We start from the raw sequence: 142,690 nt of genomic DNA on the forward strand, positions 1-142,690 counted from the left end.
TTGTACACTATAATCGTAGTAAATTCACTGCCATTTAATGCTAGCTTATATGTATAAATGTATAATATTTACCCACTAACTGTGTTGCATGTGGTCATCCATCTATTCATTTACAATTTGCTTTTATAGAAATGAAATAAAGAATAAAAATAAATAAATAACAATAAGTAGAAGAAAAGAACCCAGATTCAAAATGAACAAATTCAAACTTGAAAGATTTTTCTCGATTCTCAAGAATGAAGGGCAAAGGGATTGATTGAGGAAGATCTTTTGTTCTTATTAGAAGATTATAAGATTAAGATCGTGATTGGATCCCAGATATGTTTGGTAAAAAGAAGAATCTTCTCCTTTGAGAATAATCAAAATGGAGAGATCTTAAATTTGTACGGATTTATTGTACCGGGAAACGAAGTCATAGGCACGAGGTAAATGTGAGCCGGACCGACTACCCTAAGAGCACTCATCCATAAACCGTTATTGGAGAATATCCAACAACGGTTTCCATTGATCACAAAAGGTGGTTCAAGTTAGTGTGATGTCGAGTTTCTCAGCCTAATAATCATTCTTGACCATAAATAGAACAATAGCCGGAGATAATAGAATCAAAACGGGGAGGGGGGTGTTCAAGTTCGACCGCTAAACTCAGAGTTAGCGTCGCAGGCGACTTCTAGCTCAATAAGTCCGAGTCCACGACGGGCTTATCCCCTAGTTTCAAATAAGAAACAAGTGTTTAGCTCGTTGAACTCTAATCAATTGTTTAAAAAAAGGAAAAACAGTAGAAACAACAATAGCGAAACGAACCGGGCCTCTATAAATGTGATAGAAATAGAAACAGTTTTAAAAAGTAGTAACTATATGGGTCAATATAGAGACTGTATTGGAAATTTGGAAGCCTATTTATATATTGTTCTCTTAAATTTAAAGATAGAAAATAATATCAAGGTCCCATTGCTGATGCCCTAATGGGATTGACTTAGTAGCAGGACTTGAATTCAAACTTTCAAAGTAATTAATAAAATGCAAGCATGTGATTTGAAGTCGTGAAGATCGAAGAAGGTGCTAATCTATTTTTAATCAAGTATATAATATGCAAGTGGTATCAAGAAACAATGCTCAACGTGTGAATCCGTTTTCCTATTAAATAAGGATCGCGGTATTGACACCTCTATAAATGGGACTAGCACCCCCTTTGACCAATTCAAAGATACTAGCATTTTCTTTGACCAATTCAAAGGTACTAGCATTTCCTTTGACCAATTCAAATGTACTAGCACCCCTTCATTAAACATACAAAAAACACTAACGGCAAGCAACTGTTGCAGGATTGCACAATCTACGGTATCGGATTGCCGCGATATCTCATATTCCACGGAAGGTGGTTGCCGTGGGTCTTTTTTTATTTTAATTTTTTTTAATAGTCACCGTAAAAAAAGTTAGTTGTTGTGAGATGATTTTGTTTATTAAAATAGAGTCTTTGTTTGTGTTAATTATCAAAACTTTTCTTCATTAATTTGATCACAAAAATTTCTTATAGCATATGAAAATATTTGCTGCGAGATAGTAAAATTATGACTCGATTGTACATTTTTTTGTCATGATTTTGGTGTTGTTCTTAGAGTGTATAAATAAACTTTAAAGAATAAAATGAGATATCCATATGTCGTGTGTGTCCAATACATAAAATTTGAAATGAAAAAAAAAACAAAAAAAATATGCTGTGACAACTGTCTGCCTTGGGATATGGAATCTCACGCCATGGATTGTGCGATCTTGCGGCAACTGCCTACTATAGAACTATGGACATGTGAGGTGTAATAAAGAATAACCATTATTGTTCTGTGGTGGGATTTCTAATTATAAGTGGTCTATGATATTAATAGTTATCGCCCAGCTTCTCACTATCATTGTAGGAACTTTCGCAATTGTCTTTAGATGGCTAACATTGTTTAGCCGGATGGAATTCGAAGAGATAATTGTATCTTTCCTAGATGATGATGAAGAGAGACAAATGGATAAACATTGGGAAAGGGTCGGCGTTTTTTGTAACTCTAATCATGTGGGTGGTCTTGCTAGTTCAGTTGTTGATTGTGTTCCCATCAGTGTTGGTGCGTTACTTTTTTGGTGGATACCGAAAGGATCTATCGGAATATTTTGAGGATCTTCCTCATGAAGGTGTAATCATATTGAATGAGGTTTTTCATAGTGGATGATATAATCATATTGAATGAGGTTTTTCATAGTGAGTCACTAAATCATCTACTGCGTTATCTTTCAAATAAACACCCGTCTCCAAATGTACACCCTTCTCCAAATGTGCATCCCATGGCGATTAAATACCAAGCTCACAATCGTCTTGAAGTGTGTTCTCTTTCAATTGTACTCATAAAAATTGCTCAAGCTTCCATTCCTAAAGTTTGTGAAAGTATACTGAATGTATTTCGTGAAGCCAAGGAAACCATTTTTTTCATTTATGAAGCACTACAACCCAAAAATTCAGAAAATAACAAAAAAATTGCATACGCAAAAGCTTTGTGGGTTCGGGGTGGCTTTAGTTGCCTGCTTCCCAGTGACTTCAGACAGATGTTCAATTTGCTTCTGATTTGGATCCCGATGTGGCCCATGCAATAAGCATCATCACAAAATTGAGGGAAAAATTGTATCCTGGTGCTATGACGTCTCAAGTTGGTCTAATCATAGACTATTTGGATATCAAAAGTTGTTTCTCTGTTCAACAACTATATGCTTCCATAGAGAAATTGTTTGTGGACATGCTGCACGCATTGTTCATTCAACTCCCAACTGCTATCTTTAAAAGTTTGAACGAGAGTCCACCTAAAGAGTTTGAAGAGAGAGTGAGATTTGCCTTGGAATTTCTCATTAAAACTGGTTATTTGGAGGAACGCATTGAATGGATTCCTCCAACATCTAATATTTCAAGAATTATAACCGATGAAACTCCTGATTCGAGATAGATTAAAGCACAATTAGCACGACTTTAAGTGTTTTGGGTGTCAATATTATGAAATAGTCTAAAATTAGGATGTTCTTGAATTATTTGAAATCCCAATTGTAATCAATTAACGATATAATTAGGATTTCAGTACTAGCTAGTTCCCACATTAGGTTTACTGGAATTTGTCTCTTTGAAAACAATCAATGGGTTAGTGTAATTATCCTTTTTGCAGTAACAAAATTACCATTTTCTTTGTTTTCTTTAAAATAGCGTAAAGGGGAAGTTTAAGGGGAGAAAATGAAAAAGAAGATCCTATGATCACAGAGCCAAAATTAGATACAAGAGGAGGACAAAGGTACGGTATCATTAATGGTTCTCTTGATTAGTGTAGCCAAGTCATTTAGGCGCAACTCCACGCATTACTGATGTGAGGTGTGCAGTGATAAAAATAAATTAATAAAACTAAGAGACTCTAAAAATAAATGTTAGATATGATATGAATTATTCATTGTTTGCATAAATCAATTCTATATGACATGAATTCTATATTGAACAACACCCGTCCAAATCATGAATCGTTTGCATAAATCAAGAATCATTTTACATATAGTTGTCATTAAAATACAGACGTTTTGACGTTAAGCAACAAGGAAGTAGCAAAATTAAAATTGTTTCTCTCTAAATTTCATGGTATGTGACAATAGATTATGTTGTATACATTTTCGTCTTTTGCTTGGATAAGGTTGTGTAGGTTCTTCAATGTTTACCAAGAGCTTCTGCTAGAACAACAAATGTCCAAGCTTTCGTAACGTTTCAAATGTTTAACAAAAGGTGATCAATACATACATGAAACCGAGGGGCTTAGATACTTACATCAAAATTTCAAAAGTATCCAAATCAAATAAGAAACAAGTGCTTATCTATTGATCAATTGTTTATTGTTTAAAAAAGAAAAACAGTAGACACAACCACTCTAGTCAAGGCGTTAAGACACACCTAATGCGCAACATTCTATTTGTGCCTTAGGCGCAAGACGCAAGGCATGGTGCGCGCCTGATTAAAGTGAGACACGGAATAATAAAAAAATAGATATAACAAATAAAAAATAAAATAAATATTAAATATGATATGAATTATTATTGATTTGCTTAGCTAGACATTAAAATTAATTCTATGTGATTGTAAATATGAAACTATTGAGCAACACCAATAAAATCCACGAGTCATATCTCTCAATATAATTTAGCTCAACTTTATTCAATAAACTAAAAGGGTGAACAAATCGAATTAAGCCAAAAGAGTTCTTTACGAAATAGACACATGTGATTCAAATTTTGGAATCTCGTAAAACTTCATTTAATCCATCTTTGTGTCTTCTCTCAATCCATATAATTTAACAAAAACTAGTCAAAATTAAACTTAGAGTATACTCCAAGATGAAACTTATTAAATTTGTATAATTTCTTGTACCATACAATAATTTAGATGAGTGTAAATGTGTCACGTATAGCAAAAATTGTAAAAAAACAAAAAATTTGTAAATGTTGATAAGGCACGCGCCTTGTGCCTCAACAAAAATCACAAAAAGTCACACGTTTTATGTTAGCTCCTGCGCCTTAGTCAAGGTGAGGCACTAAAGTGCGCCTCTCTGCGCCTCGCGCCTTAAGCGCGCGTCTTTGCCTTGACTACACTGAATACAACATGAGCCACAGCTAAACTCTCTATTGGGCTTGACTTAGTAGCTCAATAAGTCCGAGTCCAATGACTCCTTATCCCATAAAAAGTGGTGACAAATCCGGCAGTTTTTACCCCTTCAATTTTACTCCCGGTATATAAAAAGTAATTTGAGGGATATAGAGTTCAATTTGGACTAATTGAAGTGGCTCAATATGACATGTGTTCCCACCACAACTTGTTTATTTATTTATAATAATTTTTTGTGAGCCGCCGGATGAAGTGGCGCAAAATGTGGGTTTTCATTGTTCGCCATTGTCTCTACTATTGGACTCGGCCTAAAAGGACTTGAATTCAAACTAATTAAGAAAATGTAAGCACGTGATTTTTTTTTTTTTTTTGTCGATAAGCTACTTTTGTATTCATGGTGTGAACCAAAGGTTACAACGTGATTTGAAGTCGTGAAGATCGAAGAAGGGGCAAATCTATTTTTAATATGCAAGTGGTATCAACTATCAAGAAACAATGCTCAACGTGTTTTCCTATTAAATAAATTGATAGTTGGTAATTTAAAAATACTCGGAATTTCAATAACAAAGTCGGAAAATACATATATATAGTCTGAAGTCTGAACACTGAAATGGACTTGCAGTTTAGCCAAGTAATAATCTGGACCGTCAATCTACATCCTTATTTCTCTCCCTTCAATCTCTCTCTCTCCTCCTCAACTCGCACTCTCCAAATCTAAATTCATGGAAAATCTCTACAAATTTTTATCTATTTATTTCTTCTTTAACAAAGACTTGGTTTTCTTACTCCTCAAATCTCATATCTATAACAGATCATCTTCTCACTCCTAAATTTTCTGACCATGTAATTACCAATATACCCCTGGTGGCGATTCCGATTTCGAAACCGAAATTTCAGAATGCCGAAATATCAATCGGAATTCCAACATTCAAATATTTTATAGCCCCCCATCCCCGTCAGCTCTTCTGTTCACTTTTGTTTTGCTTTCAAAGGTCAACATGTTGGGTTAAGCCTTTATGAAGCTTGCCTAATTCCCAGCGTTAGGTTGGTATGTAATGATATACCGAAGCCATCATTTGTTATTCCATTATTAGGAATGTAGTTTTATGTAGGAACAAACTGATATACTAGGCGTGAAATAATGTCTCTTACCTTTACAACAGGTAACAACAACTCAGAGCGCACTGGAACTTGATCGGAAACTAGCTGATCTAGTCATTCCAGGTAAGATAGTTTGTCAGTTTTTTTCTTCTGTTTTCCATTTTCCTTCTTTCTTTCCTTTGCTTTTCAACTTATATCTGGCAATGTTTTGAAAACCGAACTGGTGATCGAACTGATTTTTTGTTAAAATGGTTCAAACATGGTTCCACTCGGTAGTACCGATTGACGTTTATTTAGTAATTTTTTTAATAATTACAGTAATAAAATGAATAAATACGTGTTTCAATTCAATATTAATTGGTAGTATAAATCAAAATGAATAAATGCATGTTTCAATTCAATATTAATGGGTAGTATAAATCAAAATGAATTTTTTGTGAAAAAAACACATAATAGTATGTCAACTCCCCACATTATCAATTTAAAAAAAAAAAAAAATTATAATAAGAGTGGTCCGGTTTTTTTTTGGTTTAGAACTGAACCGGTTGCCAGCTAGTTCAACCACGGTTTAGTTTAGAACCAAAAACTCTAGTTTTCACCAACCCAAACTGAAAATTTACCGGTTCGATTGGACCCAGTTCAACAACCGGTCCGGCCCGGTTTTCTAAACACTGATATCTGGTTAGCAAGATTCTAGACTTTCCCCTCTGGACTCTGGTTATTTAAGGTTTATTACATGAACAATTATTCAAAATCCACTAATATGTATATATATTCCCCCCCTTGTTTTAATTTCTCTTTAATTTGTTTATGCATTTTTTTCTACTCTTTCTCAGTTTCCTTCGTTATTACTCTTCCAGGAACTAGTTGTTTTCACTGCTTCCCGTAGCTATATTGTTTAACCTAAAATGGTTAAAAATGGGCACTACGATGATACCTAATTAAAACAACCAATGGAAAAGAATACGATTTGGATGATGTATATAGCAATGATTGTTGAACGAGAAGCCACGACCATTTTCATATGAAGAACTTAAGAGTTTTACATTTGAATTCAAGAAGCATGTAGGTCATGGTGGGTTTGGAGACGTGTACCAAGGCAAACTCTTTAACGGTGTGAAAATAGCTGTTAAGGTTTTAAAAGAGAATACAAAGGATGTTATGAGAAAACAATTCATGGCGGAAGTGAGCACCATGGGTAGAACCTTCCATCCAAATCTAGTCAAACTGTATGGGTATTGTTTTAATGCCAATACCAAAGCACTTGTTTACGAGTACGTGGAACACGGATCATTGGATAAGATTTTGTTTAAAAATGACCCTGAAGTAGAATGGGAGAAGTTGTATGGTATTGCAATTGAGATAGCATACGGGCTCTCCTATTTGCATGAGCATTGTCGTCCACAAATAATTCATTATGACATAAAGCCTGATAATGTGCTTATAGACTCAAATTTTTCTCCGAAGATTATAGATTTTGGAATGGCCAGGCACTCAAATCAGGCCGAACAATCGTCGTACAGAGGGACCAGTGGTTATGCTGCCCCAGAGGTTGGAAAGGGACGACATGTGACTTACAAAAGTGATATTTATAGCTTTGGAATGATGATGTTTGAATTTTTGAGGAGGAAAAGAAATTCTCAAGGCCCAGGGTGGTTTCCAGGAGAAGTTGGTGAAAGAGTTGAGAATGACGATCTAAATGAAATCATTTTGGTTTGTGGCATTAAGGAAAGTGATAAAGAAAATGCAGAGAGATTATGCCTACTTGCACTATGGTGTACTCAGCAAAATCACCTAAGAAGGCCTGACATGAGCAGTGTTGTGAAAATGCTCCAGGGTGAAATACCTCTTCGGAAGCCACCCAACCCGTTTCCTTTTTACGACTCCTCACCTCAAAGTAGCATGTTTGATGCTCGACCGCTCCCAAAATTCTCTCCTGCCTTTAGTCATGGGTAAGTATCATTACGTAGCTGTGAGATATTTCTGAAACTAGTATATTTGTGTAATTGTATACATTTTTTCCCCCAGTAACTTAGCTCTCTTTCTTCCAGCCTGCCTGAAAGCTCTCTTACCCACAAAGAATCTGGTTCCAGTTCTGCATCCAGACCAGCTTCTAAGAACAGTCCGGAAAGAAAGAGCGACGAAACTGATTTGTTCGACACCCGTCCAGAGCAAAATACATCGGTTCAAACAGGACAGAAAGAAGTACGTTTTGAGGTTTCTGATTCTTTTGATTCTTCAAAACCCGGAAATGAAGGAGAACCCAGAAGTAGCAAAGCAAATGCATCTGCTCGGAGAGAGCTGAGTGAACAGTTAAAAAAGGTTTCCGTTTCTGCAAAATCCAGAAGTAGTCCAGAGCAAAATACATCGGTTCAAACAAAACAGAAAGAAGTACGTTTTTGAGGTTTCTGATTCTTTTGATTCTTCAAAACCCGGAAATGAAGGAGAACCCAGAAGTAGCAAAGCAAATGCATCTGCTCGGAGAGAGCTGAGTGAACAGTTAAAAAAGGTTTCCATTTCTGCAAAATCCAGAAGTACTGAATCCTTGCTCAAATCACTCGAAAAACAATGTCCTCCTGGAGGTGAAAATTCTGTTATTGTCTACACAACAACAGGGGGAAACAGAGAACCTTTTAAAGATTCTAACAAAATCCGTTCAATGCTCCAGTCGCATCATATACAAATGTTTGAGCGAGACATTTACAAGGATGCACTCTTTAGGGAGCAACTGAAGGGGTTAATGGGGTACATAAAGGTTCCTTTAATGTTTGTGAAAGGAAGGTTGGTTGGTGGAGTTGATGAAGTTATGGTAATGGAAGAAAACGGCGACTTGGGTATTTTGTTTGATGGGATTCCGAAGTTGCAAGAACAGGCGAAGACGAAGCCAATTCCAAGAGAGCCCAGAAGTAGCAAAGCAAATGCATCAATTCTGAGAGAGCCGAGTGAACAGTTAAAGAAGGTTTCTATTTCTCCGAAACCCAGAGGCAGTGAATCCTTGCTCGAATCACTCGAAAAACGATGTCCTCCTGGAGGTGGAAATTCCGTTATTCTCTACACAACAACAGGGGGGGACAGAGAACCTTTTAAAGATTCTAACAAAGTCCGTTCAATGCTACGGTCTCATTATATACAGATGTTTGAGCGAGACATTTTCAAGGATGCACTCTCTAGGGAGCAACTGAAGGAGTTAATGGGGTACATAAAGGTTCCTTTATTGTTTGTGAAAGGAAGGTTGGTTGGTGGAGCTGATGAAGTTATGGTAATGGAAGAAAACGGTGACCTGGGTATTTTGTTTGATGGGATTCCGAAGTTGCAAGAACAGGCAAAGACGAAGCCAATTCCAAGAGAGCCGAGTGAACAGTTAAAGAAGGTTTCTATTTCTCCGAAACCCAGAAGTAGTGAATCCTTGCTCAAATCACTCGAAAAACGATGTCCTCCTGGAGGTGGAAATTCCGTTATTGTCTACACAACAACAGGAGGGAACAGAGAACCTTTTAAAGATTCTAACAAAGTCCGTTCAGTGCTACAGTCGCATTATATACAGATGTTTGAGCGAGACATTTTCAATGATGCACTCTTTAGGGAGCAACTGAAGGAGTTAATGGGGTACATAAAGGTTCCTTTATTGTTTGTGAAAGGAAGGTTGGTTGGTGGAGCTGATGAAGTGTCGGAAATGGAAGAAAACGGCGACTTAGATATTTTGTTTGATGGGATTCCGAAGTTGCACAAACGGGAAAAGACGAAACCAATGGAAAAAGCGCCAAGAAGTAGTGGTGCAGTAAATACACCAATTCAATGGGATTCCCAAGATGTACCAATAAGAAGACTCGGCAGGAGCGGCAGGAGAGAAATCTGATGATGAGTTGGGTTTAACTTTATTTCATTAATGTTACATTGATTAGGGTTTCTCCGGTTGAACTCCGTTTGTAGTAATAACATGTGGATTGTCATGTTTCTTGTATGAAGTACATTTTTCTTTTCTGAAACTCTCATGTATAATGTTGTCAAAGTGCAGCTGTAACATAGTTAATTTTTAAAGAGAGAACTGTGGGAGGAGGAGAGCTATCGAAGAGTGAGTAAGTCTCAATGGCGCACTGCAACAAGAAGAAGACTTCAGTGTTACTTGCACTCCTGATGTGCTTCAATCATATTTTGGATTGGGATCTGGTTCGACCAGTTAGCATCATTGATAAAATTGAGGACAAATGTCTGGTAATATATGGTCTCTTATTTTGTTCATCGTGGATTTCATTGATTCAAAAAGCTGCTTATCGATCTGAAATCCTATGCTTCTATTAAAAAGATGTTTTCAGGGACCTGTTGTGCTCATTACTCGCTGCTTCCTCTCCCTGCTCTTTACTTACCAAGACTACTTAACTCCCTAATTTTGTGGGGTTACAGAGGTGTCAGATGCTTCAGGAGGGAAAGGTAGTAGTTGCCTACCTAGAGAGAGCACCCTGGCACTGAGCCAATATAACAACAGCCATCAGAAGTCTGCTAGGGCAATTTACTTTTCAATTTTGATTCATGTTTATAGGGAGGCTAATTGAGCAGCAGGCTTGATGGTTTCATGAGGTACGGAACATGTTACAGAGGTTTTTGTACCTCCCCTGAGCTCACCTCTTATGACAATTGTAGAGGAGGACAAAATTGAATGTGTTTATTTAAGATATTAATGAAGGTTGAGGTCTCCTTAACCTCAAATTCAATAAAAAAAACTCCCTAATCTTGTTTTTTTAAAGTTTGAATAGGTACTAGGTACAGCCGAAGAGTTTGAAGAGAGTAAGACTTTCCCTGGAATTTGTCATTAAAGCTGGATGACCTTTAATTTGGACGATCAAGTACAGTGAACTCCGCCAGTATCTAGTATTTCAAGAACTACAACCATGAAGCTCCTCGTTTGAGAGAGATTACAAGTCCACTGGCAAGACTTAGGGAGGTTGTTCTGTGTGGCAATGGCGAATGGGAAGTTTATGTGCTCATGGTGATCTTAATCACGCTGTAGGAGTAGCTAACTGTAATTTTCCCATCATTGAAGTTGATATGATAATTTAAGTTGGATTGTTCAAGATACTTATTAGCTTCCAACCTTAAAAAGAACCTGTCTATGCTACCATGTAAATTTGGTAGACTTAGATTAGAGAGCACTTGCAAATGTGGTCATCAAATCGCAAGGATACAATCGACTGCTGATAATTGAAGACACTCGACAACAACACAGGACATTAGATGATGATATAAGCGTGTGTGCTAGATGATAATATTTCGACGGGAGAGTAGGCACTTGTTTATTCTGCAACACTTTAAGAGCGTGTGAGCACAAAATACTAGTAAATTCAAATATTTTGCAACTACAATGAACTAAATTATCCAAGGAGTTAAATGTAACACTGCGGACACAAAAATGGCGGCCATAAGATGAAATCTTATATTTTGATAGTGTTCCATCTTCCTCTATGGGTTGTTGAAAAATATTCAAACACTCGAGAACTTGTTCCTGGAAACGCTTGAAGATGCTATTGTAAACTTTTCACTTGCTTCCTTTTCAACCTTCCACCTTGATTTCAGTACTGGTTTTGTTTGCCTTGAAGCAAAATCTTCATAAATCTCCTACTCGCGCCTATCTAATACTGCTTCCCCATATTTAATGGCAAATTCATTTAAAGGCGTAGTTTTTTTGAAATACTTCTTGAAGTATCTATTCATACTCTCACTTCTTTGGGTAGTTGTGATACCTGCACAAAAGTATTCCCGCCCATATACAAGTGTCCACTTTGTTTTCAACTCAAATAAATTTAGTAGCCACTTATTTTCCTCCAAATTGTATTCCTTAAGCAATAGATCCCAACAAAGTTCAAATTCTTCCACTGTCTCATTATTGCATGTATATACAATCCTTGAAGCTTGTCACAAAAGAAAGAAGCTCGTTTAAAATGTTTACCGGCATTTAAATAAATGTGCCATGAGCAAAGGCGATGGTTCGAATTTGGAAATACATAAGCAATTGCATTTGCTATAGCTTGAGCTTGATCAGTGAAAATAGTTTTGGGATGCTAACCGTTCATTGCTTCCAGAAATGCCTCGAATAACCATATAAATGACTCAGTAGTTTCATCTAAAAGTAATCCACAACCAAATAACACAGATTGCCCATGATAGTTAATTCCAACAAAAAGAGCATATAGTAAGTCATACCCATTTGTTCTGTAGGTGGTGTCGAAACACATAACATCATCCTGAAGTCCAACTGTGACTCGCGCGTCGGACCAAAAACAACATGATAGCTGGTCTTTCTCATTAGTTTTGTCGAATAGAAAAAAATGGGTTCTTAGTTTTCATATGGAAGTAGTTAACCAGATTTTGTGCCTTCTTTCTTGTAAATTTTCCTACGATGTCTTTGTGTATAGTTATTGCAATCTATTTTGATAAAATTAATGTTTTGGTATCCTCCAGCTTCTTTACGCATATATGAATGTATTTTTGATGCTCCTATTCCAGGATTTCCAGCTTTATACATATATACTACTAATAACACCACCCAGCATCTGTTACTTTCCGTTGCCACCTCAACTTATGAACTTCAGAATATTTTGCAAGATCATGGTTATGCACTTCCTCAAATTTCATCAATTTATATTTTGCATCGTCTTGTAATTTAATTACAAAACATGTTTTACAACCAACTCGGATTAAGGGTCGAGGTTTTTTCGGTAAACTCTCACGGGAATGTTTTCTACGAGTACCTTCCTTCGAGCAACATATTTCCCTCTGTAAATTTTTTTTATCTTTACGTGAAGTGGAAGTATTGTTTATCCTAATGCTAAACCCCTTGCGTCTAGCATATGCATTCTAAAAATCATAAATTTCACTTGTTGATCAGAATAACATACCAACTTTCGGTTCCTCACCCCATAACAGCTCCATGTCATCGTCGTCTATTGTTCCGGGGTGATCGTCCACCTTCGGCTTATCATCCTCACTTGAACTCGAGTCTAATATGAAAATGTGATCACTTGGATATAATGAAACAAGTACAGACACAATTAATCAAGTACAGTGACATGGATTAAAAATAAATAAATCAAAACTAGCAATAAATAATGGAGGGGGTTTGAGAAACTTTTCTTACCTTACATTAGTGATGCAAATAATTTTTTAACTACTCTCTCCAATGAAACAAGGATTTACTATTTTGTTTTGGGATTTCTTATCATAAATATTGGTTTATTCATTCTATTATATAAGGATTTTTCTTGCGTGTGAACAGAGAACAAAACTAAAGATGAGGGAATAATGGGGGTTATGGAAACACAAATATAAAAAGAGCATGTCTTCAGTCATGGATGTATCGTCTTGCTTGAGATGTATGGGCATTTGGATCGTACTTTTGATGCAATAGTCTGCAACTGTGGATGAGTGGCCCATATGTGAGGGCACACCATACATCATGGGCACAGTAGATTTAGCCATATAAAAACTTTGGTGGAAAAAAAAAGTAGAATGTTTTGGAGAGAAAATATTTAGTTAGATTTTAATTAACTTTAGTTAATCAATAATAATGAGATTATAGATGTGCAATGCGATGAGCTTAGGAGGCGCTCCTAGGCGATTAGGAGCCAATTTTTTCTCATGATTATACGTGTGTTTGCCAATGGCACCATAATTTGCCACGCCTATTAAGGATCCTGAATATAGTAGGGCCCGCTCTAAATTTTATGTTTTAGTTAGGACTGATTTACATTTGAAATAATTTCATAATGGCCGATGTTAAAATCACAACGTGAAAGAAGAACCAGTCTGTTTTTCTTCAAGGGATAATATGGAGTTATGGACAACATAATCGACATTTAATGGTAAGTTGTCTGATGTAGAACAGTAGAAGCACAGAGAACCTTGTGTATGTGTATAAATTAGCTGCGTGTGAACATGAGAACAGGACTTGGGTATTGTCCAGATCCAGTATGGGCAGTCTAGACTCTAGAGTATTTCTTTGGTAGGTGATGACTACTATACGTACATCGTTCCAGCAAACAAGTCTGCAACCATTTGACTTTCATGGCTCAAATTTTTAATCCATTGGCTTGGTATCATATCGTATTCCATACCAATTATTTAAATCAACAATATCTATAACGTGAGTGCAAGAAAGTTGAACATTTCAAATGTGCATAGACTAGATAACTAAATTTAAGGTTCTGAGTAACGCAATAAAACCATGTGAAGTAGGAATTATAAATTTTTAATCAAGTATATGATCTGTGACAAATAATAATGTCTATAAGCAGGAGAATCCGTTGTATTAACTATTAAGAAACAATGCTCAATGTGTGAATCCGTTGACTTGAGAAGTCGTCTTGTGCTTGGTAGACTATTAATAAGAGCCACCTTAATCATCACTGTTAATGGACTTAGAGCAAGTCCAATGGAAAGCTGTTAAATTGGGCTGTTAAAACTTAAAAGTGCCACATAACTGTCACATAGGTTTTTTAGCTTTTTTAGCTTGTCTAGTCAAATTTGGCTCTCCAAAAAAAAAACCAATCTAATTGTGTTTTCTATTTTAAAGTGCTAAATAATACGGACGGCATAGTTTCTGCCGTCCGTCCATTATTTTTTGAAATTTTTAGACGGATGGCACGGTTTCTGCCGTCCGTCGAAATTTAACATACAGACGGTAGAAACTATGTCGTCCGTCTCCCGAACTTATTATAGCAGCTGCTAACAAAGGTCTTAACTTTGGTTGGGTTTTTTACTCTTAAATTTAAGACCCTTTTAGTAGTCCCATTAAAATGATATTTTTGTGGTTGGGGTGTTATATTTGCATTTAGCATTCCATATAGCCCCATAGGACTTGCTCTTAAGTGTTCATCAAAATTACGAAAGAAAACTTAACTGGTTACTGGTGACAGCTGTAGAGGCCCTTTAATGAGTGTTAATTAATTGGTGTAAACTGTTCATCAAATGACCAATTAAAAAGTAAAAAAGAAGGGAAAATAAAAATAAAAATTATAAACTGAAGTGGACGTTGAAAAATGAGAACAATGCTTAGTTGGCTTAGGAGGTGAGATGGGGCCATCACCATCTGTCCAGACTGGACTGTAAGGGTGAGCGTAAGATGTGAACCCATACAATAATTGACTTGACTTGACTTGACTTGAAGAAGTCGTCCGCTGTTTGGTATAAACAATCCATTATAAAATGGTGATTGGTCCATTGAACTTGTCATTCCGATGAGTTTATGTAACATTTAGTGCTCAAGCTAAGAGTTGAAATATACATAATTATAGACTGAGACTCGATATATAGAGTGACCGATCGAATTTGGTATGCATCCGATCCTTCCATCTCTTGTTAATCTATATGAAATTTAAGTGTGTATGAACATTGCAACTCTTTTACAGGTGCAAAGAAACGAGGACAGACTTCGTTACGACCTTGACTGAGAACTAGTTGGCCCAGTTTTTCATTACAGGTAAGTAAGCTTGTTCTGCTTCCTTGACATACTTTTGGAAGATTTCTATTACAATTGTTATATGAATTATTTTAGTTAGCTAATATATATAACCTCATCAGTTTCACTTTTATGTTTTATTTTTTCAGCTCGAGCTCGATCTTTAAGTGTACGAATATTGTATCACCTGATGGCTGATATCATGGACGATTCTAGTTATCTCAAACAAAACTTCGAAACTTTGGAAAGGAAATGGCTAATCTGAATGCTTTAAAGGACGTTCGGGCGAAAAGGGGAGCACCAAATAGAAACGTGGCTTAAAAAAGTGAGAGAGGAAGACCAAAAGGTGGAAGGAATGCGAAATAAGGTAAACTATATTCCTGATGGTGTATTTAATATTAAAGCTAGGAAAAAGCTTAACACGAAAGTGGTTGATAGTTATAAGCTTGTGAAAGATTTAATAAAAATGGCCGGAGAAATATCAGACACAATCGAAAGGTTCAGGATTGAAGTGGCAACAGAGAAAACACTGCAATTTTCTCCTTGGCAGCTTAGGAGCTATACATCCAATTTAGCATATATAGTAGGTACTGGTGAGTCTGGAATTGTTTACAGAGGTAAGTTCCCTAATGGTACACAAATAGCCGTAAAGATACTGAAAGCAGACGGCATGAAAGATGAAATGGAAAACATTTCATGTCTGAAGTCAGAACAATGGGCAAAACTTATCATCGGAACCTGGTTAAACTCTATGGTTTTTGCTTTGATCCCCAAATGAAAGCACTTGTTTACGAATTTGTGGAGAAAGCAAGTTCTTTAGATAAGATTTTATTTGAGAACGACCGAGACCTAACATGGGGGTCATTATATGGTATTGCAATCGAGACAGCAAAGGGGATCTCTTATTTGCACGAGAACTGCCACCAGCGAATGGTTCACCGTGACATAAATCCTGGGAATGTGCTCGTCGACTCAAAACTTTGTCCTAAGATGACTGATTTTGGGTTGGCTAAGCTTTGTAGATTGGATACAAGTCAGGTCAGCTTGACTGGATTCAGAGAAATACGTACTTATGATGCTCCAGAAGTGCGTGCGGGATCAACGATAATAAATTATAAATGTGATGTTTACAGCTTTGGCATGATGATGTTTGAAATCCTTAGGAGGAAGAGAAATACTGATGGCCAAAACCCATTTCGAGCAAAAGTTTTGGAGATGTTTGAGAAAGGGCAGCTAGAAGAAGTTCTAAAAGAATGTGACATTGAGGAGAACGATATGGTGAGTGCTAAGATATTAGCTACAGTTGCATTATTCTGTACCCATGAGAAGGCCCAAGATAGACCGTACATGAGCACTGTGGTGAATGTTCTGCTTGGAGAAAAACAACTTCCTCTCCGTCCAAATCTGTTTTGTTTGTCTACTGGGCCATCACGTTCAGGCTCCTCGGTAGCTCCTCGTGGTTCTGCAAGAACTAGTGCACCACTCCCTCACCGATCTATTTAAAAGTCTGTCTTTTTTTTTTTTTCCTTTTTTTTTGGAAAATGTTTCTCCTGCAATTGTTGTACGGTACCACCATTAGCTATGAGATTTTTCTTTCTGAAATTGGTTTTTGGCTCAATTGAGAACTTGTAATGTTTGTGAAGCCAGTTTGGTTTGGTGTGAGTAATGTAATAAAACAGAAAAGCGGATTGAATTATATGAGAAAATATGAATACTTGCAGCTTCTTTGCGAGTCTGCTTTTTTACTAATGTAGTTTGTCTCTTAGTTCCAAAGTTGAAGATTTGCGTCATTGTATTTATTATGTTCTTCGTCATTCTTATGTCTTTTCTATTGGAAACTTTAAAGAACTCCCTAAAATGTAGTTTAGATGTTCCTGTATGGTCATTTGTGGATGTCTTGAAGTTCTACTTGCTTCCAACCTTAAAGCTGGAAAACCTGTCTGTATTACTACGTAAATTTGGTAGACTTAGGTTAGAGCACTAGCAAATTTGGTCAAATCGCCAAGAAGACACTCAGACAACAACACAACACGTACATTAGCTGATGATACAAGCTGTGTGCTAGATATGATTATACAAGTGTGTTTGAACTATTGATTTATGTAATTGAAAGCAAACAATTAGGTTTACTGCGAAACCTAGAAATCAAATTATTTTGACAGGTCAACATAAAAGAAGAATATAGTAATATTGAGTTCAGTAGACAAAGATATAGTTTGGAGAGGACAGACCGGAACTGCACTGCTTGTTACATAAAAAGGACGGTTTTATTTATTTTTGGTAAAGAACTACACATACAAAGTTGTTTACCACATCGATCTAGTTTAACGTAGTAAAAATTCTTTATTTCTTTACTCTAACAAAAGATAATTCACCGAGGCAAAAAGCTAGGCTTATTTGTATTGGTCCATTTCTTGCTGGTCAAGAACTGCGAGTCTGTGACCCTGAAATGGAATTAGACACATAAAAATACAATAATAATGACATAGGAACAAAAATTAAATAACAATTTGAAATCATGAGCTCGTTGATGCTTATGATGACGTCATCCACTATGTATGCCTCTCGCCTAGAAAGCAAACAGTGTCATCAACCACTTCTGGTGGAACTAGCTCTAGAGATGCATGCACTTGAAGGGATATTTGATGGTTGAAAGGGATTGGGAGGCTGGGTAAAAATAATTTCTCCCTCGAGAGCCTTCACGACAGTGCTCATTGAAGGTCTTGTCTCCGGATGGTATTGTATACACCAGAATGCAATGATACAGACTGTCCTTGCACTTTCTATATCCTTCTCCGCAATGTTGCAATCTCTAATTATTTCTTCCAGTTTACCATTTTCAAACTCCATCCAAACATGTCGTGGAAACGAGTTTCGGACATCACAAATCCTCCTACTCAAAACTTCAAACAGCATCATACCAAAACTAAAAATATCACATTTATAAGTTATCCTTGGAATTTCCATACGCACCTCTGGAGCATCATAACCACGCATCTCTCTGAGTCCGGTAATAGTGACGTGACTTTTATCTCTGCTACAAAGCTTAGCCAATCCAAAATCGGAAACCTTAGCAGTATGATTTGAGTCAAGGAGCACATTACCCGCTTTTATGTCACGGTGAATGATTCGCTCATGGCAATTCTCATGCAAATAAGAAAGTGCTTTTGCTGTCTCAACTGCAATTCGATATAGCTTCTTCCACTGTAAATCAAGGTGGTTGTCAAATAAAATCTTATCTAAAGATCCATTCTGCATATATTCGTACACTAGTGCTTTCAATTCACCATCGAAGCAAAAGCCATAGAGTCTAACTAAGTTTCTATGATAAGTTGTGCCCATTGATGTAACTTCAGCCATGAACTGTTTTTCCATGTCATCCATCACGCCGTCCTTTAGTTTCTTAACGGCAATTTTCACACCATTAGGCAGCTTGCCTAAATAAACATCACCAAACCCACCGGAACCTAATTCAGTTGTGAAGTCTGATGTATACTTCCTAATCTGCCAGGGAGAAAATCGCAGTGTTTTTTCTGTTGCCACCTGACTGATAAATGTTTCCATTGTTTGTGAGATTTCAACAACCATTTCTCTTAAGACTATCACGAGTTTGTAATTTTCAACCACTTTCTTATTAAGCTTCTTCCTAGCTCTGATATTACAAAAGGAAAACTTTCAGGAGATAAGTCATTGAACTCTTTCTGAATTCCTTCAAACTCGCGTTCTTTTTCTCTTACATTTTGCGACCACGCGTCCATTCCTCGTTCCCCTCCCCTCCCCGAATCCTTCATCAACTCTTTCAACTTACCCATTTCCACCCTCAAAGCATTAATGTTATCCTTAAGATTAGCATGATCCTCCATGATTTCAAGCGACACAATACCAATACCAAGCAGAAGATGGAAGAGAGCTGGAACAAAGTTTTAACCACGTCTGAAAATTGAAAAAGAAAATTAAAATGTGTACTAGTGAAAGAACGGGTTAAAAATTGGGACTCATGAGAGATAGACTAATTCTTGAAATATACAATTAAAACTCCATATAAATTAATAATATTGAACAACATTTGAAGGCTTGGGTACATACCAGATAGCCAGAGTGAAGATCAATTGCTCTTGATCTCAAGTTCAAAGGAGGGATTGACTAAATAATTGAGTTGGAACAAGTTGAAATTGTATGGATTAACAAGCACACTATGGATCATGATGACGACTTGGTAAGTCAACTATAAGTCAATATATTTAATTCTACATGGTGTGCTTGACTTCACACGGGTTGTTGACTTCACACGGGTTGGTGACTTCTTGTGCTTGTAGAACGTTCCAACTATTTTTCGTTTGAGGGTTAGAAAAATATATTTTCGTTTTCCTGGTGGGTCAAGGAGCAGTGAAGTAGAGTGATTTTTTTGCTCCCAACGTTAGTTCCTCAAGCGCTCCAAGGGAATCACCAGCCCTACGTATTTAACTAACTTTTCTACGATAAAAAATAAAAAAATTTTTTTTTTTAAAATATTCTTCTTAAGGGCAATATTTCCAATATATTTATCATCCTTATAGTCAGGACTCGAGTTGGGCGATATATATCCGATATTTCGGATAATCTAATATTTTAAATACTGCCTCCAATCTCGCACAAGATTCTCAACAAATTTAATTTTCCTTGTTTGTCCCACCAGGTTTTATCAATTGGGTCAATTTGCAAATTCTCAAAAGTTCAATGGCATATATCTGGAAATGGGGTGAGGAGTAAAAATGTCCAATCAGCAATTTTTCCCACTTTATTTTGAGTGCGTCATGTTATTGACATAACCAGTTACAACCAGTCTTCATTCCAGCCTTCATTCATCCATATACAGTTTCGTTAGCGCATTTTTTTTTGGGTTATTCTTTTTGGTGTTTTATCTATATTTTTCTATTTATCTCAAAATTGTTTGATTTCACGTCAAGAAAGTTTTAGCTAGTTTGGATGGATTTGTTATGGTTCTTGTTGTTACTTTGAGTAGAAATAATGAATTGAAGAATGTTGATGTTATGTTGGACTAAATATTGGAAAAACAATAAGAGGCAGATCACTAGTCTGAGTCACCATCAATGTATTCTTCTGTCGACGTACACTCGTGACTTTCTTAGGATGTACCTCGAGTTTCCGTTGTGATACATAACCAACTCGAGTCTCTTTAATAAAACTACTATTGTCAACAAGAATAGTTTCAGAATTGTGAAAATTTTCAATAGCCAGATTATTTTTCAAACCATTATACCCATAAGCTAAAGTTGCAGCCCAATTTGAGGGAGTCTCCAAGCCATCAAACACTTTGTCGCGCCGCGCCCAAACTAGCACCAATATTCACATGATTTTGGCTGGGTGGAGTTTTATCATTCATTATATGTTCCCTCCTGACATCTTGTTGCAATTCTGCACTAGACTGAAAAAAATCCCCACCATTTTGATTGGATAAAAAACTTTTGTTCTTCTGAGACTGCTCCTTCATTTGTTTATCCAATATTCTCTTTTGCTTGCGAGCGTGAGTAGAAGGACCAACATGATTTGGATAGACCAGTTTCTATTAACCAACTTTGTTTTTACCAAATGACCTGGTGGTGCCACTTTATAGCCTCCTAGACGACTTGGTGATATAGCGAAGCGAAGTCGGTGGGAATTGCTTCCAACAATGTGGTGAAGTCGCCGGTGGGGATGTGGCCGGCCCAAGGCAAAACTCTCAGGTGATTTGCCTTTGTGGCGACTCGTCATATCGTTCGCGCTTACCTTCTGCGACCCAGTCGGGTCGTTTGGGAATTGGATTTAATACTTAACGGTGTCGCCCAACAAAATGGACAAGACAAGATCAAATATGTTTCTCGGATCATTTGAACCAAGGTGCCCTCCTGTAGGTGAAGATTCTGTTCTTGTTTACACACCTGGATGGCGAGCAAAATCCGATATACTCCTTTCCATTTTACAATCACACAATATGAGGTACGACATGGAATTCCACAGGTGACTACGTACTCGCCATGAAAATGGTGATTCAGTATGTGTCCATGTTTTATGTACTTGAATGCGAAAATTAGTAAATTATTTCAAAGCGAAAATTAGTACTAATTTCAATGCGAAAATTATTTTTTAATAAAGTAAATTTGTAAAGTTCCACAGTGGAATGCGAATCCATTGACTTGCAAAGTATTCTTCACCAATTTCAAGCTGTACATTTTCAATTCCTGTTCAGCTTCTTTTTTTCTTCACACATGTAGGGTTATTTTATTAATAATTAATAAAAAATGTTAATGCCAAAGTAGGGATGGCAAGCTATAGCTCCATGCCTCCATTCAAAGTTGAATCTTTCTTTGCTGCAGCATCTAAGTTGACCTCTACCATCTTGACTTCAGGTTCATTTTGCCTAATTGAAAAGAACGACATCACTCTGATTAGATGGTAAGTATCCAACTCTTCATTGTCGTTAATTATATGATGTTTTAATTGTATCTGAATGATACAGCACGATTAATAAATTCTTACGATTTACTTACAGGTACAAGGAAGTGGAGCATACATCACTGTGGAACTTTACTGAAAAAATAGCTAGTTGATCAAGCATTGTTATATTGTTGATCTGACCTACACTGATGGAGCACCAAGACAACTCATCAGAGCCCATTGAGAAGTTCTTATGTGATCTAACGAACGAGAAACCACGGCCATTTTCGATTGAGGAACTTATGAGTTTTACATCAAATTTGGAAAAGAAATTAGGCTTTGGTGGGTTTGGAGACGTCTACAAAGGTAAACTCTCTAATGGTGTCAAAATAGCTGTTAAGGTGCTGAAAGACAACGCAAGCAAGATCATGAGAAAGCAATTTATGGCTGAAGTAAGTACCATGGGAAGAACTTCTCATCCAAACTTAATTAAACTATATGGATTTTGTTTTGATTCAAACATGAAAGCCCTTGTCTACGAATACATGAAAAATGGGTCATTGGATACGCTTTTGTTTACGGATACAATTCAGATAGATTGGATCAAGTTGTACGATATTGCAACTGAGATAGCAAATGGGCTGTCTTATTTGCATGAGCATTGTCGTCCACGAATAATTCACTATGACATAAAGGCGGGTAGCGTGCTCCTTGACTCAAACCTTTCTCCTAAGATTATAGATTTTGGAATGGCTAGGCATTCTAATAAGGATATCAGTAAGGTTGAACAGTCAGGATTCAGAGGGACAAGCGGTTGTGCTGCCCCAGAGGTGGGTAGGGGAAGGCAAGTTACTCATAAAAGTGATGTATATAGTTATGGGATGATGCTGTTTGAAATCTTGAGGAGAAAACGGAATTCTATGGGCCCAGGGTGGTTTCCAGGAGAAGTTGCGGAAAGAGTTGAGCAAGACCAACTAGATAAAATTGTTATGGATTGTGGTATCATGGAAAAGGATAGAGCAAACGCAAAGAATTTATCTATAGTTGCACTGTGGTGTACTCAACAAAAGCACCAAAATAGACCTGACATGAGCAGTGTTGTGAAAATGCTCCAGGGTGAAATATCACTTCCGAAGCCTCCCAATCCATTTCCATTCTATGACTCCTCACCTGAAAGCAGCATGTTTGGCAGATGTCCGCTCCCAAAATTCTCTCCTGCCTTTAATGAAGGGTATGTATCATTAGCTTTCTGAAATTTCTAAATTACTATACCATAAAGAATACTGTATATACTTATTTAGTGTGGGAGACACTGAGACTAACCAAATGAACCGTTCTATTTTCAGCCGTCCCAAGGAAAGCTCTGGGCGAGAGCAGGGGATTTAACCAAGATCACTTCTGTTCATTCTGGATCGAGTTCTACATCCAGACCACCTTCCAAGATCATTCCTAATGATCTGAAAAGAGAGATTTGCCCAGGACAAAATGCATCACTGCAAAAAGAGCAGATCCAACAATATTATTCACGTCAAGGCAGCCTGATTGGTGGTTCCACAAGAACTGACGGTCGTGGCACACTCTCACATTTCTCTCCTGCCATTACTGAAGTGTACGTATCCCTAACTATGAGATTATTTTTCTGTGTGTATGAAGCTTTGGATGCTCAAGTTGGTTGTTGCTCCATTGAGCTTGAGCCTCCAACGTTGTGTAGAAATATTGTTCAACTACTACTATGCTGTATTTTTAGTGCTAGACAATGCAACTAATTTTTATGGAATTAGGCTTCTCACTACTCAGATTCTTTAAAAGAAACTCTGAGTATGAACTAATAATACCTTGATAAGTTGTAATATACCCAACTTTTTACTTTTTTATTTGCTGCAATATATGCTGGCCAAGTTAACCCTTCTACTTTCAGTCCATACGAGGAAAATGATCAAGAAAGTAAAACAATTCCACCCAAAATGGAATTCCAACCGAGTTCCACATTCAAGCCACGCCTTACGAGCAATCCGATTGATCCGACAAGAAATGGCTTCAATATTGATAGGTTTGTCTAACTAACTATGAGATCTTCCGATTTTTTTTTGGGTTGGAATAGAAACAATGTGTTTTTTGGGCTCATGATGATTAATGAATCAATTTTTCTTTTAAGCTAAAAAATTTTCTATTTGAGTTTGATCATAAAATATACTGATGTAGGAGCATAGATATGGAATTAGCATGTTTCTTATTATTATTAATTAGTAATAGGTTATTATTCTGAGTTTCTTATTTGGTTAGATCGAGGTTATCTAGTAAGGTTTCTAATTCGGAGTCCAACTAGAACTAGGATTGTGGATTATTATATAAAGGCATCTGAGCCTTCATTGTTAGTTGTTTTTTATTGAATAGTTATTCTAAGAGAATTGTTCTTCTTGTTGAAGGTTTAAACCCTAGTTTTAGGTGTTTGTTTTATTAATCATAATTGATGTTCATCCATTGTTGACATCATCAATCCTTATTTCCTTTAATCTACTTCTGTTTGTTCTATGTTTTAGTCTGTGATACTAACTTATATCGTCTCTCAGCGTAGCAATATCTTCAAGACTCCTCCAGGCCCCTTTCCAAAACAGACCATGTTGGCTACAGATGATATAGCAGAAAATGTGGTATCTACACCTGCACCCACTGATATCGCGAACGCAACGGGTGGAATCACCCAGGTCATGATTGAAAAAGACTCTGCAACATCATTACGGCAGTATTGTTGTGATGGTTGCTCCACATGTCCTATACTTAGACTGCGGTGGCATTGTACTGAGTGTCGAGATTTTGATTTATGCGAGGCTTGTTACAAAGTACTGGATGCAGATTGGCTTCCTCCTCCACATTCGAGAGACCACCCAATGTCTGCGATTCCCATTGAAATGGAAATGAAGGAAAGCGGCAACTTTGGTATTTTGTTTGATGGGATTCCGAAGTTGCACAAACAGGCGAAGACGGAACCAATTCCAAGAGAGCCCAAAAGTAGCAAAGCAAATGCATCAACTCAGAGAGAGCGGAGTGAACATTTAAAGAAGGTTTATGTTGCTCCAAAACCAAAAAGTAGTGAATCCTTGCTTGAATCACTCAACAAAAGATGTCCTCCTGGAGGTGGAAATTCTGTTATTGTCTACACAACAACAGGGGGAAACAGAAAACCTTTTAAAGATTCTAATAAAATCCGTTCATTGCTACACTCGCATTATATACAGATGTTTGAGCGAGACATTTTCACAGATGCTGTCTCTAGGGAGCAACTGAAGGAGTTAATGGGGTACATAAAGGTTCCTTTATTGTTTGTGAAAGGAAGGTTGGTTGGTGGAGCTGATGAAGTGACGAACATGGAAGAAAATGGCGACTTGGATATTTTGTTTGATGGGATTCCGAAGTTGCATAAACAGGCAGAGACGAAAGTGTGTTGCGCGGGTACTTCAACATGGAAGCCCTACCCGTGTCAGACACTCCATACCTTAACTGATAATGCCGTTTCTCTGGAGTGTCCCTGGTGTGTCTCAGCCATACCCGTGCAATGGCAAATGAACCAAGAAGTGGTGCAATGGCAAATGCACCAATTCAATGGGAGTCCAAAATGGTAATAAGAATAGAAGCAGAAGAATCTTATGATGAGTTGGGTTTAACTTTATTTCATTAAAGTTACTTTGATAATTGTTTGTGCTCCAGTTGTAGTCCGTTTGTAATAGGGATCCTTTTGTAATGATAACATGTGGATTGTCAGGTTTCTTGTATGAAGTACATTTTTCTTTTCTGAAACTCTCATGTATACTGTTGTCAAAGTGCAGCTGTAATATAGTTAATTTTTTAAAGAGATCGAGAACTGTGGGAGGAGGAGAGCTACCGGAGTGTGAGTAAGCTACAAAGACTTCAGTGTTACTTGCTGTCCTGATATGCTTCAATCCTATTTGGATTGGGATCTGGTTCGATCAGTTAACGTCATCACAAAATTGAGGACATAATTTCAAACATTTTAAGAAATTCAAACTTTATTGATTAAATTTGGGTTTTTAGATAAAACCCCCAAAGTTTGGTACACTTTGTAAAGAACCCTCCATGATTTGAAAACTCACACTTAACCACCCACTTCGTACCCCGATTCTGTTTCTCTCACATCCCTATTTTTGTTATTGACAATTTTACCTTTTGGTATATGGTATGTAGCATTTCAAATAATATATGATATATAATATGTATCATCTTTATTTTAACAGACCAAAACTTCCAGTAAGAATGGTGAGAACCAAGTGATAATAGTGCTCAAAATGATGGTATATGGTATGTATCATTCCAAATAATGAATGATATATAATATATATCATCTTTACTTTTGGCAGTCTAAAACTTCCAGTGAGAACCAAGTGATAATGGGGTTTAACATGATGCTATATAGTATGTATCATCCAAAAAATGGTATGCTACATAGTATGGTACCACCCATTTTGCTCATCTTATGGGTAAATCCTAAATTTTTCACTTGATTTGGAATTTAGAATTAGGAAATTTAGGGTGGAATTTATAGAATAGAGAGAAGGAGTTTTTTAAATAAGAAAGGTTTTCTAGATAAAACCCCCCAAAGGGTAGAGTTGTCAATAACGAAAATAGAGATGTGAGAGAAACAGAATCGGGATTCTTTACAAAGTGTACCAAAATTTGGAGGTTTTATCTAAAAAACCCATTAAATTTCAAACTTATATTGATTAGATTTTAAAAAATGTTTGAAATTATCTTGTAATGGTAAACAATTTATTAATATGGGATAATCATTACTTTGCTCCTTAATTTCATTACTTTAACCAACGAAATTTATAAGAAAATGACTTTAAAATGTTTTTCATCATTAAGTAGTGGATGAATTTTGATTTTAAAAATGTTCTTCATCATTAAGTGGTAGAGGAAATTATGGGTATTCCATTTGTTGTGTTTCGAAATTTAGGACTTAGGTATAATTTAGGGATTAGGAATGTAGGAGAAGAGAAGAGAAAGGCTAAACAGGTTGACTATAGATTACCTTGATGTATTTGGGGAGGGGGGACACAAAATATGATTTTTAGGGTCAATGGGAAATTTGTAATAATTTTTTTTTTTGGTCCGCCCAACACACAAAAGAAATTTGGGAGTGAGTTCATTTGTTTTGACATATTTGTTTCTGTAGAGCTATACGACAGTTTCATCGAATGTCTTTCTTGGACCATAGTTAAAAGGTTTTAGCCTTTAAACTCGCTGGTAGATTTTGCTCAACTGTTTGAACAAGGTCTTGAGAGACACATGAATTGTCCACGTGCATCCATTCTAGTACAGTACAATTAAACCATTGCCATTGTGAAACGAGACTCCCATTTTCAACTCCTGTTGAGCTCAGAAAGTTTCATTTATCCTTGCCTTATTCCAACCTTCCATAGAGGAGTTCCAAATAAAGTGAGAGAAGAACATGTTCACTCTGGTTATATGGTAAGTTTATAAGCTTTCTTGGCGTTCATTATATGCTGTTAAAATTGTATCTGAATGATATAGCAGACATAATAAACTGTCTTACTGTTACAGAAGGTAATAAAGAAGTGGAGCATACATCACCATGGAACTTTACTGAAAACTAGCTGGTTCCAGGTAAAAGCTTGTCACCTTTGTTCAACTTTTTGAAGAACTGGCATATGATTCTATCAGTTTAGCATGCAGCACGTCAAGAGGCAATTGTTTTAGATCTTTAACTTCCCTTGAGATACATGAATAAATCACACCAATATTGGACATGGCCAGGGATCTAATTCTCGTGACCTACATTGGTACTAGTAGATTATTCTTAAATTGATCATATCACAAGCTTGTAAACTATGCATCCTTCATCCATACAGTACAATGCCCATGTCTATTGACAAACACAAACTCATCCGTGTTTGTTGGTGCAAATGAAATTATTGACTTAGAAATCCTACCGTTTGTTCTTTCTCCGAATGTATAATTTTTGTTTGCTCATTAATTAAATGAATCTTTGAATGAAATACCTTCACGCACAGAATTAACTGGTTTGCTGAATGAAGAGCTTTCAATTTATTGGAGACATGAATTCTCATCAATATCTTCTTTCTATTACTTTTACATATTCAGATTTATATTCACCTCAATTTTCCTTTCCTTTTCTTTTCTCAGAAGTCGCCATTATCACTCTTCCTTCCACTCTACTTGGTGTGACTGATACCTTTAAGTAAATTTTTTTGACCTACAATGATGGAGCGTCAAGACGTACAACTCACAACCCATGGAAAAGTTCTTATATGATCTCACAAATGAGAAACCACGGTCATTTTCAAATGAGGAACTTATGAGCTTTACATCAAATTTGAAAAAGAAAGTAGGCTTTGGCGGGTTTGGAGACATCTACAAAGGAAAACTTTCTAATGATGTCAAAATAGCCGTTAAGGTACTGAAAGACAATACAAACGAGATCATGAGAAAGCATTTCATGGCTGAAGTAAGTACCATGGGCAGAACTTCTCATCCAAACTTAATTAAACTGTATGGGTTTTGCTTTGAGACTCACATGAAAGCACTTGTTTATGAATACATGAAAAACGGATCATTGGATACGCTTTTGTTTAGGAATCACATTAAGATAGAATGGGTGAAGCTGTATGATATTGCAATCGAGATAGCAAATGGGTTGTCTTATTTGCATGAACATTGTCGTCCGCGGATAATTCACTACGACATAAAGGCGGGAAATGTTCTCCTGGACTCAAACCTTTCTTCCAAGATTATAGATTTTGGAATGGCTAGGCATTCTATTCAGGATATGAGTCAAGTTGAACAGACAGGATTCAGAGGGACAAATGGTTGTGCTGCCCCAGAGGTGGGTAGGGGACACCAAGTTACTCATAAAAGTGATGTTTATAGTTTTGGGATGATGTTGTTTGAAATTTTGAGGAGGAAAAAGAATTCTATGGGCCCAGGGTGGTTTCCAGGAGAAGTTGCGGAAAAAGTTGAGCAAGACCAATTAGATGAAATTATTATGGACTGTGGCATTGAGGAAAAGGATAAACCAAAAGCAGAGATATTATCTATAGTTGCGTTATGGTGTACTCAACAAAAGCACCAAAATAGACCTAACATGAGCAGTGTAGTGAAGATTCTTCAGGGTGAAATACCACCACTTCAGAAGCCACCCAATCTGTTTCCGTTTTACGATTCTTCACCTGAAAGCAGCTTGTTTGGTGGTTACACAAGAATTGACAGCCGTGGAGCACTCCCTAAGTTCTCTCCTACCATTACTGAAGTGTACATATCACTTGTTGTATGATTTTTCTTTCGATAGCATTGGATGCTCAAGTCAATTGTTTCTTAATTGACCTTGAGCCGCTAATGCTTGTGAAAAAATATTGTTAAAATTTTCTGGTGTATTTTAGTGCAGTTGAGCTTATAACAGACAAATGAACTAATTTTTATTAAATGAGGGTTCTCATCAGTTAGACTTCCTAAAATTTAGTGTGGGACCAATGCCCAAGTTGGTTTTGGCTTACCTGAGCTTGAGCATTGTAAAGGCAATTAAGCACACGACGAACACCATAACTCCTTTTTTCATTTTTCATTTTTCTATTTCTTTTTATTTTTTTTCTTTTGTTTGCTAAGTAAGTTATTAAAAGTAGTGTAAGGGGGGATACAATGTTATGAACTTGCTAAGTCCAGAAGTATCAAGCTAGTTTACTCTCAAGAAGGTACTGTAGGCGGCCTCCCATATATGTATCCATGGGGGCTTCCCATTACAAGAGAAACTCTCAAACTCATCAAGTCTAGAAGCATGCTTAGACGTTTCGGACCCAATGCTCAGACATTTGGAACCGTTCTTATGATTTTTATTAATATTCCCCTATCATTCCTATCCTTTTCAATTTTTAATTTGTTTGTCTGTCTGACAGAGATTCTTTGATAAAGGAAACAATTGCTAAAGCTGAAGGGGAGATGCAACTTTCCCCAACAATGAACCCGTTTCTAGACAATGTGAGCGTGGGAGGTAGCTCCACAACAACTGATGGACCAACTGTCTCTGAAATTCAATCGACCCTTACTTTCTGTTCTATAAGTAATTTTCTGTGAGATCATAATCTTCCCTAGATCTCTAATTCTCAATTTATGTGATTTTTAATTACTACTGAGACAAATTAGTTTCAGGAATTTTTCTTCAACTTCTGCTGCACTTGCTAGGATACGAGTGGCTTCTCGTAGTTATAACCAAATAAAGCTTCTTCTAATTGGAGACAATGGTGTAGGCAAGCGTTTCCTTCACAGACGCTTTTCATCAGCTGATTCTATTTCGGATACGTCCATGTCAAATGGCATTTATTGTACGTCAATGAAAATTCATGTTGATGAAGAACCGATAAAACTGAAAGTCTTCTGTGTGTCTAATAAGGAAGAGCATCGATCTTACGCTTTACCACTCCACTACCCGAAAGCATTAGGTATTTTTCTGGTGTATGACATTAGTACATTACAGATGAGTCATCTTTCAACAACATTAAGAACTGTATCAGTGATGTCAAACACTATGCCCGTGACAATGTGTATGAGGTACTGGTGGGAAACAAGGCTGACATGGGTGAAAGTGAAAGGGTTGTGTCTACTTCCGAGGGTCAGGCGCTTGCGGATGAGTATGGCATTAAATTCTTTGAGACTAGCGCGCTGATTTTTTTTAATGTGAAGCAGGTTTTCTTGTCGACGGTAAGAGATATTAAGCAAAGGCTTCTTAAAGCTGAGAAGGAGATACAATTTTCGCCCCCTCCAAATTCATATATATATATATATATATTGTCAATCCGAGAGGGATTTCTTTAACAAGCTCTCCTGCCTCTGATGAAAGGTATGATCACTTGCTATTAAATTTTTCTTCCTAAAGTTAAACTTTAGATTCTCACTGTGTTGCATGGGTGTTGGTGCATGTGTCGTGCCAGATACAGCCATACAGGTAACAAAGTGTCCGACACAGGGACTTCCAAAAACAATGAATCAAGGACCCGGCATATACTTCTTTTTCTTATAGTTTGTTTTGTGGATATCTAAAACCACATAACATTGCGTATTTTCAGCTTAGATGAGTTCTAAAATGAAGGCGGTTATTAGTCCGTAATACAAATTTAACCTAAGCTCATAACAATTCAGGCACAAAAGGAATTATTATGACTATTATATTATTATTACTAATATTATTATATATTTATTATTTTTTGGTTTTTTGTTTTTGTGTTTCTTGTCCTTGCCATTCCATCTTTCCGTCTCTAAAGTTCTCAATGCATGGCCTATCACAGTTGATATTATTTATTCTTACTTGACAAATTACTTCAGGGCTTCTTCTTCAAGTTTCATGTTTCCGTCCTTCAATTTCTTCCTCTGTGCATCTTTCGCCGGAACATTTACCTCTTTTTATCAGTAGTAACTTCATCATTTCTACGGTGGTCACAGAAACAAAAAACAGTGGGAAGGACCAAGGTACTTCTGGAAACTGTTCCTGTACACAGACTTGCTGATATTTTTGTTGCCAGCTTCGAAATAAGCTTTGAGGAGCAGCTGTCTATGCTAGATTCAGTTGACTTGAAAGTAAGGCTGTTAAAAGCTACTGAGTTAGTTGACAGACATTTACAGGTAAGCTTTTTGGAATAACTTTGCAGCCAGTGGTGAATCACTCACCTGTATGTTTGCATCCAACTATTCAATGTCTATTGTCTATTCATGGATGGAGACACTTTACATACACGTAATCGTTTCCTTGCAACAGTCAATTCGTGTAGCAGAGAAGATAACACAAAAAGTCGAAGGACAGTTGTCAAAGTCACAGAAGGAATTTCTTCTGCGTCAGCAGGTATGCCGTATTGCGTACTTATTAGCTATTTCCATTTTCTTCAATTATCAGGCATTTCATACGCATGGTTAATATGAGATTTGTAGTATCCTGAAGAGGGGAAAAAAGTATTTGTAGGATCATGTTGCTCTATGGTTAATATTGTATCATGCAGACTATACAACACTAGAGCCTATAAGTACGACAGAGTAAAAAATGTGAAAAAAATGACATAAATTGAGAAAGCAGAAACCTTATTTACACGGAACATCAAAGTTAAGGTATTTCTAATGTTTAGTGTTTACCTCATTCTGATAAACATATAACGGTAAAAATGAAAAAGAAATGAAAATGTAATACGATGCTTCACGGTTATTTTATTAAAGTTCCTTACTCCAGATAACTCTTTGCTTCACTTCATTCTAGTGTCTGCATATAATGCGTTTGTTCACTTCGAATTATATTTGAACTTGTATTTGGTCAAGCTATGTCTATTCTTGAAACAAATAGATATGTTCAGTTTCTTCCCTTTCTTCTTTGGTTGGAATCAAAATTGTCTTTTTATCTTTTGGCTTTCGTGTAAATACATTATCTAGATGAGGGCCATAAAAGAGGAGCTCGGTGATAATGATGATGATGAGGATGATGTGGCTGCCCTGGAAAGAGGGATGCAGAGTGGAGGCATGCCTCCAAATGTTTGGAAGCATGCACAGAGGGATTGTTTTCTTATCTTTACAGTTGTCCCCTTTATCTACAAATAGTTGAATCAAAAAGTTTGTCAGTATTCAATTGTTTGCATTCTTTTCCTTTGTTATGTTTAACTTCCTCCAAGACGTTGGGGCCATTTGGTATTGCTTAAAAGAGCTTTAGGGTGTTTTAAAAGCAAAAATTTTATTCAATGTTGTTTAGCATTAAAAAAGCAGATTGAAAAAAAAAAACAAAAACTTCATCCAAAGAAGATAACTCAAAGCACCATTTTGATTTTTTTTTTCTATCTAATTTTGAACACAAAATCCGTTTTTGTAAGTAATGCACCAAAATGAACAAAAGCACTTAGAAAAGCAGTAATTTGATGTTGAAATCTGCTTTATTTTGAAAATAATGTTTTGGTTTGCTCTAAGTTATAATTTAAACTAGTAATATTCTTTTGAGCACTTCATTTGTACATGAGAAGAATTTTAACTGGTTTTTGTGTTCTTCCAACTTTTGTACATCTGTTTTATTTTTTTCTTTTTTGGCTGGAGGACATGAATTCTTCATCAACTTTTTATTGTTTCTATATTATTATCAACAAAACATCTATTTATTGATCAAAAAAATTAAATAAAAACTTGACTAAAATGTTCTTTGACATAGCTTGAATTTTGCTGAATGTTGCTCATAAAGATGTCACTCTTTTTTATTCTTATTTTTTAAAATATATGATCTGCTGAACTTTAGAAATACATAATGAGGCAATTTTTATAGTTTTTCCTGCCAACTAATAATGGAGGCGTTTGAGAAAAAATGCAACCTCAGCAACCTGGATATAGTAGTTCGTGTCTATATGATCTCTGACAAATAGTAAAGAACAGGAGCTAGACTTGTCATTTGCAAAAGCCGCCTTGACAATGATCATTATGGTTTAGTCAAAATTAAACAACATTATTGAATTTGAAAAGGTTGACTACTGTAAACATCTTCCTACATTTAATATTTTAGGAAACTAGTAGTGCTTATTTTTGGAAATTGGATTGCAGCTTAAACCAGTTGTCAGAGGTCCAGTACTATGCTTTGTGGGTCCAAGGCGTTGGAAAGACTCATCTAATGGCTCTTGTCAAAATTTGTGAGGATATCTCTTGGTGGTGTCAAGGATGAGGCTGATATTAGAGGGCATCGGAGGACATACATAGGAAGCAATTCATGGTAGAAGGACTTAAGGTTTGAAATTCAATATAGAATCTCTTTACCAGGTTTGGGCAGAATCTTCACTCATCTATCATTAATGATCTTTAGATTTGGTCAATCACAATGTTCTAATGGTAGTTTCTCATCTTTAAATAAATGTAGGATAACATGTAACACTTATACACTAACATAGCATTAACAATTAAATTTTCTGCTATTAACACTAGGTAATTCTTGATTGTTTCTTAGTGCAATTAGCATAACAAAAGAAGGGTGCGGTATGATGATCAAAATGATGAAAGCATATGGTAATTTGGTTGGTAATTGACTTGATGGAAAATGGGATTTGGGTTTTGGGGAAAATGGATCAAGAAGGATCTTAGGTTTTCCTTGACTGAAACTGTCCAATGGGGCTCTAACAAGGTGATTATCCAAGATTTATTTTTACCATTAAGCATTTCTCAGGTCCTTAACAACACACTTCGTTTTGGTGGCCCCATCCTCCTAAATTTTTGATGTTCATCCACTATGTATTTCTCTTATTGGACATTGCTTACATCAAGAATCTTTTAATATGGTTTGAGATGGTTTGATGAAAATTAATTTGGCCAACTCCAAAGGTCAATAATCTAGGAGAACTTTTAGTTTCTCTTCTTATTTTTTTAAAGATCAAAAAAGCAAATCCAAGGCAAAATGGAGGAAGTTGGACAAAATATCTATATCGATTTAAGTGGGGGTGGAAAGCTAAATGCTCATGGAGAGAGGCCTGTATTGTTTCAAGGCCATAAGTGAAGTCCAAACCATCTTTAACTATCCCTAATGGTGCCAATAATTAGAAAAAGTTTTTCAAGTTTCATTTTTTTTGAGTGGCATGAGAAGAGCAAAATTCTATGGGACATATTTCTATGCAAATATAATATAGGTAAGTCCCTCAAAATAGTGTAGAGTAAATTCAAAGAAAACATTGTTTTCTAGTGACAAGGCATTATGAGCTATTTGGTGTTTTGGATGTGTTTGATTCCAACAAAGAAGCCATGAGACACAATCTAAAAAATGGAGTGGCCTTGTTTGGAATGATTCCTTTAAAAAAATTCTTCAATGATTGGGAGGTTGCCACCCAATATATTAAATATCATATTCATATGGCCTATTGGTAAAAGTCAACTAGGAAAATTCATGACCATTGCAGAAATATGGTGAAAAGTACAGGCCAAATAAGGTGAAATGGTGGTTTTGCATTAAAATATTCAAATGCGATATAGAGTGGTTGTTTTTTGGGGAAATCCCAGGATTTTTCAGGTTGCAATTTAAATAAATGATATGGGGATGCATGGTGTCTTGTCCAACAATGTGAGGAGGAACCATTTGGTTCTTAATTGTTGGAATATGGAACGATTACTTTTTGACTTTTGACAAACCATGGGCTTTAAATGTAAATGAGGTTTTGGGAATTTCATTCATTCCATTTGAGGTGCAGTGCACTTACCAAAGATCAATTTGATCCTATAACCGAAGGTTTTCTAACAAAAACTAAGGAGTCACTTATGGATATGATATTTTGAGATAAAATGAGGGTCATTTGACGTTGATAGATGTATTGGGGATTCACTTCAAATATTTCATTTGTAAACGGGGAGAAATTTGTGGGGCGGATAGATTTTTCATTTTTTTATCATGTTTGTAGTCATCATTAGCATCTGAATATTGTCTAAAAAGGTGGTTGACAATTTTCTGGTACTGTTCTCGTTTTGGAATGAGATATATATTTTTTTTCGATACAATTGTGTCCTATGATGAAGAAAATGCATTGCTATTAGAAATGAACGTAGAATCTGAAAGTTTGTTTTAGTTTTATAGCCTTATCAATCAGTATAACCATTTATTTATTTTGCCCGGGTTTAAAACATATTAGATAATCAATTTGATCATAACCTTTAGTGTAATATTTGAATGAGTTGGATTAACATTTGGATGAGGTATTAAACTGACAGAAACATTTACACAAGGGAAAGGTCTAGTTCTTCTTATAGATTGTGGTGGATGTTCTGATGTTGATGTGGCGTGCATTCTTTTACTAAGGCTAATTTGGTTGATTCTCTGCTTAATACGAGAAACCTGTTGGTGTGCATGCATTAGACTACTCTAATTGAGCATATGCAACATAAACTGGATGCCTTGACTAAAGACCACCAGCTATTTGAATGTTCCATTCGACCTTTCAAAGGTGATTTTTGTTGCGACTGCAAACAGGATCCAACCTATTCCTCCACCACTTTTAGATCGTATGGAGGTCATTGAGCTACCTGGATATACACCCGAAGAAAAGTTAAAAATAGCCATGAAGCATCTTATTCCAAGAGTTCTGGATCAACATGGACTGAGCTCTAATAATCTTGAGATTCCTGAGGTATGTTACTAAATTTTTGACATTTTCAACTGATTATTGACTTTGGTTTCCATATTCACGTAGGAAAGCGTACTCAACTCAATAATAATCAATTGGCTGTATGCAAACATATAGAACATTAATATATACTTGCAATATTGAAAACAATGTGCTCTTGTATTATTGCTGTCTGATGTATCCAACTAATGTGCTCTGGATAATATGGTCCGACTTTAATAATCCTAAGATTCCTGAGGTATCATGTTTATTTTGGACATTTTAAAGTGCTTGGCGTCTTTGATTTCCGTATGTATGTAGGGCAGCCTACTGGAATCATTTACAGTCCACATAGCTGTAGTCATGTGAGTGTATCCAAATATATTAATTTATAGATTTAGCACCATAGGGAAAAATAATTTTATTGTTATTACATGCAAACAATCAAAGTTACTACACTTACATCAAACCCTCAAGAACTACACATGCATTAATGAAAGTATGGAACTAAGGCTTACCAAGGATCCTTAGATACAATTCTCCATGCATCTTCCAACTAATCATTTATGTTTGACTAGACATTAATGATCCCAGGCATTCACACAATCACACCTAATGATCTTTCTCAGTACCTTTGTTCTCAATCTTTGCTTGTGTGGAGCCCATCGCATACATGTTCGATCAAACCTTTGCACAGATGGCTTAGAGAGGGACAATATAACACTAAATCTTTTCATCTTTGTGCCAAAGCCAGTCATAGAGAAATTTATCTTGATAGACTGGTTATAGAGGCAGAGGAGGTGATTGGGGAAAATGATCTACAGTTGTTGATTATAATTTGAAATTGTATGCCGAACCAAACCTCATTAGACCTCTAGACTTCTTGTTGATAACTTGATGTGGTTCATATTTCGGATGAGGAAAGAGGTCCTTTGGAGGATAGCAGGAGGTTTGGGAAGCCATAAATTTTTTTTTGGAAAGTGATAGATGCTTGGGTCCTGATGGCTTTCTTTCATGTGTGGTGTTACTTGATCCTAACACTTGGACAACATACTTGGGTGACATGGTAAACGGCTCCTTTGGGCTAAATACAATAGCCTGCTATGATACCACATTGAACTTTTGGGGCACCCAACTCAAACCAATTGGCTATGAATGGAGAGGCCTGGGAACTTCCATACTATTCTGCAATGCTTTAAACAACCCATATGGGACTATACTAAACATCTCAGCATGCATCTTTGTTGAATTATTACTCAAACTTTGCACCTTCAAGTCATGCAAATGCCAGTTCTTTGTACTGTGTTTTTTTCTTGTGGCGTAATTTGGTTTAGAAAAACATATTCTGTGATTAAGAGACAATGTATATCACTTGATCTTACAGTATGTGATGGCTTTGGTTGTTGTAGGGCACAGTGAAACTTCTAATTCAAAGATATACTAGAGAAGCTGGTGTGAGAAACTTGGAGAGGAACTTAGCTGCCTTGGCTCGTGCAGCAGTGGTTAGAGTTGCTGAACAAGAAAGTACAATTTCGGTCAGCAAGGATGTGCATCCTATGGATGCACCGCTGCTGGACACCAGACTTGCCAAAGGGGCTGAAGTAGAAATGGAAGTTCTTCCAATGGGCATAAACAATCATGAGATATCAAATGCTTTCAGGAGTACCTCGGCTTTGGTTGTGGATGAGGCTATGCTTGAGAAAGTATTGGGGGTAATTTATTTCTTCTTGTTTACAGCAATCTATACTTTTCTATACTTTTGCTGGAAGCATTGTTCTTGGAGGGAATATGAGTATTTAGTTGTGGCTTAGCTGTACATGTAGGTGGCTAATTTGTGAAAAATACAATCTTAACAATTAAGCTTGTCCAAGTGTTGGTGTGTTACTGTTAAGGCCCCTGCCTTAATTATACCCTAATGCACCTAATCTCACTCCGAATTACACCCCATTAACTGCTCCTTGTTTGTCTTGCCACCTTTCTGTGCCCATTTCTGATTTTATCTTTTATTACTCGGCTAAGCGTTCTCATTTGTTATACTGGAATGCAGCCTCCCAGGTATGATGACAAAGAGACTGCAGAATGAGTTACGACTCCAGGAGTATCAGTTGGGCTTGTGTGGACTACCTTCGGAGGAGAGGTTCAGTTTGTTGAGGCCACGTCAACAATCGGAAAGGGTGATTTGCATCTCACTGGTCAACTTGGCGATGTTATCAAAGAATCAGCCCAAATAGCACTAACTTGGGTATTCTTTTATTGCTCCATTGATAATGTTTTGATTCGGCTCATGTGCTCACAACATTGACAATCTATTTTTGCATCTGCTTGTCGTGAAAAATAGTACCTGCTAGTTCTGCAGCTTTCTTGTTTATTAAATCTTTCTTTGTGTACCAATAACACCCAAAATGTACAACGCTTTCTTGAATCCTTCTTAGCATCTTCCAAGGGGGTTTTGTCTTGTGTCTTGAGGGCTTCACACCTATGGGATAGGCTTTTGCCTGTTTCACAGCTAAATCTTTCTCGTGCAAAACTTGGCACACGTGCACAACTACAGAGGGTGATAGATGTATCTCTCTCTGCGGGTAGTATCTCATTTTAATTTCCATTTGTATAAATAAGAATATCTAGCTTTTAGAAGTTATGGTTGTTCAACTTTTAACTTATTGAAGGAAATCGAAGAGTTTTAACGACATACTACTCTTCACCACCCTATTTTTCTGGAGTTCAACTTTTAATTAAAAAGATGAGAGGATTCAACTTTTTAATTCATGGAGTTGAGACTTGAGAGACATTTGATTTCTTACTTCTCATTCAAATCTAAATAAAAAATAAAGTAAAACTTTCTGTTATTTAAGAAGACCCAAACTCAACCTTAACAAAAATTTGATTGATGAAAGGTGGAAATGTTTTATTTTTTATTTGCACATGATGGACCAATTCCATGAATGCCATTTGTCAACACCTAGCAGACTAGCACCAGTTTTCGAAAGTCTGTAATACTACGAAGATAGTTTCCAGCTGCCCAAGTATACGTGTATATTTTGTGGTTTTACTCTTTCAGAAGCCTTTGATGAAGTCGTGCATCATTGTATCAAATTTTATTACCTCAGAATGTCATGTTTTACCATATATCATACACTTTTATATCCTCAAACTTGCATGAAATGCTCCTTATGGGTATGGTTGTGTCTTATCTGTGCAAGAACATGTCCATATGCGCATGTAGACGTGTATGCCTATGACACAACTGTGCCTACTCTTTGCATACAAACATACAAAATTCTGGTGAAGAATGAATATACGACACGTAATTGGACCCAAAAGTAGATATTTTGAGTAATTGATATAGAGGCATACACCACAAGTTTTGTGGCTTTACAGTATGACTATACTTGAACTTCCTTTGTTTGTTCTTTAATTTTTGAAGCAACTGGTATGCACTTTCATTTTCATGTATAGCCTGAGATAACTTATTTTAAGTAAAAGGTTTCTCTAATTTTGTTAGGTAAGAGCTAGGGCAGCAGATCTTCAATTAGCAGGTGCTGGACAACTAAACCTGATGGAGGGCCGTGATGTTCACATACATTTTCCTGCAGGGGCTGTACCAAAAGATGGACCCTCAGCAGGTGTGACCTTGGTAACATCTTTGGTTTCACTATTCAGTCAGAGAAAAGTAAGAGCAGACACAGCAATGACTGGAGAAATGACTCTAAGGGGTCTCGTATTACCTGTTGGAGGTATCAAGGATAAGGTGTGTTCTGTTCGCATGTTTCTATTTACCTAAGCAACACAATACTTCTTTGGGTTTCTGATATGAATGATTCACGTTCATCAATAAAAATGTTGTTTCGTGAATCCTTCAGTTTTGTGTAAGTTTGAAATCTCTCCTATCAAAGTATGCTGAACAAGCTGAGCAACCTTTCCGATTTCTGTATTCTGCAAAATTCCTTTTTAGTGGTGATCCAATGAGGTACCCCTTGTATAGTATTTAATAGGCGGAGTATGCAGCACAGTTCTGATTTCTATGAGTTTGTTTGGGAATTCGACAGTCCTTGGAAAAGAAACTATTCAGAAAGTCATTCATTATCATTAAAAAATGCTTTGTACTTCTCTTAATGAGTATTCAATTAGGACAAAGAGCACCTTATTGGATCAATAAGCTACTATACATAGGATGGTGAAAAAGAGAAAATGTTGTAAAGAAATCGCACTGTGACAATAGTGCTGGACTACAACTTCAAGATACCTTGTTGAGTCTCGATTTCAAAAACTTCGCGCCATAGTCCATTTGTTATTTTGCCTTATACCTGTGGAACATTTAGTTTGTCGCCTTTTCCACCCTCTAGTTGAATATGCTGTTAAAGGAGCAAACTAAGCTTCTTTTATATAGCTTTTTGAATTCAGCGATTTATAAAGAATATGGGAAGTAATTAGTATCAATAATGTCAAAAAACTGTCTCTGAGGCCTTAACGGTAAGAGATAGGAACTGTATAAAATGGACTTGGATGCATATGGTATTTACGCGCACTTTGATTCTTATTGGAGAAAATGTTTACAACTTGTATGAATATGCAGATATTGGCTGCTCATCGTTATGGTATCAAAAGAGTTATCCTGCCCGAGAGGAATGTGAAAGACTTAGTTGAAGTACCATCACACGTTCTTGCCAGCCTGGAGGTATTTTCCTTTTTGTTTAGTGTTTTTTGACATTTTTCTAATACGTATATCCATGAAATCTTGCAAACGACAGGGAGATATAGACGTTAGTTAGGGTGCATGTGTACATCCATCAATGGGTTTTCTCATAAGTCATATCCTTTTTCTAAACAGATACTGCTTGCAAAAAGGATGGAAGATGTGTTGGAGGAGGCATTTGAAGGTGGATGTCCTTGGAGATTGCATGCAAAGTTATGACATAAAACCTATGTTGTACTAGACTAACATACTTCAAAAGGCAATCAAACCAGTACTCTCATTCCAGGCGGCATCATCTTATAGAGCTTAAATCATTCAAAGTGCTCACTATTGATCACAATGCGGGAAATCATTTATTAATTGGATCCAGATAGTCAGAAACAACCCGATGATCCAGTCTTGAATGAGTATTGATGGTAGGTGTATTTTTTTCCATTGTATTATTTGTAAGGTTGGGTGGCACTGGCTTCCTTATAATCCCAGCCATAATGTAATTATGTATATCCAGTGTATCTATTCCATCAATTAAATTCTTATGTTGTGTCATAGTAGATACTGATGCCCTAATGGTATTTTCAGTCATACCAATGAAGGGATTACAAGATTTTCAGAAACTAACAAAAAACTCTTCCAAATATTTTTGCTTGCAATTCAGCACAAACTGCAACAATTTGAAACTTTTGTAACTTGTTTCTGCTCTCTTGCCCGCAACTCATTCAGTTTTGCGTTTGTTTCCGACAGTTTTTTCATCTGTTCTTTATATATATTCTGTGGTACCTGTTTGTTATATGTGTTTTGTACGAGTCATTTTTCAGTTTTGGCCATCTCAGTTTTAAAGCAGAAAAGAAAGCGGAGTACTATGAATAATGGATCTACCAAGGACTTCAAAAATGAAAGATGAAGAAATGCAGCCTGATGTGGATAAATTTTTAGAGACGTAACCCTTTTTTCTGGAGACGTATGCCTTAGTGCCTAACACTTCTACTAAATTGAGGAGATCATGGTACAAAGATTCTCACCAACTTTTGAGTTACTATCCAATTCATGAGAATTAGGCAACATTAAAGACGTTTCACACGCAATGCAATATTCTGTGTGCAATGAGCGTAAAATGACTTAAAGGTCAATCATGTTTGGTTGTATTGCATACTTGATGTACTTTGTCTGTTAAGTGAGGTTTTTGGGTTTTGTTCCAACTATGAACACTTTTAGCTCAGTTGCATGTTCTGAAAGGGTCCGTTGTTCTGAAAAGCTTCATAAGAAAAATTGGAACATGTAGCTTTCTGCTTAGAGATGAGACATTTATAAGTGAAAACTCAATTAGAGAATCACTTGAAAATTGAAATACCAACACAACTTGAACCAAAAGCCCTTGAAAAATACAGAAATTGAACTACAAATGTTTGGAATTTTAAAAAGTTCAGAGCGTGTTATGTCCTATGTTGTTAACCAAGAAAAATTGGTTTCCAACTAATGCTACGTAACTGATAAAGACATAAATGTTGCAATCAATATGTATCTTATTTACCATAGTTGAGAGTCAAGCAAAAGAACTTGGTCTTGGCGCCTTTTACTTAATATGGTACGGTTTTCTTCATTTTCTTGTTTCGTCACTCTTGCCCTCTCCATTTCTTCTGCAACTTCACCATATATGGAAACTGCATGCTTTTACTTCTCTCTTTTGACCCACTCATTCATTTACTCCTCCGATCCCTTTACTCAACCACCACCCTTCATCCCATTTACATTTCACCCTCCTCCAACACAACACAACACAAAAAAACTCAGTTTCACTTCATTTTCTCTTATTATTTCAAAAATAGAGAGCAAACAATGGTCGAGTTTCCGAAATATGTAGCAGAGAGAACAAGACGTGGGTTGGATCACTATTATAGTGAACTTTCAAAAGCAAATAAGAAGAAACAAGCTGGATCATCACGTGGTGGTGTTATTGAGTTGTCGGATGATGATGGGGAAGTTTGGAAGAAGAAGAAAGGTGGTGGAAAGAGAGGGTTTGACAATGGGAAGATATTTGGAAGGTTGAATGGGAAAGGGAAGGTTTCTGTGCTTTCTTCTTCTTCTGAAGATCTGTACGTGATAAAGGATGATGAGTTTCCTTACGTTGTTGGTGGAGACAGTAATGATGAGAGTGAAGAAGTGGAGGTAAAGAAATTGTCAACTCTGGCAGCTGGTTTGCAGAGGAAGAATATGGACAAGGGTAAAGATGTTGCTGTAAATGTTTCTGACTATGAATTTGGTGGTGATGATTCTGATGAGGAGGATAATGATGACAGCAATGATGAAGAGTATCGGGCTTGTAGTGATGATCGTGATGATGATGAAGAGGATGTGGAGAGGTATGTGGTCGATAGCGATGAAGGTACAATTTGGAGTAGAATTGGTAGGAAAAATGTCCAGGGTAGAAAGAAAGGGTTTAGGGAAGCATACAAAGAGAGAAAGGCTTTTAAGAACAATGATCAGAGTAGAAGGAAAGGGTTTTTGGGGAAGGATACGAAGAGAAAAAGGGTTGGTACTCCAAGTGATACTGATGATGATGTCGATGAAGATAATGATGTGGGTAGTGGGAGGGGTAAATCTGTTAAGAAAAATGACCGGAGTGGAAAGAAAGGGGTTTTAGGGAAATTTGCAGAGAGAAAAAGGGTTGGTACTCCAAGTGATACCGATGATGATGCCGACCAATATTATGATGTGGGAAGTAGGAGGGGTAAAGCTGTTCAGGAAATTGACCAGAGTGGAAAGAAAGGGGTTTTGGGGAAATTTGCAAAGAGAAAAAGGTTTGGTACTCCAAGTGATACTGATGATGATGCCGACCAAGATAGTGATGTGGGTAGGAGGGGTAAAGCTGTTCAGAAAAATACTCAAAGTGAAAGGAAAAGGAATTTTGGGAAATCTGCAAAGGAAAAAGTGATTGGTTCATCAAGTGATACTGATGATGGTGCCACCCATACTGATAAAGGTAGTAGGAAGGCTGAAACAGTTAAGAAACCTGTTACGAGTGCAAAGAAAATGATTTTGGGAAAGTCTACAGGCAGAAAATATGTTGTTTCCAATACTGATGAAGGTAGTAGGAGGACTAAAACGGTTCAGAAACATGTTCTGAGTGGAAAGAAAGGGATTCTGGGTACATCTACAAACAGAAAAGAGGCTGTTTCTAATACTGATGATGATGACAGTGACGAGGAGGAAGATGTCAACAACAACGGTTATGATGAACAAGATGAAGCTCATAATGGTGTGAGTATAAAGCAAGGGCCTTTGGGCAATTTTGCAAATACAAAAACTGTCGGTTCTCCAAGTCATGATGCAGGTTGTAGTTTAAGAAGGAAACTTCATTTCGCAGGTGGAGACAATAATGGAGAGAAGGATTATGATGATGCTGCTGGTTTCCAAAGGAGATGCTTTAGAAGAGGTAAAAATTTGGTTGTTGAAATTGAATATACTAACTTGTCTTACGCTGGTGATAATGTAGATATTGAGGAGGGTAGTAGTGGTGATAATGTCGATATTGGTGAGGGTCGTGATGAGGATGTTGTTGATATGAACGGGATTGATGGTGTTAACAAATCTGTCTCCACAAGTGATTTGTCTGACGCTGTTGATATTGGCGATGTTGAGGATTGTGGTGCTGAAGATGCTGTTGGTGATAAACTTGATAGTGATAAGGTTGGCGGTTGTGACAATGCTGATATAGGTGAGGGTATTCATAGCGATCATGTTGCTGTTGATAACGGTGGTGATATTGATGTTGACGAGGGTAATGATCATGGTGAAATGGGCGTAACAAAGGAAGTGCATTTGGGTATGTCCAGAAAGAGAAGAAATTTGGGGACGTCAAGTGATAAAGTTACTTTGAGTAGGAGTAGCTCAAAGTCTTGTTTTCGGAATGATGGAGAGCAGGGGAAGAGGCATGAAAGGGGTCCAGAACTGAAAAAGAGATGGCTGGAGAAAGTAAAATCTGCAGTTAGTGATTGGAAAGAGAGGGATGACAGAAGTAATGCTGAGTTGGAAAAAGGCTTTTCTGAGAGAGGAAAGAATGTACTCAATGATGCTAATGATAAGGATGTTGATGGTATTGATGATTATGTCGAACCTGACGATGAAGAGGATTATGAGGACAGTGATGAAGGTAATAATAAAGGTGAAGATGGTGCTGATGAAGTAGGGGGAAAGGAAGAAGTACAGTCTGTAGGTGTTCCGCCAGTCAAATCCCTCTTCGGTTTCTTTTTGAATACTATTTGGGAGAAGGATGGAAACCATCAGAATGAAGAATCAGTTTTACCAAATGGCGGCAAGAAACAAATAAATTATAAGTTCAACTTTGGAGTTGAAACGCCCAAGCCTGTGGAGAAAACAGAAGAAGAAAAATACCTTGAAATGCTCTGGTCTGAATATGATTTTGCTGTTGCCGTTGCATCCGGTGACGTTGGCTCCTCTGAAACTCCTGCTGTAAGTTTCTGACTTATTTCAAGTTTTCTTGATCTTTATAATTTACACTTCGTTATTAAAATTGAATCTTAATCTTTAGCGTTGATTCACCTGCATACCTTTTGTCATGAATCCTATACTATGAGAACAATAGTATAAATGTTTAACATGAAGGATGTAAATGTCCATCTCTGTTCTTCTATTTCCTACGAGTGCCATTTTGGAAGGATATAAATGTTCAGCATAAGGACCAAGCTAAACCAAATAAAGACAAGGAACTTCCTCTGCATTTGGTAAACTATGGCATTGAGAAACCCAAGCCTGTGAAAAAATGATGAGAACTAGTTCATATCTTATGGCTGATTATTGTTTTGCTCTTACATCATATGCGGTTTGTTCCTTAATTGATTTTTCTGCATTAAGTTTGGTATTCATGTAGAAGTACAAGCAAAAGAAACAATGTTATGTTGATCCTAGTGTGTTTGTTATTAGCTCTGTTATGTGTTTTTGTTAAGCTTTGTAATCACATTGTTTTTGCTAGTATAAGTCAAGTACATGTGAATAAGTCAGATTTTGCCCATGAAGCTTACAAGCTTTCATGATCTTCTGCAGGTTGACACTGAAGATGCTGATGAATCAAGTGTGGAACTGGATCCATCTACAACTTGTTGTTATGGGAAGCAAGGGAAGCATGACTTTGTCATTGATGATGAAGTCGGAATCAAATGCAGATTTTGCTCTTTTGTGCATTTGGAGATGAAATATGTATTACCACCTCTTGTAAGTTTTTCCTCTTCTCTTACTTCACATTGACTTTTTGGAAGTTCGCAAACTTAGCAACAAATCTAAACAAGAGATTAGAACACTTACATTCAAGAGGGAATTCATCCTCGTCAAGATTTTGTGTATTAAGTATATCCCGAACTTTATTAAATGACTAACCGTTTGTACCTTTTTATTGGAATTTTGTTATTGATAGAGAAAAGTTACATTTGAACATGAGAACTATTACATCAGCCAGTGCCACATTATGATCAGAAATCTGATTATGATAGCTCCCCAGCTCATACAAGATAAAAGAAGACCCGAAACAACCAGACCTAGATCAATCTAAACGCCTACAAATCGTTAATGCAGCCGGGGACATGCCCTTGTTACACTCTCTCTTTGTTCTTACTTAACGGCTTCTACTATCGATCAAAAGATCACTTAATCATTGTACCAAGAGTGTATATAAGGATGTCAGGTTATTGTGAAATGCTCCACATGAGAACATGACTACATTAGGACAGGTGATGGGCATGGTTTTTGGATTTCCATGTTAGTTTGATGATGATTTCACATTGAGTGAACAGAGTATGCATCTCTATCTGTTTTGAAGATGAAAGGAATGGACAAAGTGATGCTGATATACTTTTTTTTATTAAAACATAATTTTTAGACTTCTTTTGTCTTCTATTTCATTAATGTTTTTATATCAACATACTCTGCCTAATGTAGATGTTGTTGAATAAAGTTGCATTCTCTTAGTGATTATCCATCTGGGTTCTGGATTTTATAGGAGACACAGCGTTATGAACGATTGTTGAAGAAGAACTCTGCCGATGAAAGAGATTTGTCAATGTGGGAAGATCTTCATTTTGATGATGCTAGTGGGGATTCTCAGGTTTCCTCTGATCCTGGTAAAGGCACAGTGTGGAACATATTTCCACGAATCAGAGAGAGCATGTACCAGCACCAGCAAGAAGGTTTTGAATTTTTATGGAAAAACATAGCTGGAGGACTTAATATTGAAAATTTGAGGAACTCCCCTCCTCCTGATCACATCGGTGGGTGTGTGATATCCCATGCCCCTGGAACTGGGAAGACCTTTCTCACCATTGCTTTCCTCCGGTCCTACATGGAAATATTCAAGGAGAGCAGAGCAGTAATCATGGCTCCAGCCAGTATGCTACTTACTTGGGAAGAAGAATTCAAGAAATGGAAGATTGATATTCCATTCCACAATCTAAACTCTTGGGACTTTACAGGCAGGGAAGATAGGATGGCTCATAAACTAATACAGGGGAAAAACCGGAATAATAAATGGACCCGTTTGGTGAAGCTTCTCTCATGGAGTAAGGAGAAGAGCGTCCTAGGAATTAGCTATAATTTGTTTGAGAAGCATGCCGGGGACAGATTTGTCAAGGGTAGAAACAAAGAAAAAGTGGAGATGAGGCGAATACTACTTGAGAAACCTGGTTTGTTGGTCTTTGATGAAGGCCATACACCACGTAACAAGCATAGTCTTATCTGGAAGGCTTTGGGGAATGTTAAAACCGATAAACGTATAATTCTGTCTGGAACTCCTTTTCAGAATAACTTCGACGAGCTTTACAATACTCTTTGTCTTGTAAGGCCAAAATTTGCAGAGAAGTTCTTTCCCAAAACCCCAAATATCCGCCAGGCAAAATCTGATCTACGTAGTCAAGATGCAAGAAGGCTATGGGCTTCACTTACCAACTCTATTGGTAAAGATGATGATCAAAGTTTATTGGATCCGTTAAGATCACTGATTGATCCATTTGTTCATGTTCATAGAGGAAGTATACTAAAGGAGAATCTCCCGGGATTGAGAGATCGTGTTATTGTTTTGGTTCCTACTCCTTTGCAAAGAGAGCTCCTTGAAGAACTTGGGAAGATACAAAACCCACTTGAGCTAGAACATTCTGTTTCTTTGGCTTCTGTCCACCCATCATTGTTTTTAAATTGCCGATGTTCTAAAAGTGAGAATCCTTTCATGGACAAGGTTTCATCAGCTGAATTAAGATTGGACCCTGCGCAAGGAGCTAAAACAAGATTTCTTATGGAGCTCATCCGGCTATGTGAAGTGCTAAAGGAGAAGGTTTTGGTTTTCAGTCAATTCAAAGCTCCGTTTTGCATCATAAAAGACCAATTAAATCACCATTTCAATTGGACTGAGGGCGAGGAAGTTCTAAAGATGGATGGCAACCTTGATATGAAGAGTCGTCAATCACTGATCAATCTTTTCAACGATCCGTGTAGCAAAGCTAAAGTATTACTTGCTTCAACTAAGACTTGTCGCGAGGGAATAAGTCTCATTGGGGCTTCACGGGTCGTTCTTCTTGATGTTGTTTGGAATCCATCAGTCGAAAGGCAAGCCATTAGCCGAGCATATAGGCTTGGACAGAAGAAAGTTGTGTACACTTACCGTCTACTAACATCGGGAACAATGGAGGAAAGCAAGTATGACAGACAGGTTGAAAAGGATCATTTATCAGAGTTGGTTTTTTCATCTGCTGAAGGTACTTTATTTTTTTTATCAGTAAAACTCTACTTTGTTTTTTGATCAGTAAAATTCACTTTGTATATATAATAATGATATTAAATATTACAATCATTTCGGCCCAATCAAGGAGCTACTCGACCAAATTTACACTCTCCCAATACCCTTTACAAAAGTGCGCTCATCTCACCATCCCATCCCAATTGCACATGGAATCAACAAATCTTACAGCCTTAAACAATGATGTAGCACATGCCCAATAAAAAAGAAGCTCCTTGATCTCCTCTACTAGCTTATGCGTACCCTTCTCTTTATGTTATTCTCATGTTCCTTTCTTTCTTTCAAATCTACTGAAGGTACTGGAAATAAAGAAAAAGATACATTGAGCATCCAAGATGACAGAATTTTGGAAGAGATGGTTGGTAACAGAAAACTCAGAGATGTGTTCAACAGAATTTATGTACCCGCGGGAAAAGACATGACTGAACCTTTTGGATCAGTTCCCAGAAACACCCAGTAGAAATGCTCCCATAAAGTTCTGCAGTCAACAGAATTGTTCGCAAGTTCATAAAGCAATATGCAAACAAGTGATTTAATGGTTGATGCAAATGAGTAAGTTCTTCAAAGAACTATTGTGTCTTTGTTAGTTCTATTATATATAACTGGGAAATTGGTATTTGTTTACCTAGTCTGAACTCTATTAGAAAACCTGTTTATTGTGTATTAAGTGATTATATGTCTTTACTTAATCAGTTGGTGAGACCTTGTGGTGAACATCAACATTATTAGTAATTAGAGATTTCCAGTTCTCTCAAGTTGGAATATCTACTATGTAGTGTATGCAGTAGTTTTTAGTTTGCGAGGTTACGTTTTTATTTGTTCGTGTTTATCCTGCTCCTAGAAATGTCTACATGTGGCATAAGGCGTTTGCTGCTTGATCTTGAATGTTTAGTTGCTGGTCTATCTTTATGACTTTATGGACATGAAAACTGATCTTTAGTTTGTAGAAATTATTTTAATCTGTTTAAGATTTGCATTTTTAATATTGATTTGGATTTCAAAGCCATAACCTTAGGTTGGTATTTGGAAGGTATATCTCCATTTTTCATTTACTAGGAAATATTGTTTTACGAAGCAATGATATGAGATGCAGTAAATTTGAGTTGTTTAGGATGGTAGGAGCTACTAAGATGGTTACATAACATTTCCTAGCTATTTCCCTGAAATTAAGGTTGATCCAAGTTGATGCTAGAAGAGCTAATTAACAACAATCTACTACACCTGTTAGTAAGGTTGCTTCAGTTGAAATGTGTTTAATACCACCCAGTATAGAGTATTCATTCGCTTGCAGAGGTCATGTTCTGTCACTTTCTCCTTTCACTTTGTACGACTTTTATGATTGAATAGAAGTTTGATGTGTTTGGACAGTTAGGATCTGTAGCTGGCACGACAATATATATCCCGCTGTTATCTTCTAGCCTCTCGGCCTGTGGATGTGGATAGTTTATCTCAGGTCCTTTTCTTAGCATCCTCAGAGAGGGGGTTTAGGAGGGTTTTGGTACCAGCACCTATGAGCTAGTCTTTGAATTCGCTTGCTTCACAGCTAGCCATGGAATTGCGACTCGACTACAACAGATGAACCCTGAGCAGACAAAGGTAACTCGCAGGGGATGTACCAAAAGATGGACCCTATCACAGCGTCTTTGGTTTCACCATTCAATCAGAAAAGAGTAAGAGCAGACACAGCAATGACTGGAAGAAGCTGCATTTTCTATACTCTTCAAGTTGTTTCGATAAAGAACATTTCAGTGAGTCTGATTGGCAAATTGTCAGTCCTCATAAAAAATTGTTTAGAATGTCGTGATTTTATTTAACAGTATGGTCCAATTTTTTTAATATCAAAACAACTTTTATCTTCACCCGAAATCAACCCCCACTTCACTTCATACTTCATACTAAAAAATATAAATCCAATTCATTTAGCAGAAAATTGAACCAAGTCATATATGTTGGAGAAATGCAAGCAACAACAACACTAACATGCGCACTTTTTCATCAACGCGTTTCTTACAATGGGCTAAACCCAAGGTGTGTGACTCATTTTTTTTCCTATTGCTTGTGTCATGGGCTCCTTCGTGTATGCTATTCAAATTCAAATTCCATGAGTCCATTTGGTGATAATTGTAGCAAATCTAAGGGATTTTACCCACTTAGTACGTAAGAGTGGGTTTGGAGCAAACAGAATTGTTGAGAAGTAATGTAAGAAATTGGTTGTTTTGTTTGCAATAAGAATTTATTGATGGCAAATCATTTTACTTTACTAGGGAATTGAGTACTCTGATAACTATTGTCCGCATAGCTCCGATTGTATTAGCCTTCGTAAGGAAATATAAATCAGGTATCAGGTTTAGGTGCTCACTTTTGAGTTCTGATGAACATGGATAAATCTGTAATAAGCACTCGGCTATACATGTACACAATTCCGGCTTTTCAAATAGACATGTAACTTGGAAATGAGCAGGAATTTTCTGTGGATGTCAGAATATATAATGTCAGTTTGCCAGACCCACGTTGTGGTGCAGGTCTTGAGGGGAGTGTACAACTTCGGCAGCCTCCTAATCCACTTTATCCGTATAGTGTGTCTTCATCAAGTGCATGCATCTGGATAGTTGGTTCCACAGAAATTAGTGGCCCATCCCCTTCACTGGTTTCTTCAGTCGACTTTCCAACCTCTGAAAAACGGTATGATTCTGTTCTGAAATTAAGTTTTGGAGGCTCGAGTTGTGGTCAATAAGACCTTCCTTTTTGTTTAGCTCGAGTGTAGTCATTGTTCAGTTTTAATTTTCAATATGATTGTCTTCTTGTTTTGTTAGGCTGGATGAGAAGCTTTCTGACAAGGAATCTGAGAATAAAATTGTCAAACAGCAGGCCTTATTAAATACACCAGCAGAGCCAATGTCAGAGCATGTAGCAAATCCGTTCGCCAATGTATATATGCCTATCTCAACTTATGACTTCCCAATCTGGAATATTTTCAGGGCTTAATATCTTGATATATGATTACTATTACAGTGATCTAATTACAATTCGTGTTTTCAGGTTGTTTCTTGTTAATTTCATGGAATTCATGTTGATCATGTTCGATATATCTTGGCGCAGGAAAATGTTGATGCTCTTATCAATTGTGTCATGCAATATATTGTTTTCAGTCAAGGAATACCAGTTGCAGCATTTACTATTTATAGATGTCTCGTTTATAGATGAAAAAACTAAGGTGTTTGGTCGCCTTATCCAGATGATTGGTTCAGCAATTGGGGTAAGTAGATTTTCATCACACAAAACCAGGATGGTCTGTAGGAGCAGAACCACAAAATTGTGAATTTCTTTCTATGTTTTATACTTCAGCTAGGAAAGTTTGTTATATATACTTATGGCGCCAAAAAGCATATAATATTCTAATCTAAAGAAGTTTTTTTTTCCACACAAGCCTCTCATTGACAGTCGTCAAAAGGATTTGGTATGTATAGATTAAAACAAAAACTCAGAGTGATTTTCACCATTCTTCATTTTTTCATGATTTGTTTTAGCCTTTCCTAAAAGGAATCCGTTTCTGTTCTATAGTTATAGTTGTCAAATATTACATTATTTGTTTTCTTTTTTTTCCCCTTGGTAGAAAACGCCTGCAAAAGTGGCAATCATACTTGACTAAAGAGGTTTGACAGCAGTCTGGGCAATATTTTAATGGAACAAAGTGTCCATACTCCCTAGCCCATTTAGTTAATTTTTGAGCTAACATATCAATATTTTGAAGATGTAAAAGTAAATTGACATGATATTACAAGTTTCAAATACTACATTGTACTAGAGGATTGTGCTTATTATATTGAAAAGATATAATATTTCATTAAACGTTGAGTTTTGAATTTTAAGGAACCTCCTCGTTTCTGCAGAATCAGAAAAATAATGACCATATGACTTACTGGCTTTCAAACACTTTTCACTTTTATTCTTGCTACAGAAGAGTTTGAAAGCCTCTGGTTTTGCTGTTTCAACTCTAAGTCATCGGAAAGATCCACCTGCTATAGCATTGTCTGGAAGGATGACCCAAGTAAAAATATAGTTTAGTTTTTCGCGATTTTCTGATCTTGTACTTTGAACTTTGATGACACCTGGCTCATTCATTGGCTTTTCGCTGATTCTTGTCAGGGATTCTGCTCGTCTCCTTTGTCCGGCAACATTTCATTAAGTGGACTAGATAGCATGCATCAAGTTGAGGGGAAGTATCCAGCGCTGCTTTTCAAGAACCAGCTCACAGCATTTGTGGATATGATATATGGAATAATACGAGACAACTTGAAGAAAGAATTAGCACCATCACTCTCCTTATGTATCTAGGTAGTGTGAACTTCAACTTGCTATTTTACAGTGTTGGCCTGTCTCGTTTTTATGTCTTGCCCACTGCAGAATGTACTTAAATATGATTTAGAACACTAAAATCTCGACAGCTATTGTTGATTTTTGCCCACTGAATTCTCAAGAGATTTATGTTTACTTTTCCATAGCAAATAATATGAACATAATCTCGCTAGGAGAGAGTATATTTATTAATCGCATCCATTTAATGTGAGTATAAGTTTTTTTTATTTTTCCATTTCTGATTGTTCCTGTTACTTTCTGACTTTCTGTGCACACTTCCGCACAAGAGTTCTAGATACACCAGATTGAGTTTATGTATTGACAAATCTTGTGTTGTCTTTGTGGAATTTTATAAATTTACTGCTGCTGCTAATGTGTTGAACTGAAAGTTTAGGTTCCAAGAACGTCAAGGGGAGTACCCTAAGAGGATCTGGGAGGTCATCTGGAAACAATTCTCCAACTAGTTATTGGCGTACCATCATTGAGAGTCTCAACTCGCTTCTCAGTATATTGCAGAAATTTTTTGTAAGGACCTCTTTGGTTGAAGGGATTTTACTTTCTCGTGTACGGTAAATCTGTAATGTTGGTCCTGTTTCAGGTGCCTCCAGTTCTCATTCAAAAGATCTTCACTCAGATTTTTTCCTAGATCAATGTACAACTTTTCAATAGGTAATAGTTTTATCAAAATATCAACTCCCCCAATGTTCTTTTATATATATATATCAAAGGGATAGGTTCCGTTTACAACACTTTTTATACAATACCTCTTGAAAATATGAATTAAGCATTGATTCCTTGTAGATATGATCTTCACACCATGGAGATCATCTCCACAAAAATTCAGCTCATTTGAAAACTCCTAACAGCGAGAAAAATTGCTCTCAACCTATGAATTTTTATCAACAATCCAAAAATATCGATTTTGTAACTATTTTTTAGAAAACTTAGAAATGTTCAAAGGACCCGATTTTTTATGGAGGTCATATCCATGGTGAGAACATCTTATCCACAAAAAATTAGCCCTTAAAACATCTTGAAGGGTCCGGTGGGGGTATTGTATAAAACGTTGTATAAAAAGTATTGTAAACGGAACCTGCCCCTATATCAAAATATCAACTTTTCAATCGGTAATAGTTTTATCAAAACAAGTTGTTTTACTTCGCTGCAGTCTTCTCCTACGTCGAGAGTGTTGCTCATTCAGCAACAGGGAATATTTAAAATCTGGGTTGGACGAATTGAAGCTGTGGTGTAGCTAAGCTAAAGAAGAGGTACTTTCACTTGCATCTCTCCTTAACCTATAAATCATGTTTAATGTTTATTAGATCTCTTTAGCTATGATCTCTATTTTCACAAATTGCAGTATGCAGGGTCAACTTGGGATGAAGCCGCACATTAGGCAAGCCGTTGTATTTTTGGTATGTCTAACATGCATATTTTTGAAACATACTCTAACAAGTTTAAAACTATGTGAATACGGTTCAAATTGTCATTTTAGCTTTTATGCAATGTTTTAAAAAAGCATTAAGCCTCAAGGCAGAGTTACCTCCTTGAGGCTTGAAGTGAGACTCCAAGGTGTAAGCCTAAATGTTGCGAGTGACAAAGTTGAGCTTGCACATAAGAAAGCCTGAACAAAGAGACAGGGTCCTTTTAAGCAAGTACTTTTGTTGACATCAAAGTTCATACACAAATAGTACTAAAGCAATTGCATTTTTCTGTTGTCCTCATGCTAGATGGTGGAAAATGTAATCAGAAAATTTAATTAGAAGAATAAGTTCATTTAAAAGAAGAAGAAAATGAGGCTAAAAAAAGAAGGGTCCACCGAGGCTTAAGCCTCACTGAACCTCGAGGCGCAAGTGCTCTAATCAAGCATAATGCCTACAGCTTAAGCGTGTTTTTTCACTATGTATACTAAGCCTCAGGCTTGTTTTTGTAAATTGATTGTCAGTTGTCACTATGATCTCATAAGTAGCTCGTGAGAGCTCGTCGAGTGACAGGAACAGTTTATAGTGCTTGTCAGATGTTGCCACTCTGGCTGTTTTTAGAAATTCTTGTTTGTATGCTCGCCCAGCTCATGCTGTACTCTGCATGTGACCTTGTTACTTGTTATAAGAGTGCTTCGTGTATACTCTCTTTTCTATACTGTCGTGTCCTCATGGGACGAAATTGTTCACATTCTAGTCCCATGTTTTGGCAATTAGTTCTTTTTTATACAAATGCTGTTGTTATATGTATTTTTCTTGTCACTTGATACTCGAGATTATAGTCTGAGAGTTGATCAGTCATGTAGGGGGCCTTTGATTTTTTTCTGATTGGAGAAGTGATTAATTTGAAGATATCCATTTTTAAGTGTATTATTCAGTGTATTAAGTTTTCTGACTAGAGAGCTGATTGATGGGGTTCATACCACCCATGTGACTAGACAATTAAAATCAGCTCCAGAATATACTTGATCATAACCATCTGTTCCTGAGTTTGTCAAGTGATGACCGTGAGTCGTTATCTAACTGGAAGATCTTAAGATTCTGGATGCATCCAACTCAAAACCAATTGTTGATGAGTGGAGAGGCCCATGAACTCTTATTCTATATGACAGGGCTTTAAACATCCCACGACACATGTGGCTCCTTCCTCCTTTTACATCTCTTTCCTTTCTTGTTTTCTTGGTGTACTTACACTTACCATTATTTTTTCCATTTTTCCTGCTTTTTCAAAGACAAAGTTAATAGCAGGTTTAGCATAGTTGTAAAGTGTTTTAGTATTTATCAGCATATTTAGACCGGTTTCTAACATCAACTCCTATATGTTATGGAAATAATATAGTTATTGATCTCCAGGTTATACAACAGAAGTCCAAAATTTTCTATGACGAAATTATCAGTGATATCTGCCCTGTAACTCTCTCTCTCCACTCATTGTATGTATAGGCATGGGGATTTTTGTCACACTAAATTTCATTGTTGGGTACAGATCTTCAGTGTAGATCAGCTTAATATAATATGCACCCTTTACTGGGATGACAAGTTTAACACTCGAAGTGTGTCGCCACTAGTAAGCTTCGATCTCCTGAAGTCCTTCCTTTTCACTTTCTATGAGCTATTGTAACTTTATTTTCTTTACAGGTTATTTCACGTATTACAATATTAATGGCGGACTACTTTAACGATGCTCCGAGCAACTCCTTTTTGTTGGATGACAATTCAAGGTTGAACTCTTTCCTCGTAATAAATAAACTTTTGGACTTCTTCTAATAAGTGGCTCATAAGGCAGTATTCCTTTGTCTGGGGATGATATATCCAATTCCTTGCCAGAAAAGGACTTCTCTGACGCCAAACCTGCAAGAGCTGCTTGAAAACCCAGCCTTCCAATTTTTACAGGAATGAGTTTGTGCTAAATGAAGCATATAGTTCCTTTGCACTGGGTCCTTTGCTTCAAAGTTTGACAGAAGATATGAGATCCTCGTCAGATGTCATTGGCGATGTAATTCAACCCACCTCATTTCCCACCATATGTTCTTCGGTTACATCAATGCTGGGGGCTCTAAAATGATAATTTTACTTGTAAGATTTTCTAACGTGGTGCAGGTTCAGGTAGTAACCAAAGATAGGGACAGGGATTGTTTCTTATTTTGTATTTGCAGTGCCCTCAGAAAAATAGAAACAATTTGTAATTCTTACTTTGTTTTTACACTATTAGAGATCAGAAAATGAAATTCATTGAAGTGAAGCTTAGAAAAGTAATGCATCGTTTTGTTATTGTTTACAGAAACAACTTGTGTGCATTCAGTAATCCAAATGTTATTGAGTTTTGACTAGTGTAAAATACAGTACAAATGGGACATACTCCTTTCCATTTTACAATCACACAATATGAGGTACGACATGGAATTGAAAATGGTATGGGATTCCAAAGGTGACTACGTACTCGCGATGAAAATGGTGATTCAGTATTTGTCCATGTTTTATGTACTTGAATGTTCTGTACGGAATTAAAGTCCCAAGAGTAACATCGAGAGATTTCAATTGAAACGATTTCAGAGGACGGACATTTTAGATGAGTACTAATTTCAATGCGAAAATTATTTTTTAATAAAGTAAAGAGTCCGGATTCAGTGAGGGTAACCGCACAAGTCAACTTGTGTGGGCCAACTAATCTCATTAGATTAACTTTGAGATTAAGATTAGATAACAAGTTATTAATACCGTTTTCTATTACGTTAGCTGTCAAAATCTTTTATTTTGGTAACAAAATCTAAACCAATCGACACAAATCCAAAATTCAAAAGAGAGCCCTCCCAAAAACTCATCTTCTTCCCTCCTATTGAACCCATGTAACTAACAAATGAGCCGACAAATTGATTTCGTAAACTAGAAGCTATGCACACCAGACCCCGTTTTTGCATTCCCCACCCCCATTGCCACATCTTTATTTTTCTTGCATAGAAGTGTGTACACGCATCTAAAAGACGTATCAATCAAAATCCCAACTGTTTAATAAACATGACAATTTTGCTGAAAATTTCTACCTACTAACCATTCAAACCAATTTAAATAGGAGTAGTATTAAGGGGGGAAATCTTCCCAATTATAAAGTTTCAATGATACATAGCCCTGAACTAGAACAACTAATGGGTGTTCATCAGATACAAACAAACAACAACAACAACTAATGAGTGCTATGAAGAAGCTCTCCAAGATTCTCATTCCATATAAGGGTGGAATTTGAAATGAAACGCTCATTTAAGCTCGGCTCGAGACGGCTCAAATTAAAAACTCGTGTAACAAATTTTAGCTCAAATAGCATATTTATAGTGTAAAATGTACTAGTTTAACTATATGAGCCGAATTCGAGCTCAATTTAAAACTCGTGTAATTAGCGAGCTGAGCTTGAGCATGGTAAAGCTCAGCTTGTTTAGCTCGAATTCCACCCTTAATTCCATAGGCATCAGGTTCTAGCCTAAACAACGTACAATCCCATTAGAGAAAAAAAGATGACCCGCTATGCTAAAAACGAAGATGCAGATAGCTATCTCTGGTAAGGAGAATTAGTTGATTTGATTCTATTTTTTCTCTTCTGAAGGAAATTTTGAAGAGATTTCTTCGTAAGCATGTCATTTAGACTATGCAGTTGAGATTGATTGAAGGTATGGTGATGCAGGTTCTGAATGAGAATCATGTGAACTTTTCAACTTTTCATCAGTTTTTCTCCTTGCATGGTATATGATTGCTCTAGCTTGCATTTAATTAAAACCAAATTATCAGTAAACTTAATCTTTAAACAAAATTATCACTAAACATTTGAATGTGAACTCCTCCATACTTCAATTTTTTGGGTCGATTTGGTTGTCACATAAGTAGTTCAGGAGCACAATAGGAGAGAAGAAGATGAGTTTTTCGCGGGCTCTCTTTTGGATTTTGGATTTGTGTCCATTGGTTTAGATTTAGTTACTTAAATAAAAGATTTTGACAGCTAACGTAATCTCAAAGTTAATGGATTAGTTGCGTTTACCCTCACTGAATCCGGACTCTAAAGTAAATTAGTCAACCAAAAGAAATTGTCCACAAACGGAAAAAAAATGTGAAATGCAAATCCATTGACTTGCAAAGTATTCTTAATTAATTTCAAGCTGTACATTTACAACTCCTGTTCACACATGTAGATAGCTCCATGCCTCCATTCAAGGTTGACTTGAGGTTCATTTTGCCTAATCGAGAAGAACGACATCACTCTGATTAGATGGTAAGTATCCAAGGCTTCATTGTCGTTAATTATATGATGTTTTAATTGTATCTGAATAAATTCTAACGATTTACTTACAGGTACAAGGAAGTGGAGCATACATCACTGTGGAACTTTACTGAAAAAATAGCTAGTTGATCAAGCGTTGTTATATTGTTGATCTGACCTACACTGATGGAGCACCAAGACAACTCATCAGAGCCCATTGAGAAGTTCTTATATGATCTAACGAACGAGAAACCACGGTCATTTTCGATTGAGGAACTTATGAGTTTTACATCAAATTTGGAAAAGAAATTAGGCTTTGGTGGGTTTGGAGACGTCTACAAAGGTAAACTCTCTAATGGTGTCAAAATAGCTGTTAAGGTGCTGAAAGACAACACAAACGAGATCATGAGAAAGCAATTTATGGCTGAAGTAAGTACCATGGGAAGAACTTCTCATCCAAACTTAATTAAACTATATGGATTTTGTTTTGATTCAAACATGAAAGCCCTTGTTTATGAATACATGAAAAATGGGTCATTGGATACACTTTTGTTTATGGATACAATTCAGATAGATTGGATCAAGTTGTATGATATTGCAACTGAGATAGCAAATGGTCTGTCTTATTTGCATGAGCATTGTCGTCCACGAATAATTCACTATGACATAAAGCCGGGTAACGTGCTCCTTGACTCAAACCTTTCTCCTAAGATTATAGATTTTGGATTGGCTAGGCATTCTAATAAGGATATCAGTCAGGTCGAACAGTCAGGATTCAGAGGGACAAACGGTTGTGCTGCCCCAGAGGTGGGTAGGGGAAGGCAAGTTACTCATAAAAGTGATGTATATAGTTATGGGATGATGCTGTTTGAAATCTTGAGGAGAAAACGGAATTCTATGGGCCCAGGGTGGTTTCCAGGAGAAGTTGCGGAAAGAGTTGAGCAAGACCAACTAGATAAAATTGTTATGGATTGTGGTATCGTGGAAAAGGATAGAGCAAACGCAAAGAATTTATCTATAGTTGCACTGTGGTGTACTCAACAAAAGCCCCAAAATAGACCTGACATGAGCAGTGTGGTGAAGATGCTTCAAGGTGTAATACCACTTCAGAAGCCGCCCAATCCGTTCCCATTTTATGATTCTTCACCTGAAAGCAGCATGTTTGGTGGTTCAACAAGAATTGAGGACCATAGAGCACTCCCAAAATTTTCTTCCGCCATTACTCAAGTGTATGTATCACTCGCGCAATATGGCCTTTTGTTTTACCTAGGCATTGGATGCTCAAGTTTGTTGTTGCTCGATTGAGCTTGAGCAGCCAATGTTTGGGATTAGTGAAATATTGTTCAATTTTTCTGGTGTATTTTTATTCGCGAAGATCATATAACAAACAATAGAACTAATTTTCATGACATGACGGTTCTCATCACTCAGACTTTTTAAAATTTAGTGTAGGATGCTCAAGTTGGTTATTGCTTAAATGATCTTGAGCATTAAACCTCTGTGAAATAAGTGTAAATAGTATCTAGTGTATTATAATGAAACAAGTACACAACGAACAACTCATCTCTTATTCATAAAATTTGGGATACCAATGCTCAGTCATTTGGAGATTTTGGTAACTGTTGGCATGATTTGTCTTTTTTTTTAAATGAAATTCAATGGCCAATGAGCCAATTACTCATGACAACAGAGATCCTTACTGTATGTCTCTTCTCTTCCCCATATCTCTAGTTCTCATTTTCTGTGATTTTAAATTTTCACTAAGACGAATCAATTTCAGGAATTCTCCTTCAACGTCTGCTGCACTTGCTAGGATACGGGCGGCTGCTCGTAGCTATAACAAAATAAAGCTTCTTCTAATAGGAAAGTATGGTGTAGGCAAGCGTTTACTTCACAGACGTTTTATATCAGCTGATTCTAAATCAGATTCATCCTTAGCGCAAAACATTTTTCATACGACAATGAAAATTCAGCTTGATGAAAAACCGATAGAACTGGAAGTCTGGAGTATGCCTGTTGAGGAAGAGTATCGATCTTTATATGTCTACACGAAAGTATTAGGTATTTTCTGGTGTACGACATTACAGATGAGTCATCTTTCAACAACATTAAGAATTGTATCAGTGAAGTCCAAACGTATGCTCGTGACAATGTGTATAAGATACTGGTGGGGAACAAGGCTGATAAGGGTGAAAGTGAGAGGGTTGTGTCTACTTCCAAGGGTCAGGCGCTTGCAAATGAGTACGGCATTAAATTCTTTGAGACTAGCGCGTTGAAAAATTTAAATGTGATGCAGGTTTTCTTGTCGACAGTAAGAGATATGAAGCAAAGGCTTCTTAATGCTGAGGAGGAGATACAATTTTCGCCCCCTCCAAATCCGTTTCTATATATTGCAAACACACCAGGGATTTTTTTAACAAGCTCTCCTGCCTTTGATGAAAGGTATGATCACTATCTATTAACTTTTTCTTTCTGAAGTTAAACTTTAGATGCTCATCTCCTTAACTTATGGTAAAAATACAGGAAAAGATTAGAACTGAAAATACAGCACAAGTTTTTTATTTCTTTATCCTTGCCTTTCCATCATTGCGTCGCTAAAATTCTCAATGCCTGATCAGTCAGAGATAACATCATTGATTCTTATTTGAAATTTTACTTCAGGGCAATGGCTGCCGCACGTGCCAAACAATTTGAAGTACAGCTTTTTCTACTAGGCGATAGAGGGGTGGGCAAGCGTTCCCTTCGTATACGGTATTCATCTTCAAATTACAGGAGTCCTAGATGGTCTGGAGATTATTTTAGCATTTTTGAAAAAATACAGATTGATGAAAAACTAATCGAACTGAAAATATATCATATGAAAGAGGATCAGGGTACCGAATCATATAACTACCCTGGCACTACGGGTATTATTCTGGTGTATGACCTTACAAATGAGTCAACTTTCAACAACATTAGGGACTGGATAGGTGATGTTAAACAGTATGCTCTTCACAATGTCCGTATGATACTGGTGGGAAACAAGCTTGACTTACATACAACCAAACGGGCTGTGCCTACTTCCATGGGTCAGGCCCTTGCCAATGAGTATGGTATGAAGTTTTTCGAGACTAGTGCAAAATCTTATTATAATGTGGAGGAGGCTTTCTTGTCAATAACAAGAGATGTAATCGAAATAATGGAATTTACCCACTTATTACGTAAGAGTGCCTTTGGGAACAAGAAATAGAGTTCTTATTGTCAGAATTGGAATACTCGAGTATGAATGTAAGAATTGGTTGTTTTGTTTGCAATAAGAATTGGTTGTTGCCTTGCTGGTTTACTTTACTAGAGAATTGAGTGCTCTGTAACTATTGTCCACAGGTCTTATTGTATTTGTATTTGCCTTCGTAAGGAAATTCAAATCAGGTAGTCAGGTAATCAGATTAGGTTGCTCACTTCTGATGAACATGGATAAATTTTCACATTTACGCCAATTTTGGAAACGCTGCGCTATACACACAATATCAGGCTATCAGCTATGCAAGTTAGAAATGAGCAGAAATGTTCTGTAAATGGCAGAATAATATAAATTTGCCCGACCAAGGTTTCTGTTATTGGCAGTTGAAGGCAAGTGATTTTGTGCAAATATATGTTGACCAACTATACCTTACAAAAACAGGGGAAAGTTGAAGAACTTAAAAATTGAAATGTGAGGTATTAATTTAGCAAACTGAGAATCTCCCACGGCTCTTAAACAAATCAAGCGCACACCATTATCCGATCAGTCAACTTGTGATAGTAATTTGGTTAATTATTTCTTTTAAGAAGTGTGCGCACCTACAAGTCTGGCCAGTTGGGTTGTTCTTATATACAGTTTGTTGGGTGTGAACCGAGTATGAATTGGATTTGCTAACTCAAAGTCTGAGCGAAGCACAAAATAAAATGAAAAAAATAAGAAGGAAGAAGTTCAAGTCTTACAAGATGTATAGTTGTTCCAATGTTGGTCTACAAACTGTATCAATCGTCGTTTCACACTGGAATGTGCGGCATTTTGAAGCACGCCCTATGCGGTTGTGGTTTTTAGCAATAGATGGACAGCTGACTTGGGAAAATCCTTCTCCAGATTATACACCCCGAAGCTAGGACGTATCTTTAGTCTTTACAAGAATGTCCATGCCCATTACACAGGAACACTATGGGTAGGCGGAGCTAAACCTGTAACTCTGCAAGCCATAGAACCTAACCTCTAGGAAATATTGTACATTTCGCAATATTTACCAGGTCCTCGCGAGATAGCATTTCCAAATTTTTCCCATGTTGAAATCAATTCGGCATAGGATTTGTCATTAGAAGAAACTGTAAAATGCCAACAAAAAGCGCGAAATCAAACTGTGACGAAATCTCAGGGGACGGAACAATTGAAATTACTTACTAATTCATTTAGTATAACAGATGAACTTTTGCTTGTGCATGGATAGCTTAAAATGGAATGCGTTTTCTATATGATTGAACGAATGCGAAAATAATATTTTAATCAAAGTAAATATTTAATGCCGTTGTCTAGCTACAGTTTTGTTCCCTGCAAGACATAATTTTCTATATTTAATGAAATAATCAGACAATGTGAACGTATATACGAGCGCAACAACCCTGTCCTTGTGCTGAGAAACTGCAATTTGACTAGGCCATTGCGTCGCCAATAAAACATAGTGGGATATAAAAAATATAGTGGCCATTTTCTAGTTATATTTTGGTTTCAACGCAGAGGCAGGGAGAGGAGGGGTGCATCCGTGCATGTGAGATCTGTGCTAATTTACTTTGGAAAAATTATATGCAAAACCTATTTTTTCCTAAATTTTACAGTGGTTCAGGAACTAAAATGATTGGTATCAATTTTATTCACTACCAAATTGGAATCAAAACAGATTTAAAACCGATGCTTTCACATCATTTAAAACATGTGCACATCATCCAAATTGAAATCCACAAGTATGATTACGATTTAATCAATCGTACGTTTAGGGGAGAAAAACAGAGGAAACAACAAATAGCAATTGTTACTGTAGCTACAATAGAAAATCTACGAAAAAACACAAGCTTTACGGTTTGATGATAATTCCTTGAATTTAAATTACATAACTCAAACATGACTTGAAAACTCATTTAGATAACAAATGAATTTGAAAGCGATAACCAATTTTTTAGGCAAGTATTTGATCTGTGTAACCCACAATAATGCTAACAAGCACAGCAAGTTGTATTAAAGAAATACTCCATAATATAGAATGTAGTACGTGAATGAATCCCATTGACTTAAGAAATCATGTTCTTGATAGAAATTGGAAGTTCTGTATCAGTTTTCAACGTTTGTATGTCTTCTTTACTTCTTTAGAACTCCATCTCCTCTTTGGCACTGAAGATTCAGCACCTAACTTATTTATCCTGCTTAATCCCAACTCCATCTCCACAGAGGAAAGAAGCCTTCAAAAGTCTGAACATAACAATCACACAGGGAGGATCTTCACTTGATCTGGTGATTTTGGTATGTGTCCAAGTCTATGCCATTCGTTATGAATTTTATTTGTGTATGAAAACAATAGACAACAGGCGAAGTATTGTCTCTGTTTATTTATACCTAAATAACCAGCCATTTTACGCTTGTTTATACCTAAAATCCTATAAGTTTTCATTCATAGATCAATGGAAATATATAGCAATAAATAATTTCCGGGAAACTTTGTGTTGTGGGTTAAGTTGGGGGGGGCATCAGGCTCCTTATTGATATCCTCCTCATTTTCATTATTTGAGTCTTATCGTTTTTTTCTCAGGCCGTTGTTATATACCACTCTTTCTTCCATAATCTACTTGGTTGGACGACTGCCTTAGCTACATTGTATGACCTAAAATGAAAGAGCGTGATGATGACTCACAAAGATTATCATACGGGACACCACAGCTCTTTTCATTCGAGGAACTTAAGAGCTTTACATCAAATCTCAAGAAGAATGTAGGTTTTGGTGGGTTTGGAGACGTCTATAAAGGAAAATTCTCTAATGGTGTCAAAATAGCTGTTAAGGTATTGAAAGAGAACACAAAGGATGTAATGATAAAGCAATTCATGGCTGAAGTGAGCACCATGGGCAGTATTTCCCATCCAAACTTAATCAAGTTATACGGGTATTGCTTTGATATCGACATGAAAGCACTTGTTTACGAATACATGAAATTCGGGTCATTGGACAAGATTTTGTTTAAGAATCACATTGATATAGAATGGGAGAAGTTGTATAATATTGCAGTTGGGATAGCTGATGGGCTCTCTTTTTTACATGAGGAATGTCGTCCACGAATAATCCACTATGACATAAAGCCCGATAATGTGCTTATTGATTCAAACTATTCTCCCAAGATAATAGATTTTGGAATGGCTAGACATTCAAGTCAGGCTGAGCAATCAGGATTTAGAGGGACCAATAGTTATGCTGCCCCAGAGGTGGGAAAGGGACGACTAGTAACTTACAAAAGTGATGTTTATAGTTTTGGAATGATGATGTTTGAAATTTTGAGGAAGAAAAGAAATTCTGTGGGCCCAGGGTGGTTTCCTGGAGAAGTTGCGCAAAAAGTTGAGAATGATGAACTAGACGAAATTATTTTGGTGTGTGGCATCGAAGAAAAAAATAAAGAAAAAGCAGAGAAATTATCTTTAGTTGCATTATGGTGTACTCAGGAAAAGCACTTTCGGAGACCTGACATGAGTAGTGTGGTGAAGATGCTCAAAGGTGAAATGAGACTTGAGAAGCCACCCAATCCGTTTGGGTTTTATGACTACTCTCCCGAAAGCAGCGTGGCTGGCTATCGACCACTCCCAAAATTCTCTCCTGCAGTTACTGAAGGGTATGAAAATTTTCTGACATTATGAATTAAATATACGGTACGACTTTTATTCTGTGTGAGACATTGCGACTAATTTTATTTTCACCCGTGGACAGCTCTCGAGAGAGCAGCAGATTTAACCAAGATCACTTCTGTTCATTCTGGTTCGAGTTCTACATCCAAACCACCTTCCAAGATCATTCCTAATAATGATCTGAAAAGAGAGATCCGCCCAGGACAAAATGCACCACTGCAAAAAGAGCAGATCAAAGAATATTTTTCACCTCAAGGCAACCTGATTGGTGGCTCCACAAGAATTGACGGTCGTGGCGCACTCTCACATTTCTCTCCTGCCCTTACCGAAGTGTATGTATCCCTAACAAGGAGATTATTTTTTCTTTATGTTTGAAGCTTTGGATGCTCAAGTTGGTTGTTCCTCCATTGAGCTAGAGCCTCCAACGTTTGTGTATAAACATTGTTCAACTACTACTAAGGTGTACTTTTAGTGCTAGGCAGTTCAACAAATTTTTTTACTTTTTTATTTGCTGCAATATGTACTGGCCAAGTTAACCCTTCTACTTTCAGCCCATACGAGGAAAATGATCAAGAAAGTAAAACAATTCCAGCCAATATGGAATTCAATTCGAGTTCCACTTTCAAGCCAGTCGATCCGCGAAGAAGCGGCTTCAATATTGATAGGTTTGTCCAACTTGCTATGAGATATTTCTTTTTTGGGTTGAAAACGAAAGAGGTTTTCTTTTCTTTTTGGGCTAATGATGGATAATTGATCAATTTTTCTTTTGAGCACAAAAAATTTCAATTTGAGTTTGAGCATAAAAAATTTGTGGTAAATAAAAACAATATATAACTTTTTTTTATTGGTAATTAACAATATATAACAATTGTTGTGTTAAAACTTATAACAATTTATAACTATTTTTATTGTTTCTAATTTCCATGACTGTACTCATATCAATAAAACTATCTACATTTTTGGATTTTCATAAGATGTATACTGGTCAACTTGATCCTTCTTTTTATCTTTTTCAGCCAGAAAGAGAAAAGACTTCAAGTGAGAGATGACCAGACAGGAAATACAAGTATTGAAAAGGTGGCATATACTTATGAAATGTTGCTCGAAAAATTTCCAAAAAAATGCCCTCCAGGAGGAAATAATTCTGTTGTACTTTACACCAGTCTTGATGTCATGGGCGACACCAACCGAGTTCGTTCCACATTTCAAAATCTGCAAATTAATTATTCGCTGAGAGACATAATAAATCCAGCCTATGAGGAGGAATTGAGAAATCTATTGGGGGAATTAGCAGAGCTTCCTGCCCTGTTTGTGAAAGGAAGGTATATAGGTGGAACTAATGAAGTGCAGAAGTTGAATAAAGAGGGTAAACTAAATATTCTACTTGCTGGTGCTACGGGTTCCACTTTCAAGGCAGCTCGCGGTGACCAGAAAGGAAATGGGTTCGAAATTGACAGGTAGCATTACCTTTCTGATTTGTTATTAACTTATTATGGAAGTTAAATTTTTGCTATCCCACTGACCAACTTAACCGTTACATATCCAGCAGAATTTGGGAACCACCTCTTGAGAGCACTCCAGTTGACATGAAAATAAGTAGCAACAGATATACGTGGGAAATGTTGCTCGAAAAATTTCCAAAAAAATGCCCTCCAGGAGGTGAAAATTCTGTTGTTCTGTACACAAGTCTTGAAGTCATGGGTGACACCAACCGAATTCGTTCCACATTTCAAAATATACGAATTAATTATTCGGTGAGAAACATATCAAATCTAGACTATGAAGAGGAATTGACAAAGCTATTGGGGAAAGTGGAGGTTCCTGCACTGTTTGTGCAAGGAAGGTACATAGGTGGAACTAATGAAGTGCAGAAGTTGAATAAAGAGGGTAAACTAAAGATTCTATTTGGTGGGATTCCAAAGTATTAACATTTCGAAGAAATCGGAAGACTTTGACATTAAGGAGAACATCGATCTCTTACTACTTGGACTCTTGGAGGTTTTGTGTTGTACTTGTTGTGTGCTTGAATATTCTGTCTTTTCTTGGGACTAAGATTTGCAATGTGTGTTTGGGGACTCTTGCAAGTGTTATACACTTCTACATACATTGGTTTTATCCAAAAAAAAAACATACACTGGCTTCAGTGCTTTATACCAGTGTAGTCAAGGCATTGAGGCACACCTAAGTGGTAACACCATCTTTGTGACTTAGGCGCGAGGCGTGGCGCGCGACTTATTAAAGTGAGGTGCACAGTAATATAAAAATAAAATAAATATTAAATATAACATAAATTATTACTAATTTGCTTAGCAAAACATTAAAATTAATTCTATGTGATTGTAAACATTAGCAAAATGAAACTTGTATTTCTTAATACAATCTAGCTCAACTTCAATAAACTAAAAGAGTGAACCAATCGAATTAAGCCAAATGAGTTTTTCACAAAATAGAACACATGATTTGAATTTTCGAATCCCGTAAAATTTCATTTAATCCATCTATGTGTCTTCTCTCAATCCATACAACTTAACAAAAACTAATCAAAATTAAAGCTTAGAGTGTACTCCAAAATGAAACTTATTAAATTTGTACAATTTCTTGTACTATATAACCATTGGATCGAGTGTAAATATGTCAAATATAGCAAAATTTGTACAAAAAAAATGAAAAAACTGTGAATGTTGATAAGGTGTGCGCCTCAAGAAAAAAGCGCAAAAATCACAAAAGGCACGCGCCTTATGTTAGCGCCCACGCCTTGGTCAAGGCGAGGCACAAAGGTGTGCCTTGCCTTGCCTCACCTCGTGCCTCTTTGCGCCTTGACTACACTACTTCATACAACCCCTTTTTTCGTATTTGTAGAGTATTCAAAATACTCCTATTTCATTTGTTCTTCCAAACCAAGGCCAAAATATTTCGATGTCGGGTGATATATCGGACCCACCCTAAAAACCGATATATATATTTGATATATCGATAGATATCTTTTGTTGACCAATCAAAATTTTGTTTTGTATGTCGATATATCAGAAAATATTGGAAATATCACCGATTATATTGAAAATATAGTTGATATATTAATAAAAATCGGTCAAAGTCAACGATCTATATTAGATATATCATATATACCAAATACAAAATGTGTCAATATATCTATCCGATATATCACAATATATCCATATCGGGTGTCTCAAAGATCGATATATATCGGCGATATTTTGGTCATTGTTCCAAACAAGAAGTATCACCTCTATATATTAAAACGGAGTACATCTGAGGTGGACTTCCCTATCTTATGTGGATTACTCTAGATGTAATTAGAAGTTTCCTAAGAGCAAGTCCAATGGAGAGCTGCTAAATTGGGCTGCTAAAAGTGCCATATAATTTCCACAATGGCCTTTTAGCTTGCCCAGCCAAATTTGGCTCCCGAAAATCAAAAAACCAATCTAATCACTTTTTTTTGTTTTGAAATGCTAAATGATACGGACGGCATAGTTTCTGCCGTCCGTCCATTATTTTGTAACTTACATTGAATTTTTTTTGGATGGACGACACAGTTTCTGCCATCCGTCGAAATTTAACACTCGAAACGGCATAAACTATGTCGTCTGTCTCTCGAACTTATTATAGCAGCTGCTAGCGAAAATCTTAACTTTGGCTGGGTTTTTTACTCCTTCCAAATTTAAGACCCTTTTAGCAGCCCCATTGGAATGACATTTTTGTGGTTGGGGTGTTATATTTGCCTTTAGCAGCTCATATAGCTCCCCATTGGACTTACTCTAACAAAACTTGGACTTTTTATGTTAAGCATTTCTGGCAAGTATGAGATTGAATCGATTTTTTTTTTGTTAAGGAGATTGAATCGATTAGGAAAGGTTATCTCAAAACGTCTCTCTCAATCCTTCAAATCATAGGATTACAAGAAGAATCGATTAGGAAATGTCATCTCAAAACGTCTCTCTCTCTAAATCCTTCAAACCATAGGATTACAAGAAAGTCGAGGATCTAATTCTTCCATTCTTTTTATTTACTATCCATAAAAAGGTACTTGACCCTATTTGATTAGTGTTTTTTTTTAATCAGTACTTGATTAATTAATTTGTAAGTTGTTTTTGTAAGTAAACTTGCGTCTGTTTAGTGTACCTTTATACCTTTATTTAATTTACTTATATGATTAGATGGTTTGGCATGTGCATAAGGGTTCACCTAATTAATTTTTTTATTTTTTTTGAAATAGCTAGGGGCTAATGGTATCCAACCTTTTATTAATGGCAAAATCTCAGATACATTTTTCCTTCCTTATCCCCCTTATCAGTTCATAAAGTAGAGAGTGGTGTAATGAAACCTAATTAATTTCATGCATAAGCCTATCATATATGAGTTATAATTTTTCAATGGCGCAATATCGAGTGTTTAGGTTCATCGTGTTGTGTCTTTCAAATTTGTATAATTTTTTTTTATCAAGGAAGCTTGAAGATTCTTCAAATATTTATTTGTATAATTGGGTGGTTATGTATGGGAATAGTGCTAATTATGTTGCAATGGGTGTAAGATAGATCAAACATGAGTCGAATTGTGCTATTAAGGTCAGATGTACATACAATCAACGAGTACTTTGATATTTCATGTTTTGGTGAGAACAGACTGAGACTATCTCATCCGACTTGAACTGTAAATCTTTTGGCAATCTTTATATAAGAGTAGATCTTTTGAAAATGTCATGGGGTTGTTTGCAATCAAACTGTCTTGGTGTGTTTGTTGGGTTATGGAACCGTCGAGCTTCACTCCGGTGTCTGACCAACATGCTCGAACGACCATGCTGTGTCGTAGTTGATGCTCCCTCACGATCTGACGAGGCCGTTTGGAGGGAAGGCTACTGGAACTGATGTTTGAACGACCTGTGGAAGTCGTTTAGGAAGAAACCCGAGCGGCATGGTGAAGTCGTTTGGGAAGAAGGCTGAGCGATATGCGTTGGTCGTTTCAAACCAAAGCTGCTGGATTTCTCCCTCACGACTTGATGGTGTCGTTTGGAGTTAAACAAATTCAAAACTTTCTGGAATTTTGACAGTTTGTCGATATTTTGGCCCAAAGCCCATTTTCTCACATTTTTCTATATGTACCTATATAAAGAAAATAGATTAGGGTTTTGAGACAACTTTTGAGAGATTCATTTCATGGGAATTGTGGGAGCTCTATTGAGCTAGGGTTTGAGTGAGGCATCTTGTTCTTGATTCTAGTTACCTCTTGTAAACTCTACAATCTTTACTATAAAGGAAAGTCGGCTCTTGTGTGGACGTAAGTTACATTTACCGAACCACCTTAAATCTTTGTGTCACTTTGTATTTACTTTCATATTTATTGTTTGCTATAAATTGTGATGATATATTAGTGGTTTTGCTTTGTTGAGTTTGTTGTGATAACTACCAAAGTCTTGGGTGGGTGATTTCCTTGGTGTGAGCTCCAAGAGAAATCATTTGTGATTGAAAGTAACTAGGTTGAGGTGTGACTTCTTAGTGAAATCTCCCAATAATTGGTATCAGAGCTTGGTTCTTGAATCATTGTATACAAGGTGTGTGAGGAAAGACTACACCTTTAACATTGAAAGCTAAGTGTATGTAGAAATTCTTTTGAGAGCTTATCCACCATTGTTTTGGTTCAGTGGAAGTCATAACGACCGATAAAGAAAGCTACAAGATAGAAAAGTTTGATGGTACAAACTTCGGCTATTAGAAGATGCAAATTGCGGACGTACTCTATCAAAAGGATTTGATGGAAACTTTGATAAGTGAGAAGCCCGATGAGATTCCGCAAGGCATATGGGATTTGCAAGATAGAAAGGCATTGGCCACAATCCGATTGACTCTCTTAAAGTTAGTAGCCTTCAATATTAAAACCAAGAAGACGGCGAAGTCTCTCATGGAGGCACTTACTACCATGTATGAACAACCCTCGGCCGCGAACAAAGTCTATTTGATCACCAAGTTGTTTAGTATAAAAATGTCGGAGGGGACCTCCTTCAAGGATCACCTAAATTGGAGTCGGTTGAGATTACATTTAGTGATGAGGTGCTAGCTTTGGCGATACTTGGATAATTGCCACCAAGTTGGAAGGCGACTATAGCGGCTATTAGTGGCTCTGCGGGAATGACCAAATTGAAGTTTGAACACGTTGTTAGTATGGTACTAACCGAGGAAATCCGGAGACAGGATAGTCCCTCAAGTTCAGGATCGGCATTGAGCACTGAAAGTAGAGGAAGAAACTCATATAGGAGTCGTGGTAAGAAAAAGGGGAGGGGGAGATCGAAATCTCAAGCCCCCCGATTGCAAAACGTTGAACACAATCCTCGAGATATAAGTGAAGTTATATGCTACAATTGTGGTAAGTCTGGCCACTATAGTAGCAATTGTCCGACACTAAGAAACAACAACAACATTAATAAGAACAAGAAAAAGAATCAAGAAGCTAATGTTGTTGAGATGGTAGATGATGCTTTAATATGTTCGATGGAGCATAAGAAGGAGTCTTGGGTACTTGATTCCGGCGCATCTTTCCATGCTATCTCACATCGAGAGTTCTTTGAGAACTATACCGAAGGTGACCTTGGAACGGTCTTTCTCGATGATGACCAACCTTGTGACATTGTCGGCAAGGGTGACGTGCACGTCAAGATGAATGGCTCATCATGGTTATTGAGGGCATAGTACAAAATATCACGATATATATCCATATTTCAGCAAAAGATAAGTAAATATCGTGATATACTTAGAGATATTTACAACTGCAAATATCGATAATATTTCGATGATATTATTGATATTATCGATATTTGGCAATACTTAGGATATGTAACAATTTTATTTAATATTTATTATTATATTTCTAATAAATATAAATTATATATCATGATATATCAAGAAATATCCATAATATCTATGATATTTGTCGATATTTTGGTTATATCCACAATATTTGTATATGAAACAATGTCAAATATCCCCAAAGAGGGGGATATATCCACGATATATATCCATAAATCAGGGATCGATATTTTGCCATATCTTAATATTTTGTACTATGATTAAGGGACATCAGACATGTTCTGGATTTGAGGAAGAATTTGATTTCTGTGGGGCAATTGGCAAGTGAAGGATTTGTTATAGTCTTCACCAGTGATACTTGGAAGGTCTCGAAGGGTTCAATGGTTGTTGCAAATGGTAAGAAAGATGGTACTCTTTACATGACTACACAAGGCTGTGAGTCGATTGCCGTGGCACATGGCAAAGAGGATCTGATTGTTTGGCACTGCAGACTTGGTCACATGAGTGAGAAAGGAATGCAAATCCTTTACTCTTATGGTAAACTCCCAAAGTTACAGTCGACTGAAATTGACTTTTGTGAGAATTGTGTATTTGGAAAGCAGAAGAGGTGAGTTTTCATAAGATGGGTCAGACTCCGAAAGCTAGCATGCTTGAGTTGATTCATACAGATGTCTGGGGGCCATCTAATGTCTCTTCACTTGGCGGAAAGTTATATTTTGTGACTTTCATTGATGACCATACAAGAAAGGTGTGGGTCTATTTCTTGAGACACAAGTCAGAAGTATTTGAAGTGTTTAAGACTTGGAAGGCCATGGTTAAGAATGAGACAAGCTTGAAAGTAAAGAAGCTGAGATCCGACAATGGTGGAGAGTATGAGGATTCAGGTTTTAAGAAGTACTGTGTTGACAATGGCATCAAGATGGAAAAGACTTTGCCAGGGACACCTCAGCTTAGCAGAATGGGGTTGCAGAGCGGATGAATAGAACACTGACAGAGAGAGCTAGGTGTATGCGTACACTACCAGGCTTGCCCAAGCAGTTCTGGGCAGAAAGTGTTAGCACATCAGCTTACCTGATCAATAAAGGACCGTCAGTACCTTTGGATTTTAAGATTCCAGAGGAAGTGTGGAGTGGGAAGGATGTGAACCTTTCCCATTTGAAGGTGTTTGGTTGTGTGTCATATGTCCACATTACTGACCAAGCTAGAAGCAAGCTTGATGCTAAGTCATTAAAGTGTACCTTCATCGGTTATGACGGTGATGATTTTTGGTGTCGCTTTTGGGATGATCAAAATCGGAAAAGCATTCGTAGTAGAGATGTTGTGTTTAATAAGAAGGTGATGTACAAACCAAGGAATCGGTTACAGAGAGTGGCACAGAGTATGTTGAGTTGGAAGACTTTGATGTAAGTCGTGGTATAGTGGGTGCCCCACAGTCAGAAAATGATAGTAGTAGTAACTCAGATAACAATGAGGATACTACACCACCGAGTCCATCTCCACCTCGTGCCCCAAGGAAGACATCCAGGCCACATGTACCGTGTACGAGAAATCCACCCTCAACCTATGTGAATTACTTGCTACTTATTGATGGTGGCGAGCCTCAATACTATGATAAAGCATTAGAGGCGAGTGCTGCAAGCAAGTGGGAGCTTGCTATGCAAGATGAGATGAAGTCACTACTAAAAAAAAGGCTTTTAATGACAGCTAAAAACTGTTATGAAAAATTTATATTGACGTATTTTTGGGTGAAAAATTAGCCTCATTACTGGGGGTGTCATAAAAAGTCCATAAAAACCATCATAAAATTTATGACAGTTATATCAAAGCTGTCATATCATGTATCTTTTTTTATGTCCAAAATCAGTTCCAAGTGTCATGAAAGCGTGAGATATCTTGACAATTTTTTGTGGAGCTGTTGTAATATATGGAGAAGAAGCATCATGATATCATCTGTGAATATGATGGTTTGCTCAAAATCGACAAGAAAATTGTATTATTTTTCAAAAATAAAAAAAATGCTACAGTTTTCTTTATTGTACAACAACACATCAGTATACACCATTCTAAAATGCTTATACATGATAATTCCCAAACCCGGAAATTAATTTGCATCTCCCAAAAAATGCTAACTAAACCCCCCCTTCTAACAACATGAATCTGCCTTGACCCATCCTCTTTCAGTCATCTATCCAACCAATGTGTAAACTTGCCTACAATAACCCGAGTAAAGATATAAAAGTTGAATTAGCGCTTGAAAATAAACTGAAAATGAAAGAAACAACCTACAGAAAAATGAAGCTAGCTGACAGACTAATCCTTGTGAATGAGCGGGCAATTTAGTACAATATAACATACTAACCATTACAAAAGAAAAACATTTACTCGTTCAGATGCTAACAACTTATTTTAATCTAACAAGGTGTTAAATAATGCCCACTATGTAATCAAGGATTCCAGTTGCACCACAGAAATTAAAGCCCCTCGCACGCACGCGGATGCTACTTAACTGGTGTGTCCTTCATCTTTGAGAACTCTCAATCAGATGACCAAGACCTTATCTGCAAGATCATCTAATATTGGAAGCAATGAGACAACATAATGGGAAGATATAAAAATAACATTATTAAGGAAATAACTTTTAACAAAAGGGGTTTGATTGTTTAGGTAGGGTACACCTAAATTAACCCTACATTCCAAGAGGACTGTATCATTATATGTATGTAAAGACTTAATACAACAAAGTTCTATTGGATTCAAGTTATCAGATGCTGGCATAATTCCATTGTAGCTAGTGCCCAGTAATTAGTTAGGCAGAAACAAGTGCATCAAGTACTGAATGAAGGTTTATGGACTAGACTAGTTATGATCTACCATCATCTATCGTTTTTGCAAGCAACAAAATATATAAGTAACAAGAAACACAGTAGAAAAGGTGAATCCAGACTGGTATATCTAAGTAAATGGGTCATGAAAAAAGTTTGGAATAATGGGTGACAATCACAACATTTGAAAAATAACATACACTCGTATAAAATAAAAGTAAAAGTTGACAGAAGAATCCACAAGCTAGAACAAATAACTAACCTTTGGTATCACCAAACCACTACCATTATTTAGAACCCTAGGCTAACCAAGTAAAGCTTCACATACGATAACAAGCTACAGTCCCAAATTCATCAAGAGCATTTGATAGATTGAAGTCCTACACAATCCATCAAGTAAATGTAAATCCTATGTTAGGACCTGCTCCATGAACAACCTCACTACCTTGCTGAAATTCACAATCAACTAAGAACAAAAAAACTACCAAGGACTTGTTACTGGGAATTCACAAAATACTAAACAGAAATTTTTCTAAAGTCACTACAATTTCTCATTGTCTCGGAACAAAAAGTAACTAGAGTTCAGTAATATTTTTTGAATGAATCTAGTTCAGCAAAGAATTACAATGCACCATTTTAACATTTTTCTATTATAATAAGTATCAAATACAATATCGTCATTAATACGGTCAATATTCATAGTAAAATTCATATTTACTTACTTGGTATGCCTTTGATATTTCTAGATCAAACAGATGGTGTTGGGACTTGGTAGGCAAGAACCTGGAAACTGAAAATGGCATTCATAGTGAGTGACTTGAGGCTGGCTAACCATAGGCTCTTCTATTCATGAAAATGTAGCTTAGTGCTTACCGCCTAAGCAAAGACGTTGTTGCTGAAAAAACTAATGCTGACAACACTAAAGGCTAAAAAGAGTCACGCTCATCAATAGCACTTGCAACATGGAGTAAGATATCAACCTTAATTATCAAAGAGAACACCTACCACAAAGAAGTAACATTATTGCCTCATGTAGTTTGGTACAAATCAGAAAAGGAAAAGAAACCGAAGGTCCTTATCTAGACAAACTAAGATGACAATTGACCTACTTAGACATGATAAGGGAAAAACTCTCTCGGAAAATGGAGTTGCATATTGGTATCAAGTGCCTGCAATGAGAAAATCATTATAGGGCATGTAGTTTCAAGCTTCTAGCATGCAGCACAAAAATAAAGTTCATAAGTAATATATTATATGTATCCAAAATGGTATAGTTGGAACATCCGTTGTAAGTAGCTTAATAATATTTCTGAAATAAGCTGACTAAACTAACCACATAGAAATACAATTACATGAACACAACTGAATTGTTAGAACTTAATTAATAAGATCAGTAAGAGCGTATATAAAAAATTTTAACAAATGACCTAATTAGCATAAGTGAGATTTACCCACAATTCTTTTACAGAATTAAGCGGGAACTAGCAAAAATCAAAATACCCAATAGTACGTACTTATTAGAAGTGATTCCAAGAAAAAAGGTTCAAAAGAAACAAAAAATAGCGTTGCTTACAAATTAAAAGAAAATCAAAGAAATTAAGAATCCAATAGAATCAACACAATGCTTGATCAATTATTATTACAGACCAACATCATGCAAGCACCTTATATTCCCCAACCCACTTTCAGAAAAACATACAGAAACAACACAATAGTTCATTTTTATTCTATACGATAAATACTTGCACAATAATTATTTTTCAATCAAAATGTTTAAATTGGGGGAAACCAAATTCAAAAGAGGCAACTTTTTTCGTTAAAACATCAAACAATATTGAAAAGAACGATATATATAAAAGAATCTTACTGTCTCCAAAACGTTCAGTAAAAATCGGATCCTTCTTAGCAAAATTCTGACTCTTCAAATATATAGAGTGCAAAAAACGAATTTTTCTTCTCAAAATGTGCAACGAAATTCTGCTCCCATGAGTTTCAAAACAAGTTTACTAGTTGAGGAGATCTCCTAGTGGCTTAGGAAGCAGTTTCGAGCATAGAAGAGAGAAAGAGATACGGAAGAGGAGGCCTGGCTAGGGTTGAGGGAGAGACAGAGAGAGAATGGAAGAGGAGGAGAAAAATTAGTTTCAAGAACAGATGTATGGTTCGTGTGTGCGTGGTCACTTAATTATATTCTTTTCTTTTTATGTTTTTATTTCTTCTATGGTGAGAGTGTGAGACGGTGAGACCTGATGATGCTACCTGGGCTTGATTCCCAAAACCAAACAACTCACAAGGTCCAAAAGATACCCCCTTCTAGTGACGGTTAACCTAAGGCGGCGTCATAAATTTTTTTGACACCTATTTTAATGATGTCATAAATTAGGCAAAGCCGTCATAACAAAAAAGTCCAACTTGACTGTTTTAGGAAATCCGTCATAAAATCATCATATTTTCTTGACGCTTTTTCCATACGAGACACAAAGTTGCAACAACCGTCATAAAAATTTCACTGGGATATTTATCTTGACAGTTTTCAACAAAACCATCAAGATAGAAAAATAACAGCCGTCATAATATGTCTTTTTTTAAGTAGTGAGTCCCTCATCTCTAATAGCACTTGGGAGTTAGCCAAACTATCCATGGGCAATCAAGAAGGCTCTACGGAACAAATGGGTGTTTAGAGTCAAAGAGGAACATGATAGTTTCAAGAGATACAAAGCGAGGCTAGCTATAAGACCCCTATTTATTTTTACATTATTTTCGTAACAATATTAGTATTTTTGTATTTTTATTTATTTCATGGTCAATGTATTAGTAAATGTAGGTTGACTTTTTGATAGAAAGATAAAGAGAGGGAATCAAGATAAAATCTTAAATAGATAATTTTTGAAATGGAATGACTTATCCTAAATTCCGGGTTTTCAGAAAAGAAGGTTTTCTTTAAAAAACAAAACTAGCACGGTAACAAAAATAAAGAAGAACTGAGAGAGACAGGCGGATTGTGCAAGCTAGTTTGGCATTGGTTTTTCTAGCGTAATTTTCTATATTCTCTTTTTGCAATAAGAAGGTGAGTAGTTACATTTTTTCTATTTCACGTGTATAAAGAAAAAAAAAAAGCTTTATTGTTCAATATTTTTTTTTCAACTCAGTATTTGTTTGTAGTTTATTCTGCGTCCTTGGTCGAATAGTTAAAAATGGTTCCCGGGTGCTGTATTGATTGAGGGATTATTGAAACTCTAGATTATAGAACTGTTGGCACTCTAAAGGTACTGTTATGACGGCGTGAGCCCAAAAATCTATAGGTCTATTGGTTTAGGTGCAGGTGATTATTTGTTTTGGGTTGGTAGAGTGTTGTTTTGGTTGTTTTGGGTTGTATGACTTTTGAGGTTGTTGTCACATCTCGGATATCGAGAAGTCGGATATTAATTATATTATCTGAATTATCGAAATTTGGGGTGTGACAGTTTGGTATCAGAGCTTAGGTTAGCTTAGACTTGGGCAGGTCTAAGTAATTCTCGGATTTGTGGTTATGGGTAAGTTGGAGTGCTTTCAAGATCTTTTGATGTTTCTAATACTGTGGCAATCTTGTTTGAAGGTTATGGCTGGAGAACACAGTACCCGCCAAGGTGAAGCCCAGGGGAATGGGAATGTTGTTCAAGTGGATATGGGTGCTATGATGACCCAGCTCCTGCAGGCTGTTCAGAATAATCCTGGGAACCAGAATGATCCTTTTGCTAAACGTAATAAGGACTTTGCCAACCTAGGTGGTAAGAGGTTCACAGGAAACAGTGGCCCTATTGTAGCAGAGGCTTGGCTTCGGGCTTGTGAGATGATTTTCAAAGGCATGGATTTGACGGAGGTTCAGGAGCAAGAATTGGCTGCCCATCAGCTGGATGACGCAGCACAGTTTTGGTGGTTGTCTATTCTTCCACATGTTACTGCTGATACAATGACTTGGACAGAGTTCAAGGAAAAGTTTGAGGCTAGGTTTGTTCCCCAGGCTGTGAAGGAACAAAAGGTAGAAGACTTTCAGAGACTGAGACAGACAAGTTCGATGACTGTTGAACAATATGTTACTCAATTCAACGAGTTATCACGATTTGCTCCTTACTTGGTGGACACCCCTGTGAAGAAGAATAAGAAGTTCATCAAGGGACTGAACCCTTACTTGTCGAGGTCATTACTTCCTTTCGACAAAGAGACATTTGACCGAGTGCGGCTAGATCTTGCTTTGATGTACGAAGAGCAGAACAAGATGTTTCAGGAGAGTCGAGACAAGGGTAAGGGAAAGGCTAGTGAGTCCAGGCAGTTTGGACCACATCGTGGTCATTGTGGGGGGACGAGTTCGGCACATGAGGCCATATGATCGTGGGAAATCGAGGGACCCCGAGGATCTAGCAAGGCAATGGTTTGGTTTTCAGACCGGGAAATCAATATCATAAACGCCCATGGGAATCGATATCATAACAGGCAAGGGAATGGTAACCAGAGGCAAGGCTATCAAGGTCAGCAACAACATAACGGACAATTTCGGCCTCCGATGGCACCTCTTCCAGCTCAGAGGATTGCTGCCCCTATTTTTGGCATTTGTTATACTTGTGGACGACCAGGACATCAGGCTAGTGCCTGCCCTAATGGATTCAGGACTGAACAGGGGCGACAGGGACAGGCAACTCCAGCTCGTGCCTTCCGGGACAAGAAAACGTGGCAGGTACTTTTGTTACACCTAGTAGCAGTCTTAGAGTTCTATTTGATACTGGTGCATCACATTCTTTTATTTCTCGTCAGCTTGTGGAAAGAGAAAAGATTAAGATTACCCCACTCCCTAAACCCTTATGTGTTGAAACACCATTAGGAGGTTCAGTGACTTTGTATGATTATTGTAAAGACTTTGAGATCTCTTTTATGGATCGTGAGTTTGTAGTAGACCTTGTAGTTTTGGGTTTCGAAGGATTCCACTTCATATTAGGAATGGATTGGCTAAGTAAGAACTATGCTACATTAGATTGTGCTGTGAGGTCCATTTCTTTCAGTAGCCCTGGATTACCATGTTCCACTCATGAGTGTGGTACTCATGGAGATTCCATGATGTCTAGTTTCCTGTATTCGGTGGAAATACCGGAGAAGGACATTAGTGTGGTGGAAGTGGTACGCAAGTATACTGACGTTTTTTAGGAGATCCCGGGACTGCCGCCTAAGCGAGAGGTAGAGTTCCAGATAGACTTGTTACCAGGGACAGCTCCAATTTCCAAGTCAGCTTATAGACTAGCGCCAAAGTAGCTTGATGAGATGAAAGTTCAACTTGAGGAGTTGTTGCAGAAAGGGTGAGTCTTGTTGTTTGTGTTTGTTTTTTTCTTATGGTGTGTTGTGTATGTATTACTTATTATTATGTTTTGATATAAGTATAAACCTTTTAAGGTGTGTATGAACTAGGTTTATACGTCCGAGTAACTCGCCGTGGGCTGCACCAGCCATTTTCGTGTCCAAGAAGGATGGTACTTTGAGGATGTGCATTGACTATAGTGGAACCCGAACAAGGCTTAACTATCAAGAACAAGTACCCCTTGCCCAGGATAGATGACCTCCTAGATCAACTAAAAGGGGCAGTGATATTCTCGCAGTTTGACTTAAGAACTGGGTATCATCAGATGGGTGTTGAAGAGCAGAGTATTTCTCTCACCCCTTTTCATACTCATTATGGATTGTACGAGTTTCCGGTTATGCCATTAGGACTGACTAATGCACCTGCATTCTTTATGAACTTGATGAACTGTGTATTCCGTCCATATTTGGACAAGTTCGTTATTATTTTCATTGACGACATTCTCGTGTACTCTAAGAGTGTGGAGGAGCACAAGGAACACCTGCGGATAGTGTTACAGGTTCTAAGGGAGCAACAGTTATATGCAAAGTTTAGCAAGTGTCATTTTTGGGTGGCTGAAGTTAGATTTCTTGGGCATGTGATATCGAGTAAGGGGATAGCAGTGGATCCCGAGAAGGTTGTAGCTGTTAAGGAGTGGAAGCAACCTACTAATGCCATTGAAGTGAGGAGTTTCTTAGGATTGGCCGGGCATTATAGGAGGTTCATAGAGAAGTTTTCTCTTATTGCTGCACCGTTGACACAGTTGACTCGGAAGAATATTAAGTTCTTGTGGACTGATGATTGTGAACGAGTATTCCAAGGGTTGAAACAAAGATTGACTACAACGCCGATCTTAGTTATTCCCATTAGAGGCGGGAAGTTGGTGGTTTTTACTGATGCTAGCGGTACTGGGTTGGGATGTGTGTTGATGCAGGACCAGAAGGTGGTTTCTTCCGCATCTAGACAGTTGAAGCTCCATGAGAGGCGATATCCTACACATGATTTGGAACTGGCGGCGGTGGTTTTTGCTTTAAAGGTATGGCGGCACTACCTATATGGGGAGAGGTTTGAGTTGTACAAGGATCACAAAAGCTTGAAGTATTTGTACTCACAGAAGGAGTTGAACATGAGACAACAGAGGTGGATGAAGTATATTAGTAGTTATGACTTTGAGATTCTTTATCATCCTGGTAAGGGAAATGTGGTAGCTGATGCTTTGAGTAGGCAACACAGTGTGATGACTTCACTTATGGTGCAAGAGTGGAAGTCGCTTGAGATTTTAGCTTCAGTAGATTTGCATTTTGAGTCGGGGATGGATAGAGCTTTTGTTGGCAGTTTGACAGTCTAACTTTCCTTGGTGAGTACAGCGCTTCAGTAGATTAGTGATCTTTCTTTAGCACAGCGCTTGGGTGGCTTAGTGATTGATCTTCTCGATGATTGCCCTACTGAATGGTCTGTGGATTCTGATGGTGCTTTGAGATTCCGGGATAGACTATGCGTTCCAGATAATGCCGAGTTGAAGGGAGAGATATTAGACGAGGCCCATAGGTCTCGGTTCACTATTCATCCTGGGGGTACGAAGATGTATCATGACTTGAAGAGGACTTTCTGGTGGGAAGGTATGAAGAGGGATGTTGGAGAGTATGTGTCTCGTTGTTTCACTTGTTAGTAGGTGAAGGCAGAGCATCAAAGGCCTTCAGGTTTGTTGCAACCTTTGGAGATTCCCACGTGGAAATGGGAACAAATCTCTATGGACTTCGTTGATGGATTACCTAAGTCCCGGTGGGGAAATGAGTCTATTTGGGTTATTGTAGATCGATTGACGAAATCTGCTCACTTTATTCCGATTGGGGTACGGCGAAACACTAATAGTTTGGCAGTGAAGTACATTCGAGAGGTTGTGAGACTCCATAGCGTACCTGTTTCCATTGTATCTGATAGAGATCCACTTTTTGCATCAGAGTTTTGGGAGAGCTTCCAACGTGCAATGGGCACGAAGCTAAATTTGAGCACAACATATCACCCTCAGACGAACATACAAACAGAGCGGGTGAATCAGATATTGGAGGACATGTTGCGGGCATGTGTCCTTGATTTTGGAGGCAGTTGGGAGGAACACATTCCCTTGGTTGAGTTTGCATATAATAATAGTTTTCACTCTAGTATTGGTATGACACCATTCGAGGCCCTTTACGGGAGGCCATGTAGATCACCGGCGTGTTGGGCCGAGGTGGGTGATGGTGTCTTACTTGGTCCGGACATTGTTAGGGAGACTGCAGAGAATGTTAGTGTGATACGAGAACGAATTAAGACAACATAGAGTCGATAGAAGAGCTACGCTGATCGGAAGAGGAAAGGAGTTGAGTTTGAAGTTGGGGATTATACATTTTTGAAGGTGTCTCCTATGCGTGGTGTGATGAGGTTTGGAAAAAAAGGCAAGTTGAGCCCTAGATTTATTGGACCGTTTGAGATTGTTGCTCGCGTTGGCAGTGTGGCATATCAGCTCGCCTTGCCTTCTACTTTATCCTCTGTACATGATGTTTTCCATATTTCCATGCTTCGAAAGTGTGTGAAGGACCCGACACAGATGGTTGAGCCAGGCGAGATTGAGATTAATGATGATTTGACACACCCTGTGAAACCTATCACTATCGGCGGCGGCAAGTGAACCTGGTGAAGGTGCAATGGAGCGTAGATGAGACGGACGTTACGTGGGAGTTAGCGGACAAGGTTAGAGTTGCGCACCCAGATCTATTCGCGTAATGTACTCTATCGTTGAATCTTGGGATGAGATTCCTTTAAGGTGTGTATAGCTGTAAGACCCCTATTTATTTTTACATTATTTTCGTAACAATATTAGTATTTTTGTATTTTTATTTATTTCATGGTCAATGTATTAGTAAATGTAGGTTGACTTTTTGATCGAAAGATAAAGAGAGGGAATCAAGATAAAATCTTAAATAGATAAGTTTTTGAAATGGAATGACTTATCCTAAATTTTGGGTTTTAGAAAAGAAGGTTTTCTTTAAAAAAAAAACTAGCACGGTAACAAAAATAAAGAAGAACTGAGAGAGACAGACGGATTGTGCAAGCTAGTTTGGCATTGGTTTTTCTGGCGTAATTTTTTATATTCTCTTTTCGCAATAAGGAGGTGAGTAGTTACATTTTTTCTATTTCACGTGTATAAAGAAAAAAAAAAAAGCTTTACTGTTCAATATTTTTTTTCAACTCAGTATTTGTCTGTAGTTTATTCTGCGTCCTTGGTCGAATAGTTAAAAATGGTTCCCGGGTGCTGTATTGATTGAGGGATTATTGAAACTCTAGATTATAGAACTGTCGGCACTCTAAAGGGACTGTTATGACGGCGCGAGCTCAAAAATCTATAGGTCTATTGGTTTAGGTGCAGGTGATTATTTGTTTTGGGTTGGTGGAGTGTTGTTTTGGTTGTTTTGGGTTGTTTGGGTTTTGAGGTTGTTGTCACATCTTGGATATCGAGAAGTCGGATATTAATTATGTTATCTGAATTATCGAAATTTGGGGTGTGACACTAGTAGTCAAGGGTTTTCAGCAGAAAGCAGGTGTTGACTTCACAGAGATATTCTCCCCAGTGGTGAAACTGAATACTATTTGGTCAATGTTGAGTATTATTACAGCAGAAGATTTGTACCTTGAGCAGTTGGATGTTAAAACTGCTTTCCTCCATGGTGATCTAGTTGAGGAAATTTACATGCAGCAACCGAAGGGTTTCATCAAGAAGGGTCAAGAGAATATGGTATGCAGGCTCAGAAAGAGCTTGTATGGTTTGAAACAAGTCCCTAGGCAGTGTGATAAATGATAATGATAGTTTACCTACGAAATGAACGATGAACTCAAAACGTAAGTAAAACTAAAACTGTTTACGTGTCTATATTTATATCAAAATTTTCTACTCTCAATTCTATCGAAATAGAGTGGAGTAACAAATTCGTTCCACTCCTAGTGCTCTAGCATGGAATGTTTTCTAATCTAATTAATCGGTCTTAAGTCAATGAGAGCTTTACGAAGGGTGTTATACTACGATGCAATATGAAATTGATTATTTGAATTTAAACTACGAATGCTATGGAAATATGATTGTTTTTGAATCTAGATAAATGATTAGAGGGGAATTGAATCCACCTCGAATCCAACTTCATAACCTAGCATAGATTCTTGTATCTCGATTCTTACGTTCTTACGGCAAGAATTTCGAGTTCTAATCCCTAGTGTTCATGGCATTTCTACCAAATACTAACTAGCATGTGAGGTCGTCCACCCATTCTCATGGCGAATCACGACCTTCTAGAGTGGAATAGATTCTACAATGCTTCTACACTATACCACTAAGTTTTCATCAAAGCTTCATCAACCCCTCTAATGGAGGTTTTAGCCTCGAATCATCAACCCATCATTTCCCATTGAATTATAACTGCACATCATATCAAAATTCTAACTTTACTAATCTAAATTAAACAATAATTGAAATCTAATTAATTAACTAAGAATGAAATAAGAACAAGAATTTAAACTAGATCTATAAATGCAAATGACAAAAATCGAAATTGAATAATAATATCTATTTTATTTATCTAATGAATGATATTCAATGATTCAAGAAATTAATCTAAAACAAGAAATGAAATTCTAAAACTAAGTTCTAAAACTCATTAATGGAGGCTAACTAATCTAATTCTAATCTAGGTCTAACTATCTACCATTAACTATCTACCATTAACAAAGAGCTAAGCTTTGGTTTTTATATGTTCAGATCCAAAAATCGTGCATGGGCTTGGATCCATGTTTCGGGCCAGAGAATCAGGCCCAAAACCCAATTCTTTCAGTCCAAAAGGGCCTCTTCAGCTGAAGTTGGCTCCCACAGACTTTTCGCCTACTTCTGCTCCTCTGATTGGGTCAAGGCTTATACCATTGGAAATCTCTTTCCGATCCGGTCGTTTTGACATAAGGTAGGCCCAATTCCGAGGTCTGGGTCCAAAGATACGGCTTTCGGAAGTTTTGCTGACTTGTGTGCTGTTTCAGCCCGCGTCGACTTTTCAGCTTTTGACCGGGCTTTAGAAAGGCTTTGTCTTCTTGAATCTTGGCCTTTAATCACGGAACTCCTTAGTAACCGACCTTAGCTCCTTTATCTCGCTAAAGAGGTACATTTCTACACATAATGGACTTTGAAACCTGAAATGCATAAAAACACGTAATCAGTGTTAACTCTTACTTATTAATACTCACATAATTGGTCTAAAAGTATGATATTTACGGGGGTTAAAACTACAGTTTTGGGCTCTTATCAAACCACCCCAAACAGCATTTTGCTTGTCCTCAAGCAAAGATGAGAAATTAGAATAAGTGACCAAAAATGGAGTTCTATCTACTTCCGTTTACGTAGGAGTGCAATTGCATTGGCCATATGCAACAAGGCCTTAAACCACTAGGAATTCCCTAGTGGGCCGAGTTATAACCTTCGTGAGAGTTTTCCAGTGAAGGTACTCACAAACTTCATCTATACTACAATGACTAAGAAATAAAACTATTGTTTCCTTATTCATGCTCCAAATTATCTATACATGTCACTAGCTATGAACAAGAATAACCAAGTCAAAAACCTAAGCTAATATATGCATAATAATCAATCATCTACAATAAACTTATATACAATGAGTAATACTATGAAATGTCTAGCGAGGTCCGTTTTAAAACTTCGAATAAGCGTCCTTAAGTAGAGTTCTCACAATAATAGTCAAGATACAACACTCGATTTTTCCACTTCAAGTTTATTTACTCTAGAGTCTTGTGGGCACACTTTACCTTACAATCTCAATGACAACAAAGGAAGCCGGGTCGATCAAACACATCGCCACTTACTATCACACTAACCTATTCCTAATTGAAGGCTAGAGGTCTTTATTAGGTGTTCGAGGGGATTAGGAGATGGTTTAAGAAGGAAGGAAATGGATATTCAAAGGGACAAGTCGAGATAATAGAGTCTTCATATTATGTAACTAGAGAACCTTGTTATTTATTTACTTTTGCTTCTACACTTTGTTTCCATCCTTAGCCATATATATATATATTTCTTTGGCTTTTGACTCCTTTTATTCTATTTTTTTTGGAGTTTTATTTTATTTCTATTTTTCTTTTCTTTTCTTTGGATGGAAACTTCTTTTCTTTATTTTTCAAGCAACTAACTAATTTTTGTTTACACAGGGTTTTCTCTTCTTTTTTCTTCCTCATTCTATTCTCGGACTTATTCTAAATTGGGTAGGTTGATTTTTTTTTATTTTGTTTTGTTTTTTTGTAGCGGGGGTAAAGGATTTGTGGTTTATGAAAGGCTAAAAAGAAGGGGCTCGAGGGGCTTACTAGCGGAAAATAATTCATAGGTTTGAATTTACGGCTATATCGATCCAAAGAGGGCCTAAATTCTCGCTTAGGATATGGTTTAGTGATCGAAAACAAGTGGGCGTGTGATTTCTCTATCAGGATTTTACTTCTCTCTTTTGTCATTTCTCAAATGTTTCACTCTTATAAAGGCTTTAGGCTATATTCTCCTTTGGATTTGTAGAATAAGTACTTTAGCCTAGATCTCGAAACTTCTGCTAACAATCATAGATACTCATGTAATATATTTATAGATAGATGCAAAGATTATTACCTACATATTAATCTAAGTTTCTAAAATTATTCTAATGCAAAAGCTACGTGAGACTTCTAGATTGTTAAGAGCATAGAAAGAAAACAATACCAATATTCCTAAGTGTATAGCATAACTTATTTATTTATATTTTTGAATTTTTTGAAATTTTAACTAGAAAACAAGTGTATATTATACATATCTATATCCTAACAGATGCCTTAACTGGCGTGTTTCTATGCCCTTTGAACAAGAAGCATGCTTTGTCCTCAAAGCATTTAAATAAAGAGGGTAGAATAATACCATGGAAACGTGGCGTGAAATTCTGAAACATCGTAAAACAAGGTTAAAACATACTAATATAAAAACTGGTTTAACTCTATAAGAGTTCCACCCATTATGGGGTTAGCAATTAAATTGCTTGGGACATAGCGGACACTAAATGGAATTAAAACTTACCTTATCTCCGGGACATGCATATTATCTACTAAATATAATAAAAGCAACATCAAAACAACAAACAAGAAGAAATCTAGCTACTCTTCAAGGAGCGAGGTGGGGGTAAGAATCGAATTTGAGTGATCAATAATGAAAAAACCAACACCCGCCCCAAACAAATTTTGAAAGCAGGGTTTGTAAAATTTGTTTTAAAACGGGTCTTTTAAAGTCGATTCGAGACTTGCTAGATTACTATTTTTATAGCTTTAAACTTTTTTACTTTTTATGAATTAGGTTTAATATAAAGGAAAACAATAAGCGATAAAGACATAATTCACACCATAGAAACATGACTCAAAAACCAAGAAAACATGCAAGAGTGGAAAGCGTGAATTATGTGAAGCGTGGACTTAGGATCCGGTACTTATGACACACACTCCATAGGGAGGGCGGTTACTGAATGGTGCATTTACCAATATATGGAAATAAAAGGAAATGCACCAAACACAAAAATTGAGTCGTTTATAGTCGGATACTCGAGACTTTGTCTAAACATATGTATGAATATGCAGGTTTATCATATATCAACAACCGAAATAGTTGTGGATCGTTCCATAAATAAATATCACGAGAAAATATATCCAAACACGGTCAAGCACCAAGATTTCCCTCACGCAGCCGACCTAGTGGAATGAAAGCGAAGTCGGATAGACCTATAACATAACCAAGCATGCACCTTATGTTTCATCTTTGAGCGAGAGGGTGTCCTAGTGAATAAGTGTGGAAAAGTGAATGGTTGTGGAAGATATGGTGGATTGGGATAAGTTTTGAGGGAAAGCATGGAAAAATTGAAGATGTGGGTTCAAGACAAAACTTCATTCATGGTGTAGTTAGGGGTGTCTCAAGTCTGAAAATGAAGGTGTCAAGTGGTTTATCCTTGGGAAGTATTTGTTTACTAGGTGGATTTAAAAATCATGAAGCACCTGGGAGAAACTAAAGGATCGAGTGCAAACTCGAGGTTCCTTTGAAAAGGTGGAAGGTGGGGAATATTGGTGATGGAAGGTGAATGATTCTCAGCCTAGAGCTCTCAAGTCCATATCATCGAAATCTTGATATATGCAAGACATTCCTCAATAGGTAGGTCAAAAGGATCACTGGGATAGAGATTGAAAAATTCACCGGTCATAGCATCAAGGGATGAATGGTTGTTGGCAAGGGGGACTTCATGAAGTGGTAAAGAAAGCGGTGCAAAAGAGTTCGCGGGAATTCTTCTTCGATTTCGCCTACTACCGGGGGAGTCATTGTTAAAGTCGAATTTCGAAAGAAAGGAATTTGTTAATCTGTTTCTCGGAAACATGTTTTTGAAGTAATCTTGAGCTAAGCTCTCGATCATGCTAACCTCTCCATTTGTAGATGAATCGAGGATATCGTGTCCTCGTTTTGAAAACATTTACCCTCAAGAGAAAGATGGCCAAAGGACAAGGACATCGAACCATCGCGGCAGTTTATGGTGGCGTTGGCGAGTAAGAAGGGGCGCCCTAAAATGATAGGTGGGGTGAGTCGTTAGTGACTTACGCGGTCGAGGATAACGAAGTAAATTTGGGTAGTAAAAATTTTGGACTTTAACCAAAGACGTTTTCAACCACACCACCTTAGGATCTTAATAGACCGATCGACTAATTGCAATGTCATTTTAGTAGGTTGCATCTCCTCTAGACCTATTTGTTTATACAAATAAAAGCGGGGAGTAAGTTAACACTAGCCCCCGTGTCTAGTAAGCTTGATCGTCGTGTGAGAATCTCCTAAGGTGCATTATCTGATGGATCGACCCGGGGGGTCCTTGTACTTAACAATTCCATTATTTTTCGGATAAAGTTGGGAACTATTCGGTTAGAAAAGCGTCTTTAGGTATGTTGGTCTTACGCCTAGTAGTGCCACAACTCCTTAAGAAACTTAAGCGTGGTTAGGTAGCTTTTTATAGCTTCGAGAAAAGGAAAGTTTATCGTTAGATTTTTGAAAACGTTCCTAATCTCCTCAAAGTTAGTATCCCCGGTTAGCATGGCTAATTTTTCGAGGAGCGGTGGTTTAAGCTTCTATATTTAAGCGTATGGCTCGACTTGATGTGTAACCTTGGCTTCGTTTTCTTAGGTTGTGGTTTAACCGGTACCTCTACGGTGGTAGGTTCTTCGGATTTCTATTTCGTTATCTAGTTCGATATCCGGTGTAGAATCTTGATGGGGTAACTATAGGCATAGTTACTTTGTTATCAACCACTCTTCCGAAGCGGAGAGTGGTGATGACATTTAGCTTACCTACGGTTGTAGTTTACGTACTAGTATTACGGTTACCTCAAATTTTGTGTTTCTTTGTTCTAGGGTTGGGTATAAACGACATGGAAACCGCCTTTTGGTGGAGCTTTTCTCTTGGGCTAGCTGTTGGTTTAAATTATTAGCGGTTGTAGAATGTGTTGGTTAGATTGAGCCATGGTTTGGAAAAGTTGTTGGCTCACTTGTATGAAGGTGTCAAGACGATCCGGTTGTGTGGGTGTAGTAGTCACGGGTGGTGTATTTGGAACTATCTCGCGTTGATTATTTATGGTAATTGTGATAGTTATTATTTACCCGAACGATACCTCTATTAGCATTATAATTATTATAACTACATTGACCTTGTGCTTGACCTTGTCGAGTTTGCGCTTAGTTGTTATAATTATTATAATTACCCCGATCTGTCCTTGTTGTGGTGGAGCTTGGTTATAACGTGCGTTGGCCTAACATATTGATTATTGTACCACTGTAGGTGTGACTTGTTGGTTATTTCTCAACCGAAGTTGGGATTTTGTCTCAAGGGCGTTAGGTTCACTATTAATGGAACAAGAATGTTCATAGGCTATAGGGCCGATGGAGTCGGGATGCTCGGGACTCCAAATGAAACTACATGGATTTGAATTTACATTCATGCGGGGATAGGCTTTTGTTGTATAGAAATGGCCTCTACCTTTTTGTGAGGGATTGATTAGAGTTTTAAGCTCGGGATCTGATTTAACCTCAAACATCTTGGTAGCCTTAAGCATTGAAGAAGAACTAGCGGGAGTAATCGTCACTACCCCATTATTATTACGTTTAGTCCGATCTTCAAAAATTTATATGCCTCGAGGCTCCTTTACTTAAGAAACTACCCCATTCATTATGTCTAGGACTTCTTTATGGTGGTGTAGAAGTCCTTTGAAAAAAGGCACGAACTAACGTGTCTTTTTTGCTAGGTGATGGTGTGGACACTCTATAAGGAGATCGGTGAAACGATTCCAAGCCTCGAAAATGATTCATGAGGATTAAACCGAAAGAAGTGAATCTTGAAAAGCATTTCATCCGTCTTTAGGGGTGGGTAAAAATGTTCCATAAACAATTTGAACAAGTTTGGCCCACGAGTCCACAAAATTAAGCGCTTTGGGCGTTAACCAAAGCGCCGCCTTTATCAAACTAAGGTGAAAGGGAATACCTCAATTTAATTTGTTCGCACCAACCGTAGGGATGGTGGAATGTTATAAGGACTTGTTCAATCCTACGCGTGTGTTGATAAAGTTTTTCATGGTCTAAACCATGGAAAACGGGTAACAAATTAAATATGTTTGGGGAATTGAAAAATCCCCAATCGGTCCGCTAGAACGATGCAAGATTTAGGGCTATCGCCAAGGCTTTATAAAAGTCGAGAGAGGAGTCTCTCTACTTGATCATAATATCGGTGGTGTGTGTGAAATAGTAGCTAGAGGTGTAGTGATTGGTATACTAGATAGACTTGTTTGTTGGCGTTGCGCGTGTAATTACGTTAGTTGTTTTTCTTCGACCGGACCTTAATCTCATGCAAGACTAAGTCGAACTTAACTAAACATGCAACACTCCAAACAATTACGATATACTAGTAGAAACCTCTAACCGGAGATGCGAGGTATGGAAGAAAGGAATACCTGATTAGCGTCCTTGCTTCGCTTATGAATAAGCGTCTTGTTTATCGTGTTCGGTGTATATAACAAGTTAAAAACACGAAAAACTTGAAAAATCGAAGTTGAAACAAAACCTGTGGAAATCCGGTAAATTTCCGCTTAAGTTAATCGTTCGCATAGAAGCGTGTCGTGGCTCCTAGTTCCGATAACTTAGCGCGGTCGCGCTCGGTAAGGGCTGGTCGGCTTCGTGTTCCATGACTGACTTAGGGAGGGTCAAGGGAAGCGTGGCCTTCGTGGTTCAGGCTATAGACGCTGGCGCTCCTTATAAGCGTGATCGGCTTCGGTGTATATTTTTGCGGAAGGAACTTTTTCAACGCTGAAATGGACAAACTACAGTATGAATCAAACAAGGGTGGGTGGGTTTAATGGGACTTAAAAATGACTAATTCTACTATGAAAACAATGCTAAAATGCAACTAAGATGGCAGCGGCGCCATTTGATAAATGATAATGATAGTTTACCTACGAAATGAACGATGAACTCAAAACGTAAGTAAAACTAAAACTGTTTACGTGTCTATATTTATATCAAAATTTTCTACTCTCAATTCTATCGAAATAGAGTGGAGTAACAAATTCGTTCCACTCCTAGTGCTCTAGCATGGAATGTTTTCTAATCTAATTAATCGGTCTTAAGTCAATGAGAGCTTTACGAAGGGTGTTATACTACGATGCAATATGAAATTGATTATTTGAATTTAAACTACGAATGCTATGGAAATATGATTGTTTTTGAATCTAGATAAAGGATTAGAGGGGAATTGAATCCACCTCGAATCCAACTTCATAACCTAGCATAGATTCTTGTATCTCGATTCTTACGTTCTTACGACAAGAATTTTGAGTTCTAATCCCTAGTGTTCATGGCATTTCTACCAAATACTAACTAGCATGTGAGGTCGTCCACCCATTCTCATGGCGAATCACGACCTTCTAGAGTGGAATAGATTCTACAATACTTCTACACTATACCACTAAGTTTTCATCAAAGCTTCATTAACCCCTCTAATGGAGGTTTTAGCCTCGAATCATCAACCCATCATTTCCCATTGAATTATAACTACACATCATATCAAAATTCTAACTTTACTAATCTAAATTAAACAATAATTGAAATCTAATTAATTAACTAAGAATGAAATAAGAACAAGAATTTAAACTAGATCTATAAATGCAAATGACAAAAATCGAAATTGAATAATAATATCTATTTTATTTATCTAATGAATGATATTCAATGATTCAAGAAATTAATCTAAAACAAGAAATGAAATTCTAAAACTAAGTTCTAAAACTCATTAATGGAGGCTAACTAATCTAATTCTAATCTAGGTCTAACTATCTACCATTAACAAAGAGCTAAGCTTTGGTTTTTATATGTTCAGATCCAAAAATCGTGCATGGGCTTAGATCCATGTTTCGGGCCAGAGAATCAGGCCCAAAACCCAATTCTTTCAGTCCAAAAGGGCCTCTTCAGCTGCAGTTGGCTCCCACAGACTTTTCGCCCACTTTTGCTCCTCTGATTGGGTCAAGGCTTAGACCATTGGAAAGCTCTTTCCGAGCCGGTCGTTTTGACATAAGGTAGGCCCAATTTTGAGGTCTGAGTCCAAAGATACGGCTTTCGGAAGTTCCTGGCTGACTTGTGTTTTCAAACCAGCGTCGACTTTTCAGCTTTTGACCGGGCTTTAGAAAGGCTTTGTCTTCTTGAATCTTGGCCTTTAATCACGGAACTCCTTAGTAACCGACCTTAGCTCCTTTATCTCGCTAAAGAGGCACATTTCTGCACATAATGGACTTTGAAACCTGAAATGCATAAAAACACGTAATCAATGTTAACTCTTACTTATTACTCACATAATTGGTCTAAAAGTATGACTGTTACAGGGTTAAAACTACAGTTTTGGGCTCTTATCATAGTGGTATAGGAAGTTTGATAACTTCATGCAAGGAAATGGCTACTATAAGTGCAACGCTGACCATTGTTGCTATTTCAAGAGGTTCGACTCCAGCTACGTCATCCTATTACTATATGTTGATAATATGTTAGTATAGTAGCGAGTTCTGATATGTCAGAAATTGGGAGATTGAAAGAGAAGTTGGCAAGTGAGTTCTCTATGAAGGACTTGGGTGCAACGAAACATATTCTAGGGATGAGGATTAGAAGAGATAGGTAGAAAGGTCTTCTGGAGTTGTCTCAGGCTGAGTATATTGAAAAGGTATTGAAGAGGTTCAACATGGGTGGTGCAAAACCAGTTTGCACACCTTTGGTAGTCCACTTCAAGTTGTCCAAGGAACACTCTCCCAAGACTGTTGAGGAAAGAAACTTCATGGATAAGGTACCATACGCCTCTGCCATTGGAAGTCTTATGTATGCCATGGTTTGCACGCGTTCGGATATAACCCAAGCAATGGGAGCTGTCAGTAGATTTATGTCTAATCGTGGCAAGCAACATTGGGAAGCCATGAAGTGGATATTGAGATATTTGAGAGGTATTACTGAGAAATGCCTATCTTATGGAAGGGGTGTTGTGAACTTGCAAGGGCATGTGGATGCTGATTTTGCAGGTGAGGTAGATCGCAGAAGAAGTACTACTGGTTATGTCTTTACAGTAGGTGCTACTCCAGTGAGTTGGATTTCTCAGTTACAAAAGATTGTTGCTTTGTCTACCACCACGAGGCGAGTATGTGGTCGATTACAGGCAAAAAAGCAAGGAGATGATTTGGTTACAGGGATTGATGGAAGAGCTTGGGATGAAGCAAGAGAGGAGTGTGTTACATAGTGACAGTCAGAGTGTTATACATCTTGCTAAGAATTCCGCTTTTCATTCTAGACCAAACACATTGGTCTCCTGTATCATTTTATCCGATCTTTGTTAGAGGATGAGGTTTTGGCACTTGAGAAGATCCAAGGGAGTAAGAATCCGGCGGATATGTTGACCAAGACCGTGCCTACTGAGAAGTTGAAGTTGTGTTCAACTTCGGTGGGTCTTCTTGCTTGAAGACCATGATGGATGAGCCAAGTGTTTCATTAATAAATTGGATTTGGATTGAGTTGTTACAATTGGGATGTGATGTGCATGTAGAATCTCAAAGGTTCCAAGTGAGAGATTATTGGGTTATGGAACCGTCGAGCTTCGCTCCGGTGTTTGACCAACATGCTCGAACGACCATGCTGTGTCGTAGTTGAAGCTCCCTCTCGATCTGACGAGGTCGTTTGGAGGGAAGGCTAATGGAACTGATGTTTGAACGACCTATGGAAGTCGTTTGGGAAGCGACATGGTGAAGTCGTTTGGGAAGAAGGCCGAGCGATACGCGTTGGTCGTTTGAAACCAAAGATGCTAGATTTCTCCCTCACGACCTGATGGTGTCGTTTGAAGTTAAACAAATTTGAAACTTTTCGGAATTTTGACAGTTTGTCGATATTTCGGCCCAAAGCCCATTTTCTCACATTTTTCTATATGTACCTATATAAAGAAAATAGATTAGGGTTTTGAGACAACTTTTGAGAGATTCATTTCATGAGAATTGTGAGAGCTCTATTGAGCTAGGGTTTGAGTGAGGCCTCTTGTTCTTGATTCTAGTTACCTCTTGTAAACTCTCCAATTTTTACTATAAAGGAAATTCGGCTCTTGTGTGGACGTAGGTAACATTTACCGAACCACCTTAAATCTTTGTGTCTCTTTGCATTTACTTCCATATTTATTGTTTGCTATGAATTGTGATGATAAATTAGTGGTTTTGCTTTGTTGAGTTTGTTGTGATAACTACCAAAGTCTTGGGTGGGTAATTTCCTTAGTGTGAGCTCTAAGAGAAATCAGTTGGGATTGAAAATAATTAGGTTGAGGTGTGACTTCCTAGTGAAATCTCCCAACAGTGTTGATTATGAAGCCGAGTGCAATGTCATTCTATGAGTTATGGAAATAGTAGCAGACCGAATCACCACCAAAGTTCGGTGAAGAATTGTTTCCAGGTGGCACATATCCCATTCAATAGTATTGATATGGAGCCATGGATATCTACAATACAATGTTATACCAATCTGGTCACCAAAACAAGTGCACATTATCACGTACCCATTAATCTATGCAGGACCATAAACATGTTTGTCTCTCAAGTATATATGTGTTTTCCTTCTTAGCTCAGTGGTAGAGCGCGTGGTTTTTAATCACGTAGTCCATAGTTCAGAGAGCTCTATTTTCATGAGTTTATACAAAAAGAAAATGGCCTTCGAGTTTTTTAGTCTCTCTTGTTGAGCCAACTATTGATTTACTACTTCATATGGACTTAGGTTCAAGTTAACTAAACCATTAAGAGCCCACACAACTACTCAATTAATGTTCGACTACTCTAGATTTTTAGTTTAAATAGTGTTTGATCATTTCTTAGTTGAATTGATAGTTTTGCCTATTCACAAAATTTGTATAATTGTGTAACTGAAGTTAAGCCTTCTCTGTCACGCAAAATATGTGAAAGATCCCGGCCATATGGGTGGCTGGGTCCAAAACCGTGTATCAATTGTAGCAGCAGTAACATATAGCCAAAGTGTGACACCTCGCAAACAAATATATGTTTGGAATTGACATTTGATTCCAATTTTATATTATTCATTATTTCATTGCATACTTGCTTCTGAAGTTGGCGTTCATTTATTTATCCCAAAAATCTCTTAACCGCTAGTCCGCCACACTATCAACAATTTTTTTATGAAATATTGATCTGTGCATTAATTCCAGCCAGATGCAAAATCTAAAGTACGCCTGCTATATCTGTGCTCCAGCATCTGGGCCCTCTAATAACCAGGGGGAGTATATTGCCCCACAAAGTCTATAACTAAGAGACAAAATGACTACGCACGCATACATCCCGAGTACTCTAAAATTGCTAAATTCATAAAACTAGTTTTGTACAAGTTTTAGATTGTTGAGTGAAGTGGATCTCATGAAGTTAAAAAAAATAAAAATAAAGAAGACTTACAATTTTATCCGTGTAATAGATGTTATTTATGATTGTGCCTTGAAATGTCCAAACACGTTTCTCCATTTTCTCAAAAGCCCACCAATGCTTGACAAATGTGCAAAAGATTAGAATTTAAAAAACTGCAAACTACCAAAAACTGCCCCGTAATTGCCATCGTGACAGAAATAGAATCTACTGTTCTTCATACACCAGATTTTTTATAGTGTTTAGATGCCAGTTAGACATTTCCTAGCGAAGAAGTTTTGTTGAATGACCAAGTCTTTTGTTCAGTCTAGAGGTGTACACAGATTGACCACCGACCACTTACCACCATGTATTGTGTCCGGCCATCTTCAATTCTGTTCTCTTCTTGACTTTTCAGCACACTCCCTTTCTTTCAATCGTGCAAGTTGCATATTAAAAAGTAACCCAAAGTGACTACAGCATTTGCGTCATGGGATATTACGCATGCAATGATTGTAAGAGCAATACTATACGTACCAACAATGGCAATGGCGGACCCAAAGTATAACCAGGGTATTCAAGTGAATACTCTCAAGTTTGCCCAAAAAAAAAATAGTAGGCTTAAATGCTTAGTATTCAACCTGACCCATTAGTATTTAGCAAAAAAAAAAAAAAAAAATTGGTTCATCAGTTTATAAATTATTTTTAACATTTTGGATTATGGAAAAAATTGGTTCATCAGTTTATAAATTATTTTTAACATTTTGGATTATGGACTCTGTAACATATGCCAAGTCTACACTTTTATTTTTACTCCAATGAGTAATTCATTTCAGTTTTTTTTTCCAATAAACTTCTCAAATGTTCTCGATTTCTCAATCACTTTCTCTATTATTTGGATCTTTTCTCGGATTCATTTATCAAACCATCTCGAATTCTCAATTCAATTTCTCGCGGATATCATTTTACCTTTTGAAATCATATGTTTATACTGAACCTTCTATTTTTAGTGTCCTCAAGATTTTACAGAATTACCCGTTGATTTAATTTTTTTTTTTACATAACACTAAAGAAAATTTTCAGTTGTTGAATTTCTAACTTGAATACCGTTGATTTTTTAATTTTTTTACATAACACTAAAGAAAATTTTCGGTTGTTGAATTTCTGACTTAAATACCCTCAACAAAACTCCTGGGTCTGCCCCTGCGTACCAACAACTCCACCAACAAATTACACTAACAGGCAACAGACAAGTGGATATCCATTTCACCCTTGGTTACAATTCTCTTTCATTTTAGTTTCAAATTAACGAAAATAACTTTAGATATGCAATCAAGTTCTAATCCCCAAAATGAATTAGTCCCATCTTATCTATTTTTTTGCAGTTGAACCATCTTTTCCATTTTTCACATACTTTTTCTTGTTTCTTTTAGTATCCCAAATCAATTGTTAAGAACTAATTAACATATATGCAATTGTTAAATTTGATTGTACAATATTCGATCCATTAGTTGATTATGTGCTTTAGATTAGTGATCTAGTGAGGTAGTTTGAATAAACCCAAAGTAACTCCAAAGAAAATATATATACAAGCACACATTACATAAATGGAGTAGTTTTTTAGTGGCCGATGATAGTTTTCTCCGACCATAGATAGATGAATTGGTTTTTTGAATTGATCATTTGTATCTCTTATCTCTTATCACATATCTAATAGACTAATAAGAATTGTGAACCAATTGTAAAAAATCTTTTATATGATTAATTCTTTTTGTCTTGCTATAGTTGTGACTTGTGTCTCTTTAATGCTAGTCTAATAAAACTTTGTTGGTGTAGAAGAAGGAAAAAAAATGTGTAGAAGATTCATTGAAGAGTAAAAAAACGAGAAAGTTTTTGAGGGAAAATAATAATCATAGGGATTCATAGCGCCAATATTTTTTATATATAAATAAAGTGGCAGTAGAATTTTCAAATAAGAGTGAAATGGTTCTCACGTGTGTTTTGGTGTAGTTTGTTGGTGGATTTGTTGAATAATGTGGAACTCAAATTGTATTCCTATGTGACACATTACACTAGAAGTATGTTTGGCAATTGAGAGTGGAAACTAATTAGAAATAGAATGGAGCTGGAAACCATTGGAATGGAATCTACTATAATAGAATTTGATTCCAACTTACAAAATGTGTGTTTGGCAAACCAGAATTCAATTACTATTTAAATTAATGTGTTTGGTTGTTGTATAGAATCGTCTAACAGACTCCAACTTTTAGTTTATTTTATTCTATATGATTTTTTTTCTTTATTTTCGAATTAGAAATAAGAAACTGATTTCGATATTCTAAGATTCCTTTGGATTAACATGGGTCTGTCAAAGACTTGATAAAAGGAATTGGAGTCCATTTAGAATCCAATTCTTCAATCACCTTCAAAATTTCCAAAACGTGAAGACCACGAACTTTCAAAAAAGACCCGTCATGAAGGCGTACACTACTCGCTCACTGTCCATATGATTTTTGAGACCATTCGTTTACTATTACACCATGAAACGTTATCGCCTACACCAGGGAATTGGATTGCAACACTGCTCGCTGTGTATTGTACAGACTACAAAGAACTGAGTTAGCTGCTTTAACAGTATTTTATCGCGTAGCCGAGATCCTCATTGCAGGGGCATTGGGATGAAATTTGACTACCTTCTGCCATCGGTACGGTCTAAGCATTGGACTAAGCACGCTGGTTCAATTTTTCAAGCCAGCACCCGAGTGTAGGTGATCCTACAGTCTTCTTGATTGAGTCGGCGTAGGTCATATGGGCATGAACTTTCTCTTTCAATCCTTATAGTAAAAAACATTTGAACCCCACCAAACTCCATTTCTAGCTTTGTAAATTGATTTAGAGCAGTTGGAGACATAAGAGGAAAATACTAGGAAGGTTCACGTACTAAGCTCTCTACCAATCCAACTCATATAAAGGAAAGAAAAGAAACCATTAAAGTGTGTAAACATAACGAACTTGAGTTATAGGGTAAAACAACCATACTTCACTCTGGTTATCTGGTAAGTGTACGCCTTCAGTGCTTACTTATTATGGAAGTTTAGTTGTATATAAATTATCACAAGATGTCAAACTAATTGTCCTTTTTGTTTCGCACTAGTCAGGAACAAAGATATGGGAGCAGACAATATCTTGAACTTCGGTGAAAGCCGAGTGATCTAGTCATTCCAGGTAAAAGCTTTAAACCATTGGGAATTTTTTGGACAGTTGTTAGTTTACCCTTCATCTTTAGTTATCCCATCTCATTATGTCAGTTTAACATGACAGGAAACTCGTCAAGAAACTGGTGTGACATACTCACATTCATATCGTCGAAGATTTAAGTTGTCCACTGTTGCAGAGGTACTCATAGTTGTGGCCTTATTTGTTGTTACATCCATGCTTTTCACAAAGTTAATCTTATGCAGGAAGTGAGATGCTTTTGTTATTTCATGAACTCTGTTTCTGACCCAAATAAGTGTAGGATGTTACACTCCCTACTTCCTCTTGCATAGTGCAGTAGTGTCTACCAGCCTACCACCAATATCAGATTGACTCCATTGTTGACTTTGAATTATATAATCCATATGCTTTTTGAAGTCAAAAAAAATCTTTATGGAGGCTTGATCTGATCAAGAAAAATGAAAGATAAACAGATTTTTTTTTATCTGCTTTCTGTTCGGTCTTTTATTTATTTGAATTTACCAAAAAATTATTTTTTGAATTCACCGTCTACCCCCTCAGTTTAATTTTCCTTATCTTTTCCCCTTTCAGGCATAGTGTGGTTAAGTCATCAATCTATATCAGTCTGTCTTCCATATTCTTCTTTGTTGGACCAGAGGTCATGGAGAATCCCGGTAGACTAGAAGAAAATTTTGATGTTTTTTCAGCTGAGATTGGAGTTTTGAAACATTTAAGGGACGAAGTTGCAAGAAGAGGCGAACCACGAATGAACCGGTGGCTGGAAAACGTACAAGGAAAAGTACACGAGGAGAATGAAGTACGAAAAGAGTTAAATGAAATACAAAGAGGTTGTTATCCAAAAAATATAAAGGCAAGAGTCAAGCTTAACAAGAAAGTGATTGAAGGTCTAAAAGCTGTGAAAGAGTTGAAGAAGGAAGGCAATTGCAATGTTTTGGCACACAGAGTTGGCTCAGCTGCTGTCCCACAAGGGACTATGCTGCATGGGAATGACGGCTCAGAATCAATTGAAAAGTTCTTAAGTGAAATGGCAAAGGAGAGACCATTGCGATTTTCACATAGGAAGATTAGGAGCTTTACATCAAATTTGTCTAGTCGAGTAGGTTCTGGTGCCTACGGAGAAGTCTACAAGGGTCAGTTTCCTAACGGTGTGCAAATAGCTGTTAAGGTACTGAAAGACAATGTGCCAGATGTCTTGAAAAACCAATTCATGGCTGAAGTGAGCACAATGGGCAGAACTTACCATCGAAACTTAGTTAGACTCTATGGGTTTTGCTTTGATGCTGAGATGAAAGCACTTATCTATGAGTATATGGAGAATGGATCGTTGGACAAGATTTTATATGAGAACCGCCTTAATGTGGAGTGGGAGCAGTTGTATGGAATTGCAATTGATACAGCAAAGGGGCTCTCGTATTTGCACGAGAATTGCCATAAGCGAATAATTCACTATGACATAAAAGCTGGGAATGTGCTTCTCGACTCAAATCTTTGTCCTAAGGTTACGGATTTTGGAATGGCTAAGCTTTGTAACAGAGATTTGAGCCATGTCACCTTGACTGGATTTAGAGGAACCCCTGGTTATGCAGCCCCAGAGGTGTGGATGCCATTGCCTGTGTCTTACAAATGTGACATTTACAGTTTTGGCATGATGCTGTTTGAAGTTCTAGGGAGGAGGAGAAATTTTAATAACAGTTTAGGCGAAGGAAAAATTTTGGTTTCCGAGACAAGTTTGGGATAAGTATGAGAAAGGACAGCTTGATGAAATTATGGAAAACTGTTGCATTGGGGAGAAGGATAGAGAAAATGCAAAGATATTGGCTTTGGTCGCACTATGGTGTGCCCAGTACTTGCCTCAAGAGAGGCCTTCTATGAGCACAGTGGTGAAGATTCTTGAGGGGGAAATACAAGTCAGGTCGCCTCCCAATCCATTTGAACATCTGATTTCTTCAGGTGTAGGCTCGTCAGTGACTTTAGCAAGCACTGAGACTATGCCGTCCCTGGTCTCTTCCAGCACAAGCATCACTAGATATGGTTCGCCCAGAACTGGTCTACTAGCTCCTATGAAGTTGTTGTCTTATTCACGGGTTTCTTCAAAAGTCTCTCCTAGCCTTGATGAACGGTATGATCACTAGCGTTGTTATACTTCTTTTCCTATATACATATATTATTTTTTGACAGATTTAGTGGTGGATATATGCGTATAGAACCTTGTTCTTATATGTTTGACGAGGCATATTGTCTAACTTAAGGTTATATAATATGTTGATTATTTGAAGAAAAATTTCCGGATCATTTGATTCAGAAGCATATTCAAACTCCTGTATCACATTTGCATATAATTTATAAAAATGTTGAGTCACATGAAACAGTCAGTTCGGAAAAAAGAGTTTGATGTGGCATTATATAGTGCCCTGCTTATTTGCATTTGTTTTTTTATGATTTATTTTGGTGCACTCATGTCACAGACAAGTTGAGACTGTACATTCGTCCCTTGAACCTACGGTTGAAGTTGAGAACAAGATCAAGAGGATAAGCCGGACAAACGTCAAACCCTCAAGAGCGTAGGAAAAGGTTCAAACATTTCGATTTCGATCAAATAATACCATGTTTCTTTTAGCATTTCTTGCTAACATATATCTATTTTTCAATATCTCATCGGTTGATTGATTTTGTGGTGTTAAAGGTCTACATGCCTTTGTGAAGCTTGTGCTCAAAAGATTTTGAAACATCTAAAAAGAGTGGAAGGTGGCTTACGACCAAATTCATCAAGTTTCTTTATCAATTATCTTTCCTTTTTTATCTTGATATCTTACGACCAAATGTAATTTGTTTTCTTCTTTTAAAATTTCAGGAGTTTATTCTGCAGATGCTAATCTAAACAGCTCCCAAGTAATGGCGTGAAAGGCGTAGCACTCGGTCCAATTTAAACTTCGTAGAATATGTTTACAAGAAAACCAACAAACGTCTTGGAGATTGTGAAAACTGAATCGAGAGGAAACAGAAAAAAGAAGGCTATGCTGAAAACAGAACGGATAAATAAACAAGAAGAAAATGGTGTTGTGAAACGAAAAGAGAGAAGAGAAAGGAAGAAACGACGAAAAGAGGCAATGGATATTATAAACTCGGATGAAGACGAGAAGAAAAGAAGAAAAAATGGTCAATGTGAAAACACAAGCAGAGAAGAAATGTGAAGAAAAAATAGAAGAGTTCAAGACGGCAAAAACAAAACAAGATATGGAAGAAGAAAACGGTAGCTTGAAAAGGAATTGGAGAAGAGAAAAGAAGATAAGGGTATCATAGAAACAGAACCAAGGTGGAGAGATGAAAAGAAGGGTAAAGAACTGGAAGGAATAATTGCTAAAACAAGGTCAGATAAGAAAGAAGAAGAAGATAATGCCAAGGAAAAGATGGTCGAGAAGAGGGCTGAGAAAGACAACGGAGGGCAGGGAGATAATACAGAAAAAGAGACAAAACCTGAAGATGCAAAGCAGGTGGAAGAAGAGAGAACCAAGGGGAGAGCAGAACCCCAAAACAGTTACTACCACTTTTACTACCGTGATTCACACACTCCCCAGATATTTAGTGATGAAAATCCGAACGCGTGGTGTTCAATTCAGTAAAAGTGGAGAAGCTACAAGGATTGAACAGAAAAAAAAAATAATAACAAAAAACACATAGCCTCTTGTCGGAAAAAAAAAAAAAAAGACAAAATTCTGCATTTTGATCTTCCAAATTTTTGTGTGTGAATCTGCCTATAGAAAGAACCGTTCTTTGTGAGGATATTATGTAAAACTTTACATGTAATAGATGAAGAGTTTATTTATATACTTGTAGCTCTTCTGTATTGTTTATATATAAAATGGAGAACATCAAAGTCTAGCTAATCTTTGGGCCTTCATATTTTGACAGATGATTTTTACTTATTAGGTAGACTGACGGAGGCGATCTACAGGGGAGTCTACTTAAAAAGGTACCTAGTATCAACTAGTAGGAGCCACAATTGAGCAAGATTCTTTAGGCAAAGAAGCCACCCAACCACCTAACCCTTTCAGGCTTGTGGACTATTACGATGCTGATTCAAGTTTGAGCATTAGATCTATTAATAATTTAACGAGAGCTGGAGATATCACTGACTCTGATACAAAATATTTCTCCCCAAATGGAAGCCAATGTGATTGATTAGAGTTGTATTCACTACTGTAAAGGGGCGTTTTGGTATTTCCTTTACATACAAAGGGAGAGAAGGAGAACGGATTAGAATATGGTTAAGACCGAGTTCGTCGAGGAGCGAACTGCCTACGTATCTTCTCTTGATTTTGGGGGGAGAGAAGAATCAGGTCTGGCGTAGTTCATATGGAGAGTATTTATAGGTGATCAAAGTGAATCCTCACCCAACACGTGTAAAGAACAACACAAATGTAGGGTCAAAATTGTGAAGGCATGTAAGAACTGTGTTTAAAGGTCTGCTATAATGATAGAGATTAGTAGCCTGGCTTAGTAGCTTGCGGCAGTGGTCAGTAGCTGGCGGCAGTGATTTGCGTACGTGTAGATTCCCTCATGATTGCTTCTAGAAGGTAAGATGAGCCACGCTATAGAATGGTCTGTATGATGATATGAACTGTTCTGGAGCGATCTCGTAGCTTGTCGCTGCGAGCTAGTAACTCCGATCGGCGAAGTGTATCAGAGATCGGTGCGGTATTTCCACCATGCTGAGCACGTGCCTGATATTCCTGAAAGAGAATATCACTCCCTCACACAACCCCCTCTCAGTAGGTTGTGCCGGTCGTTGAAGCGAGCTGCTGAGAGAACACATTAGCGCGTGTGGAGCATGGCGAAAGAGAGAAACTGGTGGACGTGGAAATACCCAACGAACTGTGTAGATCGATCCGTGATATTTGGTGATCTAATGGGCAAAAACATCTGACACGTGGACAACACGTGAGCGGATTTGAGCAGTTGCAGAGAAAACGTGCCGCCACATTTTTCGGGATTTGAAAAGACAAGACAGCTTGTTGGAAGCCGTGTGCGGCTAGGGCTAGGGTTCCATCATAACGCCTTGGGAACTGGAGGAACGGTTATACAAAAACTACATTGGCTCTCTGAAACACCATTTTGTTGCTTCGTTTTGTAGAAAACCTCACTACACCCAATTTTTTCAGGTTAGTTTTCTGCCATTGTTGATCTTATGCTCTTTGCTACATTCTTGTTCGTAAATATTAAGTTGTTAGGTCGTTCACTTAGTTTCTTGTGGTTAAAATTGTGAGAGACAAAAGAGAAATGTCTGACTCAGACGATACGCGATCTAATGAAGTTTGTGAAGTTTCTCTTGGTTGGGATGACGCGGAGGAAGAGAAAGAAGAGTCAGTGTGTGGGGTGAGCGAGGGTAGTGATGAAGATGATGAAGTTGATGAGGCTAAAAGTGGGGAAGATGATGCCTGATCTGCGTCTGTGGTTGCTGAAACTAGCACTTCAGGTCGCGGTGAGAGGTCGTCTTCTAGTGGGTTGCCTCCTAGGGCTGTAGACAGACACGCTTTGAGGGCGTTCCCCTATTTGAGGGAAACGTATAGGATAACTGTAAGCGGTCTGGAGATCCATGAGCCCGACCAGGACGCTCGTGTCTTTAGTGATAGGTGCAACCCACCGAACTATGGGGTTATAATCTGTGAGGGGCAGTTGAGGGCGTACATGACGATACTGTTCTCTAAGCTGGTTTGTGAGTTCTTGAACCGTTGTGGTAAAGCGCCTGTTCAATTGGTGGGTAACACGTGGCGGTTGTTCAAGGTGTTTGACCTGTTAAACACCAACGGTGAATACCGGATAGAGGTCGCTGATATTATTGAGCATTTCTCAGTAAAGCGATCTCGGGAGCTTAACTTTAGCTTGCAAACTTGAGCTAAGCTATCGAGCGTTATGGATGGTGTGAGTAACGAACCTTAGGATAAAAGAGCGTTGCTTGTTGGAAACTACTGTGCTGGGGGGTTCAGTGTGGAAAATAAAGTATGCGAATTTACGGGTGGGTACCAGTACACTATCTGAGAATTCTGATCTTGCGTTGGTTGATTGTGTACTGACATTACTATTTTGTTGTCTATGTAGACATCGCTCTTGAGAAGGAGACGAATCGAGAGGTGATTGAGAAGTTCGCTAGGTTGACGCGAGCTGAGAAACAGCGAAGCTTCCTGAGGTTGAGCATTTCTTTAAGGAACGGGGAGGACCCGTGATTAGGGAGAAGAGGGAAGTGCAAAAGGAGAGGGCTCGGGGTAAGGTGAGTGGTAAAGCACTGAGGAAACCTGTGATGGAAAAGCGTAAGAGTGATTTGGTGACACGGGAAGATAAGAACCGGGGTCGTGCTGGGTGGAAGCGACCCTTTGGAGGTGCTGGTACCTCTGGGCCTGGGATTGGTAGGGGGCAAGAGGACGCTCTGTTTGACTTGGATGACGTCCTCTTTGAAATCCCTGAGCGAAGTTGCTTGCCAAAGAGGAAGGGTAGCGATCTGGAGTCGCGACCTGCCAAGGTCGCAAGGGTGGTTGAAACTGCGCTTGGGGGTGGTTCTGGAACTGGTGGTGAAAGGCGAACCAGAGGGAGGGCGGCTCGTAGTTCGAGGGCCAGGCTGATGCCCAACTTCAGCGTGCTGGGTGAGGATACCACGAAGGTCGCTCCGACCAAGGTCGCTGGAGATACTTCTGAAAAGATGAAGGGAAAAGGTGTTGTGAAAGAGACTGGCAAAGGTCACTCCAGTGGTGGGAAAGATGAGCTGGAACGCAATCTGATGTATGTGGATGACATGTCTGGCAAAAAGCACTATGTGAAGAGGTCGGATTGTAACTACAAATCCGCACATATAGCTGCTTGTTTGTTGGAGGGAATGACGCTAGACGGTGATATGAAGGATTTGGATTCCAAGGAACTGGAGTCTAATATGAGGGGGATGGATAAGGCGTTGTGCCTGGTGAGTAGCGCCTGTATCATGACTTGTCTGTTTTATTGTGCTTTGTGTTATTACTTGATGCTAACGTGATATACTATGTGAGTTGTCGCAGCTGATTGTTGGGTACCAGAAATTGAAGACGGCTGCCCAGTTCGCTGAGCTAGAAAAGACTGAGGTTGAGTCGCTGGGGGACGAGCTCACGACTCTTCAAGAAGTGGAGCAGTTTGAGAAGAAAGAGCTGGATGCTTTGAAGAAAGAACTGACGACGCTGACGCTGGAGAAGACGTCAGCTGTCAATGAGTCGGTCGGGCTGAGGCATGAAGTGGACGACCTGAAGAACAAGGTAGCTATTGCGAATGCTTATGCTGAAAGGTGCAAAACTACCGCGATGCAGGTGAAGGACGCCTATCTTACTATTCGTGTTGAGATAGAAGAGCTGGAGAAAAAATATTATGATCTACAAGAGGAACACGAATGTGGGGCTCTGGGTGATCATAGGGGCGAGCCACTCGAAGATGCTAGTGTTGTTCCTAAAGTCATGCTTCCTTCGTCTACTGGTGTGATGGTTGAGCAGCCTTTGGTTTCGAACGACCTGGATATGAGCGTGACTAATGCAGCTGTGGCGACGTCTAGTGACCCGAGCTCGATCTTCTCAAGTTTTGGATGTTATCTTCACTGAAAGTTTTGACCATGTTGTTTAGAGATGGTCGTTTGAATTTGTGTTTGAGTTTGTATGGGGCCTTTGGTCTTGAAACAATAGAGCTGGTTTTCTGGGGTAACCTGGGCAGCTCGTCTTCCTTTATGTTTGTGACAACGATGAACTACTTGGCTTCCTTGAATGTATTGGGGAGTTCAAGTGGTGATAATCGGGCGTTAACTAAAATTTGGATTTCCGAAAGTAGACTCAACGCCTTGGTTATTCTCGCTAACCGCGCTTAACCGTGGTCGTCGGTTAAATTTTTTTGTATGGGGAGCATGTTGCTTTACTTTGTTCAATTAGCGTTGCAAATGATATGTCTGATTGCATTTTGTAAGCGTGTGATTGTTGTTGCGACCTGTTATGAGAGTGATATAGTCTAAACGACCTGTGAATTTGTTGACCTGTCTTGCTTGTTATTAGATTTAAGCGTTGTAGGTTGCACATATCTTGAGGACGCTAGGAGTGTTCTATATTCCGAATTTACTTGGGCTACAGTACGTGCATGACACGTGTAGGAATATGAGCGGTCAGGAGATATGAAATGATGGCTGCCAGGTGGCTTGCCATTTGGCGTCTCGATGCCATTATGACTTGCCTTGGGAAGAGAAGTTACTTGGGCATAAATAGAACTGTTTCGAGAATCTGAAAAGTATTTGCTCATCTCTTTCTTCACGTTGCTCTGCTTTCTTAGACAGTGTTGGCCTTCTTTCCTCTACTGATCATTTCAGGTACGTGTTTTTGTTGCTTGGCTCTTTGTTTGTCATAGTAAACTTTGTTTGTGTAGTGGCTCGCTGATGATTGGCTGTGTTTGTAGACTTTAAAATGGCTAGACGTTGTGAAAAGATTGTTGGTGGTAGTGAGGGGCCAAGGGAAACTTCTCCCCTAGTGATGGAGGAGATGGAATTCCGACCCCATCCTCTAGGGAACCATGGTAAGCGTAAAGCTGATGATTTTGATGCTAGGAAAGGCAAGCGTGCGAAGGTGGAGGGAAGTAGGCGACCTGGAGGTGTTGTGTTCAGGTCTCTGAGTCGTGGCCCCGGTGACGACCTGGGGCGAGCTCGCGGTGATGCGGCTGGCAGATCGTCTTCTGGTTCAGGTGATGTGGGAAGCGACTTCTACTACATTAGGCGTACGGGAAAGAAGCGCATGGTGAAGCGTTCTGATTGCAGCTTCCACTCGGCCTCTATAGCGAGCTGCCTCCTTGAAGGGATAGTGCTCGATGGTGATAAAGCCGAGCTGGAAAGTGAAAGTTTGGAGACGACCCTGAAGACAACCGACGCGGCTTGTTGTTTGGTGAGTTTCTATTTGTATCTTTTATTGTGACATGAATGAGGACTGTTAACGATGCGTTCTTCTTCGCAGTTTTGGCGGCGGGTATGATAGGTTGAAGTTTAACCGCATGCATCCGGTAGTAGCGATGGTGGCGTATTGAACCGGGCTAGGATGCGTCTTTGCTGGGAAGTCGATAAGAAGAAGCTGATGTCCCTAAGGAACAAGCATCATGAGAAATCAAGGAGAAAATCAGATTGGTGAACTCAATGATGGGATAAGCAGTACCGCGCGTCCGTGATTGAGTATGCCAAGCAGTGTCAAGAGGTGGCTCGCAAAGCGCAAAAGGAGTATTATTGAACTTGTGAAGATCATGTTGTGCTGGCGGAATTGTAAGTGGAGCTACTGGAGAAGCAGGACCAGGAAGCTGAAGAAACCGCCGCCCTTGTTGTTGCCCGTGATGCGAGTCATCTCCCTTCTACCAGTGCCGCTCCAAGGGATAAGCATGTTGTTGCTGATGCAGGACAATGATTTTCTGGACTTCTCTCTATAAGCGTTGAAGGGGATTGTTTTGTTTGAGTGTGTTATTATTTAGCCTCTCTGTAAGAGAGTTAAACAATAGAGTTGGTTTCTCAGGCTTGCCTGAGCAGTTCACCTTTTGGTACAGATACCTAACGAGCTGGTTTCCACGAAAGTGGCAGCTCGATGTTTTGCAACACTTGTTGGAACTACCGATCTGGATTTCCTGGGTAAACCCAGCAGATCGGTGAATTCATGAACTGGTTTTCGGGCTTTGGGCCTGCAGTTCTACTGATGAATATGTATGGAATGCATTTTTCTGCTTATGCTTTATTTCTTGTAGCTAGTGTTTCGTTTATGATGCTTGTTGTATATAGTGGCTATGGAGCCTGAGATTTAGTTTAAGAAAGCATTTTGCTCGTTAAGTATTGCTCAAGAGAGCAACCTCACTGAGTTGATCCTAGAATTATAGGTCCTCTACTAGTGAGAATTGGAGAGGCTATGGAGCTTGTAAGCTCAAGAGAACGCTGCTCGCGAAAAGTGTGTTAGCTTATGAAAACGTATGGCTCACTGAGAGCGTGTTTAGACTATGAGGGCATACTGCTCACTGAGAGTGTTTTTAGCCTCTGAAGGCGTACTGCTCACTGCGAGCGTTTTGCTCGCGGAGAGCGTATTTAACTTATGAAAGCGTCTGGCTCACTGAGAGCGTGTTTAACCTCTGAACGCGAGTGTTCTCACTGAGTTAATCCTAAAAGTATAGGTCCTCAACTTAGTGATAATTGGAGAGGCTATGAGCACTGAAGCTCTCGAGAGCATCGCCGCGGAGAGCCGTGATTTAATTTATGAAAACGCCCGCTCACCGAGGCGTGTTTAGCCCTCGAAGGTGTAATCGCTTCATCGGAGCGTTCACCGAAGTTAATCCTAGAAGTATAGGTCCTCAACCTAGTGAGAATTGGAGAGACTATGAGCTTGTAAGCTCCTGAGAGCGTGCTGCTCGCGGAGATCGTATTTAGTTTATGAAAGCATATGGCTCACTGAGAGCGTATTGAGCCTCTGAAGGCGTACTGCTCACTGAGAGCGTTGGATCTAATGAGAGAGCTGCAAGTGCACCTGTACTGGTGTTGCACTTGGTGCAAGTGCGGTCTTATCGTTGATGCGATTGAATAGAGTGGTTGACAATACAAACAAAATTAAACTACCTTAATTGATAAGAAATAAAAACATGAATTTGTACAAGACTGCCTCTTTATTGATAAAATCTCTTTAACAAATAAGTGTTCCAGGGGCGTGGTAGTGGTTTCCCTTCTTGCGTCTTGATCCAGTACGCCCTATTGCCAACAACTCGGTTAACGATGTATGGTCCCTCCCATGTTGGTGCTAGTTTGGATTCATCCTGAGTCTTTTTTAAAACTAGATCACCAGGCTGAAAAGATCGAGGATGGACTCATTTGTTGTAGGACTTATTTAGAATCTGTTGATACGACGCCACTCTGATGGCGGCCAGGTCGCGGCGCTCTTCCAGCAAATCGACCTCACGAGCTAGGACGGAGTCATTTCGTCCTGATTCGACTAGCTCGGATCGAGTCGTAGTGATTGTCAACTCGGTGGGAATGACGGCTTCTATGCCATAGCATAGGGAGAATGGTGATTCGCTAGTGCTGGAGCGAGCTGTGGTGTGATGAGCCCACAGAATATTCTCTAACTGGTTTGGCCATTGGCTCTTGTTCTTTTCAATCTTTTTCTTCAAGTTTTCTAAGATTGCTTTGTTGTTGGCCTCTGCTTGGCCATTGCTTTGAGCATACTGGAGAGTGGAGAATGCATGAACTATCTTCCACTTGGCTAGAAACTCTTTGACTGTTTTGCCCTTAAACTGGGAACCATTGTCCATCACCAGGGTGTGCGGCAAACCAAATCTGTTAATAATGTGAGTCCAGATGAAGTTTCTGACATGTGCTAACGGAATTGCTTCGACCCACTTAGTGAAGTAATCAGTTGCAGCTAAGACGAAGTGGAAACCGGTGCTTTTCTGTGGGATGAATGGTCTCATGATGTCCATGCCCCACATGTGAAATGGCCAAGGGCTCGCAATGCTAATCAACTTGCGAGCTGGTTGGATGATGTTGTGGCAGAAGGTTTGGTATTTGATGCACTTGAGGACATATATTTTGGCGTCGATCTGCATGCGAGGCCAAAAGTATCCTTGGGAGATCGCTTTATGGGCCAAAGAACGCCCTCCAGCATGGTTGCCACACTCTCCTTCATGAATTTCTGCAAAAATTAACTGACCTTGTTCTGGGCTTATGCACCTCAAAAGAGGTCCGCTAGCGGATTTGCGGAATAACTTGTTATTAACCAGGCAATAACGACGAGCCAAATATGGGACTTGTCTGGCTTTGGCATGCTCTTCTGGGAGTGTACCGTGCTGGATGTACTCTATGATGGGTTGCATCCACGTCTGAATCATTTGAGCCTCAGAGAGTGGGCATAGGTCGCTGATTTCTAAAATGTAGTCCTTTTGGTAAGCAGGTCGGTCAACTACCTCAATTAGTATTTGTCTCGGGGGCAGTTCGGTGTTTGAGTAGCCAAGTAAGCTAAACTATTTGCGTGATGGTTCTCATCACGCAAAAAGTGGTGTATGGTGGCTCTCTTGAAAGACGGAAGTAACTGATTAACAACTTGAAGGTATTTAGAGAGATTACCTTCATGGGTAGTGTACTATTTAGCAATCTGGCGAACGACCAGTTGCGAGTCATTAAAGACCTATAAATCTTGTACACCGAGCTGTAGCGCCATTCTGAGTCCCATGATTAATGCCTTGTACTCCGCCTCATTGTTGGAGGTCGCAAAGTCGATGCGAACTGATTTCTCCACCATTGCTCCATCTGGCGACACTAAGACAACTCCTATTCCACTCCCTCCGGGGTTGCTAGAGCCATCCACAAAGAGAGACCAGACTGTCTTGTCATTTTTCTTTGAGGGTAAGATGTCGGCTTCAGGTTCCCAATGTAGGTCGTCAACAAGGAAGTCGGCGAGGAAATCGGCGACGACCTGTCCTTTCTGCGAGGTGTGTGGGACGAACTCGATGTGGTGTTCCCTGAGTTCTTCAACCCATACTGCCATGCGAGTTGTCTTGTTCTCTTTATGAAGGGTTTTCTTCAACGGGAGGTCGGTGAGTACTTTAATTGGGTGCGCTTGGAAATAAGGCCTAAACTTCCTTGCAGAGTATAATAATGCAAGTACTGCTCTTTCGATGTAAGAGTAGTTCTTCTCGGCTGGAGTTAGCGTCTTACTTGTGAAGTAGATTGGTTTCTCGGAGTTGTTATCCTCTTTGAAGAGAACCAAACTGATAGCAAAGTCTGATATTGCGAGATAATGCCCCAGCGTTTCGCCATATGTTGGTTTAGCTAGGACAGGAGGTGTTGTGAGATACTCTTTGAGGGTGGAGAACGCTTGGTGACATTGATCGTTCCATGAGAACTGCTCGCTTTTTTTAAGAAGTTGTAGGAACGGTCGGCACTTGTCTGATGCCCTAGATATGAATCGGTTGAGTGCAGCGACCATGCCTGACAGCTTCTGTATCTGCTTCTTTGTCTGCGGGTCGGGCATATCCAAGAACACCTGGATTTGGTCTGGGTTAGCTTTGATTCCGCGTTGTGAGACTTGATAGCCCAGAAATTTCTCGGAGGACGCTCCAAAAAGGCATTTTTCTGGATTGAGCTTCATTCGAGTGCGGCGTAACCTGGAGAACGCTTGCTCAAGGTGAGTGAGATGGTCACCTGCCTTCTTGCTCTTGACAGCCATGTCATCAATATAGACTTCCATGGTATCCCCTAACATGTCCTGGAACATGTCAGTTACCAGTCGTTGATACGTCGCTCCGACGTTCTTGAGGCCGAACGGGAGGACGTTGTAACAATAAATGCCCTGCTCTGTAATGAAGGACGTTTTCTCTTGATCTTCCTCAGCAAGTGGTATTTGGTTGTACCCACTATATGCATCCATGAAGGAGCTCGTGGCCGCAGGTCTGGTTCACAAGTCGGTCGATTCTGGGTAAAAGGAAGCTGTCTTTGGGTGTTTCTTGGTTGACATTAGTGAAGTCAACGCAAAGAAAAACCGTGCCATTCTTCTTTGGAATTGCCACTATGTTAGTGATCCAATCTGGGTAGTCGACCTTTCAGGTGAAACCGACTTGCTTGAGTTTGTCGACCTCGTCATTGATTGCTTTTTGAAACCGTAATGATAGTCTCCTAGGTCGATGTCGAACTGGTCGAGCATTAGGATTGACATTTAATCTATGGCATGCAACGCTAGGATCGATACCCTGCACATTAATATACGACCAAGCGAAAACATCTTTATTCATGGATAAAAAGTTTACAAGCTGGGCTTTGAGTGTGGGGTCGAGGTTAGCCCCTACATAGACGAACTTAGGATCATCGTCTGTTCCTAAGTTCACTTTCTGCCTTTCTTCGGCTTAGACTGTGGCAAGTGGTGGGTGAACGTCCTGTGGGGGGCTGCTCTCTGTAGTAGCTTTGTCGGTCTGATGAGTAATGGGAGTTGCTGCAGGAACCGGAGCATCTTCTGTGGTTACGACAGCAAGGTCGAAAATGACTTCTGTGTTCATAACAATAGAGGCTGGAGTATTTGTCTGAAGTTGTATTGGTTGTATGGGATTTGGTGGGGCGACCTCTGGGGTCTGAACAGGTGGAGCGCTTATTGCGGGAGCGAGCTCTGGGGTCTTGACGAGTGAAGTAATAACTGCTTTAGCGACTTTCGGGGTCTGAACAGATGGATAGACCTTTTTGTTGGAGCCCCCAATGTTCTGATTTGGTGTATTGCCTCTGACTTCAGCGACCAGGTTTTTGGCCATCGTGTAGCTGATGGGCTCGTTTCTTATACTGACAGGGGACTCGACAGTTTTATTCGCTGAGAGAATTTGATTACAATGATAGGCCTCGAGTTGGTTGCTTCGAAGCTCCATCATGCCCCTAGGGCCTGGAAAACGAAGAACTTGATGCAGTGTTGACGGTACGACCTGCATTTGATGGATCCAACGCCGTCCTAGGATGGCGTTGTAAGACGACTTGATATCTAAGACATTGAAACACGTATTGAATCTGACTTTATTCTCTCGTGATCCCACTAAAACTGGGAGTATAATATCACCAATTGGGTCGGCTCTAGAGCCATTGAACCCATAAAGAGGAGCAATTGGATCTATGAAGACTGACTTTGGGAAGTTTATCTCATGTAGTGTGTGGTAGAACAAAATGTCACATGAGCTACCAGGGTCGATCAGAACACGCTTAACTGTCTAATCGCTGATTTTGACGTAGACTACAAGCGCGTCGTTGTGCGGGAGACAAACTTTGTTGAGGTCGACTGCTGTGAAAGTGATGTCTCCAGTGCTGCGAGCTGAACTTCACGGGGCAGGTGCTGCTTGTGAGGAGAAATGGTAAACTTCATGAAGGGCACCCACGCGCCTTCTTTTCTCTCTGGACGAACTAACCGAGTTGTCTAGGGAAAGTGATCATATGAATAGTTCTTTCATTGTCACGATAAGATGAGTGCAGGCGTCGGTAGTGGCGGGAACGATCTCTAGGACGTCCTCTTCTTCGAGACCGAGTTTGATCGTTGTGGCGATCAAGGCGGGGTGGAGTTCGGCTGCGCAGCCTATGAGCCATCAGTTTATGGCGCAGATTGCCATCAGCTATGTTGGTGTACTGCCTGATGTGTCCAGCTTCGATGAGGTCTTGAAGGTAATGTTTTAGCCCCAAGCATGCATCGGTCTCATGACATTTTTCTCGGTGAAAGGCGCAGTAAGGCTTGTCAGGTCGATCTGCTGGTTGTCGTACATCAGGTCGGTAGTATGCATCTCGCTTGATCTTTTCCATTATGTAACTGGAAGATCGTGTGAGGACTACGAACTCACGATCATTGTTCATCCAGTTTCCTGACTTCCGTTCTTGCTGCTGTGGTTGTTGTCGGGGTTGCTTTTTTGAAGCTGAGGGGTCATCGGAAATTGCTGCAACTTCTTCTTCTTCTGGCAGGCCCTGGCGCCTCAGTCCTTCTTATAGCTTAATGTACTTGTCCACGCGAGCATATAGCTCGGATAACGTCTCAGGTCGTTCTTTCATCAACGATCTGGTGAGTGCTGTGTTGCGCACGCGACAAGCGTTGGAGAATGCCAAAGTGGCAAATGATTCTTTCAGGCTAGCTTCCATGCATAGTAGTTCTGCTTTGAATCGACCTAGAAACTCACGAATGGTTTCGTTTTCACCCAGTGATAGTTGGAACAGCGAATCGAGATCAGCCTTCTTGCGTCTATTGTGGACGTACTGACTAGCGAACAAATCGGTGAGTTGCTCGAAGGTCTTTATTGATTTGTGCGTGTAGATTCCCTCATGATTGCTTCTAGAAGGTAAGATGAGTCACGTTATAGAACGGTCTGTATGATGATACGAACTGTTCTGGAGCGATCTCGTAGCTTGTCGCTGCGAGCTAGTAACTCCGATCGGCGAAGTGTATCAGAGATCGGTGCGGTATTTCCACCATGCTGAGCACGTGCCTAATATTCCTGAAAGAGAATATCACTCCCTCACAAATACCATAAATAAACATTAAATTAAAATTTTTGTATGCAGAAAATTATTGATGATTGATAAAGTGTTGCGAAGTGGCTTACTACGACGATCGAAATTCAAGACAATCCGAGCGACCATAACTCGCAGCTTGTTGATCATTTGTTGCCACCTCTCAGCTTAGTCCACCTGTAAACATGCAATCAATCCATATGCAAGAACCTACCATGTTAGAAATAGTATAATATCTTCTAAACGTACAATTTTCACATTGAAAAGGTCTATGATTGATGCGTTGTAAACAGTATAGATATCAAGATAAGTGAAAACGAGTCATTTTAACTTGCTAAACAAATCAGTTAAATTAAGCTAAATTCCGAGTCAACAATTTGCTTTTCAGAGTCTTAGCCCAACAAGAATGTGAGGGAGTAGTTCACATCAAATGAATACCACACACGTGTCCAGCACAAACAGAAATACCGCACCGATCTCATGTCCTCGTCCTCCGAACTTGCTACATAACAATTCACCGCACGCAAGTGGTATACTCAGCTTGCTTTCGAGCGACTTACACCTTCAACTCGCACACACGATCTAAGATGTTCGTCCTATGAGCTCGCTCCAAAGTAGCTTAACTCGCACACCCTCATGTGGAATGTTCCATCTAGTGACGTCATCCATTATCCAGATGCAATTATTACCAGAGCCATACTGACACAACCCAACCACCCCCCATCATTGCGGGATTCCTACTAACACCCGCCATACACGCTTCCCAGATCTCAACCACACAACTGTATTCGTCTTTACATGTGTTGCACAGATTTACATTGCTCAACAACTATAAATACCCCTCGCTGGAACTACGTCAGACCTGATTTTTCTCTCCCCCCAGAATCAAGAGAAAATACGTAGGCCGTTCGCTCATCAACGAACTCGGTATTTCCCAAATTCCAATCTCATTCTCCTTCCTCCCTTGTATGTAAAGGAAAACTAAAACGCCCCTTTACATTGGCACCGTCTGTGGTCTCGATTTCTTGAGAAATCACTTCACAAATCCTAAAACCAAAAGAAAAATCCTTAAGCCCATGAAGCATGGCAAGCCTCGAAGCTTAAAGCCAGAGCTTAGCAAGTCAGCTAGGTACCATGAACGAGCACATCACCCTGCTCAGGCAGGAGAATGTTGCATTACGAGCACAAGTAGACGCGCAAAATCCTACTAATAGCAGAGGACGGTATCCATGAAGTCAACCAGCAGATCAACAAGCTGTCGCAAAAAATCGATCAGAGTGCAGTCAATCAAGCTCTAGAATTACTACTCTCGCATTTTGTACAGGTTTTTCAAGCTCCAAACTAGGGGCTAGCCACAGCCATCTTCGAACTGGGGCTAGTTATTGTCATCTCAATAGGCTCAATTCAGTTATTATGCTCTATGTATCTCCAGAATTACTACTGTTAGTTCGTACTAACTCTTTGATGTTAGCTCGCATTTTGTACAGGTTCTTCAAGCTCCAAATTAGGGGCTAGCCACAGCCATCTCCAAACTGGGGCTAGTCATTGCCATCTCAATAGGCTCAATTAAGTTATTATGCTCTATGCATCTCCAAAATTACTACTGTTAGTTCGTACTAACTCTTTGGTGTTAGCTTGCATTTTGTACAGCTCGCATTGTGTACAGGTTCTTCAAGCTCCAAACTAGGGGCTAGCCATTGCCATCTCCGAACTGGGGCTAGTCATTGCCATCTCAATAGGCTCAATTCAGTTATTATGCTCTATGCATCTCCAGAATTACTACTGTTAGTTCGTACTAACTCTTTGGTGTTAGCTCACATTTGGTACAGGTCAATTAAGACTTCAAAAATAAATCTGGGGCTAGCTATTGACGACGATCTCCAAATCAGGATGCCCACAGACTCACTCGGGTCACGACACCCAGCTGAGTATAACGCTTACTCAAGCTCAAACGCTACATAGTGTCACCACTTATCTCCTATTGTCAAGACCCCAGAGGTTGCCTCCGCTCCTATTGTTAAGACCCCAGAGGTCGCCTCCGCTCCTATTGTCAAGGCCCCAGAGGTCGCCCCAGCTCTTGTTGTCAAGACCCCAGAAGTTGCCTCGCTCCTGTTGACAAGACCCCAGAGGTCGCCTCCGCTCCTATTGTCAAGACCCCAGAGGTCGCCTCCGCTCTTGTTATCAAGACCCCAGAGGTCGCTCCAGCTCCTGTTGTCAAGACCCCAGAGGTTGCCTCCGCTCCTGTTGTCAAGACCCCAGAGGTTGCCTCCGCTCTTGTTGTCAAGACCCCAGAGGTCGCCTCCTGTCACAACCCAAATTTCTAAACAATTACAAAGTGAATATTTGAAATATAAATATCTCAAACATCACTAGGTTCAATTGTCTAAAAACCCAGGCTATGACGGGGTGGATACAACACATGCCAAAACCTAAAACCCGCATCATAAAAGAATCAACTTAAATTAAATAAACCCCAAAATTTTCCACCATCACTTTATTAAACTATCTTCCGTCCAAACAAAACATCAACAAACTCTAAGAATAAAAGTCTTCACTACCATGTTCTCATGTCATGCTGAAAAATGTAAACTACGTTATTACATCCTTCCAATAAGAATCGGACCTAATAAAAGAACTAACTGACTGCTCCAGGTAAGAATCCAAATCACATGCCACGGTTCCACTACCTTCCACCTATATTCCCAAGAACACACCCACGTTGCCAAAACAAAGCAAACATGGGTCAGCAAAATGGAATTTGCTGGTATAAGTAGACTAACCACATATAAACATTTCCAGTCTTTACTTATCAAACTAACACTTTAAATATATCATAACTTAATCATTGTTAGCTTGGAAGACAGGTAGTTCCGTCATTTCAACCAGCATAGTTTCTTCCCAAGCAAGACTTCCATTTTATTAACTCATTATAATAACTTGTTTTAATAACTAAGTAATTGAATTAAAACTTACCGATATCCACTTCTGTATAAGGGTAGGACCGCGTCCCTGCACAAAATATTATTAAGTCCTACCCTCCTGCAAAAGAAAGTTAGAAATTTTATATAGCATATGTAGATATCTTATAGGTATTCAAATGTAAGCCCAAACACACTCACATAATCAAATCAATTTCTCTTATCAATTAATCAATTACTTTTCTTATACACCCACTCTTTAGTACCTACTCCACGATTTGCACTCCACACATTTGCCAAATCACACATTTCTGTGTGCCTCTCTCCCACCAAATACCACGATATCATAGCCATCTCTAGGTTTTCATACACATATTTTACAGCCTCTTTGGGCATAAAAACTCAGGTCATTCATGGCACATTCAATGAATACCTTAGGTCATTCCCACCACATTCAAGGAATACCTATCATATCACTAACGGGCCATTCATGGCACATTCAATGAATGCCCTGGGTCATTCCCGCCATATTCAAGGAATATCCAACCCTACATTCCCGTACACTCAAGGAATACAACTAACCCGCAAGGCGAATACCTTAGTTCCTCTCTAGGGCAGTCCAAACAATCTGGTCATTCATGACACCTTCAATGAATACCCGGGGTCATTTATGGCACATTCAATGAATACCCATTTATAACGCTAATGGGCCATTTATGGCACATTCAATAAATGCCCACTTAACATATGACATCATTAGTCATAAAACTCATTTCCAAAACTTGAGGCGTGGAGAGTTCTAAAAGGGTGCGGTAAATTTGTTTACGCATTATTGAATTTTTATTGCAAAACGAAGGAGTATCTTGTTTCATGTATTTTTGGTTTACGCGTTATTAATTATATGGATGTCTAAGTGTCATAACGTTGTATATCATAAAAGACTGAAATATTATATAGTAGTTAATACACGTACACACGTATATATAGAAAGGTCTTAGCCTAAAGCAAACCATGCTAATAGCCCTAAACCTATCCTAATAGACCAAATCATACTCCGAGTTAAAAGTCAAACTGGGTCAACTGTTCAAAGTCAACTCTGGTCAACAGTCAAAGTCAACCTGCCAAAACCCCAAAGACTAAGGCCTAAAGGGTTTAGTCTTTCCCAGGTCCAATCTAACATAACTTAAGCCCATACATGAAAAAGAAAGAAAAACCCACAAGCCCACATACTAAGTTCAGCCCAAGCCCAACAAAACCCAAAACCTCACTGTTCATCTTCCTCCCCAGCTCACCACTTCCACCGATCAGCCACCACCAGCCTCCACTAGTCTGCCACCCTCACTCCAGCGGTTTGGTTCCTTGCGAAAACCCCTATATAACTATACCAACAAATCGTGATTCCCCCACTCTTCCAAATCGCGATATTGACTGCCATTAACGTTTCTTCAAGCTTCAATCGCCCCATCTCCAACACCCAATCAACCACCAACAATCAATATCAACCCAATAACAATCTCACAACAAAAGTCAACCAAAACAATCATTCAAACAACACAAAAATCAGGACAATTTGGTTCTTGTTTGAACGCCATTAATGGCTGTTCAAAGCTTCACATCACTCCTACTCTCAAACAATTACATCTACATTCACCACACACAGTCCACCCAACTCCACAGTTCACCCATACAACCTAACAGTAAACCACCGAATCTAAAACCTGACATCACCCATAATCCAACAATCACAATCAATCCAAAACGCGAAAACGCATATTTAATACCTAGATATACAAAGTAATTTACATAAATTCTTAATCGCTTGATTACTCGATTTTTATCAAGGTATCTGGACCAGCTTTTCTTTCCGGAGACTAGATTGGTTCTTCAGTCAAAATCCAACATGTAAACGCAATTAGCACTAAATGACATACAATACTTAATAAAGCAGCATGTGAACAGTATGAACAGTAAAAATCATATATTTCATTTTTTCTCGTATCATAAAATCTACAGTAAATGAGAAATCTAAAACCGAAAAATATCTACTCACCCGTAGTGCACTCCGACTATCAGTTAGCTAACAGAAAAATCTTCCTTTTCTTCTGTCAATAAAACTTTTTTTTTTCTCTGTATAAAAACTCTCTATGTTTTTCCCCAAACAATCTACGTGAGAATCTCCTTTTTAGTTTTAAAAACCCCACCGAAAAACAAGGATGAAAGGTTTATCTCCTAACCCTACTAGGTTTCCTATCCTTACTAATATCTATCCTATTTTATTTTGTATATTATCCATTATTATTATTATTATTAGACTAGGAAAAATAAAAGAAAAAGATGGGGTGTTATACCTCCGCTCTTATTAACAAGACCCCAGAAGTCACCTCAGCTCCTGTTGTCCAGGCTAGCTATCAACTGCGATCTCCAAATCAGGACGCTCACTAGAGCCGCCAGCTCACTAGCACAGGCAGACTCACTTGGGTCCTGACACCCACCTGAACAGCACGCTTTCTTGAGCTTACAGGCTCCATAGCCTCTCCAATTCTCACTAGTTAAGGACCTATACTTCTAGAATCAACTCAGTGAGAACGCTCTCAGTGAGCAATACGCTTTCTTAAGCTAACACGCTCTCTGTGAGCAGAACGCTCTCTTGAGCTCATAGGCTCCAGAGCCTCTCTAATTCTCACTAGTTGAGGACCTATAACTCTAGGATCAACTCAGTGAGAACACTCTCAGTGAGCAATACGCTTTCTTAAGCTAACACGCTCTCTTGAGCTCATAGGCTCCAGAGCCTCTCCAATTCTTACTAGTTAAGGACCTATAACTCTAGGATCAACTCAGTGAGAACGCTCTCAGTGAACTACAAGCTTTCTTAAGCTAACACGCTCTCCACGAGCAACAAGCTTTTTTAAGCTAACACGCTCTCCGTGAGCAGAACGCTCTCTTGAGCTCATAGGCTCCAGAGCCTCTCCAATTCTCACTAGTTGAAGACCTATAACTCTAGGATCAACTCAGTGAGAACACTCTCAGTGAGCAATATCACTACACCAGACTGGTCAATTCCTAACAGACCACTTTTTTCATTTCCAACAGATATATCTGTTACCAACTTTCTTACGAATATATCCATTACTTATCAAGTTTTTCGTTAGTATATCCCAATTTATTTTTTTGACCCAGCTTTTAATATGTTTTACCGAGAAAAAAAGAAAATAAAACAAAAACCAAAAGCCAAAAGCTTCTCTTAATCTCAAATCTGAAACCTAGGTTTAATGAGGCCGAACCATGTTTACCATCCTAATCTATCACTCGAAGAAGAGGAAAGGCTCATCTTTTCTAAAGAACAGAGGTACACAGTAGCAGTCTCCAAAATAATAAAAGATGGCAAGTTCAGGAATAGCAGATCCAATAATTGAGAAAGAGGAAGAAACAACAACAACACTGGTGGTCAGATCACTCCTATTATCAAGCTCGAAGAAGTAGCTGTCAGTACTGGTGAAGAACACGAAGACGTTCTTCTAGATCTGTAAGCCACTTTACCAGTTCTTCAGATCTCTCTCTCTCTGTAAGCCATACGTGTATATATATATATATATATATATATATATATATATATATATATATATATATATATATATATATATATTGTTTTCTTTTCGTGAATCTGTTTCGCTGCACCCAAGTCCTTCATAGAGAACTCACTTGCCAACTTCTTTTTCAATCTCCCAATTTTTGACATATCAGAACTCGCTACTAACATATCATCAACATATAATAATAGGATGATGTAGCTGGAGTCAAACCTCTTGAAGTAGCAACAATGGTCAGCGTTGCACTTATAGTAGCCATTTCCTTGCATGAAGTTATCAAACTTCTTGTACCACTGCCTAGGGGCTTGTTTCAAACCATACAAACTCTTTCTGAGCCTGCATACCATATTCTCTTTACCCTTCTTGGTGAAACCCTCCGGTTGCTGCATGTAAATTTCCTCAACTAGGTCACCATGGAGGAAGGCAGTTTTAACATCCAACTGCTCAAGATACAAATCTTCCGCTGCAACAATACTCAATACTGACCGAATAGTATTCAGTTTCACCACTGGAGAGAATATCTCGTGAAGTCAACTTTTTGCTTTTCGCTGAAAACCCTTGACTACTAGCCTCGCTTTGTATCTCTGGGAACCATCATGTTTCTCTTTGACTCTAAACACCCATTTGTTATGTAGAGCCTTCTTGCCCATGGGTAGTTTGGCTAACTCCCACGTGCCATTAGAGATGAGGGACTTCATCTCATCTTGCATAGCAAGCTCCCACTTTCTTGCATCACTCGCCTCCAATGCTTCATCATAGCATTGAGGCTCGCCACCATCAGTAAGTAGCAAGTAATTCACATAGGTGGAGGGCGGAGATCTCGTACTCGGTACATGTGGCCTGGATGTCTTCCTTAGGGAACGAGGTGGAGATGGACTCGGTGGTGTAGTATCCTCATTATTCTCTGAGTCAATACTACTGTCATCCTCTGACTGTGGGGCTCCCACTATACCACGACTTACATCGAAGTCTTCCAACTCAACATACTCTGTGCTGCTCTCTGTACCCAATTCCTTGGTTTGTGCTTCATCTCTGTCCTTGTACATCACCTTCTCATTAAACACAACATCTCTACTACAAATGATTTTTCAATTTTGATCATCCCAAAAGCGATACCCAAAATCATCACCGCCATAGCCGATGAAGGTGCATTTTAGTGACTTAGCATCAAGCTTGCTTCTAGCTTGGTCACTAATGTGAACATATGACACACAACCAAACACCTTCAAATGGGAAAGGTTCACATCCTTCTCGCTCCACACTTCTTCTGGAATCTTAAAATCCAAAGGTACTGATGGTCCTCTATTGATCAGGTAAGCTGCTGTGCTAACACTTTCTGCCCAGAACTGCTTAGGCAAGCCTGCTAGTGTACGCATACACCTAGCTCTCTCTGTCAGTGTTCTATTCATCCGCTATGCAACCCCATTCTGCTGAGGTGTCCCTGGCAAAGTCTTTTCCATCTTGATGCCATTGTCAGCACAGTACTTCTTAAAACCTGAATCCTCATACTCTCCACCGTTGTCGGATCTCAGCTTATTTACTTTCAAGCTTGTCTCATTCTCAACCATGGCCTTCCAAGTCTTGAACAGTTCAAATACTTCTGACTTGTGTCTCAAGAAATAGACCCACACCTTCCTAGTATGGTCATCAATGAAAGTCACAAAATATGATTTTTCGCCAAGTGAAGAGACATTAGCTAGCCCCCAGACATCTGTATGAATCAACTCAAGCCTCCTAGCTTTCGGAGTCTGACCCATTCTCTGAAAACTCACCCGCTTCTGCTTTCCAAATACACAGTTCTCACAGAAGTCAATTTCAGTCAACTGTAACTTTGGGAGTTTACCAGAAAAGTGAAGGATTTTCATTCCTTTCTCACTCATGTGACCAAGTCTGCGGTGCTAAACATTCGGATCCTCTTTGCCATGTGCCATGGCAATCGGCTCACAACCATGTGCAGTCATGTAGAGAGTACCATCTTTCTTACCATTTGCAACAACCATTGAACCCTTCGAGACCTTCCAAGTATCACCGGTGAAGACTGTAACAAATCTTTCACTTGCCAATTACCCAACAGAAATCAAATTCTTCCTCAAATCCGGAATGTGTCTGACGTCCCTCAATAACCATGACGAGCCATTCATCTTGACATGCACGTCACCCTTGCCGACAATGTCACAAGGTTGGTCATCACCGAGAAAGACCGTTCCAAGGTCACCTTCGGTGTAGTTCTCAAGGAACTCTCGATGTGAGGTAGCATGGAAAGATGCGTCGAAATCAAGTACCCAAGACTCCTTCTTGTGCTCTATCGAACATATCAAAGCATCATCTACCATCTCAACAACATTAGCTTCTTGATTCTTTTTCTTGTTCTTATTAATATTGTTGTTGTTTCTTGGTGCCGGGCAATTGTTACTATAGTGGACATGCTTACCACAATTGTGACATACAACTTCACTTATGTCTCGAGGATTGTGTTCAACGCTTTGCAATCGGGGGGCTTGAGATTTCGATCTCCCCCTCCACTTTTTCTTATTACGACTCCTGTTTGAATTTCTTCCCCTACTTTCAGTGCTCAATGCCGACCCTGAAGTTGACCCCGAAGATGAAGGACAATCCTGTCTCCGTATTTCCTCGGTTAGTACCATACTAACAACGTGCTCAAACTTCAACTTGGTCATTCCCACAGAGCCACTAATAGCCGCCATAGTCGCCTTCCAACTTGGAGGCAATTGTCCAAGTATCGCCAAATTAAAGCTAGCACCTCATCACTAAATGTAATCTCAACCGACTCCAATTGGTCCTTAGTTTGGTTGGATTCATTTAGGTGATCCTTGAAGGAGGTCCCCTCCGACATTGTCATACTAAATAGCTTGGTGATCAAATAGACTTTGTTCGCGGCCGAGGGTTGTTCATACATCGTAGTAAGTGCCTTCATGAGAGACTTCGTCGTATTCTTGGTTTTAATATTGAAGGCTACCGACTTCGAGAGACTCAATCGGATTGTGGCCAATGCCTTTCTATCTTGCAAATCCCATTTGTCTTGCGAAATCTCATCGGGCTTCTCACATATCAATGTTTCCATCAAATCCTTTTGATAGAGTACGTCCTCGATTTGCATCTTCCAATAGCCGAAATTTGTTCCGTCAAACTTCTCTATCTTGTAGCTTTCCTTTTCGGTTGTCATGACTTCCACTTGAACCAACACAATGGTGGAGAACCTCTCTGAGGAATTTCTTCAAACACCTAGCCTCAAATGCTAATGGTGGAAACTTTCCTCACACACCTTGTTCCAATGATTCAAACCTTGCTCCGATACCACTTGTTGGGAGATTTTACTAGAAAGTCACACCTCAATCTAGTTACTTCCTATCCCAAATGATTTTAACTTGGAGCTCACACCAAAGAAATCACCCACCCAAGACTTTGGTAGTTATCAAAACAAACTCAAACAAGCAAAACCACTAATTTATCATCACCCATAGCAAGCAAACAATAAATAAGGAAGTAAATATGCAAAGAGACACAAAAATTTAGGTGATTCGGTAAATGTTACCTACATCCACACAAGAGCCGAGTTTCCTTTATAGCAAAGATTGGAGAGTTTACAAGAGATATCAAGAATCAAGAAGAAGAGGCCTCACTCAAACCTTAGCTCAATAGAGCTCCCACAATACCCAAGAAATGAATCTCTCAAAGTTTTTTCAAAACCCTAATCTATTTCCTTTATATAGGTGTACATAGAAAAAAGGGGAGAAAATGGGATTGGGCCGAAACAGTGAAATTTTTTGGTAGGTATGAGCGCAAGGTGCGCCCTCTTCATCAGACTGAAAAATTGTGAACGTGGGAAACGGACACCGGAGCAAACTCGACGGTTCCAACAACCCAAATTTTCATACGTCAACAATATATATGGGGCACCTGCCCTCATGTAAGGAGACAAATAAAGGGTGCACGCCCTCATACTTCAAATACTTCAACATATATAAAATGGGGAACAACAAAGTTTATCTGATCTGTGAGCCTTCATATTTTGACAGATGATCTTTACTTATTAAGTAGACTGACAGATGATCTTTTTGGCTTCACCGCAATCCAATCCTCCGAAGTAGCTTCATACCTTGTTTTGCTCTTAGGCAATGCAAGTGTTTGGGCCACTATAGAATCCCCAAACAACTCAGGTTCATTTTCCAAGAAATCATCATCGACGTCGTCATTTCCAACAACTAACTCTTCATACATGTTGCTTTCTCTGCTATTGGGTAGTTGGTCAAAAGGAGTATCAATATGCTTGTGACTATGGATAGGTGTAGCCATATTACTCTCACCATGTCTTGGTGTCATCGTCATCTTTTCATCCTGGTTCTGAACTTGTAACTGAGTTGGTGTAGTCCCTTGGTCATTGTTTCCATTTCCAGAGCTAGTATCTTTGTTTACTCATTCATTTTGGACATTGTCATCCTCTTGCGCCTCAAGAACTTGGAATGGAAATGCATTAGTAAAAACAGCTAGTTGAAGCATAGTACAAAATATCCCGATATATCGCGATATTTGGGGATATCTAGAACTGTTTTTAGTTGAAGAACTCGAACAACTGTTGAGACGTTCTAGAAAGTGAAACTTTCGGTTTAGGCAATGGCCTAACCTAAATACTGAAGTTGTACCAAAGTCACAAACGATAACCATAACCATTTGATGTTATGGTTGTCATAATACAAATTGCAAACAATAACACTGATTTGATGTGCGCTTCTTGGCTGCTACTATTAATATCACTGTTGAAGTCAACACAATACTATTCTGGGTACTCCTGAATACTAAATACTGGTGTAGTTAAGGCTTGACTACTACATGAATACTGATGAGTACAGTTTAGGCTTAACTGCTACTTGAGACATGAGTACAGTTTAGGCGTGACTGCAACCTGAATATTGATGAATGCAATTTAGGCTTGACTACTACCTGAATACTGATGAGTACAGTTTAGGCGTGACTGCTACCTGAAAACATGAGTGCAGTTTAGGCGTGACTGCTACCTGGAAACATGAGTGCAGTTTAAGCTTGACTACTACCTGAAACATGAGTGCAGTTTTGGCGTGACTGCTACCTAGAAATTAGTGCAGTTTAGGCGTGACTGCTAACTGAATACTGATGAGTTCAGTTTAAGTTTAACTGCTACCTGAATACTGATGAGTGTAGTTTAGGCTTGACTGCTACCTGGAACATGAGTGTAGTTTTGGCGTGAGTGTTACCTGGAAAACATGAGTGCAGTTTAAGCGTAACTGCTACTTGGAAACATGAGTGCTAAATAGTGGGGATGTACTTGCTCATATTGTTGAGATGCAAAGGGGCGAACGCCCTTGGATATGCCTTGTATAGGGGGCGCCCCACCCTCATGAGGTGAGTACGCCAAGACATGAAATGAGATATGAAGACATGAGTACTCTGCCACGTACGTCTTCATATTCTCCTTGCCTCAAATATTATTCAATGTCGTCATATCTCTATATTCTCCCCCTCAAGTTGGAATATACAAGGCAGAGTTGGCACATACAAAGGCTTGTCTATTCGACTTGAACTTGAAACAAAGGAAACCAAATACCAACGCAATAAATAGAGTGGCCATCCCCAAAGTGATACAACCAACCAATACCCACTTAAAAAAAAGGCAAAACTTTATACGACCAAAAATCAACCAATACCCACGTCAAAGAACAATATTGTATTCACCAATAGTCATATTCTCATAACTTATAAGAATTAACGAACACCGAAAAACAAAACAAGAGATACTCAGATTAAGTGAAAAACTGCCACAAAGTATAGTTGGGCATGTTTAACAAACACTCGGATGCGGATACATACATGAACAAGTCATGGAAAATGTGAGTTTTTCAGCCAAAAAACTTCCAAATAGAGTGCATCGAGAGAAAGGAAAGACGTACCATATCAGCAAACCAGCAGTGAACAGTACCGTGAACAATAACTCAATGAATAGTGTTGTGAACAGTATTGTGAATAGTACTACAAGCAGTACAGTGAATAGTTCTGTGAACAATTAACCCAAGAGCATAAAAAGAATAGAATCAGATCTGCTCGTCGAAAAAGAAAATCTCCAACTCAAATAAACAATATCACAAAAATAAATAAAAGACAGATAAGTTTGAGCCTTATCAACCAAAGAGCTTCCAAAAAGAGTTCATCCAAGGAAAGAGAAGACTAGATCAGCAAACACCAGCGAAAACGTGCTATTTTATATAGATGGGAGGACACCTATGATTGAGGGCAAAAATATGGGTGCATGCCTATGAATCGAGACTAGGGGTGACTTCGGATCGGATCGGATCGAATTAACCTCCTTCCGAAAAATTTTTGGAACCTAATATGCTAGCCAAATCCGATCCAATTTTTTTTCGGATTCAAAATATATTTCCAATTTCGGAACTTTCGGAATAACTCGAAAATTTCGGAATACTTGGTAGATTTTCTAAGATCTCTTTACTTTCAATTATTTTTGGAATATCATACGCCAATGTTCATTGTAGGGAGAGAAAACCATGTCCACAACACCAATATACCAACAACAATACGCACTTGTTTACTGAGAAAACTCATTTTCATTCAAACAAGTGATCCAAGAAAAAATGAGAAAAAGAACGTTCAGCCACTAACAGCAATCATTGCATTCTGTTGAGGTCTGGGTATTTGTAATGTTTCAATCTTTTTTCGTGTGTGGAAATTGAAGCGTGAAGTGTGTGTATGAATAATGAATTCTGGTCTTGGACTCTAAGTAGCTTTACATAACATTCTATCTATTGTAATTTGGCTTTTGGATTGGTCTGGAAGTCATTGTATGACTCAATGACATTTTTTTTCATATCATTGTTGTTATGGCAGACGGTGTAATGACAGTGGAGTGGTCCAATTCAAGTGGGGAAGTAGGAGATAGGTTATGTTTTTGTTTTGTTTTTGGAAGTAAAAAACTAGAAAATGAATGAACAGTTGATATTTGATCGAGATCTAATCAAGTGGATAGTGAGAGAAGTATATATTTTCAGAATAAATTGGCAATAACATCGGAAATTTCGGATCGGCTATATATCGGAACTTTCGGATCGGATATCGGATTGGATCGGTTTTTAGAGTTATATCCGAATCCGATCCAAATTTTTTTCGGAATTTTTGGAAATCGGAAAATCGGCCCATGAAAACTACACCCAATGCCAAACCAATTTCGGGTCGAATTTGGGAAAAATCAGAAATTCGGCAAAAAGAGACACCCCTAATCGAGACATAAGAACTTCAAACTTTGTTGGCCTCTTCTTATGAGAAATATTGAAAACTGAAAAAGAAAAATATATATATTTTCTTGTATATTGATTTTGGAGATACCTCTCGTAGCATACCACTAAATTTATATTTGAACATGATGCTCTGATACCATGTTAGTGGGAATGCTAGGAGAGTTGTGAATTTGTGATATTGTTGTAATATGGAAACCAGTAAGAAGAATAATGGAGAAAAGTGGAGGCAAGAATTATGGGTTAGAGAGTTAACTTATACTCTACCGAGAGTTTTATATATATACTTAACCTACGGTGTTAAGTTACCCCAATACATGAGAATAGAAAATACTAGATACGGTTGCAAAAATGGTAGTCCACACTTATAGTAACGTATGATTTTTCATACGTCAACAATATATAGGGGGCACCAGTAAGGAGACAAATAAATGGTGCACGCCCTCATACTTTAAATACTTCAACATATATAAAATGGAGAAAAACAAAGTTTATCTGATCTGTGGGCCTTCATATTTTGACAGATGATCTTTACTTATTAAGTAGACTGACGGAGGCGATCTACAGGGGAGTTTACTTAAAAAGGCGGTAGACTTAGCATTTGATAATCCTAGTATCAACTAGTAGGTGCTACAATTGATCAAGATTCTTTAGGCAAAGAAGCCACCCAACCCTTTCAGGCTTGTGGACTATTAAGATGCTGATTCAAGTTTGAGGCGTTTGAGCATCAGACCTATTAATAATTTAACGAGAGATGGAGATATCACTGACTCTGATACAGAATATTTCTCCCCAAATGGAAGCAAATGTGATTGATTAGAGTTGTATTCATTACGATAAATAAACATTAAATTAAATTTTTTGTATGCAGAAAATTATTGATGATTGATAAAGTGTTGCGAAGTGGGCTTACAGTACACATCTGGAATTCAGCACAATCCAGAGACAGCCATAACTCGCAGCTTGTTGATCATTTGCTGCCACCTCTCAGCTTAATCCACCTCTAAACAATCAGTCCATATGCAAGAACCTGCTGTTGTGGGCAAACATCGTCAAGCGATATTTCAAAGTTTAATTTTGTTTCTAACAGTAAGATAAGGGCCGATATCTCTGTATAAGTGGATTTATTACAGGTATGAACAGGAAATGAGATAAGAAAAAGAAAGAAGAAGAAGAAGAATGGATACATGGCATGAGCTGATTGGGTCAGCACATGTTGAAGGGACTACATAAAGACCGGAACAGAAGAATAGAAATCATAGTCTGATTCCCATAAAAAGATTAGAAATTGGAGAGAGAAAGAGAGAAACAGAGAGAGTTCTTGTAACCTTTTCATGTTCAATCAATAAATATTTCCAATTCTTATCAAACATATTCAAATCTTCATTCAATATCTAGTCATTCATTCATTGATCATTGATCTTAATCGGTTCTTCTTGGATCAATCCATAGAACTACATTGCCGCCGTCTGGGTTTTGAAGAACAAAAAGCTAAGAGTGTTGTTCTTTTCTTCTTCTTCGAAGATTGAACCCATCTTTGAGGATCTTTTGAGGTTTTTTGGGAGTAGTTTCAAAGATCGAGTCGTTGTTTCTTTGTTGAAGATCAAATTCATTTTAAGGAAGTTTTCGGGTGAAGAGTGGAGTTTGTTCTTCATTTTTAACCGTTTATAATCTCTTGAAGTTGTGAATGGTGGATTGTTTTTCTTTTTCAACAATGCCGCCAAAGCGTGCTACATACTGCAAGCAAGGCAGCAACAGTAAATAAATGGAGAAAGTACTTCTCAGGCAGCATCTAAAACCGAAGAGTGTAGAACAAGGCGTTCAAGAAGTAGGATGTTAGATGAGGTGGAGGAAGGGTTATCCTTGAGAATCTTACTCAAAAAGCAGAATAAGGCTTTGATAGTAGAGAATAAAGCAATAAGGGAGGATAAGGAGAGACGTGAGATTGAAGAGTTGTATGAAAAAGATGGGGATGAGTCGAGTTTAGGCACACCTGTGGCCAAAAAAAGTCATCTCGAGGAAGTCAGGAAAAGCCATCTTGAAGAGGTACAATCGGTAAAGAGAATGATATCGAAGGTAGTAAGAGAGGAAGAAACATTACAAGCACCCAGCTGATCACGAAAGAAATAGTGCAGGAAATGATGTAGATGCAATTTGGTGATCAGTTGTTGGGTAAGGTATCGGCATCGGTAAGTAAGCTAGCTGACGATGCAGGTTGAAATCCTTTGAAGAAAGAGATAGAGAGAGTACCATTGCCCCCAAAATTCAAAAATCATAAATTCACCCAATATGACGGGACCATGGACCATCTTTTCTGTTATCGACATTAGTTCTCAATATATCATGGAACTGAATACTGGGATTCTATCCCATGTCGATCTTTTTCTTCTAGTTTGAAGGCTAAAGCGTTGAAATGGTTTTGCACGATACCTGAGGGGACCATATCATGTTTTCGCGAGATTGAGGAAAGATTCCTCACAAACTATGGTCATCAGAGGATAAAACCGAAGCGGTCTTGTTCCAGCTAAAGTAATGAAAGAAGGAATCTTTAAAAGATTTTCTAGCCAGATTTAAAGCAGAAACTCAATCAGTTGAGAGGCTTGACGAGTCTGAGATGACGACTGTCATGGCTTTTCAAACTGGTGTAATACCAGGATCTGATATGCACAAATATCTCTTACGTAAAGAAATTAAAAGTTTACAATAGCTATATGACAAGGCAGATAGAGATATTAGAGTGGAAGAAGGGATACAAGCAGCAACAATGCAAAATGTGCTGCAAGTGTCGGAGTCAGGGAAAAAGGAGAGAGATAATGGAGATCGACATGACAACAGAGATCCTTACTGTATGTCTCTCTTCCTCATATCTCTAGTTCTCATTTTCTGTGATTTTAAATTTTCACTAAGACGAATCAATTTCAGGAATTCTCTGCTGCACTTGCTAGGATACGGGCGGCTGCTCGTAGCTATAACAAAATAAAGCTTCTTCTAATAGGAAACTATGGTGTAGGCAAGCCTTTACTTCACAGACGTTTTATATCGGCTGATTCTAAATCAGATTCGTCCTTAGCGCAAAACATTTTTCATACGACAATGAAAATTCAACTTGATGAAAAACCGATAGAACTGGAAGTCTGGAGTATGCCTGTTGAGGAAGAGTATCGATCTTTATATGTCTACACGAAAGTATTAGGTATTTTTCTGGTGTACGACATTACGGACGAGTCATCTTTCAACAACATTAAGAATTGTATCAGTGAAGTCCAAAACGTATGCTCGTGACAATGTGTATAAGATACTGGTGGGGAACAAGGCTGATAAGGGTGAAAGTGAGAGGGTTGTGTCTACTCAGGCGCTTGCAAATGAGTACGGCATTAAATTCTTTGAGACTAGCGCGTTGAAAAATTTAAATGTGAAGTAGGTTTTCTTGTCGACAGTAAGAGATATGAAGCAAAGGCTTCTTAATGCTGAGGAGATACAATTTTCGCCCCCTCCAAATCCGTTTCTATATATTGCAAACACACCAGGGATTTTTTTAACAAGCTCTCCTGCCTTTGATGAAAGGTATGATCACTATCTATTAACTTTTTCTTTCTGAAGTTAAACTTTAGATGCTTGTCACAGCCCGAATTTCTAAACAATTAAAAAAAAAATGAATATTTGAAATATAAATATATCAAACATCACTCGATTCAATTGTCTAAAAACCCAGGCTAAGACGGGGTGGATACAACACATGTCAAAACCCGAAAACCCACATCATAAAGAATCAACTTAACAACAAAATAATCTCCAAAAATTCTCTTTATTACTTTATAAAAAGTCTATCTTCCATCCCAATAAAACATCAAACCACTCTAAGAATAACAGGTCTTTAACATCGTATTTCATGTCATATGAAAAGAAAACTACGTTATTACATACTTTCAAAAGATCAGACCTAAAAGAAAACTAACGGACTGCTCCAGGCAAGAATCCAAATCACACGCCGCGGTTCCACTGCCTTCCACCTGTGTTCCCAAGAACACACCCACGTTGCCAAAACAAAGCAAACATGGATTGACAAAATGGAATTTCTTTGGTATGAGTAGACTAACCACATATAAATATTATCATACTTTAATTATCCAAACAATCACGTTATATTTCCCATAACTAAATCTTTTTCAGCTTGGAAGACAGGTAGTTCCGTCATTTCAACCGGCATAGTTTCTTCTCAAGCAAAACTTCTATATTATTAACTCATTTTAATAACTCGTTTTAATATCTAAATACTTGAATTAATACTTACCAATATCCATTGTTGTATAAGGGTAGGACCGCGTCCCTACACAAAATGTTATTAAGTCCTACCCTCCTGCAAAAGAAAGTTAGAACTTCTATATAACATATGTAGATATTATATTATGTATTCAAAAGTCAACCCCAAACACTCGCATAATCAAATAGTACAACTAACCCGCAAGGCGAATACCTTAGTTCCTCTCTAGGGCACTCCAAAGAATCTGGTCATTCATAGCACATTCAATGAATATCCGGGTCATTCATGACACATTCAATGAATACCCCTATATAACGCTAACGGGTCATTTATGGCACATTCAATAAATGCCCACATTCAATAAATGCCCACTTAACATATGACATCAACAATCATAAAACTAAATTTCAAAACTTGAGGCGTAGAGAGTTCTAAAAGAGGTGGTAAATTTTGTTTACGTATTATTGAAATTTTATTGAATAAATTATCTCCGAGAACGAACGAGTATCTTGTTTCATGTATTTTTGGTTACGCGTTATTAATATACCGATGTCTAAGTGTCATAACGTTGTATATCATAAAAGAAGAAAATCTCACATAGTAGTTAATACACATACACACGTATATATAAAGGTCTTAGCCTAAAGTCAAGCAAGCAAATAGCCCTAGACCTATCTTAATAACCCAAATCATAATCCGAGTTAAAAGATCAAATTGAGTTAACTGGTCAAAGTCAACCCTTTATTGAATAAATTATCTCCGAGAACGAACGAAAGTCAAAGTCAACCCTGGTCAAAGTCAAAGTCGACCTGCCAAGGATCAACAGCAGTCACCCAGTCCCAAACCGATTTATCTAAGCTGACCAGGTTCAATAACTTAAGCCTTAACCTGGCCCATAAACTTGGTTGGCCCAACTTGAAGATCCACTTAAAAATACTATGGACCAGCCCCAAAAACCAAACAAGTTAAGGCCCAAACAAAATAAGGTTTTTTGGCCCAACCAATCTAAACCAAACCCGGGCCCAAGGTCCAAGCCCAAAACAGCCATCTTCTTCCTCCAGAAGCCACCCAAATCGGCCACCACCAGTTCGGCCACCATCTCCACTCGACCACCCATTTTGACGCGGCGGTTTTACTCCTTATCAAAAACCAAACACCTTTAATAAAAACAATAACCCCCAAATCATTCAATCCAAACCTCACCCAAAACTAGATCTAAAAGTTTTTGACCGCCATTAATGGCTTCCCCAACCTTCACTCGACAGCCCTCAATCGCAGCACTCCTCCCCTCAATCAATCCTTCTAATCCCATCCCCACAACCCATTCAAATACCAACCAAAACCCAAACAACAAACTGGGCGATTTCTGGCCGCCATTAACGTTTCTCTCCGAGCCGGCTGACCTCGTTCAGCGGTTCAACCACCTATCAACAACTTCTTAACAACCAAGCATAAACCCATCTTCACCATAGCAAAACAACAAAATATACAAAAGCGAATCTTTGGTTTTTTATTGCCACCATTGGCGCTCTGTCGAAGCTCCCAACAGTTCTATCGGATAGATCGACACCCCGGGATCACGGTAAATATAATCCTAAAAATTCAAATAACAAAACTGGGCGATTTCTTCTTCTTTGGACTCGCGTCGCCGCCATTGACGACTTCCGAGTTCCAACAGTTCCAATACCGATTTCAGAGATTCAACAGTTCAAATCAAATCTAAACATATCGACAGAACTAAAAATTATAAAAAACCGTAGGAAACACTTTCGGCGGTAAAATCGTAAATATTAAACGGGGCGAAAATCATAGTTTTAGTAGTGGTGAGAGATAAACTCTACTCACCTGTAGTGCTCTCCGATTATCAACCAGCTACCAGGAAAAACTTTCCTTTCCTTCCTTCAGTAAAACTCCCATTTTTTTTCTAAAACCCTCGCTGTGTTTTTTTTTCCAAAAACTCTACGTGAGAAAACTCCCCGAAAAACAAGGACAACACTTATCCATTTTACCTACGGGCTTTTATCCGTATCTGATAGTTATCTATATTCAGTTTAACCTATTATTATTATTATTATTATTATTATTATTATTAGAAAAATAAAATAATAAAACACGGGGTGTTATAATGCTCATCTCCTTAGCTTATGGTAAAAATACAGGTAAAGATTAGAACTGAAAATACAGCACAAGTTTTTTATTTCTTTATCCTTGCCTTCCCAATTTCCATCATTGCGTCGCTAAAATTCTCAATGCCTGGTCAGTCAGAGATAACATCATTGATTCTTATTTGAAATTTTACTTCAGGGCAATGGCTGCCGCACGTGCCAAACAATTTGAAGTACAGCTATTTCTACTAGGCGATAGAGGGGTGGGCAAGCGTTCCCTTCGTGTACGGGATTCATCTTCAAATTACAGGAGTCCTAGATGGTCTGGAGATTATTTTAGCATTTTTGAAAAAATACAGATTGATGAAAAACTAATCGAACTGAAAATATATCATATGAAAGAGGATCAGGGTACCGAATCATATAACTACCCTGGCACTAAGGGTATTATTCTGGTGTATGACCTTACAAATGAGTCAACTTTCAACAACATTAGGGACTGGATAGGTGATGTTAAACAGTATGCTCTTCACAATGTCGGTATGATACTGGTGGGAAACAAGTTTGACTTACATACAACCAAACGGGCTGTGCCTACTTCCATGGGTCAGGCCCTCGCCAATGAGTATGGTATGAAGTTTTTCGAGACTAGTGCAAAGTCGTATTATAATGTGGAGGAGGCTTTCTTGTCAATAACCAGAGATGTAATCGAAATAATGGAATTTACCCACTTATTACGTAAGAGTGCCTTTGGGAACAAGAAATAGAGTTCTTATTGTCAGAATTGGAATACTCGAGTATGAATGTAAGAATTGGTTGTTTTGTTTGCAATAAGAATTTCTTGCTGGTTTACTTTACTAGAGAATTGAGTGCTCTGATAACTATTGTCCACACAGGTCTTATTGTATTTGTATTTGCCTTCGTAAGGAAATTCAAATCAGGTAGTCAGGTAATCAGATTAGGTTGCTCACTTCTGATGAACATGGATAAATTTGTTGGGAGATTTCACTAGAAGGTCACACCTCAATCTAGCTACTTTCTATCCCAAATGATTTCAACTTGGAGATCACACCAAGGAAATCACCCACCCAAGACTTTGGTAGTTATCACAACAACCTCAACCAAGCAAAACCACTACAATATCATCACAATTCATAGCAACAATAATAATGGAAGTAACAATGCAAAGAGACACAAAGATTTAGGTGGTTCGGTAAATGTTACCTACATCCACACACAAAGAGCCGAGTTTCCTTTATAACAAAGATTGGAGAGTTTACAAGAGATCAAGAATCAATAAGAAGAGGCCTCACTCAAACCCTAGCTCAATGAGCTCCCACAATACCCTAGAAATGAATCTCTCAAAGTTGTACTTCAAAACCCTAATCTATTTCCTTTTATATAGGTGTACATAGACAAAGGGAAGAAAAATGGGCTTGGGCCAAGTGCGGAGCTTGGCCTTGGCATAATAGGTGGTGGCCCTTCATCATAAAATTTGGGCCTTGAGTTGGCGCTTAGGGGCCTTGAGCCCTCATTTTGGGAAGCGAGGTAAAGCGGCGCTTAGGTTTTAGGCATCTTCTTCTTTAGGCATCGATTTGTTGCCCGGCCATTGGCCATGGACGGCGGGTCGCCCTCTTCATCGATACCGGGGGTGGTGTGGTATACGGACAACCGGAGCAAAACGGTTCCACCAACCTAACAATCTCCCACTTGGAACCCGAGATTCTTCATGCACATCACATCTCAATTGTAACAACTCAATCCAAATCCAAAAACTAAAGAAACACTTTCGGCTCATTCATCATGGTCTTCAAGCAAGAAGACCCACGAGGTTGAACACTTCAACCGTCTCCCAACACCCTACCATGACATAGACATGTCTCCGGTGATACTCCATGAATAATACAATATCCATTTCACGCTTCCCGATGATGTTTGCCAAGGTTAGCCATAAACCTCCAAGCAACTCCCACCGCATGGGATATATCGGTGCGTGCAAACCATGTGTACCCCGCCTAGGGTTTTGTCGGGAACCATGCAAGCTCTTGCGAGCTTGCACACCATATTCTCTATCCTTTCCAGTAGGAAACCCAGCCGATTGTCGGCGTGTAAATCTCCTCAACATGGTCCAATGGAGGTGAGCAGTTTTCACATTTAAGCGCTTAAGATTTAAACCTTCATACAACAATACTAAACTCTTGACTGAAAAGTATTTGGGGAGAATATCATTGCCAAATATTTCTTGGAACCATCATGTTCCTTCTTGACTCGATACACTCATTTGCTCGTAGAGTCATGTCCTTGGGTACTTTGGCCAACTCCCAAGTGACACTAAAGGCGAGGGACTCCGTCTCATCATGCATAACAAGCTCCCACTTGCTAGCATCACCAACCTCAATGCCGCATCATAGCAATGAGGGTTCACCATCATCGATAAATAAATAGGTGGAGGGAGGATACTTCATGCTTTCGATGCGGTTTGCTGGATAACCTCCTCGATTGCGAGGTGGAGATGGACTTGGTGGCGTAGTCTCTTCACCCGAGTCACTACTATCATCATCGGTGTGGAACTTCCACAACACCACGACTTCGTATAAAGAGCCTTCCAACTCAACATACTTTCGGTGTCACTATAAACGGCTCCGCGAACAGCTTCTTTTACGTCCTTGTACAAAACCATCTCATTTGAACAAGGCATTTCTACTTCGAATAATTTTCGGTTTTGGTCATCCCAAAAGCGATAACCAAGATCATCATCGCCATATCAATGAAGGTACACTTGACATCAAGCTTACTCCTAGCTTGGTCACTAGTGTGCACATAGGACTCACACCCAAACACTCTCAAATGGGAAGGTTCACATCCTTCCCTCTCCACACTTCCTCCGGATTTCTGAAATCCAAAGATACCGGGCGGTCCTCGGTTGATCGGGTAAGGCTGGCTGTGCTAACACTCTACGCCCGAATTGCTTTCGGGCAAGTCTGCTAGTGTGTAATGCGCATACACCTAGCCCTATATGTCGGTGTTCTAATCATCCGCTTTGCGACCCCATTCTCGAGGTGTCCCCTCGCGAAAGTCTTTTCCATCTTGATGCCTTTGTTAGCACAATACTTCTCAAAACCTGAATCAACATACTCTCCATAATTATCGGATCTCAAACTTCTTCACCTTGAAACATGTCTCATTCTCAACCATGGCCTTCCCGCGTCTTGAACACTTCCAATACCTCGGACTTGTGTCTCAAGAAATAGACCCACACCTTCCTAGTATGGTCATCGATGAAAGTCACAAAATATAACTTTCCGCCAAGTCTGGCCCCGGACATCTGTATGAATCAACTCAAGCTTCCTAGCTTTCGAGGAGTTCGACCCATCTCACGAAAACTCACCCTTCTCTGCTTTTCAAACATGCGATTCTCACGAAGTCAAAGTCCGTCGACTCTAGCGGGAGTTTACCGATTGGAGTGAAGGACTTGCATTCCTTTTTCTCACTCATGTGACCAAGTCTGCGGTGCCAAACATTTGGATCCTCTTTGCCATTTGCCCGCGGCGACCGACCCACGTAAAGCGGTCATGTAAGTACCATCCTTAAGCCTTTAGCGACTATTAGAAGAACCCTTAGAGATTTTCCAAGTATCCTTCATGAAGATTGTAACAAATCCTTCACTAGCCAATTGACCACCGAAATCAAATTCTTCCTCAAATCCGGGCGTGTCGAACATCCCTTAATAACCATGTCCTATCTTTCAACATAACACGGACATCACCTTTGCCAACAATGGCACAAGATTGGTCATCACCAAGAAAGACCTTTCCAAGGTCACCTTTGGTGTAGTTCACAAAGAACTCGATTTGAGGTCACATGGAATGATCTTGGCCGGAATCTAAAACCCAAGACTCCTTATTGTTCTCCATCGAACATATCAAAGCATCATCTTCCACTTCAACTACATTAGCTTCTTGATTCTTCTTGTAGTTGTCATTTCCTTGGTGTTTGGCATCGGTTACTATAGTGGCGGGCAAACCACAATTGTAACATATAATGATACTATCATCTCTAGGCTCATCACTAGGGGCATGAGAGTTCATTCTCCCCCTTCTATTTCTCGGTCTACCGACCCTTGTGCATGTGCATCCCCCGGCTCGGTACTCAAAGCCGAACCCGATGTCGAGGCTCCATCCGAACTCCTTGAATTTCCTCCGCTAGTATCATACTAACCACATCGTCAAATTTCAACTTATTCATTCCTAGGAGCCACTAATACTGAACCGTAGCCTTCCAACTTGGAGGCATTTGTCCTATTATCGCCAACGCTCTCACTTCATCACTAAATGTAATCTCAACCGACTCAATTGGTCTTTCGTTTGGTTGAATTCATTTAAGTGGTCCTTGAAGGAATCATTCTCCGACATTCTCATGGAGAAGAGCTTGGTAATCAAATAGACTTTGTTATGGCGAAGGTTGCTCATACATGCGCGTTAGTGCCTTCATGAAGGCGCCGCCCGTCTTCTCATTTTTAATATTGAAGGCCGGCGACTTGAGAGACTCAATCGGATTGTGGCAAGGCCTTATCTATCTTGCAAATCCCATTTATCTTGTGGAATCTCCTCGGGCTTCTCACTTATCAATGTTTCCATCAAATCCTTACGATAGAGAACATCCTCAATTTGCATCTTCCAATAGCGAAGTTTGTTCCGTCAAACTTCTCTATCTTAATAGCTTTCCACCCGGTCGTCATGACTCTCTTGAATCAAAACCTACGGTGGAGTACCCTCGAGGAGGATTTCCTCAAACACCACTGTAGCTCGATGCGATCACCTATGCTCGATACGGTTGTTAGGACACGGTCGCACTGGGCCTCCGCGCCCATGGGATAACTAGTACCGATATTGTCCCCACTTAACCACCCATTGGGCTTTGGGCCACATCTTGGCCATGGGTGTGGGGTTTTATCTTAAAAGGCCTCGGTACTAGTTAGTGAGCTTCCCACTTTATCAACCCATGATGAACTCCTTTCTTGTTCAATGTGGGACTATTTCTTTTTTCGGTCCACACACTCTAACAATCTCCACCTTGGACCGAACTCCAAAGGAGTATCTCCACCTTAGACCGAACTCCAAAGGAGTATCTCCACCTTAGACCGAACTCCAAGGGAGTACATGCGTTCATCGTCGAGCCGCGATCAATGCGAGCTGGATGCGGGCCTCTCGAGGGAGGAGGCTTTTTCTCAACCTCGAGCCTACTCCACCTCGAACATCATTCCATGTTCTAGATCCGCTTCGAGTTACACCCTGCCGAATCTCTACAACATCCGGGGGCACCAAATTTAGCGGGCACACTTATTTCGTAACTCCACGAGTTGCGGCTTACCTTGGCGCTCCGGCTTGAATGATTTTTGTCTCTGATTCTGCATGATCAGTGCCTTTGTCCCTGCCGAACCATCGGCTCTGATACCACTTGTTGGGAGATTTCACTAGAAGGTCACACCTCAATCTAGCTACTTTCTATCCCAAATGATTTCAACTTGGAGATCACACCAAGGAAATCACCCACCCAAGACTTTGGTAGTTATCACAACAACCTCAACCAAGCAAAACCACTACAATATCATCACAATTCATAGCAACAATAATAATGGAAGTAACAATGCAAAGAGACACAAAGATTTAGGTGGTTCGGTAAATGTTACCTACATCCACACACAAGAGCCGAAGTTTCCTTTATAACAAAGATTGGAGAGTTTACAAGAGATCAAGAATCAATAAGAAGAGGCCTCACTCAAACCACAGCTCAACAGAGCTCCCACAATACCCTAGAAATGAATCTCTCAAAGTTGTACTTCAAAACCCTAATCTATTTCCTTTATATAGGTGTACATAGACAAAGGGGAAGAAAAATGGGCTTGGGCGCAATTCGAGCTTAAGGTATCATGTGTGGGTCCTTCATTAAAATTTGGGCCGAGTCGCTTAGGGCCCTCTTCAATAAAGTCGAGTGCGCAGCGCTTAGGTAATCTTCTTAGGCATTAGGTACATGCTGGCCCGGCGGTCACTCTTCATCATCGATACCGGGGTGAGTGTGGTATCATGGACAACCGGATTTTCGGCGGTTCCACCAACCTAACAAAATTTTCACATTTATGCCAATATCAGGCTATCAGCTATGCAAGTTAGAAATGAGCAGAAATGTTCTGTAAATGGCAGAATAATATAAATTTGCCCGACCAACAATATCACTTGGCAGTTGAAGGCAAGTGATTTTGTGCAAATATATGTTGACCAACTATACCTTACAAAAACTGGGGAAAGTTGAAGAAGTTAAAAATTGATTAAACGAATGCGTTTTCTACATGATTAAACGAATGCGAAAATAATTTTTTAATCAAAGTAAATATTTAATGCAGTTGTCTAGCTAGAGTTTGTTCCCTGCAAGACATAAAATGAAATAATCAGACAATGTGAACGTATATACGAGCACAACAACCCTGTGCTTGTGGAGAGAAAACTATGTGCTTTTTTTAAATAATAAATCAATATAGTCCCCAACTGCAATTTGACTAGGCCTTTGCGTCGCCAATAAAACATAGTGGGATATAAAATACTCCATATATAATAATGCTAACAAGCACAACAAGTTGTATTAAAGAAATACTCCATAATATAGAATGTAGTACGTGAATGAATCCCATTGACTTAAGAAATCATGTTCTTGATAGAAATTGGAAGTTCTGTATCAGTTTTCAACGTTTGTATGTCTTCTTTACTTCTTTAGAACTCCATCTCCTCTTTAGCACTGAAGATTCAACTGTTCAGCACCTAACTTATTTATCCTGCTTAATCCCAACTCCATCTCCACAGAGGAAAGAAGCCTTCAAAAGTCTGAACATAACAATCACACAGGGAGGATCTTCACTTGATCTGGTGATTTTGGTATGTGTCCAAGTCTATGCCATTCGTTATGAATTTTATTTGTGTATGAAAACAATAGACAACAGGCGAAGTATTGTCTCTGTTTATTTATACCTAAATAACCAGCCATTTTACTCTTGTTTATACCTAAA

General features: G+C 38.5%; 9 protein-coding genes, 4 long non-coding RNA genes and 4 pseudogenes across 24 annotated transcripts in view; 14 read left to right on the plus strand and 3 right to left on the minus strand.

Moving 5' to 3' along the window:
* The first annotated feature begins 5,288 nt into the window (after nucleotides 1-5,288).
* On the plus strand, nucleotides 5,289-9,744 carry LOC147521708 (monothiol glutaredoxin-S11-like). 2 transcript variants are annotated; one of them, XM_086583070.1, is made up of 4 exons: nucleotides 5,289-5,705; nucleotides 5,821-5,881; nucleotides 6,619-7,710; nucleotides 7,810-9,744. In XM_086583070.1, the coding sequence occupies exon 4, from the start codon at nucleotides 8,418-8,420 to the stop codon at nucleotides 9,612-9,614; it is 1,197 nt and encodes a 398-aa protein (XP_086439196.1). In that variant the 5' UTR covers nucleotides 5,289-5,705; nucleotides 5,821-5,881; nucleotides 6,619-7,710; nucleotides 7,810-8,417; the 3' UTR covers nucleotides 9,615-9,744. The 2 variants fall into 2 exon arrangements, with proteins under 2 accessions (XP_086439196.1, XP_086439256.1); XM_086583130.1 differs by having other exon boundaries at nucleotides 5,289-5,701.
* A 1,357-nt stretch (nucleotides 9,745-11,101) lies between these two features.
* LOC147521709 (uncharacterized) lies at nucleotides 11,102-12,777 on the minus strand. The gene is made up of 2 exons (XR_015208098.1): nucleotides 12,649-12,777; nucleotides 11,102-11,661 (listed from the first exon to the last, which is right to left on the minus strand). It is a non-coding gene; the product is annotated as an uncharacterized LOC147521709 (long non-coding RNA).
* A 2,105-nt stretch (nucleotides 12,778-14,882) lies between these two features.
* On the plus strand, nucleotides 14,883-16,955 carry LOC147521710 (uncharacterized). Its single transcript, XR_015207932.1, has 3 exons — nucleotides 14,883-15,079; nucleotides 15,157-15,227; nucleotides 15,356-16,955. It is a non-coding gene; the product is annotated as an uncharacterized LOC147521710 (long non-coding RNA).
* Nucleotides 16,956-17,451: 496 nt separating this feature from the next.
* Nucleotides 17,452-19,434, minus strand: LOC147521711 (rust resistance kinase Lr10 pseudogene; annotated as a pseudogene). The gene is made up of 2 exons (XR_015207865.1): nucleotides 19,293-19,434; nucleotides 17,452-19,139 (listed from the first exon to the last, which is right to left on the minus strand). The product of XR_015207865.1 is annotated as a rust resistance kinase Lr10 pseudogene (transcript).
* A 577-nt stretch (nucleotides 19,435-20,011) lies between these two features.
* On the plus strand, nucleotides 20,012-56,358 carry LOC147521712 (PR5-like receptor kinase; annotated as a pseudogene). The gene is made up of 12 exons (XR_015208355.1): nucleotides 20,012-21,182; nucleotides 21,593-21,638; nucleotides 21,736-22,845; nucleotides 52,532-52,572; nucleotides 52,988-53,118; nucleotides 53,192-53,262; nucleotides 53,762-53,861; nucleotides 53,954-54,008; nucleotides 55,428-55,484; nucleotides 55,561-55,641; nucleotides 55,713-55,795; nucleotides 55,861-56,358. The product of XR_015208355.1 is annotated as a PR5-like receptor kinase (transcript).
* On the plus strand, nucleotides 22,988-25,415 carry LOC147521713 (uncharacterized). Of its 2 annotated transcripts, XM_086584010.1 has the most exons (3): nucleotides 22,988-23,229; nucleotides 23,539-23,670; nucleotides 24,191-25,415. In XM_086584010.1, exon 3 carries the CDS (start codon nucleotides 24,239-24,241, stop codon nucleotides 25,238-25,240), a length of 1,002 nt encoding a protein of 333 aa, XP_086440136.1. In that variant the 5' UTR covers nucleotides 22,988-23,229; nucleotides 23,539-23,670; nucleotides 24,191-24,238; the 3' UTR covers nucleotides 25,241-25,415. The 2 variants fall into 2 exon arrangements, with proteins under 2 accessions (XP_086440136.1, XP_086440207.1); XM_086584081.1 differs by lacking the exon at nucleotides 23,539-23,670 and having other exon boundaries at nucleotides 23,010-23,229.
* On the plus strand, nucleotides 28,132-30,507 carry LOC147521714 (PR5-like receptor kinase). The gene is made up of 3 exons (XM_086583937.1): nucleotides 28,132-28,928; nucleotides 29,567-29,730; nucleotides 29,820-30,507. Exons 1-3 carry the CDS (start codon nucleotides 28,135-28,137, stop codon nucleotides 29,885-29,887), a joined length of 1,026 nt encoding a protein of 341 aa, XP_086440063.1. The 5' UTR covers nucleotides 28,132-28,134; the 3' UTR covers nucleotides 29,888-30,507.
* LOC147521715 (lon protease homolog 2, peroxisomal-like) lies at nucleotides 30,001-40,991 on the plus strand (annotated as a pseudogene). Its single transcript, XR_015193064.1, has 11 exons — nucleotides 30,001-30,046; nucleotides 30,145-30,368; nucleotides 30,960-31,286; nucleotides 31,420-31,503; nucleotides 32,079-32,219; nucleotides 35,555-35,776; nucleotides 37,162-37,464; nucleotides 37,800-37,994; nucleotides 39,255-39,500; nucleotides 40,326-40,427; nucleotides 40,581-40,991. The product of XR_015193064.1 is annotated as a lon protease homolog 2, peroxisomal-like (transcript).
* LOC147521716 (uncharacterized) lies at nucleotides 41,883-50,497 on the plus strand. 3 transcript variants are annotated; one of them, XR_015208186.1, is made up of 6 exons: nucleotides 41,883-44,912; nucleotides 45,504-45,671; nucleotides 46,453-48,196; nucleotides 48,534-48,789; nucleotides 49,606-49,985; nucleotides 50,164-50,497. XR_015208186.1 is itself a non-coding variant. In XM_086583302.1 (4 exons), exons 1-4 carry the CDS (start codon nucleotides 42,108-42,110, stop codon nucleotides 48,695-48,697), a joined length of 4,881 nt encoding a protein of 1,626 aa, XP_086439428.1. In that variant the 5' UTR covers nucleotides 41,883-42,107; the 3' UTR covers nucleotides 48,698-48,992. The 3 variants fall into 3 exon arrangements, 1 of the variants encoding a protein (XP_086439428.1); XR_015208168.1 differs by having other exon boundaries at nucleotides 49,606-50,497; XM_086583302.1 differs by lacking the exons at nucleotides 49,606-49,985; nucleotides 50,164-50,497 and having other exon boundaries at nucleotides 48,534-48,992.
* A 1,765-nt stretch (nucleotides 56,359-58,123) lies between the features above and the next one.
* Nucleotides 58,124-61,647, plus strand: LOC147521717 (PR5-like receptor kinase). Its single transcript, XM_086583573.1, has 4 exons — nucleotides 58,124-58,329; nucleotides 58,410-59,546; nucleotides 60,098-60,759; nucleotides 60,979-61,647. Exons 2-3 carry the CDS (start codon nucleotides 58,504-58,506, stop codon nucleotides 60,591-60,593), a joined length of 1,539 nt encoding a protein of 512 aa, XP_086439699.1. The 5' UTR covers nucleotides 58,124-58,329; nucleotides 58,410-58,503; the 3' UTR covers nucleotides 60,594-60,759; nucleotides 60,979-61,647.
* On the plus strand, nucleotides 60,983-61,546 carry LOC147521718 (ras-related protein RAB1BV pseudogene; annotated as a pseudogene).
* A 2,676-nt stretch (nucleotides 61,648-64,323) lies between the features above and the next one.
* On the plus strand, nucleotides 64,324-67,355 carry LOC147521719 (uncharacterized). 3 transcript variants are annotated; one of them, XM_086583638.1, is made up of 5 exons: nucleotides 64,324-65,193; nucleotides 65,289-65,538; nucleotides 65,758-65,871; nucleotides 66,223-66,663; nucleotides 66,753-67,355. In XM_086583638.1, exons 1-5 carry the CDS (start codon nucleotides 65,121-65,123, stop codon nucleotides 67,132-67,134), a joined length of 1,260 nt encoding a protein of 419 aa, XP_086439764.1. In that variant the 5' UTR covers nucleotides 64,324-65,120; the 3' UTR covers nucleotides 67,135-67,355. The 3 variants fall into 3 exon arrangements, with proteins under 3 accessions (XP_086439764.1, XP_086439816.1, XP_086439878.1); XM_086583690.1 differs by having other exon boundaries at nucleotides 66,756-67,355; XM_086583752.1 differs by lacking the exon at nucleotides 65,758-65,871.
* A 6,759-nt stretch (nucleotides 67,356-74,114) lies between these two features.
* LOC147521720 (uncharacterized) lies at nucleotides 74,115-77,174 on the minus strand. Of its 2 annotated transcripts, XR_015194395.1 has the most exons (6): nucleotides 76,711-77,169; nucleotides 75,953-76,012; nucleotides 75,717-75,844; nucleotides 75,566-75,633; nucleotides 75,106-75,223; nucleotides 74,115-74,231 (listed from the first exon to the last, which is right to left on the minus strand). It is a non-coding gene; the product is annotated as an uncharacterized LOC147521720 (long non-coding RNA). The 2 variants fall into 2 exon arrangements; XR_015194392.1 differs by having other exon boundaries at nucleotides 75,566-75,844; nucleotides 76,711-77,174.
* A 21,949-nt stretch (nucleotides 77,175-99,123) lies between these two features.
* Nucleotides 99,124-102,020, plus strand: LOC147521721 (cold-responsive protein kinase 1-like). Its single transcript, XM_086566225.1, is given in 6 exon segments — nucleotides 99,124-99,274; nucleotides 99,373-99,443; nucleotides 99,540-99,614; nucleotides 100,026-101,157; nucleotides 101,159-101,574; nucleotides 101,921-102,020. Coding segments are annotated over 3 exon segments (1,578 nt in total). The 5' UTR covers nucleotides 99,124-99,274; nucleotides 99,373-99,443; nucleotides 99,540-99,614; nucleotides 100,026-100,095.
* Nucleotides 102,021-102,107: 87 nt separating this feature from the next.
* LOC147521722 (uncharacterized) lies at nucleotides 102,108-107,252 on the plus strand. The gene is made up of 3 exons (XM_086583842.1): nucleotides 102,108-102,200; nucleotides 102,307-106,404; nucleotides 106,496-107,252. The coding sequence occupies exons 2-3, from the start codon at nucleotides 105,751-105,753 to the stop codon at nucleotides 107,060-107,062; spliced, it is 1,221 nt and encodes a 406-aa protein (XP_086439968.1). The 5' UTR covers nucleotides 102,108-102,200; nucleotides 102,307-105,750; the 3' UTR covers nucleotides 107,063-107,252.
* A 25,373-nt stretch (nucleotides 107,253-132,625) lies between these two features.
* Nucleotides 132,626-136,480, plus strand: LOC147521723 (uncharacterized). Its single transcript, XR_015208906.1, has 2 exons — nucleotides 132,626-132,831; nucleotides 135,833-136,480. It is a non-coding gene; the product is annotated as an uncharacterized LOC147521723 (long non-coding RNA).
* A 5,778-nt stretch (nucleotides 136,481-142,258) lies between these two features.
* LOC147521724 (uncharacterized) overlaps nucleotides 142,259-142,690 on the plus strand; it is a 5,206-nt gene continuing 4,774 nt past the window's right edge. Inside the window, exons 1-2 of one of the 2 annotated variants that reach the window (XM_086583418.1) lie at nucleotides 142,259-142,378; nucleotides 142,488-142,559. The gene's annotated coding sequence lies outside the window, so the exon portion shown is untranslated. Of the gene's footprint in view, nucleotides 142,560-142,690 lie in introns of both variants that reach the window. The other variant, XM_086583371.1, reaches the window with a different exon arrangement.

The sequence above is a fragment of the Coptis chinensis genome, chromosome 1 (assembly GCF_015680905.1).
Source record: "Coptis chinensis isolate HL-2020 chromosome 1, ASM1568090v1, whole genome shotgun sequence".
NCBI lineage: Eukaryota > Viridiplantae > Streptophyta > Magnoliopsida > Ranunculales > Ranunculaceae > Coptis > Coptis chinensis.

Bases quoted from the DNA above. Each gene is read 5' to 3' on its own strand.
- LOC147521708 (XM_086583070.1), top strand. From the start codon at position 8,418: ATGCTCCAGTCGCATCATATACAAATGTTTGAGCGAGACATTTACAAG.
- LOC147521716 (XM_086583302.1), top strand. From the start codon at position 42,108: ATGCTTTTACTTCTCTCTTTTGACCCACTCATTCATTTACTCCTCCGA. The intron at 45,672-46,452 runs GTAAGTTTTTCC...TGGATTTTATAG, and splicing joins AATATGTATTACCACCTCTT to GAGACACAGCGTTATGAACG. The intron at 48,197-48,533 runs GTACTTTATTTT...AATCTACTGAAG, and splicing joins GGTTTTTTCATCTGCTGAAG to GTACTGGAAATAAAGAAAAA.
- LOC147521713 (XM_086584010.1), top strand. From the start codon at position 24,239: ATGTTGGCTACAGATGATATAGCAGAAAATGTGGTATCTACACCTGCA.
- LOC147521722 (XM_086583842.1), top strand. From the start codon at position 105,751: ATGGAAAAGCGTAAGAGTGATTTGGTGACACGGGAAGATAAGAACCGG. The intron at 106,405-106,495 runs GTGAGTAGCGCC...GAGTTGTCGCAG, and splicing joins TGGATAAGGCGTTGTGCCTG to CTGATTGTTGGGTACCAGAA.
- LOC147521714 (XM_086583937.1), top strand. From the start codon at position 28,135: ATGGGCAGAACTTCTCATCCAAACTTAATTAAACTGTATGGGTTTTGC. The intron at 28,929-29,566 runs GTACATATCACT...TCTGTCTGACAG, and splicing joins TCTCCTACCATTACTGAAGT to AGATTCTTTGATAAAGGAAA. The intron at 29,731-29,819 runs GTAATTTTCTGT...AATTAGTTTCAG, and splicing joins CCTTACTTTCTGTTCTATAA to GAATTTTTCTTCAACTTCTG.
- LOC147521717 (XM_086583573.1), top strand. From the start codon at position 58,504: ATGGAGCACCAAGACAACTCATCAGAGCCCATTGAGAAGTTCTTATAT. The intron at 59,547-60,097 runs GTATGTATCACT...AATCAATTTCAG, and splicing joins TCTTCCGCCATTACTCAAGT to GAATTCTCCTTCAACGTCTG.
- LOC147521719 (XM_086583638.1), top strand. From the start codon at position 65,121: ATGACTACTCTCCCGAAAGCAGCGTGGCTGGCTATCGACCACTCCCAA. The intron at 65,194-65,288 runs GTATGAAAATTT...ACCCGTGGACAG, and splicing joins TCTCCTGCAGTTACTGAAGG to CTCTCGAGAGAGCAGCAGAT. The intron at 65,872-66,222 runs GTTTGTCCAACT...TATCTTTTTCAG, and splicing joins AGCGGCTTCAATATTGATAG to CCAGAAAGAGAAAAGACTTC.